This window comes from Cibotium barometz, chromosome 12, assembly GCF_041138505.1.
Source record: "Cibotium barometz isolate CiBa-2024 chromosome 12, ASM4113850v1, whole genome shotgun sequence".
Classification (NCBI taxonomy): Eukaryota; Viridiplantae; Streptophyta; class Polypodiopsida; order Cyatheales; family Cibotiaceae; genus Cibotium; species Cibotium barometz.
The window spans coordinates 22,264,341-22,408,519 of NC_141057.1; the positions used below are offsets into that span (position 1 = coordinate 22,264,341).

The following is a 144,179-nucleotide window of genomic DNA, read 5'->3' on the forward strand; positions in this document are numbered from 1 at the left end:
ATCCTGCTTCAATTAGAGTATATATATTATAACTCCATTAATTTGAACACCATGAGTCATTTAAATACTATCAATTTACATCTACTCACCTCTAAACCTGTTTGATTCCATTCTCCATACATGGAGATGTGATTCAAGGTAATTCAACGCGCTCATACAATATCCTTGACATCGATTACACATACACTTAATCCTTTGTCCCAACCACACATCGCGATTATGATGACGCATTGTCTCATCCTCACCAGAACTGCTTGAGGAGGTTGATGACATCCTATGTACAAAAGAGCAAACACATAATCATAATCAGTTTTTAATGAAAGTATAAAAAGTCTCTATATCCTATGTTGATCGCGTGTAATAGCGCGTCTCATGGTTTTAAATCACGTGTAACAGCGCGTCTAGATGTTTAAAATCACGTGTATGAACACGACTGTTTTATAATACATGCGAATATACACGCGCTCCTACATGCGACCACCTGTCTATACCTAAAATAACCCGCTGCCTTCTCCAAAAAACCATTTTCAAACTCCATGTTTCCTCTCCTTCGTCGTCGCCACCAAACCTCCCTCTTCCAATAGAGAACTAAAGCCAAGTGCAAGGAGTAAACATGGGTGCAAGGAGCAGACATGGGTGAAGAAAACCAGCCAAAAAGAAGACTCACTTTTCCAGAGGTGAGTCAGTTTTTCGTTTGTCTTGTCTCTTTCCTTCCATTTGTTTATGCGATTGTCTCTTTTCCTTATGCGATTGTCTCTGTCCTTCTCTGGTCGTGCCTGCTTTCAGTATTTTTTGTGAACGATAGTGACAGTCTGGGCTTTCTTTATAAGAAAGATTTGTCGGTGGTCAGTCATTTTCAAAAAAAAAATTACGCAAGCCGCGTGTACGAGTGTGTGTATGTCTACGTGTACCCTGTTTGCACAGATTGTTCACGTGCAGATACACGCGTTTTTGGACGGGTTTTTACACGCGGCTATGTTTGTCCTTAAAGTTCACCCATGCTTGCGTGTATTGCTTGTTGATCCAGCTCAAGAGAGAGATGATTCCATCTACATATGGCTTGCCTTCACAAAATCATATGTGCTAGCTTGCATGTTGTCATCATGGGGAATCATCAAGCATGTATAGGAACAACCTTGATCAAGATGCTGCATAAAGTTTGTGCTTTCAATCTTCATCTTTGTGCTTTGATACATAGAGTGATTCCCTTCATGGGCGACTGTGCTTTGATACATAGTGTGTTTCCCGGCATCGCCATCCCCTTTATCGCCTCTATGGACTCCCTTGTATATATGTGTACATATAAAATTTTGATAGTAATATTGAATCGTGAATTGATAGTATTACATTCAGGTCTGTCTTGAATCGTGTATTGACAATGTATGCATTCATGTCGTTCTTGAATCGTGTAATAACAATGCACTATATCTTCCTCATGGATGGTGCAATGCACCCAAAAAAAAATCCAGATAGTGCTATTGGGTGCATTGCACTCTCTGGATTTTTTTTTTGCTCTCTATTCACGTGCATAGACGCACGCGTCAACTCTGTAAAAGTCGCGTGTATATACGCGGATACTCTGTGAAATGCACGTGTATAAGCATAGCTAAACTGACAAAACGCGTGTATAAGCCCTCGTATCAGCGCGTCTGATTGCGTCTATACATGCGCTTTTACATGCATGTCTCTGGCCGCGATGATACACGCGCTGATACACTGGCCCGCTACTTTTTTTCCACAAGTCATTTTTCGCAGCTAGGAGCGCGGGTATGAGCCCGATCCCTTGTAGTGAGTGCTAATGTCGAGAAAGGACATGATGCCATAGTCGATGTCTTCTTCATTTCTATTGGCTCCTTTAGCCTTCTTGAATGTTGGTTTGATGCTCTGTGAAGATTTTTGCAAATGCTTGATTTTGGTGAAGATTTTGATGGACATTTTAAGTCCCAAGGTGATGAATACCATGCCAATACAAAAATATGTTGGGAAAACGTGCTAGTGTTTGCTATTTTCTTGTTTAATGCACTGCATTTGAACCTACTCTTAAAAGAGGATAAGGAAACCTTAGGGGATTTTAAATCATCATCATTATTATATATATATATATATATACATATATATATATATATATATATAGTTTTTTGACTACCTTGGTTTCGAACGTAGGCCCCTTCTCACCTGCACGGTTAACTACTTGTAATGGGTCAAGAACCGACAGGTCACCTCTCTGTAGTTTATGTTAGCAGAGAAACAACCTAAGCATTAGACATGATGAGATCTGGGAAGTTATGATTTCTGACTGGTCCTTCGCTTTCTTCGAGCACTGCCCCACCAGAAAAGAAACGTGGTTCTGAGGGTGTCCTCTTCCTCATCCTCCTTTCTGTGTAGTGGACGAGCTGTTATAACCACTTCTTGCTTCCCAAAGTCTCGAAGGTTTGCGAGCTATAGATCTTGAAATCAATCCCTCTTCTCATATTCTGTTCCTCCTTGTTGCAGCATTTCGCTACATACTACTATCTTAGGGCCTCTCATAATTTCCTTCTTCTGATGGTCAACTTTTGACAGTGCTTTTAATGGGAACATATAACCTCCCCTACCTTTTTGGCATAGCTTTGTAGGTTTTTTTTTCACCTTCGTGGGTGCAAAGAGCTGAATAGTAGGAGCAGGCTCAGAGAGATTATATGAATGCTTTACTTACACATAGATATTCCAAATGAAGCTTGCTCATGAACTTATTATGTTGTGTGGGGCTTCTCTCGTTTGGCTCTGTAGTACAACGAACACTCTTTCTCTCACACTAATGAAACCATAAATTTGGAGGAAGGAAAAAGAAAACTTAGAAATCCTAACTAGCCAAGAAAGTAACCCTAATCACTTAAGCTAATGGAGAGCCTCACCCTATTAATTAAGCATGATTAATAGGACTAATATAAGGTGAAGCCTAAGAATGCTCATGATGAGTGAGTAGTGATAATGAACTCAAGTACAATTAGGTTAAAAGATTGAAACTTGTAGTTATGAGACTTGAGATTATGCAAGTGATATACTTCATTGCTTGAAATGGCCCCCTTTTATATGAGTAGGTACACTCTTAGACTTGTACATCAATCTGGGATGATTCACAACTCTTCTCTCTAGCTCACGTCACCTCAAATCTCAATACCCATGTGAGTACTCAACCTTTCTTTTATTAGCTTAATGTTACCTTCATCATGAGCTTCATCATCTTGTTTGATCCACCATGAAAGCCAACAATATATTGATGAGGCCTAGCTAGAGAGTTCTTTGGTGTTTACTATTCTCATAGCTCTTAGTCTCCTGGACACATATCATATGTGGACTAAATGAATGCTCAAAAATGTGTTGTAATTTACATACTTACGAGGCACTGAGAGTCCTTTGGCTTATTCTATGCTAAGGGGGGTGATGTTCAGTTGTATGCTTTTCGTGATTCCAATTAGGCTAGATGTTATAACATGGGATTGTCCATTAGTGGATTTTACTTTCACCTTGGTGATTCATGTATATCAAGGCTTGGCGCAAGAAGCAACAAACAGTGTCCCCTTTAAGCTATGTAGCTAAGTACAGGCCTGCTTTTACAGCCTATGGAGTGTGTATGTCTTAGCAAATGCCTTATGGAAGATATTGGTGTTGTAGTCCCCCACTTCTATCTTCAATGAATAGCCACATTGCATTAGCCATTGAGGAATCTAGTGTTTCATGCTCTCACACAAAGCACATTGAGGTGTATTATCATTATGTTAGGGAGAGGGTCAATACAGGAACTATTGGCCTGGCTAATGTCTCTACACATGACAATGCACTAGATATGTCCATGAAGGCTCTCTCATGAGAGAAGTTTAAGGATTTTCACAAAGCTTTAGGCTTATTACCATTTTCCACAAGATCTCAGTACAAGTTTACATTATTACCTATACAGGGAGGACTTATAGCCATTTATATGGTAGTGATGTGTGGACATAGCCTAATAATAGGTCGGGGCACTTTTTTCCTCCTTAGGAGGTTTTTTTCCATGAGCATATGTATGCACTGTTATGAGTGTGTGTAAGTGACCTTATCATGTCACTTTACTTGTGCTTCACTCATTCTTATCAATTTGCTTTGAGTGTTGTCCTTCTATCTCTCTCTCCTTGTTACATCTATATCTATGTTTTTATATTGATCTCCAGTGCACAAAGCACACTATGAGCTAGGCTCACTCAAACATTCAGGGAAAAATGAAGAATATTTATCACTAGCTAGCTCTAGGAGAAAAAGGTGGGCAAATATGATGTGTGCCTAAGGAAAAACGTAGTGATGCATGTAATAGGGATGGTGGGGAGCTGCATGTGTGGACACATGGGTTGACAAGTTCACATATATGGCGGGCACCTCATGTAAAGGGGTTGGAAATTCACTATTTAAAGAGAAAGTTATTTTCTACCATACTTGTGGCAAGGGTTGCCCATGCAATGAAGGATTGGGGTAACGTTAGAGAATTATCATCTCATAGAAGGATTGGGGTAACGTTAGAGGAGAGTACTTTCCCTTTATGTATGTACTATTATCTTTAAGTTATATGGTTGTAGTAGAGAAGTGAAGAAGATAGAAGAAAATTCATCCATTCATCTCTCTCTTGTGTCTTGCACTCTCTTGTGTGTGAATGTGTGCTTTCTTGCAAAGGAACTCAAGCTCTCTCTCTCCCCCACATTCTCTTTATGGTATCAAAGCTCCGATTTGTGTGAGACCTAAGGAGGCAAGCAAGTAAAGAACCGGTACATGGGTAAGAGCATCATCATCTCTTTCCCTTGTTGGTTTAGATACAACAACCCTTGGTAGCTCCGGAAGCTACACAAGGCACGTCTTAGTCTCTGTTCTATCACTGCAAGTTATTTTTGATAGTTTTGGGAAGTTCTAAGGACTATCTCTAGTCAAAATCTGGTTATTACAGTGCAGGAGTGCATTTTGGCAGTGCAAATAGTGCAAATAGTGTTTGCACATGTATTGTTGACATTACAGTGCAGGAGTGCATTTTGGCAGTGCAAATAGTGTTTGCACATGTATTGTTGACATTGGGTGTATGTACATGTACTTTGGTCAGATCTGGTGACCTACAGGTTGTAGTGAAGTACAACTGCAGTAGTCACAAAAGATACTAATGTATTACAGGTTGTATACAGAAATTGTCTGTTGTAATTTTTTTATTGTTGTACGAGAACATATCTGACGAAATCAATTAGATTATCAGTGAGGAGCTAGACAAGAATAACTTCCATGCCTGGAAGTCTGATGGGTAAAGGATTTTGGGAGGACTATGTGGAAGGAGACAATGAGGAGCCTCTAGAGTTTTCTAAAGAGAATGCCACTCCAATAGATATAAGGCATTCAAGGATTAATCAAGCTGCAAGGAAAGTCATGTATTGGCTTTCAATTATTGTCACAGACATAATTCCAACACTCTAGCAGTTGCGTGGCAGAATCTAGTATAGATGTTGTAGACCAACACAAAGGAAAGGAAATTATAGCTTAGGCAAGAGTTACATACTGGGAAAAGTAAACCATATCTATCAATGAGTATGCTTTAAAGATCAAGGACATTGTTGAATCCCTTAGATCTATCAATGAGTAAAAGATGATGACTTGGTAAGTGTGTTTGAATGGGCTTGGCAAAGAGTATAAGCCATTCAAGACCTCCATTGTAGTCAGGGAGAATATTCCCAACTTTCGGGACTTGGTGTCTATGCTCATCATAGAAGAAAAGTACCATTGTCTATGTAGGATGGCAAAATGAAGTACTTCTTCGCAGATGTACTTCATGTTTCGAATATTACAAAGAACTTGTTTTCTATTGGAAAGATGGTTGAGCAGGTTTAATCCTCAAGTATGTTTTGTGGAAGACTTCAAAAATCATTTGTCGCTTAGTTGCAAAGGGTAACAAAAATAGTAGGATGTTTACTTTGGATGTGAACATGCCTAAAGTAAAGGCAGCCATGTTTGCACATCGAACATGTGTCCATTGCAGAGATCGACATATGGCACAAATGCATTGGTCCTGTAAATGTATAGTGTTTGAAGTATATGCAGGCCCAAAATATTATTGCAGGTTTGCCAAAGTTTAAGGTTGATGATATGCACAAAGTATGTGAAGCATGTGCCAGCTTGGTAAGCAGGCCAAACATGCTTTCCCACATGAAAAGCATGTTACTGCAAGGTCATACATTTAGATGTATGGGGACCAACCAAGATTGCAACAATTGTAGGTTGCAGGTATTGTGTTGCATTCATCGCCACACTAGGAAAGTGTGGGCTTACTTCATGAAGGAGAAAAGTGAGGTGTTTTCTCACTTTCATAAATTTAAAGCCTTGTTCAAGAAGGAAAAAGGCGTGCAAATAAAATGCATGAGATTAGATGATGAGAAAAAATATTTCTCTAATGAGTTCAACAATTTTCTGAGGCAGTAGGGAATCAAGAGATAGTTTACATAATACAGGTACACTTTGCACAATAGAATGGTGTTGCAGAAAGAAAAAACAGCCACATTGCAGAAGTGGCACATGCATTGATGGTGGTTGAAAAGAATATTCCACATTATTTTTGGGCAGAAGTAGTAGCAGATGCTGTATACATTATGAACAAGACACCTACTCCAGTTGTTCATGGTATGACACCTGAACAAAAGTTTACAGGCATAAGACCGGATGTGTGTCACTTGAAAGTGTTTGGGTGTTTACTTGAGCCATAGGTAATTCCATCTTTGCCTCATCCCATGTAATATTTGAGTATTTTCTGGTATGAGTAGTTCTTCAAGAGTTGAAGGAGGGATCTAATGAGGCTTCGCTTGTAAGTAGCGTGAGTTCATAAAAGATGACACTCCAACTAAAGAAGAAGTGCCAAATGTGGGGACTATATAGCTTATAGGCCTTGATACCAAAAGGATCCATGTAGCCCAAAAACATGGCCCAAGTGGCATATGAATTCAGCTTGCCCCAGGAGAACTGAATAGGCTAGTGAACCAACACCTTAAGATATGATGGGTCAAGAGTTTAACCAAACCAGATGGAATACGATGTTTTTTTTGGAAGGGTTTGATATGAAGATCATGTTTTGGAGATAACAAGATGTAGTAAACTACCTCCTCCCACTAAGTGTAAGGCAAACTTAAGACTTATGCACCATGGAGCAGATTATAGCGGGGGTCATATTCATAATGTAAGTACGTAGTTACACTAATTCAGTCTAAAAATAATTTGGCATATTCTTTTAAGATCAAAGCACAAGAAACTTCTACAATGTGCCTGTTTTTCCTTTGTGCAACACCATTCTATGGAGTGTATGTGTATGTGAATTACCTCTTAATTCCTTGCTTTCTTAAGAAATCACTAAACTCACTAGAGAAATTTTCTCCACCATTTTGATCTCAGGCATTTGATTTTCATATTTTTTTCTTCTTATCCAAGGCTTGAAATTTGTGAAAGTAAGAAAATACTTCATTTTTCTCTTTCATAAAATAAACCCACACTTTTCTAGTGTGATTATTATCAATGAATGTAACATAGCACCTACAACAACTAGTCTTGGTTAGTCCCTATATATCATAATGTATAACATCCAATGGCCTTGAACTGATGTTCTTTTTATGCGAGAAATTGTGTTTATTCTACTTACCAAGCTAGCATGCTTTATGTACTTTATGCATACCATCAACCTTAAACTTTGTCAAACATACAATAATAGTTTAGTCCTGTATAGACTTTAGCCCGCTATATATTCACATCGAGATTCACATATATTGGCAATGACATATGTCCCATGCGTAAACACATTGGTTGCCTTAATTCAAAATCTGAGATAGACTGTTAGATGTGATTAGTGCTTATAACTACTTCTACACTCACAAACAAACTTGCAATCTCCAACACAGTGGTACCGTACATCTGTTATACTATAACCACATTTAAAATAGTCACACAAATATTTAAAATAGTTACACAAACATACATCCACTAACAACCTGCAAATCTCAAATTATATGGAGTTCTCTAACCAAATTTCTTCCGTAACTTTACTCTGACTTGAAATTAGGCATACATAGTCAAAATCGACACTCTTATGGAGTGCCTATAAAAAACTTGCAAAGCCAAAACAAGGGCCGAAATGCCTTGAAACGTGTAAATTTTTTGTTAACAAAGTTAACTACACACAACAAGGTCTTCTTTCTTCACCTAGGAGGATGTCTCAATAATCTGAGACAATGACTTCCTTATCTGCCTATAGCTCTTGTGAGCTACCCAAAGGTGTTGCTCTAAAATCAAAGGGAGAAAGAGTTGAAGTTACACTTACCCATGTATCATTTCCTTTGCTTGCCTCTTGCATGTCTCTTGAGATCCACATGAACTAGCACTCTCATACCATGAGAAGAATGCAAGGGAGAGGGAGAGATTCAGATCTTTACAAATAAACACACATATAAGAGTAGGTAAGCGCTTCATTCTATTATCTTCTCTTATCTATAACCATAAACTAAAGAGATAAGAGTATATACTATAAGGGAAAGTACTCTCCTGCTATATCCTACAAAGGGAGAGGGAGAGATTGAGCTCTTTACAAATAAATACACATATAAGAGTAGGTAAGCACTAAGAGAGATGGATGGTTGTAATTTATTGTATTCTCTTCTCATCTCTACCACCATAAACTAAAGAGATAAGAGTATATACTATAAGGGAAAGTACTCTCCTACTATAACCTACAAAGATTGTGAAAAGATGCAGGGGGGAAGAGAGCTTGAGCTCTTGCAAGCACACACACACACTCACAAAACCCTAATAGAGAACACACAAGGTGAGAGGCTGAAAATCTTCTTCTTCTCTACTCAACACTCAACACACCATATACAAGATAAGAGTACACACAATATGAAAGGTACTTAACCAATACATACACGGGTTCTCTATAGTGTGAACCCGACTAAATGAGCTGGCGCTATAACTATGCCAATCTCTAGAATGGCTGTCACATAGCTTGTCATCCCACTGGCCGCATATCACCCAAGATCTTTCCAACCATGCCAGTGGTGTAAGTGTGGGGCCTATCCCCCAGGCGGGTCATCAGTGTCCACCGCCTCACTAGATGAGCTCGATATCTCAACACTCCCCCTCGAGCTCAACTCCATCTCATGTACACCAAGCGAAGCCCTGAATCTGCGGAGCTTCTCTGTACCCAATGCTTTGGTGAATATGTCAGCTACCTGATCCTCTGTGCTAACATAAACAAGGTTAAGGTCTCCTACCAAGACCTTCTCTCTGACGAAGTGGTAGTGAACCTCTATGTGCTTCGTACGAGCATGAAAGACTGGGTTCCTGGCCAACTGTATAATACTGCTAATGTTGTCACAGAAAATGACAACTTCTCTATCCACTGATAGACCCAAATCTGCAAGTAGCTTTCTCAACCAAGCTACCTCACATGCTGCCATAGCAGCTCCTCTATACTCGGCCTCTGTACTCGATAGAGCAACCGTAGGCTGCTTCTTGCTGCTCCAAGTCACAGCAGCACTCCCCAAAGAAAACATGAATTCACTAGTAGATCTTCTATCTGAGATACTACCAGCCCAATCAGCATCTGTGTACCCATGTACACATATCTCTGTCCCAGTCTCATAGAATAGTCCACAATGCAAAGTAGACTTCACATACCTTAGTATGCGTCTCACTGCATCCAAATGCAGTTTCCGTGGAACCTGCATAAATTGACTCACCAACCCAACAGCATAGCTCAAATCTAGTCTGGTGATCGTCATGTAGATCAAGCTTCCTACTATGCTCCTATACATAGTAGGATCCTCCAAGATCTCTCCTGAATCTGCACTTAACTTGCCATTCTGATCCAATGGCATGGAAATAGGCTTACAGCCTGTCATACCATACTTGGACAACATGTCCAAGCCATACTATCTCTGTAGTAATCCAATACCATGTGGTGACCTAATCACCTCAATGCCCAAGAAATATCTGAGCTCCCCCAGATCCTTCATCTCGAACTTCTATCTAAGCAAGATCTTTACATCAAAGATCTCTGCATCATGGTCCCCCGTAATGATCAAGTCATCTACATAGATGGCAACAAGCACAACTCCTCTATCACCATGTCTCACATACAGCAAGAAATCTGCATTGGCTACATGAAAGCCAATAGTGACAAGATATTCAAAAATCTTGTCAGACCATGCTCTTGGTGCTTGCTTTAAGCCATACAAGGCTTTCTTCAACCTGCAAACATGCTCGGGGTGACTCACATCCTCATAACCAGGTGGCTGCAACATATACACCTCTTCTTGCAAATCCCCATGCAAGAATGCATTCTTTACATCCATCTGACCATTGCTTTGACGCAGCCACTGCTATCACAACTCTCACTGTTGCCATCTTGGCAACTGGGCTGAAAGTTTCCTCATAATCAATTCCATATGTCTGTGCATATCCTTTGGCTACCAATCTAGCCTTGTACCTGTTTATGCTTCCATCACTATTATGTTTAACTTTGTACACCCACTTGCATCCAATGGATTTCTTGCCTTGAGGCAATTGCACTAAATCCCAAGTCTCATTTCCATATAGTACATCCATCTCCTCATCCATAGCTTTCTCCCAACACACATTTCCAACAGCCTCATCAATGCATGTGGGCTCTACAACCTGCACAACCTTTGCCATATACGCATAGTGATGTGCCACATAACCATCATATGTAAATCTCTGCACAGGGTTCTTCACTCTCCCTGATCTTCGCAGCTTTTCATTCATGGCTTCCATAGCCTTCTTTACACCAGGTGTTCTCATAGTTGGGATCCCAAGCTCCTCATCAAGGCTCATATCTGAGCCACTAGACTCTCCATCAACATGAGAATGCCCTGCAGAAATGTCAGGCATACCAAGGGGCTCAACCACTTTCTCTTTTCCTTTACGTGTGTACTAATCACATTTGCAGGACTGGTATTATGACGCAGCCTGTCACTCCATGGTCTATCAATAGACCCACTAGATGAGGACTCTCCTGGTCCACTCAAAGACTGTGATTGCTGACCTGCATTCTGTGCAACCACACTTCCACTCACATCAGCCCCAATAGCTTCTTTTTCAGCAACATACCAGCTGCTCATCTCATCAAACACAACATCCCTGCTTACCCTCAGCTCACGTGTAGCAGGGTTATAACACCTGTATCCCTTTTGCTCAAGGGAATATCCAATAAATACACATTTTTCAGCTTTCAGGTCCAGCTTAGTTCTCAACTCATCTGGCACATGCACATATGCAATGCATCCAAAGACTTTCAGATGAGACAAATCTGGTCTCTCCTCTGGAGTTACATCATGTATGGCTGCAGTTGGAGTCCTGTTCATGATGTATACTACTGTAGAAACAGCCTCAGCCCAATAGCTATGCGGCATATTTTTCTCTTCCATCAATGCTCGTGCAATCTCAGCAATGTGCCTATTTTTCCGCTCAGCAACTCCATTTTGCTGCACAGTGTATCTGCATGTGAACTATCTCCGAATACCATTCTTCTTCAAAAATTCAGAGAACTCATTGGAGACCCTCCATCTGACCTTAGGCACTTTACATATTTCCCTGTTTGCTTTTCAACCAAAACTCTGAAATTCTGAAAGTGAGTGAACACCTCACTCTTCTCCTTCATGAAATATACCCACACTTTTCTTGTGTGGTCATCAATGAAAGTCACATAATACCTGCAGCCTCCCATAGATATGGTCTTCGTAGGACCCCATACATCTGAATGCACAACATCTAGTGCATTTCTGCTCACATATCTGTTACGTGGAAACACATGCTTTGTTTGCTTCCCAAATTGGCATGCTTCACATATTTTCTGCATACCTTCCACTTTAATATTTGGCAGCCCTGTCATAATTCCTTTTGTCTGCATAGACTTCAATCTCTGTACATTTACATGTCCAATCCTTTTATGCTAAATGTCTGTGTCTGCAACAAATCCTGAACCATTTGCAAACATCGCAGCACTCATTTCAGGCATGTCTACATTCAACGTAAACATTCTGCCCACTCTGTTGCCTTTTGCAACCAACCTGCACTTGTCTTTGAAATCTTCAACATAACACCCATCAGCAGGGTTAAACCGAACCTGCAAACCCTGCTCAATCATCTGGCCAACTGAAACCAGAATCTTTGTTATGTTCGATACATGAAGTACATCTGCAAAGGTACTTCACTTTGCCATCATGCATAGACAATGGCACATCTCCAACATGGGCAATTGGATGAGCAGTGTCATCCCCTGTTTTCACAAAACCTGGTCTTTCCGGGTTTTTCATCTCCTTGAACCACTCCCCATGACTCGTCATGGGGAGTGGTTCGAAGCGCCTGAATCCACATACCATACATTATCTTTTTGTGCTGCATCAACATTTTCAGACATGGCATTCACAACATGCTGCATAACAAACAACCTTTCATTATCCTCATTATTTCTGCTTGAGGATGCATAGTTCTTTTGCTACACTTTCTCATTTTGCATGTCAGCCTGCTTCTTATAACATTCTGCCTGCACATGTCAAGGCTTACCACAGTAATAGCATTCACGTGCATCATTATATTGCCTTTGCCAATTTCCACGGCCTCTTTGACTCCCCCTGCCTCTGAATTTGCCTCTTCCACCTGCGTGTTGTTGTTGTTGTTGATTTTGGGACTGTTGTTGTTGCTACTGCTGCTGGCCATAATTCTGATTACTTGTTCGGCCACCTCCTTGACTCCGTCCACGACCTCCTCTACCTCATCCTCTTCCTCAACTCGTGTAGAAGGCCTGTTGCTCTGAACTGTTTTTGCTTTGTGAAGACTGTTGGTCTTCACCCAAGCTCTTCTCTTCGATAATCAGCATAGACACCAAATCTGTAAAGTTGGGAATGTTTTCCCGAGTCTGAATAGACGTCTTAAACGCCTTGTATTATGGCCCGAGACCACGTAGACAGACCTCCACCTTATCATCATCATCTACTGACACACCAATAGATGCAAGGGATTCCACAATACCCTTTATCTTCAGCGCATAGTCATTCACAGACATGCTCTTTCTCTCCACAGTATGGAGTTCATTCTTCAATTGTATCTTGCGTGCCTTGGTATTTGTTTCATAAAGCTTTACCAAGGTGTCCCACGCCTCCTTGTATACTAATGGAGAGCCAATACATAACCTTCCTGGCTCTTTGGTTCTAGTCTTTAAACTCTTTCACATCTGCAGAAGTCGGCCCGGTATCTCTGGTGCCTCTTCATGCTCACCTTCTATGTAGTCCCAATAGCCCTTTCCCATCAAAAAATTCGTCAACCTGAACCTCCAAGCATGGAAGTTATTCTTATCCAGCTTCTCAGCCACAATCTGTGTTATGCCATCATTAGACATCTTGCCAAACACACAATTTTACCAGAAACTGCACTCTGGTTTTTCTGCACACAAACTGCTGTATGTTCTGCACAGCGGTACTGTAGTACTCTCAAATGTCACAACCAGTGACTTCAATGTGCATACATACACCCAATGGCAACTGTAGACCTCTTTGCAGCACCCACAGTGTCTGCACAGTCAATCTGTCTTCCTGCAGTTCTTAAAACAGAGTTCTGCAGAGAATCGATGACTTACTCGCAATGCTCGAAATCGCCTGCTTTTTGAAAAACGGAGGTCTAGACGCGCCCGAAACGCGTTTTCGGCCTGAAAATTGCAGTCCTATTGGACTGCAGTTGCCCCATAGCTTTACTCCCACGAAGAAAGCTCCTCAAACAGAGACCGTTTGCCGGTGCCTCCCGTAGAGCTCCCGACAAGGGTGTAGTCACCAACACAATAGGGAAGAGTAGTTGAAGCTCTTACCCTCATACCGCTTCCTGTGGTTCTCTTGCTTGCAGCTCAGCCCTTAGCACGAACCAGGCTCTGATACCATGAAAAGATGCAGGGGGGAAGAGAGCTTGAGCTCTTGCAAGCACACACACACACTCACAAAACCCTAATAGAGAACACATAAGGTGAGAGGCTGAAAATCTTCTTCTTCTCTACTCAACACTCAACACACCATATACAAGATAAGAGTACACACAATATGAAAGGTACTCAACCAATACATACACGGGTTCTCTATAGTGTGAACCCGACTAAATGAGCTGGCGGTATAACTATGCCAGTCTCTAGAATGGCTGTCACACAGCCTGTCATCCCACTGGCCGCATATCACCCAAGATCTTTCCAACCATGCCAGTGGTGTAAGTGTGGGGCCTATCCCCCAGGCGGGTCATCAGTGTCCACCGCCTCACTAGATGAGCTCGATATCTCACGGATTGGTCCATAATGTGAACCCTACTACTACATAAGCTAGCACTATAACTATGTCATAACTCTAGTACACCAAAGTGGTTGTCATACAGCCTTTAAATAACTGGCAGCATATCACCCATAATCTCACCAACCCACATGTGGCATAAGTATAAAAGCTATCACCCAGGTGGGTCATCAATGTCCATAGAAATAGTTAAGCTTGATATCTTAACAAGATTCACATTGGGCTAGCTTGAAAAAAGAATAGATTAGATTTTCTTCATTGAGATGTATTTTTTTTCAAATGAGATTCCAAAGGAAAACAATTATGACATTACCTTCTTTCAAGATAGTATGTTTAAGAAACCTTATATAATTATAATAAATTAAAAGAGTTATAAAAGTCCACTTTTATGATAAAAATATACCATACATAAGTCGACTTTTATGTATGTCGATATTTTAGAAAATGGTCCACATTATGTTATAGAAGAGGACTACTATGCTAATTATAAGTACCAATAAAAGTATGTTTTGTTGCACAACTAAGACTTATGACTCTTGTGAGATTGTGCACCAAACCTGCAACTCAAGCCCAAGATTCAAACGTGCATCTTAAAAGAAAGGACTACTTTAAAAGGAAGTACACTCTCTCAACCTAATATTTTCTTATGCTTGATAGATAAATTATGTTTTGAGATGTGATTATACATGTAGTTTCCTTTTTATGATTAGAAACCTGATTCTTTTATTCTCATAGCTTTATGAGAAAGATGAATAGAGATTGACATACATATACATATACATATACATATACATATACATATACATATACATATACATACATACATACATATATATATATATATATATAGCCTGTTTTCTCCTTAAGTTACATGTGATTGAGATCTAAATCATGACTCAGATAAGGATTGATTCGCTCATATGATATGAGTGTTAGTAGCAAGACTTAGATAAAGATAAAGAAGGAGATAAAGGTCATGATCTAGAGCGAGACAAATATTATTCTTAATTATATTATTTGTCTTATGATTATGATTGTACCTTGGCTAGGGAGGGGGATTGATTTCAATCTTTATGAGGGCTAGAATGTGCTGAATTGTTAAATCTAAGTCTGTAGAGACGTGAGTGTAAGTAAGATTGCACATGCAAGTAAGAGTGTGTAAAACCTCTTTGAACGACGAGATTGATTATCTATGGAGATTATAATCGTGATAAATCTTCTATGTAGGTTGCAAAATATCTTCAAAGATGTGAGTGTGAGGAGAGTGTGATTAATTCTCTATGGAGGTTGAAAGAGTCTTTGTGCAAAGTGGCTTGCTAGGAGTTATAGATCAGGAGGACTGATCTAGTAATTTATGTACAAAGATGAGTATAATTTGTTTCCTAACCTTGTTGAGATATCAAGCTAGTCTAGTGAGGCGGTGGACACTGATGACCTGCTTGGGAGATAGGCCCCACACTTACATCACTGGCATGGTTGGTGAGATCTTGGGTGATATGCGGCCAGTGGGATGACAGGCTGTGTGACAACCATTCTAGAGACTGGCATAGTTATAGCGCCAGCTTATTTAGTCGGGTTCACACTATAGAGAACCCGTGTATGTATTGGTTAAGTACCTTTCATATTATGTGTACTCTTATCTTTGTATATGGTGTGTTGAGTGTTGTGTGAAGAAGAAGAATATTTCAGCCTCTCACCTTGCATGTTCTCTATTAGGGTTTTGTGAGTGTGTGTGTGTGCTTTCAAGAGCTCAAGCTCTCTTCCTCCCTGCATCTTTTCATGGTATTAGAGCCTGGTTTGTGCTAAGGGTTGAGCTGCAAGCAAGAGAACCACAGGAAGCGGTACGAGGGTAAGAGCTGCAACTACTCTTCCCTATTTGTGTCGGTGACTACACCCTTGTCGGGAGCTCTAGCAAACGATCTCTGATTGAGGAGCTTTCTTCGTGGGAGTAAAGCTATAGGGAAACTATATTGTTCGACCGGACAACTTTTTCTGAGCCGAAAACGCGTTTCGGGCGCGTCTGGACCTCCGTTTTTCAGAAAGCAGGCGATTTCGAGCACTGTGGGTAAGTCATCGATTCTCTGCAGAACTCTGTTTTAAGAACTGCAGGAAGACAGATTGACTATGTAGACACTGTGGGTGCTGCAAAGAGGTCTACACTTGCCATTGGGTGTATGTATGCACATTGAGGTCATTGGTTGTGACATTTGAGAGTACTACAGTACCGTTGCAAGAAATACAGCAGTTTGTGCAAGACAAGCCAGAGTGCTGTTTCTGGTAAAATTGTGTGTTTGGCAAGATGTCAAATGATGGGATAACTCAGATTGTGGCTGAGAAGCTTGATAAGAATAACTTCCGTGCTTGGAGGTTCAGGTTGACGAATTTCTTGATGGGAAAGGGCTATTGGGACTACATAGAAGGTGAGCATAAAGAGGCACCGGAGATACCCGACTGCTCTGCAGATGTGAAAGAGTTTAAAGACTAGAACCAAGGAGCCAGGAAGGTTATGTATTGGCTATCCATTAGTATACAGGACACCATGATTGGGCACCGGAGATACCCGACTGCTCTGCAGATGTGAAAGAGTTTAAAGACTAGAACCAAGGAGCCAGGAAGGTTATGTATTGGCTATCCATTAGTATACAGGACACCATGATTGGGCACATTCAGGATGCCAAGTCCCCCAAGGAGGCGTGGGACACCTTGGTAAAGCTTTATGAAACAAATACCAAGGCACGTAAGATACAGTTGAAGAATGAACTTCATGCTGTGGAGAAAAAGAGCATGTCTGTGAATGACTATGTGTTGAAGATAAAGGGTATTGTGGAATCCCTTGCATCTATTGGTGTGTCAGTAGATGATGAGTGATGATAAGCTGGAGGTCTGTCTACGTTGTCTCGGGCCACAATAGAAGGCGTTCAAGACGTCCATTCACACTCGGGAGAACATTCCCAACTTTACAGATTTGGTGTCTATGCTGATTATCGAAGAGAAGAGCTTGGGTGAAGACCAACAGTCTTCACAAAGCAAAAACAGTTCAGAGCAACAGGCCTTCTACACGAGTTCAGGAAGAGGACGAGGTAGAGGAGGCCGTGGACGCGGTCAAGGGGGTGATCGAACAGGTAATCAGAATTATGGCCAGCAGCAACAACAACAACAGTCCCAGAATCAACAACAACAACAACAACACACAGGTGGAAGAGGCAAATTCAGAGGTAGGGGGAGTCAAAGAGGCCGTGGAAATTGGCAAAGGCAATATAATGATGCACGTGAATGCTATTATTGTGGTAAGCTTGGACATGTGCAGGCAGAATGTTATAAGAAGCAGGCTTACATGCAAAATGGAAAAGTGCAACAAAACAACTATGCATCCTCCTCAAGTAAAAATAATGAGGATAATGAAAGGTTGTTTGTTATGCAGCATGTTGTGAATGCCATGTCTGAAAATGTTGATACAGCACAAAAAGATGATGTATAGTATGTGGATTTAGGTGCTTCGAACCACATGACAAGTCATGGGGAGTGGTTCAAGGAGATGAAAAACCCGGAAAGACTAGGTTTTATGGAAACAGGGGATGACACTGCTCATCCAATTGCCCATGTTGGAGATGTGCCATTGTCTATGCAGGATGGCAAAGTGAAGTACCTTGCAGATGTACTTCACGTTCCGAACATAACAAAGAATCTGGTTTCAGTTGGCTAGATGATTGAGCAGGGTTTGTAGGTTCGGTTTAACCCTGATGGTTGTTATGTTGAAGATTTTAAAGACAAGTGCAGGTTGGTTGGAAAAGGCAACAGAGTGGACAGAATGTTTACATTGAATGTAGACATGCCTGAAATGAGTGCTGCAATGTTTGCAAACGGTACAGGAATTGTTGCAGACACAGACATTTGGCATAAAAGGATTGGACATGTGAATGTGCAGAGATTGAAGTCTATGCAGACTAAAGGAATTGTGATAGGGCTGCCAAATTTTAAAGTGGAAGGTATGCAGAAAATATGTGAAGCATGCCAATTTGGGAAACAAACAAAGCATGTGTTTCCACGTAATAGATATGTGAGCAGAAATGCACTAAATATTGTGCATTCAGATGTATGGGGTCCTACAAAGACCATATCTATGGGAGGCTGCAGGTACTATGTGACATTCATCGATGACCACACAAGAAATGTGTGGGTATATTTCATGAAGGAGAAGAGTGAGGTGTTCACTCACTTTCAGAATTTCAGAGTTTTGGTTGAAAAGCAAACAGGGAAATATGTAAAGTGCCTAAGGTCAGATGGAGGGGGAGAGTACTTCTCCAATGAGTTCTCTAAATTTTTGAAGAAGATGGTATTCGGAGACAGTTTACATGCAGATACACTCCGCAGCAAAATGGAGTTGCTGAGCGAAAAAATAGGCACATTGCTGAGATTACGCGAGCATTGATGGAAGAGAAGAATATGCCACATAGCTATTGGGCAGAGGCTGTTTCTACAGCAGTATACATCATGAATAGGACTCCAACTGTAGCCATACATGATGTAACTCCAAAGGAGAGGTTTACTGGCAGAAAACCAGATTTGTCTCATCTGAAAGTCTTTGGATGCATTGCATATGTGCATGTGCCAGATGAGCTGAGAACTAAGCTGGATCCGAAAGCTGAAAAATGTGTGTTTATTGGATACTCCCTTGAGCAAAAGGGATACAAGTGTTATAACCCTGCTACACATTGTCGTGCCATGGCACGCTATGGTGTGAAACTATGCATGTGAGGCCATCAAATGCAAATCCAGATGCATGGGTTAAGTGCCATGATGAGTCTTTATATGATGCCTGAGTACATATGTTCATATTGTAAATGAGGTTCAATAAGACGAGCTGAGGCTGAGCCAGATCTAGGAGTTTTTGTATATGAGTGTGGTGGGTGATGGTTCTGCTGTTACTCAAAGCTCATGGGTAAGTTAGGAACATCCAGTTATATATGATGGTATGAGTGGCACGTCAAAGGGAGAAGTTAATGATGTCAATGGCTTCCCATGTGCATAATGTGTAGTAGCTTCTTAATGGTATCGATGGGTCAAATTTGTGAATATCTCTTATGGAATGTAAACATGAGGGCATGCCAATGCACAAAGGAATGCATTTATGAAGACATGGAGATATATTTGAGTGAACAATTGGGGGATTCTATAAATCACATGGTCGATATGATGACATTATAAACTATGGAGGCATCAAGAGCAATGGAGATTTAATGGGGCATTAGAGTGCCGAAGTCTTAATTGAATGCGGGGGATACAATTGGATGATCTATTTTGCATTGGGAAGCTTGCCTTAATGCCAAGGTTAGGAGCATTACACACCTTATTAAAGGAAGACTATAATAAGGGATATTAGGGGGGCAGCTTGTGTGGCATTAAAAAGAAAGGTAATTGAAAGTATTGGAAATGGCGGGTGGCAGCATACGTGGAATAAAAAGGAATGTTTTTTTTATTGGAAATTTTGGGGATATTGTGAAAAATAGAAGCAAGCGCAGCCTTTTGAAATGGAAAATTCCGAATCTTAAGCTGCAAAAGGTGGTGAGGCCGCCGCATTCCTTGCGGGAAAGAGAGGAGAAAAACCAGAGTATAAGCGGCGCATATCAGAGAGTGGGGAGGTCTGCAGAAAACGGAGGGAACCAGTGCCCAATCGACCAGAGAATTTCATTACAAGAATATACCTATTGTACATGGCTTGTAGGTGTTAGATTTGAAGAGGGTTTCGAGTACTATAATAGGAGATGCTTTTTGGTTTCTACGCTTCCTTCATCGAACAGTCTGTAGCGAAGCGGTTTTCGAGATTAGTGAAATAAAGTCAAGAAAAATTACACTTGTAAACCTTCAGATAAGTGGTTTGTTTTTTATTTCTTTTAATATACTATCTCTTCATACGATTTAGAAAAATCGTATATCTCATATATCCTAAAGGGATTTGGAAACGAGTAAAGTGCTTTGGAGAAAAAATTAAAGGTTTGGAACTTGGAGAATTGCGGAAAAAGGATATCAAAAATACTTTCAAGCTGTGGGAAGTTGGATTCACTTCACTCGATCCAATTTTGGAATTCATGAGCATGTTATAGTTATGCCGTATGCTATCTTTTGTTTGTGAAATGTTAGAATTTAAAAGCAGGCTTTCAGGTGATAAAGGACATCTTGGAATGATGGATTTGAAGGCACTGGATGTATAGAATGTAAATGGTCACATGTATGTTGGAAAAAAATTGAAGGTTATGTTATGCCTACATGTGATTAGTTCGAGGGATTTGGAAAAGGGAGCCAGTGAATCTATGCTTGGAAAGGAACAAGCACTTGGTACACAATTTTGTGCAGTCATCAGGATGATTTCAAGGATGTATTAAAGTGAATTGACACATGTAAATGACGTTAGAAATGGATATGTCCTATGCTCCTTGGGGAAATTTTGTGTGCAAGTTTCCTTGTTAAATTTGGCACCTACTCTCACAGCTAGAAGTCACGTACTTTCCTGGCTATACCGCACATGTCACGACAGCTCTTTGGTGAACCCAACGTGAAACTGCTGGGGTGAGAGTGTGGTGAAATATACAGGGAAGCTATGGCTGAGAATTCTGAGGGTCAGGGGGTTCATTTTGACCCCGGAGTTATGCAGATGTTTCAGATGTTTACCATGTACATGCAACAGCAGCAAGCTGCTGAAAGGGGACAAATTTCCACGACCAAAGCATTACAATCAATTGTGAAAAAGGTGGATCAATTTGATGGGAAGGACATCACAAAGTACCTGCGCAATTATATAAAGAAGATGGAGCTAAACAGGGTGATTGAGGAGGATATGGTTCGAAGTTTTGAGCTGGTATGTGTTCCTGAAATAAGAGAGCGCATAAGAGGATTGCAGACAGCACATGGTGGCAGAAATTGGGAGGAGTTCAAGCTTGCTTTAAAGGATGAATATTTCATGGAGGATACTGAGCGAGTGACCAAACGAACTTTCTTGGAATGGGTCACAAAACCTAAAATGGGAATTTCTACCACAGAATTGCTAAGAGAGTTTGAGAAGCGCTATGCCCAGCTGTCAAGGATAGAGCGTACAACTTTGGACAAAGAAAAAACAGAGCTCTTCCTACAAGCAGCTGGGAAAGATCTCCAAGAAAAATTGGAAATCCTCCTTGAGGATAAGGATACAGAGCAGGGATTAAAGAGTGATTGGAATGATGTTGAGGATGCAGTCACCATGTTAGCAAAGCGGCAGCGGAGGAGGGATAAAATGGTGATGGGCTCTGCAACCCCCATAACTGCTGTTACCCCTGAGAATCTACCAAAGCCAGCTGCTACAATTCCAAAGGTAGATGGGCCAATGGATGAGCTTATTAAGGGTATGCGTGATCTAAAATTGAAGATGTCCAGGATTGAAGAAAAGGGTCTACCATTGGGGCAGGCTTCTATGCAAAGGCCTCAAAGCAAAGAAGGGTTTACATACAGATGCATATGGTGTGATGACCCAGAACATGCAAAGAAAGATTGTGCTAGCTATAAACAAGCTCTTAGAAATCAACTTGTGTTTTTCAAAGATGGGAAAATCCATCTTACAGAGACTGGTCTTCCATTGAGTACAAATTTTGGGAAAGGAGGGATGAAAAAGCTGGTTGAGGATATGGCTGCTAGTCATGCCATTTCTATGGTTGAGGCAGCAACCTATGGATTAAAGGCTGGTCAATCAAAGCAGGGATCTGAGAATGATGAAGATTATGAGAATGAAGATTTTTGGCCATCAACAATGGAATTAATTGCGTCAAAGAAGGTGTCTAAGCAAGCTTTGCATGAGGCAGGTGATTGTATACGTCTTGAGACTGGCTGGGAGGAGCCTGTGGATTCTTTATCTGTTCATGCCTACATTGCTAAATGCCAAAATAATGAGGCACAGGTAGAGGAGAAGCGAAAAAGGGAAAATGAGGAAGGAGGGCCATCAAAAAGAGTTACACGTGGAAGTGAAAAGAAGGATCCTGGGCCATCACATATGCCTCCACAGCATAGCAGACCTCCACAGGAATTTTCAATGGAAGAAGTGCCAGCAAAAATGAAGGAGAAGGGTAAAGGGAAAAGTCCACTCTACAAGCTTCAATCTGATATTGAAGCTGCAACAGATCTCAAAAAGGTGCTTGAAGAGAGGATTCTAAACAGCAGGGTGGAATTTACACTAGGGGATTGCAAAGAAAGAATTTCATGATGAGATAATTGATATTATACGAAGAAAAAGGCAGTCCATAATTGAATCTATTCCATCGCAAGGGGAAGCAAGCACTTCCAAGACTCATGGAGTACAGGTACAGAAAAAGGAAGAGAGAGAAAATGTGGTGGAATGTAATCACTCTACTGATGGGGCACAACAAGTGCGCTTTGTGGAAGAGGATGATGAAAAAGAAGTTCTTACAAAGAGTCATTACTCCAGGAGCCATTCGGCAAGAGCAACTACTGAAACCCTTGTCAAGATAGGTGATTTGGAAGAGCCGTATGTCGCTCTAATTGATCATGGGTCTGAAATAAATCTTATGGCTAAAAATCTCTACAACAAATGTAAGTGGCCAATGGATGTGGATCATGGGTGGATGATTAAAGCAGCTAATAACTCATCTGGAGAACTTTATGCAGCATGTCCAAATGTAAGGGTAACTATAGGGGATGTGAAAGATGATCAGGACTTCTTTGTTCAGGAGATGTCATCGTATCCCCTTATCCTTGGGCAACCCTACATTACAACTGTGAGGATGGAAACAAAGGTTTTGGATGATGGCTCGACATATGCAAGAATAAGGAGTAAAGATGGCAAAAAAGCTGTTCAGTTTTTGACAGTTTGCATTAACCATGAAAGGAATCGTGAGTCTCTTTGAGCACAGTCACTCCCAAAGATAAATAGAGAATTCATGAACTACAGGGAAATGAGGGATTTTGGCCAGGTGCCATTATAAAGCGGGATTCCAATGGTACAAGGGAAAATGAGTTCTCGCAGGACTCAATCAATGTAAATAGCTTTTCAGCAAATTTTCAGGGATTCTCCAGCTATGGGTCACTGGTTTTTGTAAAAAGCAAGGATTTGAAGCGTGGCATGCGAAAACATATACAAAATGAACAAAAAAGTCTTGAGCAGTGTGGTTTTTTGGAGAAGAATGAGTTTATTTCAGGGGTGCTTGATGAGGTGTCATTTGTAGATACTATGGATGTGCTTCTTGATATGGGAAGAGTATGCTTACAGGGTGGAAATGAAATGATAGAGGTGTCATCTGTGGAGATGTATGATATAATCCAGGAATTCGAGGGGGTGGAATGTAAAAACATGAATTGCGAGATGGATGCTCATGTTGATACAAAGTACAAAACAGTTGCAAAGAAGGTGAAACCAGTTGCCTTGCCTTTGCCACCAGGAAGCAAGGAGAAGATAGATGAAGCTTCTATGCAACCAAATCTTAGAGATCCGAAGAAAATTGGGCATAAGTTTACTCAAGAAACTCTAAAAGAGCTGAATATTGGTGAGAAGGATTTTCTGTTGCCAGTTGAAAGGGAATGCTTTGAGGAGATGCTTGTAAAACATGGGAAAGCCTTTGCTTTTCAGCCGCATGAGATAGGCTGTGTTGATCCAAGTGTAACAGCACCAATGGTGATCTTTACTATTCCACATGTGCCCTGGAACTTGCGGCCAATTCCAGTACCAAAGGCTCTCTTGCCAAAGCTGATGGAATTACTAAAAGAAAAGATTAGGATGGAAATCTTGGAGCCATCATGTGCCCCATATTCCAACAGATGGTTTACTGTGCCAAAGAAAAATGAGACATTGCGCTTTATTCAAGACATGCAACCTGTAAACAAAGTCACAATCAAGAATGTGGGAGCAGGTCCGATTGTGGATGAGTTTGCAGAAGCATTTGCAGGGAAAGCTATATACTCCATGGGTGATCTATATTCGGGATATGATCAGTTCCAGCTGGATATACAAAGCAGGGACTTGACCACAATGAGAACTCCTTTGGGATTAGTAAGGATGTGTACCTTACCACAGGAAGCCACCAACTCAGTGGCACATATGATGAATGGAATGAATAAAGTCTTACGAGACTTCATACCACAAAAAACTATGCCATTTTTGGATGATGTGCCAATAAAGGGCTGTGATGAGAAAGACAAAGATGAGGATTTGGATTCAAAAGGGTGCCGCAAGTTTGTGGCGAATCATATAAAGGATTGTGATATGATTCTATCCAGGCTTGAAGAAGTGAATCTTACTTTATCTGGGCTGAAATCAGTGTTTGGAGTTGGTGAAGTGCTAATAGTGGGACATCTTTGTAGTGGACGCCGACCTTGTCCAGCCAAGATAGATGCAATACAAAGAATGAAAGAGACATGCATTAATGTTATAGAGCTGAGGAGATTTCTTGGAGCATGTGTCTTTTATGTTATTTGGATCCCACATTATGCACATGTAGCAGATCCTCTTTATCAACTTTTGAGGAAAAATCAAAAATTTCTGTGGAGTGCAGTACATATTAAAGCTATGCGGAAGCTGAAATGTTTGCTCCAATCATCACCCACTCTGAGAAAGGCAGATTATGAGTGTGGCAGGCCTGTGATTGTTACAGTTGATACTAGTCCTACTGGGATAGGATGGGCAGTAGGGCAAGATGATGAGGATGATCACAGGTATGTAATCAGATTTGGAGCAAAGGTATTAAGCTTTCGACAACGAAAGTATCCACAGATCAAGAGAGAGTTATGGGGAATAGTCACTGCTCTAAAATGTGAAAAAGAATATCTTATTGGGGCATCTGTACTTGTGGAAACTGATTGCTTGCCACTTCTTGGGATGATAGCAAGTTGTACCACTCCAGATATTGCTATGCTTAGATGGATTGCTTATATCAAGTCACTAAATCCTGAGTTTGAGCATATTGCGGGAAAAGATAATTCAGTTGCAGATATGCTATCAAGAGCCAGGTATGAAGATGAGAAAGAGATGATTAGTGACATTGATGATGTGGGTACAAGGTTCTACACTACTGCATTTGCAAAGGGGGACCATATTTGCCTATCAAATGCACTTGAGACTTTTACTGAGGAAATGTATGAAGGAGATTGGTTGATTATTGGTCAATATTTGAGTACTCTGATAAGGCAAGAAAATTGGTCTGACTCAGAATTTAAGAGGATCCGCAGAAAAGCATATGGTTATTTCCTAAAGGATGGGTACCTCTGGAAGCATCCTAAGCAGAGGAATGCTATGCCACAGAGAGTCATATGTGATAAAGAGACTCAAGGAAAGCTTGTGAAAGAATTCCATGAGAGTCTCTGGGCTGGACATAGAAGTGTGTGGGCCACCTTTACCAAAATAAAGGAAAAATATTGATGGAAAGGAATGTACAAGGATATTTCCCAATATGTGGAAACATGCATGGTATGCCAAATGTACTCAAATGTGCGGCATCGTGATGGCTTGCAACCAACCTACCCACCTGCCATGCACTATAAATGGGTAGTGGATCTAGTTACAATGCCTTTGGGAATTTGGCAGATGCGGTATATAGCACTTGCAAGAGAAGATTTGACAAATCAGGTAGAGGGGCGTGCTCTTAGAACAAAGAGTACGGAAACAGTATGCAAATTTCTCTTGGAAGATGTGATCTGCCGGTATGGTTGTGTTGGGAAAATGACAGCTGATAGGGGTGAGCTAGATGTTGAAGAAGCAAGGGAATTCTTCTCTAGAATTGGTATCAAACTGTCCCTAACATGTGCTTACAATCCTGAGGGCAATGGGAAAAGTGAGCGAGGACATCCTCCGATCATTAAAGCTTTGGCTAAGGCATGCAGAGAAAGAATGCGAGAGTGGCCAAAGCTGCTACCATATGCCTTGTGGGCTGACCGTACAACTCATAGCTCAGTGACAGGATACATGCCTGCAGAATTAATGTATGGTCAGAAGCCAGTGATGCCAGTTGAAGAAGTAGTTCTAACTTGGAATGTATTGCCCTGGGTGGAAGGATTGAGCAGAGATGACCTCCTTGCATTGCGAATAAGACAGTTGGAGAGGAGGCCTGAAGATGTAGAGCTTGCTAAAGCTCGCTTAAAAGATGCAAGGTTGAAAAATAAAGAAAGATTTGATAGAAGACACAGACTCCGGCCAAAACCTATTGAAGAAGGTGATTGTGTTCTAATGTATGATAGTAGCCTTGACAACCAATTCACTGTTCAAAGAAAATTTGCAAAAAGATGGTTTGGCCCTTATATTGTCAAGCATGTGCATGGAAATGCCACGTATACTCTGTGTGAGCTTGATGGAACAGAGATAAAGAATCTTGTGGCAGGCAAAAGAATCAAGATATTTAGAAGAAGGCATGATAGTGATCCTTTTGACTCACAGGAGACTCAGGATGAGAGGTTTGACAGTGGTAGTATGGATATGGTTGAAGAGGAAGAGGATGATCTTCCTGGTAATGCAGAAGATGAAGACGACATCCAGTTATATGTGGATCTTGATGATGATTTGGCACATTCCAGAGGATGTGCAAGTTTAGAGGGGGTGGATGTCGTGCCATGGCACGTCTATGGTGTGAAACTATGCATGTGAGGCCATCAAATGCAAATCCAGATGCATGGGTTAAGTGCCATGATGAGTCTTTATATGATGCCTGAGTACATATGTTCATATTGTAAATGAGGTTCAATAAGACGAGCTGAGGCTGAGCCAGATCTAGGAGTTTTTGTATATGAGTGTGGTGGGTGATGGTTCTGCTGTTACTCAGAGCTCATGGGTAAGTTAGGAACATCCAGTTATATATGATGGTATGAGTGGCACGTCAAAGGGAGAAGTTAATGATGTCAATGGCTTCCCATGTGCATAATGTGTAGTAGCTTCTTAATGGTATCGATGGGTCAAATTTGTGAATATCTCTTATGGAATGCAAACATGAGGGCATGCCAATGCACAAAGGAATGCATTTATGAAGACATGGAGATATATTTGAGTGAACAATTGGGGGATTCTATAAATCACATGGTCGATATGATGACATTATAAACTATGGAGGCATCAAGAGCAATGGAGATTTAATGGGGCATTAGAGTGCCGAAGTCTTAATTGAATGCGGGGGATACAATTGGATGATCTATTTGCATTGGGAAGCTTGCCTTAATGCCAAGGTTAGGAGTATTACACACCTTATTAAAGGAAGACTATAATAAGGGATATTAGGGGGGGCAGCTTGTGTGGCATTAAAAAGAAAGGTAATTGAAAGTATTGGAAATGGCGGGTGGTAGCATACGTGGAATAAAAAGGAATGTTTTTTTTTATTGGAAATTTCGGGGATATTGTGAAAAATAGAAGCAAGCGCAGCCTTTTGAAATGGAAAATTCCGAATCTTAAGTTGCAAAAGGTGGTGAGGCCGCCGCATTCCTTGCGGGAAAGAGAGGAGAAAAACCAGAGTATAAGCGGCGCATATCAGAGAGTGGGGAGGTCTGCAGAAAACGGAGGGAACCAGTGCCCAATCGACCAGAGAATTTCATTACAAGAATATACCTATTGTACATGGCTTGTAGGTGTTAGATTTGAAGAGGGTTTCGAGTACTATAATAGGAGATGCTTTTTGGTTTCTACGCTTCCTTCATCGAACAGTCTGCAGCGAAGCGGCTTTCGAGATTAGTGAAATAAAGTCAAGAAAAATTACACTTGTAAACCTTCAGATAAGTGGTTTGTTTTTTATTTCTTTTAATATACTATCTCTTCATACGATTTAGAAAAATCGTATATCTCATATATCCTAAAGGGATTTGGAAACGAGTAAAGTGCTTTGGAGAAAAAATTAAAGGTTTGGAACTTGGAGAATTGCGGAAAAAGGATATCAAAAATACTTTCAAGCTGTGGGAAGTTGGATTCACTTCACTCGATCCAATTTTGGAATTCATGAGCATGTTATAGTTATGCCGTATGCTATCTTTTGTTTGTGAAATGTTAGAATTTAAAAGCAGGCTTTCAGGTGATAAAGGACATCTTGGAATGATGGATTTGAAGGCACTGGATGTATAGAATGTAAATGGTCACATGTATGTTGGAAAAAAATTGAAGGTTATGTTATGCCTACATGTGATTAGTTTGAGGGATTTGGAAAAGGGAGCCAGTGAATCTATGCTTGGAAAGGAACAAGCACTTGGTACACAATTTTGTGCAGTCATTAGGATGATTTCAAGGATGTATTAAAGGGAATTGACACATGTAAATGACATTAGAAATGGATATGTCCTATGCTCCTTGGGGAAATTTTGTGTGCGAGTTTCCTTGTTAAATTTGGCACCTACTCTCACAGCTAGAAGTCACGTACTTTCCTGGCTATACCGCACACGTCACGACAACGTGAGTTGAGGGTAAGCAGGGATGTTGTCTTTGATGAGATGAGCAGCTGGTATGCTGCTGAAAAAGAAGTTGTTAGGGCTGATGTGAGTGGAAGTGTGGTTGCACAGAATGCAGGTCAGCAATCACAGTCTTTGAGTGGACCATGAGAGTCCTCATCTAGTGGGTCTGTTGATAGACCATGGAGTGGCAGGCTGCATCATAATACCAGTCCTGCAAATGTGATTAGTACATCACGCAAAGGAAAAGTGAAAGTGGTTGAGCCCCTTGGTATGCCTGACATTTCTGCAGGGCATTCTCATGTTGATGGAGAGTCTAGTGGCTCAGATATGAGCCTTGATGAGGAGCTTGGGATCCTAGCTATGAGAACACCTGGTGTAAAGAAGGCTATGGAAGCCATGAATGTAAAGCTGCGAAGACGTGGGAGAGTGAAAAATCCTGTGCAGAGATTTACCTATGATGGTTATGTGGCACATCACTATGCATATATGGCAAAGGTTGTGCAGGTTGTTGAGCCCACATGCATTGATGAGGCTGTTGGAAATGTGTGTCGGGAGAAAGCTATGGATGAGGAGATGGATGCACTATATGGAAATGAGACTTGGGATTTAGTGCAATTGCCTGAAGGCAAGAAAGCCATTGGATGCAAGTGGGTGTACAAAGTAAAACATAACAGTGATGGAAGCATAAATAGGTACAAGGCTAGATTGGTAGCCAAAGGATATGCGCAGACATATGGGATTGATTATGAGGAAACTTTCAGCCCAGTTGCCAAGATGGCAACAGTGAGAGTTGTGATAGTAGTGGCTGCGTCAAAGCAATGGTCTTTACATCAGATGGATGTAAAGAATGCATTCTTGCATGGGGATTTGCAAGAAGAGGTGTATATGTTGCAGCCACGTGGTTATGAGGATGAGGGTCACCCCGAGCATGTTTGCAGGTTGAAGAAAGCCTTGTATGGCTTAAAACAAGCACCAAGAGCATGGTCTGACAAGATTTCTGAATATCTTGTCACTACTGGCTTTCATGTAGCCAATGCAGATTTCTCGCTGTATGTGAGACATGGTGATAGAGGGGTTGTGCTTGTCATCTATGTAGATGACTTGATCATTACGGGGGACCATGGTGCAGAGATCTTTGATGTAAAGATCTTGCTTAGACAGAAGTTCGAGATGAAGGATCTAGGGGAGCTCAGATATTTCTTGGGCATTGAGGTGATTAGGTCACCACATGGTATTGGATTACTGCAGAGACAGTATGGCTTGGACATGTTGTCTAAGTATGGTATGACAGGCTGTAAGCCTATTTCCGTGCCATTGGATCAGAATGGCAAGTTGAGTGTAGATTCAGGAGAGATCCTAGAGGACCCTACTATGTATAGGCGCATAATAGGCAGCTTGATCTACATGATGATCACCAGACCAGATTTGAGCTATGCTATTGGGTTGGTGAGTCAGTTTATGCAGGTTCCACGGAAACTACATTTGGATGCAGTGAGACGCATACTGAGGGATGTGAGGTCTACTTTGCATTATGGACTATTCTATGAGACTGGGACAGAGATATGTGTACATGGGTACACAGATGCTGATTGGGCTGGTAGTATCTCAGATAGAAGATCTACTAGTGGATTCATGTTTTCTTTGGGGAGTGCTGTTGTGATGACGGAGCAGCAAGAAGCAGCCTGCGGTTTCTCTATCCAGTACAGAGGCCGAGTACAGAGGAGCTACTATAGCAGCATGTGAGGTAGCTTGGTTGAGAAAGCTACTGGTTACAGATTTGGGTCTATCAGTGGATAGACAAGTTGTCATTTTCTGTGATAACATTAGCAGTATATAGTTGGCCAGGAACCCAGTCTTTCATACTCGTACGAAGCATATAGAGGTGCACTACCACTTTGTCAAAGAGAAAGTCTTGGCAGGAGACCTTGACCTTGTTTATGTCAGCACAGAGGATCAGGTAGCTGACATCTTCACCAAAGCATTGGGTACAGAGAAGCTCCGCAGATTCAGGTCTTCGCTTGGTGTACATGAGATGGAGTTGAGCTCGAGGGGGAGTGTTGAGATATCGAGCTCGTCTAGTGAGGCGGTGGACACTGATGACCCACCTGGGGGATAGGCCCCACACTTACACCACTGGCATGGTTGGTGAGATCTTGGGTGACATGCGGCCAGTGGGATGACAGGCTGTGTGACAGCCATTCTAGAGACTGGCATAGTTATAGTGCCAGCTCATTTAGTTGGGTTCACACTATAGAGAACCCGTGTATGTATTGGTTAAGTACCTTTCATATTATGTGTACTCTTATCTTTGTATATGGTGTGTTGAGTGTTGGGTTCACACTATAGAGAACCCGTGTATGTATTGGTTAAGTACCTTTCATATTATGTGTACTCTTATCTTTGTATATGGTGTGTTGAGTGTTGTGAAGAAGAAGAAGATTTCAGCCTCTCACCTTGCATGTTCTCTATTAGGGTTTTGTGAGTGTGTGTGTGCTTGCAAGAGCTCAAGCTCTCTTCCTCCCTGCATCTTTTCAAACCTTACACTTATGACTACTGCAAGACTATGCTCTAAACCTCCAATTTAACCTCAAGACTGAGACACCCCGGCAAAAAGAAAGAACACGTTTGAAAAGGAAGTACACTCTCTCAACCTATTGTTTTCTTATATGCATGCTTGATAGATAAATTATGTTTTGAGATGTGATTATACATGTAATTTCTTTTTCATAGTAGAAACTTGTGGTCTTTTCTTTTCATATTTTTATGAGAAAGAGAAATAGATGTTAATAAGAGAGTGAGAGAGAGAGATGTATATTACATGTGTTCCTTATGAGTTTATAGAGGTGATTGAGATCTAGATTGTGATTGAGATCAAGATTGATTCGCTCATGTGATATGAGTGCGAGTAAGACTTAGAAAATGATGAAGAAGGAGATCGAGATCGAGACTGAGATCAAGATAAAGATAAATAGTCTTGTTAGTTATATTATTTTTCTTATGATTATGGTTAAACCTCTGAGGAGAGAACTCTATAGAGGGGAGAATATGATGAATTGTTATGAGACTTTGCACAGACACAAGTGAGAGTTCAAGTGAAAGTGTGATAAGACCTCTACACAGGCAAGATTTGACTCTTTACACATAATACAATTATGATAAATTCATTACAAAGGCTGAAAGACTCCCTGCAGAGATACAAGTTCACGTGTGATAAATATTGTATGGAGGTTCAAAGAGTGTCCGCACAATGACACGAGTACGGTGAGGACAAGTGTGGAGTAAGGTAGCTTGGGGGTGATCACATGGATCAAGATTATTTTCGAGTGTTGTGGTGACCTTGGTGTGCAAACTTTTTTATCTTCTCGAATGACTAAAGGCACATGCTTCTTGATTGTAAATAATTTCTATTGTTCCCTATTCTTGTATATTTGATTTATGTGATTGTGAATGAGATGCTATCTTTTTTATATATTTGAAAGTATTAATTAATTCTAATTCGTTATATAAACGAGGAACATTTGAAAAACCATGCCTTTATTTTCCTCATAACAAATCGATACGTGTCAAGATTTAGACAGCAAATTAAAGAGTGTAAACATAAACCTACATAGCTACAGGCTATGTAGCTATGTAAACCTATAATACGTCTTCTACCTACAGGCTACACCTATAATATGAGCCTTACGAACACTTAAGGCCGAAGGCGACAATGAACTTATCTTTGGATTTTATACCTTGTTTTCCTTGTAGAAACTGATTGAGGCTTCTTGTTGAATTTAAGAATCATCTAGCACGCGGTGTGGTCCTCTAGCAATGTAAAAAATATTGAAAAAAGGGGGGGTACAACAGACATGAATGGTGGTGCGGTGTTGTCCTCTAGCAATGTAAAAAATATTGAAGAAAGGACAAGAGACACGAATGGTGGTACTGGGGGTGGGTAGAACGGGAAAGTGAAGCAAAAGAAAAAAGAAAAGCTTCAGGTTTCGTTTTCAGGCGGTACTGTTCCCATCCATGATCCCATTTTCCATTATAATTTTCAATTTATAAATAATGGAAAATGGGATCATGGATGCAATTTCCAAGTAAAGAAGCGTTCTTTAATTTTGTAAAAAAAGAAGAAGCGGTGCTGTAATAATGCGCGAGGCTTAATTTGTTTTTCCTGTGGAGATGTGTGGAGATCGTTCCTGGCTTGTTAGGTTTCTCCCTGTGGAGATCATCTTCTAAAGTAGATTAGAAGCTTGGTGTTGAATAGGAAACATAGCCTTGATGCGTGGAGATCGTTCCTGGCTTCTTAGGTTTCTTCTCCTCATCTTCTAAGTATAAGTAGATTAGAAGCATAGCCTGTATCTTCTCGGGATATAATTTCTCTCCGTGCACGTTACAGCTAAGAAGAATGGCAGCCGCTCAAGCTCCAGCTGAAGATGCCCACGCAACAGTTTCTCCAGCAGTGCAAGCACAAGAGCGCGATCACGCGGAGACCCAGTACACACACGACGACGACGACGACGACGACGGTTGCCTGGACCTGCTGCAGCATAAGATCAATATGCCTGCCCCAGCTCCTGCTGCTGTCGGCCCTCGCGGCAAGATCCAGATCAGACGAATCCATAACACCACCAGCCGCCAGGTCACCTTCTGCAAGCGTAGGAATGGCCTCCTGAAGAAAGCCTACGAGCTGTCTGTTCTTTGCGATGCCGAGATCGGCCTCATCATCTTCTCCGCCACCGGCAAACTGTTCGAATACGCAAGCTCCAGGTACAATTCCTGCAAATTGAAGCTTCTCATATATTCTTGAAGGCGATCCTGAATGTATAGTGCTTAAGTTTTCAGTGATGCGTAATCGTCATATGTGTGTGCAAGCACCCACGCACACGTGCACATCCCACGCGTATACGTGTATATATGCTCATTTTTTCATTGATATAACCTCTTCAAATTTTCCATTTGTGTACGTGCATCTTGCATGACTGCACACATGCATGTATGTGTATTTATAATATATACATGTATTTACATACATACTTACTACTTACATGTATGTATTTATGTGTATTATAATATGACTGACTCGAACCCTTGAGGAAAGAAGATCAAGACGGTTTTTCATTTGAAGAGGGTGTGTACAAAAGATGTACGGAGGAAGACAAACCAATCGTTAGCTAGTTCTCCAGATCATCCTTCTTGTCATGATTATCACAATATACCTTACCTTCATGTGCTTTGCTAGGGATTGATTTAAAAATTGGCCGTTTTTTCCCACCTTCTTGGTTAATGTAGTCATCGTTGTTTAAAGAAGTATCTCCACTCTAGACATGGCTCTAAAGTTGCCTTTCTCTTTACCTATGTAAGGATCTTCCAAAGGCATATCTCCTTATTTATATAAAGGCATAGTTGTAAAGGCTCTACAAGATTCATAGAGGCAATGATAGAGTCAATGCAAAGATCAAAGGTCTTGAAATTTCCATCAAGGACTCTCAAACGCAATAACAATGGCTACCCATCCTTGTGATGCGTGTGCTAAATTGTAGGATAACCTCGTGGATACATTAGTATCACTTATACCAATGGCTCTAAAATTCTAGTTAAGTGTGTGTCTACCTAGTAATCATACCAAAAGGATATAAAATAAATTGGGCATATCAAAGAAATACCTTGCCCTTGAGTAAGATTACAAATTTACCTTTTTTAACAAACAAGATTCATATGTTGAGGAGCACTTTAACTTTGATATTTTAAGGAGCTAGAGTAAAAAACACTTGAGTCTAAGGTATATCATTTGACTACCCTTTATAAGTAGTATGATCACAAGCAATTTCCTAACTTGGCTTTCTTATGCTTAAAGGTAGCCTTTCAATGCAAGTTCTTGATTAGGAAAAAGTCCAAAAAAATAAGAATCAGTTTACTTGATAGTAGCCATTTTGGATAAAACTTAAATTTTAAAAAGAACTTCATATACTCTTCAAACACTTAATTCTTTCCAATTACTACTTTGGTATGTGTGTAGTGTCCATGCATTCACACACCCACATCTACATACATACATATACACATGGAGATGCATTAAATCTCAAGTGTGGTTTTCTATTTTGGAGAGTAATCAAAAAAATAGTAGGATAGCTAAGATGTGTGGCTAGCCATGGCTCCTAACACAAAAAGTCATGGTTTGGCTTTGCAGAATGTTTTAAAGAAAATATGAATATGCTATTTAACTAGCCTTTTTTCTTGTGATCATTCTATATGGATCATGAAGATGCTTGAAGGCTAAGTGATAAGTAAACAAAGGAGCACACTTTAATTTTGAGCTTGATAAACTAAAAGTACATTTAGAAAAGTTTGAGCTCATTTTGGGGTCCTCTAAGCATTTCACATGAGAATATTCCTTTAAAAATGAGGGCATGAAAAATTTTCAGCAAATTAGCTCTAAATTTGTCGGAGTTTGCATTTTCATAACTTACTCTCTGAGTGTAAGATTTCTCCCCAGTCTTCGAGGTATACAGGAGTAAGAATCTCCCTTTTTGATCTTATAATTATTCTCTCTCTAAAAGAAAAGAAAGATTCTGTTTAAAAAAGGAAGACCCTTTCCCTAGAATACTTCTCAGGAGTCACGTCTGTTTTAAGGATTCAGAACAATGAGTTCAGAAGTGAAAATCGGTGTTTTGGATACCAAGGTTTTGGTTTTCATTCGAGTACGGCCCAAAAGTTCTTTATCTCTTGGGGAGTATAAGAAGGTATCTCCCAGATATTGTGAGCCTTATATCTGAATTCAATGAAAGTAGGTGACTTAGCCGACAAGCTTCTTTTATCTCCTCATCTCAAAGTCCTTAATGCCTTCTATAGAAAAATGTGTCAAACCCAAATCATGGAAAGACGGTAAAACTTCAGTGACAAGTTACCATTGGCTTCTAAGTTACGCTAGCTCCTTCCTTTATATAAGTCGTAACTTTTACCTATCGCTCACAGTAATCTTACTTTCATCGATCTCCCTTCTTCTTAATCTCCTTCATGGCTTGGCAACAAGAATTAGTTTTATCCATGATGATTTCTCACCTTCAAGACGCAAGAGAGTCTGTGAAGAAAGATTTTATAGAACAGTATAAGCGCTCACTTTTTCCTCACCTAGGAACTTCTATAGCTCAGACCAAATGGCGGACCTATCAAGACATAACTAGGATAACACCCTGGGGTCAGCAGCATTTTCGTAACAATGTTCACTTGGCCATGGTTATTGAAGCTTTGGGTTTGGGTCCCCGATACTACTGCATCATGAGATCAAGGCATCTTGGGTTTTCTGAGCGGGTCTTCTTACTGGCGTGTTTTTTTCCTCATCAGAAGATATGTCTTTACCCCGTTTTTGGCTTGCCTCTCAGAGGTCCTTTTGTTAGATCACCTCATACCACGGAGATAGGTGCGGTAATAATCAACAGAATTATTCCCATAGATGAGTTACCTTATACGTGCGCAGCTTGTGAGTGCTGCTTTTGTGATCATATGATGGACGGGCTTATGGAAGTGTAAAGAGTTCTTCTATCTTTACTGTATAAGTTCTGAGAATGAATAAAGTTTAAATCTTATTCTTATCTTGAATCTTGCTCTCTTTGAGACTTTTCTTGGTGGTTAATCTTGATTTAAATTTTTCTCTAAGTCTCATAATTCGTGCATCTTGCGAAATTATCCTAGTTTGCGAGATGAGGACATCTCGCATTTTTTTAAGTGGGGTAGAATGTAAGATTCCTCCCTAGCCTCTCAAAATGTCCAGCATATTCCTTTGTAATCAATCCCTCTTCAGAAATATAAAGACCTTGTTTCTAACTGTTTTAACCTAGAGAGAGAATATTCAGATTTTTAATATTTTTGGATAGAAAATTATTTCATCTTATTAAAATAAGTTTTCTTGAAACAAAAATTCAAAAAGAATTTTCTAATGTGCAATTGGAATTAATTGGAAATGGGTATATAGGACCTTAGTCTAAGGGTATAAAGGACCTTAGCCTAAGGGTCTAGATTTTCAGAAATTTTTTGATTATGGTCCAATTAAGGTTCCTATGGGCCAATAGCATCAATCCATGTGTAAGGAGGAGATAAATCCAATTTGTAAAAGAAGATATCCGAAAATGAGTAAATGCTCACATGAGATGAAGAGTTGAATATGTACAAGGTTTATTAATAAAAAACTATGAGTAATATCAAAAAAATGAGATAAACATCTTGGTTCCTTCATAATTTCTTACAGATTCAATGTTCTAATCTCTCTTTTTTGGGTTTTTTTATAGGTTGCATATCTTCAACCCCCCTTCCCCCTAATGACCTTTTGGTTATCCTCTCTCTCTCTCTCCTGCATCTCTGCACTCTCCTATGTTTCCATCTTTCTTGCTTTCATGTTTTCTTACACCTACATAGTGTTCTAATTTTAAATTTTTGGTTTTTTTACAGGTATATCTCTACTATCTATCCCTAATCTCTTTGAGTTAAGTCCTTTTTTCTCTCCCTAATCTCTCCATATTATTTTGATTTTGTGCTTCTAAAATGTAGATTCTTAGTGTGGGTTTTATGTTTTTTTGATGCAATAACTTTGACAACTAATCTCAGAGGTAAGCCCTCTGGTCTTTTTCTTTTTTTTTAAAAAAAAATTGTTACATGTCACATGTTCGTATGCTCCTACTCATAACATGCATATCCACCTGCATAACCATATCCATGCACATATGCTGATGGAGGACCATACATATTGCCCAAAACACACCTCTGGCATTACCTCCCCCAACCAACTATCCTACCTACTACACGTGTCATGAGCCTTGATCATTTTTTTACTTTCATTGCACAAGCTACACCTTGAGCAAGTAGCCATGGCTAGAGCCTATTTTACCCATGGTGATACGGGTGTAGACCCACGACCACGACCACGATCACACCTACACCCATACCATCCCCTACTCAAACCCCCCAGTCTCGACCGTTCCTCCAACCGTATTCACTGTACGCATCGTAGGGGAGGTGGTCGTAGTGTCATTGATGCATTTACCCCTCCTCCAGGAGAGCGTCCACCCACACAGAGTGTGGCCGACACCCCTATCTCATCGGGTCGATCTAGTCGACGTTTTGGTAGTAGCCCTCTCCCTAATGCAAATCAGCATCTTTACATGGTGTGGGAAGGGAAGGTCATTCTTGATGATGTTGGCTAGGAGATGTGCAATCGTGTGAGGGAACTATGTAAAATAGTATTTGCCCATGAAACTTTCACCAAATTTACCCACCTTCCCATGAGAGAAGAAAACTAGAATTTGCAATCAACTCAATAGCGAGTTCAAGCTTGCCCTAGGTAGTGAGGAAGTACCTAACAAGTGGATCTACAATCTCATGAGATATTGTATGAAACACAGCAGGTTCGATGACAATCAAGTGGTGAAAATTGCAGGAGAAAAGCCTTGGTTCATTGACCAAGAGAGATGGGATGAGGAGGTGAGGAAGCACACTGAAAATCCTTGATGATGCTCGCACAGCAAGAGGAAGCAGTGGCAAAGCGACTAGAGAGTGTGGGGAGCTCGCACTTCGGGAGCAATGGATGGGAATCATTTATGAGTATTTTGTAAGTATCCATGCTTTGTCAACTAGTGTATATTTTTATGCTTTTATTTATGTTTGTTTTCATGTATGGAGGAGAGGGTGGTTAGATGCCATGCTACCAAGTTGGAGGAGCGTTATGCATTCAAGCATGGCACTTATGCCTTGCTTAAGCACATTGAGCACGCCGAAGAAAATATAGATTCACTACAAGAGAATCATTTTGACGCTTAGTTTCCATGCCTGGTCACGTCGTCCATATATGCATCGAAGTGGGCATCGAAATATTCGTGGAAAGAAGCATCAACATAACCATGGAAATTTTTTTTAAAAAAAATTTGAATTCATATATAATATTTTCTAGTTCCCATCTTGGGGTTTGTTTTAGCCTTCTATTTTACCACTTTGCAAGCACATGTGTCTATGAGAGAGAGAGAGAGAGAGGGAGAGAGAGAGGGGGGTGGGTGAGGGAGAGAGGAGGGTAGAACTTCCATCATGCTCTTTGAAGGAGGACGAATGCTAGCTCCTCCTCCTCATCACTAAGGTGCAATTAAGAAAGTGCTCTGTTTCATAATGAAATTAAAGTTCATCATCAACTTTCTCATCCTCAGCGAGATCCATGGCTCCAAATAAATCTATTTCTAGAAATGCTCCATCATTGTTGTCAATTGGTGGAACCGGTTGTCTTGTAGTAGTAGAAGGTAATTCATTCATGTGATCATCCTCTTCTAGCTCTAGCATGAGATATGTCGATGCATCATGATCATACTCATCTTGAATCTCTTCTTCTTCTAGATTATCTCAAGTGTTAGTTTCTCATTCAAGATGTATTTGCTCAATGAGTACACCTTCATCCGATCCTAATCCTATGTGAGCCTCACCTACTTCCTCAACTATTATGTCTTCTTCTTGTTTTTCTTGTTGTTCAATAGGTGCTAGTTGGTGAATGCTTAACCATCACATGATTTTGGGGGAGTTCCTCAGCATCTTGTAAACAGCCAACTGCTTTTTTCACCTCTTTAAATATTTGTTTACCATGTGGATTTATTTGGATCACAAACAACCATTTTTGATCTGTCGGGTCTTCCACAAAGATGACTTGCTCACAATGCTCTGGTAGCACAATTGTGTCCCTTTGGTCAGCCCATATCTTTGTGCGGTCTACTTGAGGAAATCCACACTTGTCTTTGCATATAGGTACTTGTGCCCCTTCAATTACAAAATTAAACCATTTCACATAAAAAATGAACATATCAAACTTTCTGAATCCAACCTTGATAATATCTTGGATTTTCCACAATAATCCAGCATGCCTTCTTAGGTATTTCCATCACTTACACTTGAGCGACTTTCTTGCATGAAATTAGCCTTCACAAAATAATCAAATGTTGTTCTCTTTTTATCTATTCCTTCTACTCAAAATTGATGTCCGCATGACCAAATTGTCCCAAACTTACGATACTACAAGCATAATAAATAAGTACTTTTATTGTATAAATTCACGAAAGCACAACATAAAAGACCATGCGTAGATATCTCAAACTCACATACATAGAAATCACAACCATATGCAAGCTCCTCCTCCTCATCACTTATTGATTCACCATTGCATTTAGCTTGCAGTATGGTTTGTTCGAGCCATTTATTAGAAGGAAATTCTAGAAGAAGTGCAAGTTCTATTGGGTACGGTCTATTGGGTACGGTAGTGTGCGGGTTGTTCGACTCCTTCTAAAACTCAATTGAGCTTGGTCCCTTTCAGCCTTCACCAAGTTATATCTCTCGATCCATTTCTCCATAGCATGTGAGTTTAAGATGTAAAATTTATTGATCTTCTCATGCAATGCTACACCCATTGTTCTCATAAGGCCTTTCCCTTGTGGCTCTTCCCTAACTAGTGGATCTTGTTCTTCTTGTGTCTATAATCTTGGCATATTTGGATCAGACGTACTGAGAAATTCATTTATATATACAATTTATTGTTGAACAAGCCATCCCATTGCCATACTACCTTCAAGACGAGCTCTTTGATGAACAAATCCTTTAAGTGTCTTCATAAATCTCTCCAAGAAAAATGTCCATCGGCTAGGACAACCCCAGCCACAGCAACTTCATCAATCACATGAACTAGCTAGTGCAATTGAATGGTTAAAATACTTGTTGGAAAGTATTTCTTAGCCATTGTAACAACCTCACTAGAGTTTTTAACCGTACTACTTCCAATGTGTCTCTAGTGACTTCTTTCCTTGATATCCAACACACCACTGCACCAATTTTGTAAATTGTTTCTCTAATGTCATCGTTGAGGCAATCCTTGATGGCTCTATAGGAAGCACAAATTGTAAGAATTTATGCCAATCATGACTCTTCAAGCCACTAAGCTCATCATCCTTTGTAAATGCTCCCTTCAAGCAATGCATGCATCTTGTAGAGGGGTAGGAAACTCACTAATGCACTTCTTTACATGCCGTTGCTCTTCCTTTGTCATGACCCAAGGTCCGTTTGGTAGCTTCACCTTCCCATGTACTCTATTTTGGGCCCATCAGTGTTGCATGCGTTGAACCTCTTGTAAATCATCTCATTGTGTCTTGCTCTCCTTTTCTTCTGTGATGGTTTTCCAAGCACCTCTATATTCTTGAAAATGTGCATTGGATCAAGAAGATGGTTCACTAGAAGGTCATTCCAATATGGAAGTTGATGGGAAAATGGATAGATGCTTCATTCTTGGAGGTGTGCAGGCTAGATCCAGCTCCCATAAGGTTTTCCAATCACTGCTCTTCCACATTCGAGGAGACCTCCCTAGAAATCCCTCACGCAAAGGATCGTTGTGAGGGAGATACTTCTTGTGTACCTCGTATACTATCTTCTTCATAGACTTTGAGTACCGAGCCTCAAGTTCCGGCCCACATAATGGACATCCACTATACCCTGACACTGAAAGCCCTGTAGAACATCAAAAAAGATTGTAGCAGATAAGTTTGGATGACAATCATGACTTAACATAATATGTTGACAAGCTAAAATATTACCAGAGCACTCTCCATAGCCAGGCCAATCATGCATAGTCCACATAAGTATTCCTCTCAATGTTAGCGCACGTTGTCCAAACCTCTTCGAAATATCATGAACTTCAATGCCCTCCCATAGAACACGAAGCTCCTCAACTAAAGGGACTAAATACACATCCATGTTCTTCACCTTGTACTTTCCAGGAACTATCAAAGGCAATCAAAGGTGCCCTTTTTTTATCGCTAGCCATGGTGGAAGATTATAGTTAACTAGACAAATAGGCCATATACTCCATGATGAACTTCGCAGGCCAAATGGATTCACTCCATCCATTGCTAGTCTGAGTCGAATATAGCGAGCCTCCTCCTAAAAGGCTACCCACTTCTCTTCAATGTGCTTCCATGCAAGGGAATCTGCAAGCACATGCATAACACCATCCGTGGACCTAGTGTTATGATGCCAAGTCATCAATCCTGCAATGGATTTGCACTTGAACATGTTTTTAATCCGAGGGATGATGGAAAAGAGCGTAAAACTTTTGCTGGTACTCTTTCTCCTTGTACATCTTGTCTATATCTTGATGTACCACAATATGGACATTATACTGCGTTGTTATATTCTTGTCGATAAAGAATACAATCATTTGGACAAGCATGGTGTGTGTTGTAGTCCATGCCAATCGAGTGCAACATTGTTTTTGCTCCACTATGGTCCCCTGGCATCTCATTATCTTCTGGCAATATTTGATGTTTCAATAAGCTATTACATAAAATAGACAGGCTACAAAAATGCATATAAAGGTACATAACTCACTAATTGCATATGATATCATCACTTACACAAAAAGTTTTTATGCACTCATATCAAACCATCCAAAAATCGATTGCAAGTTCAATATGGATAGGCAAGCGTGTAAAATAGACACATGTGCCCCACGATATAGTGGAAGACGAGCAAGCCTACAAAGCTCTCTCTTCTTGGGAAGTGTATTCTACATGTCGTGTGATTTTTCTACCCCTTCGTGTTCCAAACCACGATCTTTTGTTCCATCATGTAAGGCATTTATCATGTCATCCATGTCATTTTATAGTATTTTCTTCAAATTCTCCTAAAGTTCCTCGGGTTGTTGGATTACCTCATTTGTGGCTACTCTTGTTGTGGTCTCCATCGTTCAAGCGCTGGATATCCAATGGTTCATCATTGTTGAAGCGTGCATTGCCACTAATTAGATGTTCCAATCGCTCCACCGAAAATATTTTTCATTTTTTTGTATGATCATTTAAAATTCATCGACATCGAGCCACTTGATATTTGCAAGCGAAGCGAGTACATGGGCAAAGTGTCTTCTCCTCTAAGTCAACAAAATTAGAGCATGTGGCATCGTCCATGGTTTTCATATTGATTTGTAATGGGAACAAATGCTTATTTTTGGAGGGGGATCCTCCCTTAAGTATTTGTGGAGGGTGGAAGTCGGTGATATGGAATTTGAAATGTTGGGGGCGTGCAAGATCTAGGAAGATTTTTAATTTGAATGAAAAGTAGCGATCATCAAAATAAGCATCGAAAAGGTCGTGGTGGAAACAATCGTGAAAAAGGTTGTAAAAATACCGTCGAAAAGGATACTAAAACCATGGTTGAAATCACTATGGGAAAAAAATTTTCAATGCTTGTTTCCACGTTATTTTTCGAACCCTGATTTCAATAGTGTAGGTTTTTACAATAAAACAAAGCCTTACTTTTTCACCATTTTTGTGTGCGTGCGTGCATTTTCCTTCCTCAAGCATCAAGTTCACCTCCTTTGCCCTCACTCCCCTCTCCTCTTGGTTCCATGTGCATATGAAACATTGGCGGGGAGATGTGACGAGGAGACTGAAGGGAGGGAGTGAGAAGCCTTGGTACATCAGCACTGAGGATTGGAATGAGGAGAAGCAAAAGTATGCAAGAAATCCCCAACGCTACAAGCAACAAGAGGATGCGGCGAGATCCCGAATGGAGAGTGTAAGAAGCTCTCACATTAGAAGCGGCGGTTGGGATGCATTCCATGTCTACTTTGTAAGTATCAACGCTTATCTTGTATGTTTCATTTGATGTTATGTTATGTTTATTATTTTTATTTTATGGTACTTTTAGAATCAAGTGGTTGGTCGACCGGCAACCGGAGAAGAGGACATTTCTCGCCGCCACCATAACATGTACTTTCTTTTGGAGAAGCTTGAGCGAGAAGGCGTCAACCTCAAATGGGCGAATGTTGTAGATATGGTAAATGCCGCAAGCCTTAACCTTATGATTTGTATACATTCTTTGCTATAGCATGTTAGATCATTGTTTTGTATACCAAAAAAAAGCATCTTGTATGGTTTTTGTAGGGACCAATACCTGACCCTGAGTGAGGGCTTCGCATAGACTGGCCTTGCCCATGTCTTTTCTCTTGTTGTATATACATATTTTGGTCAGCTCACATCTTTGTTTGAGCTTTTATAGCTTGTATGCAACTACTTTATGCAATTTTGGTCATCGAGCATAAAAAACATTTTGGCTTTCCATACCATACTATGGTCTTTTGATGGCTCATCTCGTTAGAGCTTGTAATATGGTCTTTAATATGTAAATTTCACATCTTGCAATATAATTTGGCCATTGTTTGCAATTGTGTACAATGTACATACTTTGTAATGTCAAAAACGTTCTGGCACTCCCACTTTTCCAAGAAATTTGGTGCATTCTTCATATCAGAGTACAGTTGACTTTGGTACTCTATAAGTTTGGCATAATGGTGCATCCAGCTACAAGATTGTAGCTGGATGCACCATTATGCAAAAAAAAAATACTTGCACGCGTCGAGATAAGTGTCGAAAGTTACTGCATTCGTTGAAATAAGCATCAAAAATTTTCTACATCCGTCGAAATATTCTGCATTTGTCGAAATAATTGTCGAAATAGCAGTCAAAATGATCGTGGAAAAACATGTTTATTTCGATGCATATTTCGACACATATTTTGACGTTTCCATTTCGATGCTTATTTCCATGAGTATTTCTATGTTTTGGGATTTTTGGGCTTAGTTCTAAAGTGTCAAAAAAAGCATGGATAATGGCCCCACCTCTTATAGTGATTGGACAGTTGTGATTTCGGTAAGTACGTCGTACCATATGCGAATTTAAGGTTTTTGGTAAGTTTGTATATACTAATTTGTGGGTATTGCATTGTTTTTGCAAAGAGCAGTACCTGAGCCTCTCCCTTGTCTTGCTAGCTCACAGATTGGACACCTACTTTAGCTGGTGTAGTTTTGGAATTGTATAGGTCTTTTTGGTTTTGGAATGGTACAAATGTTTTTTGCACCCCGTTTTGGGCATGTATAGGTCACTCACATATGTGGCATTTTTTTTTGTATTAACATTTATCGTATAAGTATGCATATCATACAATTTGGATCAATGTCTCGTTGTGGTTTGACATCAAGCAATGAAAGTTGATTTTGTACATCAATGTATCTTTGTTTGTGGCGATAACTTAAGTGTGTAAAATTTCACTTGAATGTAATAAAATCTTCAAATATTTACCATAATGGTGTATCCAGGTGTAGAATTGTACCTGTATGCACCATAATGCTTAAAAGGAAAAAAATGCACATCCGTCGATATTCTAGTCAGTATAAACATCAGTATGCACCTACGTCTGTCGAATTGTACCTGTATGCACCATAATGCTTAAAAGGAAAAAAATGCACATCCGTCGATATTCTAGTCAGTATAAACGTCGGTATGCACCTATGTCCATTGGTATAAGCCTCATAAAACACCTACTTCCGTCCGTATTTTAGTCAAAATAAATGTGGTAAAATAAACGTCAGAATATACGTGGAAACTAGTTCTTTTTACGATGTAGTTAGCCACACTATTTTCGATGAAGGTACTTGTTATAGGTATATATTTATTCATACTTTTGATGAATTATAAAAATATGTTTAATTTAATTTGTGCAGGATTCAGTTTAATGGACCACTGCACCCTTCCAGACCAGAAAGAATCTTAGAGATCAATGCCAAACAAATTTTAACTTGGTTACAAGAAACTTTATTTGTTTGACTTGTTACAGCTAGACTTTAAACATTTTAATATCTTATCTTAATTGAACCAAAAGTACTTTCCCTACACTACGAAACATTTCTCTTGTGCCCTTGGTCACTCAAACTCTAGGCAAAAGAAATATTATGATTTCTTTTCTTAAGTTACAATCATGGACAGTCTCACGCTCAAATACAATTTGTTAAGAATGGAGATCACTGTTATCTTCATTTTTCTGAAAATTATACAGCCATGGAGGAGACTATCACACTCTAATATGAATTGTCAATAATGAAGACTCTCATGCTCCACCAACACAAATAGGAAGACATGCCATACTCTAACAAGCATGATTATTTGTCCAAATAAAACTAAATGTACCCTAGGTTTGGTTTTCGCTTGCTTCGATGTGGAAGCAAGGTTGGTTTTTGACGGGCCTTTTGTCCTTAAAAATTGGCTAGTTTGGTGAAATATAGGATGCTCTTTTTTGTATGTGAGTGTAATTTGAAAGGGCATTTTAGAATTCTACAAGTATTTTACGGCCCCAGTGCTCAAAAACAGCCCTGATGCCCGTCAAATGAAAGCAACTATGAGTGGAAGTTGCAGAGGTGGGGCTAATTTGATTTTCTAGACGTACGAACATCTGATGCCACTAGTTCATACGTAAGATATCTTTTAACTTGATGAGGTGGGACTATTTGCTTCACTAAACGTACGAACATCTCATGCCACTAGTTCATACACAAGATCTTGCTCAAGTGGGACTATTTGTTTCACTAGATCACACACGGGCATGACACTAGTTCATACCACTCAGCCGTTAGAGCAAATCAAGATAGCCCAAACTCTAAAGGAATCAAATCAATAGCCTTTCATAGTAGAGGCTATTAACAACGTGAATACAATGCATGTGAATTGGTGGTGGCAAATAACATACTCCGCAGGATCGTGACTGTTTTCACACACTAGTAGTAGCTTTGTAACTGGAGTAAGCTCAAAACAAAAGCTATAAAAAACAATAGTAAAACAGAGAAAATGCTAGAATGTGTATAAACGGAAATAGTGATGCGTTCCAGTGCAAGTGTCGATGCTTCGCACAAGTCAATCGAGCACACAGATTTGAGCCATGAGAAAGAGAGTAGATGACCTGCATATTAGTTTACCTCACGAGAGGAAGAGAAAACGCCTACAGTCGTATGATGATCCGCCAGCGTCGGCAACAGACGAGAGAGAACACAGCCCTTTTAATAACCCGCAAAGTACATATTGGAGGGCTGTGCTCTCTCTCTTCTGCTTCTGGTACAGGCAGTTGCTGCAGGCCATTAATTAATGTCCTAAGCCAATGAGATATAATCTGGGATCTCCATTGGCCATACCAGACCTTCATTGGAAGCCTAGAAAGTGCATCTCATGGGCCCCTAGGCTGATCGCAGAGCTTAGATTCGTTAATGAGCTAGGATTCGTTAATATATATCGTTGCTAGTGTCTACGAGTCAAACGAACGGTACCACTACGTTAACGTTTCACAGAGGAGTAGAGCGGGGGGTGCTTTAAGAGCAAATAAATGATACGGAAGTTTCTGCATGCGGACATCTTTCCCCTAGTCGGCAAAAGACCACCTCCTTCTTCCTAGTCGGCGCACCGTCTTTTTCACATTCTCTTCTACCGACTTCTAATGCAGCCATCTCAAACCCAATTGTGTCCCCCCTTGAGAGAACACATCCTTCTTATAAGCACAATATTGTTCCATGTACTGCAAATCAAATTGAGACAATATGGCATGGCGTTTCTCACTTATTTGATGCTCTTTCACTTCCAACAGAAGACTTGAGACCTTTGAACAAGAGCCATGAACACCTGCAATGGAACCTTGAATATCAAGAGACAACATAATTATATTCCGTGGCCACTAATTCCTACATATCCATCTCCGCACTCATAACAAATATGAAATATGCATATTGTAGTTAGCCAACACAGCAGACCGTGCGAACATTTGGATGACTATATGGAGAATGGGTTTATCCCATCAAGTGCTAGTCCAAGTCTTAGATTATAGGGTTTCTCTTTCACTACTACAGGACAATAAAATATCGACATTTTTTTCGATGTAAAACAATCGCATTGTATAACCAATGAGCGTCTATACTCGCATCGAAAAAATATCGGTACAAAAACGTCGGTAACATCGTGTAAAGAAATGCTTATATAAGCGTTGGTAAAAACATCTAAACCTTAGTCTATATACATGCCGATACTGATATGAGATCCTTTTTGTACTTCTTGAAGAAATAGTTAAATACTCACAAAATACATCAATTATTAAAACAAAGACTTGAAATTAAATTAAAATCAAATAACGTAACATATCGTTAAACAAAGAAAATAAAATGACATCAAATAAAATAGCATCATCATCAACAAAAGATAAGATAGAGAGTAACACATAATGGAAACAGATTGGGTGCAATCTTCCTCCCACGACTTGAGTATTTTGAGATTTTTTTAAATAAAAATAACCCAAGGAGCTAAGAATAGATGAGCATACATAATGGGCTTCCTTTTTCCACTGTTGGGGTATTTCTTTACACATTTTTAACCATATGAAGTCTCCTAAGGTTTGTACATAAAAAAACCTTTGCGCAAATAAAGTTACTAGTGGGTCTTGTTAAAAAAATGACTTTGTGCATATTTACACCTATACATTAATCTTGTGCCAACTTGCACATTCCATTAAATTGAATCCTGCACAAATTAAATTAAATATATTTTTACAATTCATCAAAAATATGAATAAATATATACCTATAATAGTCCTCTCGTTTGAGGAAGCAATTGTCCTCAATTGCTTAAGAAAAATGTCAAGAGAACAAGATTGTTGATGTCATAACCCACAAGGTAAACTCAGAGGTCCAAACATGTTGGCACCATTGTATAATGGAAGGCGTGCAAGTTTACGCATGGCCTCTTCCTCTGGTTCATAATTTGACCGTTGAGAATGTCGTGGTTGATGATCTTCATGTTCATGCTCCTCGAAGAGAGCTTCTTGTTGCTCGATGAAGGCATCCAACATTTCTTCCATTGGACCTTCTTCCATTTCCTGACCTTCTTCCATTCCCTCGGGTGCTGTTAATTGAGCTCCATCTGTCACTCTCTCCTGCGATATCCTCATCCTTTGTTGGGGACGAGAATTCACAGGCGCAATGTTATCAAGATGCGGCTGCACACTTGCTTGGTTGTACGATTGAAACCGTAAATTTTGCAAGCGCTCCATTGGAAATATGCCAGCGTCATGAACATGCTCGTTGCAAATCCTTCGTTTTCGAAAGATTTGGTACTTACATCGCATGCATGGACACGCTATTCTCTCTTCAAGATTGAGAGGCTCCATCTAGCAGGATAACATGTATATGCAGCTCATTAAACACAAATCATTATGCATTACACAAAGCACTATGTAAACCATAAAACAGGGCTTCTTTTTCCTAGCCGCGAGGGAGATTTTAAAAAATAACATTTAAAGCGTCAAACGGGCTTCTTTTCCCCAGCCGTTGAGGGAGACTTGATAAATATTTAAAAAAGCATCAAACGGGCTTCTTTTCCCCAGCCGTTGAGGGAGACTTGACAAATATTTAAAAAAGTGTCAAACGGGCTTCTTTTCCCCAGCCGTTGAGGAAGATTTTAAAAATAACTCATACATTAGCTTATCTCCTCTCCATACAAAATTAAATAGAATTTGAACAAGGATGGAGAGAGAAGCTATCTCTATTCATAAATAGCTATTTATAAAGGCCTTATGCAATAATCTAAATGCATAGTATAAGTATAAGCTTGCATAATAAGGCTGCAAGACTTATGCATAAGCTCTATGCATAAGCCTTATGCATAAGCCATATGCATAAGCTCTATGCATAAGCCATATGCATAAGTCTTATGCACACGCTCTATGCATAAGTCTTATGCATAAGCCATATGCACACGCTCTATGCATAAGTCTTATGTATAAGCCATAAGCTCTATGCATAAACCCTAAACCCTCATTCAAGATGCCCTTGCCTTTTCTTTGCTCATAGTCACCATAATTCCCATGCTTTTCTTGTGCTTGAGACTTCCCAAACTTGTCCTCCATCACACCAATCCGTGAGGATAATATTTCAAAATGAGAATCAAGCTTGGAGTCTAAGGTCTCCAACCGTTGTACAAGCATTGATGAATGCCCCCATTGTCTTCATTGATGAATGCATCCCTTGCATCCATATTACCTTCCATGTCCTCATCACCAATGATCATTTCTTGCACAACATCCCCACCCTTGCGTGGTCTTCCCTTCGGCATAGTGAAGAAATGCAAGATGTTGGTAGAATGCCCAAATGATGTCGGAATTGGACAAAAGAAGGTTCTATGGGTAGATAATGGTGTCTACTATCCTCTCAAATGAACACAGTAAGAATTAGGTGTGGGCAAGTACTCTCTATTTTAGGGTTTGTGCGGGACAGCTAAAAGTAGTAATTTGGCTCTAAAACGCAAAATATATGTCGAAATTAGGATTTTGACGGCTCTATAGAAAGCTAACGGAAGATAGAACCTACCCCTAAAAGCATTTTGATTCAGTCAAAGTGGAAGTATATTCTGTTTGACTTTGATCAGAAAGTCAACATGACTACTTTGACCGAGATTGTGATATCCGATTAAGGGGTTCTATGGCTCATTTGAAAACTCTCAAGGAGTAGAATAGAGTCGTGTAATCACTCGGACCTAGTCCCAAAAACCCTAGGACTGAATTAGGGTTTTGTAAAATCCCAAAAATTCTCAAAATTCGGTCCCAAAGCTCAATCCGGCTACAAATGATTGGTGTTTCTCCCCTTGGTAGTTGTGAATAACTCTTCAAGTGTATCCATGGGGTAAATCTCCAATCAATAAGCTTGTTTGGCTCCCTTGTTGGAAAAATTCCGCCAGAGTCTCCTTTGTAATTGGAACCAAATCTCAAATGAAAATGCAACTTCTCAAATCACAATGCAATACTCTTTGTATCCCACAATGTCATGAAAGATCATATGCACTCTTTGTCCATCAAAGCATTTGCAATATCCACACAATATGACGGAAAAGGGGCCCCATTGCCCAAATGCATCCACAAAGTCGATGGTGAGGATTGTTGAGGACGCGCGTTGAAGCTTGCCAATCTCCCGGCCAAGCTCTTCTCACCCCTTCACCGAGTTTTCCTCCAAGGTGAAGGTTGAGGCCATTTCTTCACACCGGTGTACCTAATCCCCCTTTGTACCGCTTTACCAAGCAATCACGGCACAAAGAGTTCAAGCCATTCTCCCCTTGGCCTCTCCAACCAATGCCAAGGTACCCTCACACATTGCTAGATTCTATAGAAACTTGAAGTGGTAGCAATGGTGAGTGTAGGTACAAAATGATGTGGGTAATATCAAATGATAGAACAAGTTTGTTGGCTTACAAGTATTGAGCATGACTCATGCCCTTTTACAATTTAGAACTCATCAATAAAGCATGGACTCATGCCTCAATTCATCATCCAAAAGCTCCAACACAAACCAACAATTCACAATGCCCTCACCATGGCATTTGCATAAGCATTTGTTAACCACAATCAAGGCATTTGCAATTGCATTCCAACAATCCCTTTCACATAAGCCCTATGCACATGCTCTATGCAATTACGCTCTATGCATAAGCCTTATGCACACGCTCTATGCCTAAGCCATATGCACACGCTCTATGCATAAGCCTTATGCATAATCTCTATGCATAAGCCATATGCATAAGTCTTATGCATAAGCCATATGCATAAGTCTTATGCGTACGCTCTATGCATAAGCCATATGCATAAGCTCTATGCATAAGCCATATGCATAAGTCTTATGCATACGCTCTATGCATAAGTCTTATGCATACGCTCTATGCAAGACTTATGCATAAGCTCTATGCTATATGTCTTATGCACTATGCTAACCCTTAATCCCATCACCCAATGGTGTAATAAACATGATCTTGTTTTACATGGATAATAGATCTTACCTTGATAACATATATAAACTCTATGAATAAAGAGAATACCTTATGCATAGAAAAATAGAGCATAAGACTTATATGTTATATGTATAAGAGAGTAAAAACATTCAAAAAGCTTTCAACAAGAAGGCTACGCAAGCTCTATGTACAATGTCCATACAAGCTTTCAAGAAACCTATGCATAGAGATTTTATAAGCTTGTAAGAAACCTATGCATAAAGATTTTATAAGCTTGCAAACTCTATGCATAAAGCCTATGCATAGAGCTTATGCATAGAGATTTCACAAGCTCACAAGCTCTATGAATAGAGCTTATGCATAACGCTTGCAAGAAGGCTATGCATAGAGATTGCAAGCTTATTATAGGTTTTATGCATAGATATTAAATTAATCCTATGTGTAAGCTTACAAGAACCCAAAACTAACCCTAAACCATAAAACAGGGATGCAATAATTCATAGAAAATAGCATAAACAAGAAAAATTGAAAGAGGATCTACCTCTTTTTTGCAAAGCTGAAGGAGAGGATTGGTGAAAGATTGGTGAGGTGAAAGAGCTGCAAAACAAAATATTAAACAAACTAATTAGTAAATTAAACACAAGAAAAAGAACTAATACAAAACCCTAAAATCTCTATGCATGCATTAGGAGATCTATGCATACATAGAGAGCTCTCAACATACATAGAGAGCCAAAAAAACACAAAACCCTAAACGTCCTAATTCTTAAATTAAAAAGTAAAAGCAATTGCAAGAACATATTAGGAGAAGGAGAAGAGGAGAAAAGAAGAAAGAAGGAGAAAAGAGGAGAGAGGAAAAAAGAGGAGAGAGAGAGAAAGAGAAGAGGGAGAGAAAGAGACCTTCTTGACCTGTAACGCGCCTTCTCTGCGAAAAAACCAGAAAATAGGCTCTCGACTGTGAAAAACTTACGAGCGACGGTATATGCTACGGAATATGCGTCGGAATATATGTCGGTATATGCTACGGAATGTGCGTCGGTATATACGTCCGAATGTGCGTCGGTATAGGCGTCGGTATACGTGACGGGACACGAAAATTTGAAAAAACCCCGCCCTACTTGTCTCCTCCAACATTACGACGGACATACCGACGTTCGACATTTGCGTCGGTATTTTAGCGTCGGTATGCCCTCAAGCTCTTATAGTGTATAAGTAATATAAAAAAAATGAGATAAATTGAGTATCCAAAAATGAGTAAATGCTCACATAAGATGAAGAGTTGAATATGTACAAGGTTTATTAGTAAAAAACTATGAGTAATATCAAAAAAATGAGATAAATTGAGTATCCAAAAATGAGTAAATGCTCACATAAGATGAAGAGTTGAAAATGTACAAGGTGTAAAAAACTATGAGCAATATTAAAAATATGAGATATTTTGGGTATAATGATTTCATTTTGACACATATGTAAGGAAGGGGAGTTCTTTAAAGGAGGTGCATATTTCACATGCTTGAATGAGTTTTAAACTCATAAAAATTGAGATATTTCATCTCTCCTCTCTCCTCATTCAAGTCTAGTTCTAAAAAGTTAGCTAACTTAACTGACCTAAAAATGGTCAAAAAGTGACCTTGTTGAAAAAAATATAGTGTCTTATGCTTTGTTACTCTACTCCACCTAAGCCAAGAACCGTGAATTCTTTAATAATTCACTAGTTTTTGACACTTCTCTCTTTCTTCAATTCCCATTGGTGGTGGCTCCATCAACATACTAAACCAATTGATTGATTGGGGGCCTCTACCGTGAATAAAGAATCAAGCAAATTGTAAGGTAAGTATGGTGAATTTTGATCTTTTCTATAATTTCTCAAACATTCTCTCTTCTCAACCCCTTTCAAGCTTGAGAAGCTTAATCGGTATGGTTTTTTAATGCTATTGAAGTTAATTGATTAATGATAGTAAAGAATTACATAAATTTTAATTTATGTTTAATTCTAATGGCTTTTTCTCTCTCTCACTTAAAAAATAGTCATACTCATGATCCATTCTTAATCCAAATGAAGCTTTTCATAAAGCTTTTTCTTAATTCAAGATTAATCTATGCTTAAGAATAAATTAATAGTTTTTTTTAATCTATACTTTTAGTTTATGTATTCCATGATTATTTTTTATTCAATCCATTAAGGATTGAATAATCCAATTAGGAATCATTCTAATCATTCTCTTAAAGATAAGCCTTATCTTTTAAAATAATTGAGATTTATCAGTTATAGTAGCGGAGCTATGGTAAAATTTTATAAAAATTTACACATAATATAATTTCATTCAAAGCATGAAAAGAGAATTTCCTACCATATTCTAGGAATTATCATCCTAGATTAATTGAAAGAATTTCATAATAATCATGAAAAAAATTAAATTTTTATATTATGCATAAAAGATAAATATTTTATTATAAAAGTGTTACTTTTAACATAATTGAATTTTATGCATAAGAGGTATACATAAAAGATGAATATTTTATTATAAAAGTGTTATTTTTAGTATAATTGAATTTTGTGCATAGAGACATGCATAAAAGATAAATATTTTATTATAAAAGTATTATTTTTAGCATAATTGAATTTCATGCATAGAAGTATGCATAAAAGATAAAAATTTTATTATAAAAGTGTTACTTTTAGCATAATTAAAATTCATGCATAAAGGTATGCATAAACGACAAATATTTTATTATTTTACTATAAAACTATAAAGAAAAAAAATAATTATTTTATTATAAAAATGTTATTTTTATCATATTGAATTTCGTGCATAAAAATAAAAAAAATAAATAAATTATTATTATAAAAATATTACAAAAAAATAATTATTTTATTATAAAAATATTATTTCATCATATTGAATTTTATGTATAAAAATAAAAAAAATAAATAAATTATTATTTTATTATAAAATTATTACAAAAAAATAATTATTTTATTATAAAAGTGTTACTTTTATCACAATTGAAATTCTTGCATAGAGGTATGCATAAAAGATGAGTTAAGATGTGTATGGGATGAGGTAAGGAGTGTATGTGATGGGATAAGATGTATATGAGATGAGTTAAGATGTGATAAGATGTATATGAGATGAGTTAGGATGTGATAAGATGAGTTAGGATGTGATAAGGGGTGTATGAGATGTGATAAGATGCATATGAGATAAGTTAGGATGTGATAAAAAGAGTTAAGATGTGATAAGATATGTATGGGATGAGATAAGAAGTGTATGTGATGAGATAAGATGAATATGGGTTGTGATAGGGTGAGAATGGATGTGATGAAAAAGAATAGATGAGAAGGCGTATGGGGTTATATGAATGGGGATGAGGAAATGGATGTATGTATGTGGATGTATGAATGTATGCATGTAGATGTGGATGTATGCATATGGATGTGGATATATGGATGTGAATATATGATATGTGATGTGAAGGAATCTGAAGTGGTGATGGAAAATGATGGGATGGGATGAGTACACATATATGGATGTGAATATATGATATGTGATGTGAAGGAATCTGAAGTGATGTGATGGAAAATGATGGGATGGGATGAGTACACATATAACTGGAATGTGGAATAAGCAATGTGGATTGATGAGGGATAATGTGGAAAAATGAGAGTTAATATAGAAACTGTATTTTGTGACTGTTTGTAAATGATGTTTGTAAATGACTATTTTATGTCAAGAATGCTGGGAAAGCATTTTGACTATCTTTATGATTAAGGTCGTGGAGACCTAATTGATAAAGTTGCAACTGCTGACAGAAAGTCAATGGAGGACGTCTCGTGTAGCAAGGTCGGCCGAGGTCTTGACCAGCCTCGGTGCGATTAAAATGGTGAGCTTCCGGTACAGTGGATGAGGGGCCAAGGAAGCGGCCTATGAGTGAAGCGCTAGGTCGGCCGAGGTCTTGACCAGCCTCGGTGCGATTAAAATGGTGAGCTTCCGGTACAGTGGATGAGGGGCCAAGGAAGCGGCCTATGAGTGAAGCGCTAGGTCACCTGCGAAGGATCCTAGAGGGTGCTGACCATACGATGCTCGAGCTCTGGGTCGCCCAAGATACACACGCGTGCGTCGAGGAAAATATTGGAATAAGGAGTAAGAGTTGTTTTCTGAAACCGGGCATGGATCTGGTTGACTGACCTTGCTGGTCCTCAATGGATGAGTCCATGGCTCTTTTTATATGGATCTGTTGGTTGATCTTGCTGATCTTCAACGAGAGTCCATCTTGATAAAAGATCATATTGCCAAGTATTATGGGCTAGGAACTATAGAAACGGCCCCTGAGTGGACAGGTGGTGAGCGTTCTAGTTGCCAATGATGCCATAGATACTCTGATGAAGGAATGATGGGAAATTAAGAATCAACCGGATAAATTGGAAGATGGTGATCAGTGATACTATGGTTTTATTAAAGGATTGTTTTAAAACTGGTTGAATCTGTGAAAAGGCAATTTCATATTGGGTGTGTAAGTCGTGTGACTAGTTTTATTTTTGTATGAGCTTCCGGCTAGGGGGCCTTGGAACTCCAGGACAAAACCTAACCAAATTCTTAACTGGATCCCATCACTACAGTGGTTGGGCAGTTGGCTAACCCATGGGACTGGATGGGGTTAGGCTGGACTAATGGATCCGTAAATCGAGACTCAAATTCTGTTATTACGATAGATAAAGTAAATCCCAGACAGTAATTGTTCTATGGATAGGAATCAATGGCTGTGCCTCTTGAATGGGGAAAAAAGCGTTGATCCCAATGATCCAAGTGCAAGTTTCTTCCTTGATCTGATCAAGTATCTTGAAGATGCAATTGGATAACCTTGATCAAAAATGATCTTGACCACGTTAAAGTAAAAAGTTTTCCTGGTGGAATCACCCGTGTTTTCCGGTAAAGGAAGTTTTTCCGGGTTCGGTTTTGGAACAACCGATGGATTAGTCTCTTATCCGGATATCCGTGGGTGAGACCCCGAATGTGAGACCCTTGTCCCGCGCGAGAAGTGCTACTTCCACTGCTAGTACCTCAAATCCGTTGCTCGGTGGGAACAGGGATCTCACAACAAGAGACTAATCCGTCGATTTCTCCAAAATCGAACCCGAAAAAACTTCCTTTACCGGAAAGCACGAGCGATTCCACCAGGAAAACTTTTTACTCTAACGTAGTCAAGATCATTTCTGATCAAACTGATCCAATTGCATCTTCAAGATACTTGATCAGATCAAGGAAGAAACCTGCACTTGGATCATTGGGATCAACGCTTTTTTTCCCATTCAAGAGGCACAGCCGTTGATTCCTATCCATAGAATAATTACTGTCTGGGATTTACTTTATCTATCGTAATAACAAAAGTTGAGTCTCGGTTTACGGATCCATCAGTCCAGCCTAACCCCATCCAGTCCCATGGGTTAGCCAACCGCCCAACCACTATAGTGATGGGATCCAATTAAGAATTTGGTTAGGTTTTGTCCCGGGTACCAAGGAAAAGAGTTCCAAGGCCCCCTAGCCAAAAATTCATACAAAAATAAAAACTAGTCACACCACTTACACACCCAATATGAAATTGCCTTTTCACAGATTTAACCAGTTTTAAAACAATCCTTTAATAAAACCATAGTATCATTGATCACCATCTTCCAATTTATCCGGTTGATTCTTAATTTTCCATCATTCCTTCATCAGAGTATCTATGGCATCATTGGCAACTAGAATGCTCACCACCTGTCCACTTAGGGACCGTTTCTATAGTTCCTAGCCCATAATACTCGGCAATATAGTCACTTATCAAGACGTTGAAGATCAGCAAGATCAACCAACAGATCCATATAAAAAGAGCCATGGACTCATCCGTTGAGGACCAGCAAGGTCAGTCAACCAGATCCATGCCCGGTTTCAGAAAACAACTCTTACTCCTTGTTCCAATATCTTCCTCGACGCATGCGTGGGTATCCCGGGCAACCCAGAGCCTGAGCACCGTATGGTCAGCACCCTCTAGGATCCTTTGCAGGCGACCTAGCGCTTCACTCATAGGCCGCTTCCTTGGCCCCTCATCCACCGTAGCGGAAGCTCACCATTTTAATCACACCGAGGCTGGTCAAGACCTCGGCCAACCTTGCTACGCGAGATGTCCTCCATTGACTCTCCGTCAGCAGTTGCAACTTTATCAGTTAGGTCTCCATGACCTTAATCACAAGATGGTCAAAATGCTTTCCCAGCATTCTTGACATAAAACAGTCATTTACAAACAGCATTTACAAACAGTCACAAAATACAGTTTCTATATCGAATTCCGTCTTTCCACATTACTTATTCCACATTCCCTTCATATGTACTCATTCTCATCCATTCATTCATATCAACGATACATTATTTTCCATACACATATTCACCTTCATTATTCTTCATACACATCCATGCATACATCCATTTTCACATCCTTATTTATACATCCATATCCACATACATACATCCATACATACACATCCACATGCATACATTCACATCTACATGCATACATCCATACATCCACATACATACATCCATTTCCTCATTCCCATTCATATAACCCCATACGCCTTCTCATCTATTCTTTTTCATCACATCCATTCTCACCCTATCACAACCCATATTCATCTTATCTCATCACATACACTTCTTATCTCATCCCATACACATCTTATCACATCTCATACACCCCTTATCACATCCTAACTCATCTTATCACATCCTAACTCATCTCATATACATCTTATCACATCCTAACTCATCTTATCACATCCTAACTCATCTCATATACATCTTATCCCATCACATACACTTCTTACCTCATCCCATACACATCTTAACTCATCTTTTATGCATACCTCTATGCAAGAATTTCAATTGTGATAAAAGTAACTTTTATAATAAAATAATTTTTTTAATAATATTTTTATAATAAAATAATAATTTATTAATTTTTTTTATTTTTATGCACGAAATTCAATATGATGAAAATAATATTTTTATAATAAAATAATCATTTTTGTAATATTTTTATAATAAAATAATAATTTATTTATTTTTTTCATCTCTATGTGCGAAATTCAATATGATGAAAATAATATTTTTATAATAAAATAATCTTTTTTTTCTTTACAGTTTTATAATAAAATAATAAAATATTCGTCTTTTATGCATACCTCTATGCATGAATTTTAATTACGCTAAAAGTAACACTTTTATAATAAAATATTTATCTTTTATGCATACTTCTATACATGAAATTCAATTATGCTAAAAGGAATACTTTTATAATAAAATATTTATCTTTTATGCATGCCTCTATGCACAAAATTCAATTATACTAAAAGTAACACTTTTATAATAAAATATTCATCTTTTATGTATACCTCTTATGCATAAAATTCAATTATGCTAAAATTAACACTTTTATAATAAAATATTTATCTTTTATGCATAATATAAAAATTTAATTTTTTCTTGATTACTATGAAATTCTTTCAATTAATCTAGGATGATAATTCTTAGAATATGGTAGGGAATTTTCTTTTCATGCTTGAATGAAATTATTTTATGTGTAAATTTTTATAAAATTTTGCCATAGCTCCGCTACTATAATTGATAAATCTCAATTATTTTTAAAGATAAGGCTTATCTTTAAGAGAATAATTAGAATGATCCCTAATTGGATCATTAACCCTTAATAGATTGAATAAAAAATAATCATAAACTAAAAGTATAGATAAAAAAACTATTAATTTATTCTCAAGCATAAATTAATCTTGGATTAAGGAAAAGCTTTATGAAAAGCTTCATTTGGATTATGAATGGGTCATGAGTATGACTATTTCTTAAGTGAGAGAGAAAAAAACCATTAGAATTAAACATAAATGAAAATTTATATAATTCTTTACTACCATTAATCAATTAACTTCAATAGCATTCCAAAAACCATACCAATTAAGCTTCTCAAGCTTGAGAGGGGTTGAGAAGAGAGAAACATTGAGAAATTATAGAAAAGATCAAAATTCATTATACTTACCTTACAAATTGCTTGATTCTTTATTCACGGTAGAAGTCCCTAACCAATCAATTGGTTTAATATGTTGATGGAGCCACCAATGGGGATTGAAGAAAGAGAGAAGTGTCAAAAACTAGTGAATTATTAAAGAATTCACAGTTCTTGGCTTAGGTGGAGTAGAGTAACAAAGCATAAGACACTATATTTTTTTTTCAACAAGGGGAGGCTTCTATTTATAGGAAAAATTGAGCTCCTAATCAAACAAACTGATTCTAGAATTTTCCAAGTTAGTTTGGTCATTTTTTGACCATTTTTAGGTCAGTTAAGCTAACTTTTTGGAACTAGACTTGAATGAGAAGAGAGAAGAGATGAAATATCTCAATTTTTATGAGTTTAAAACTCATTTAAGCATGTGTTTTAGACGCCTCATTGAAGGCCCTCCTTTTCCTTACTGAAAGGAATCCTTACACTCAAAAGAATCCTTACACTCAAAATATCTCATATTTTTATATTACTCATAGTTTTTTACTAATAAACCTTGTACATTTTCAACTCTTCATCTTATGTGAGCATTTACTCATTTTTGGGTATCTTCTTTTTACAAATTGGATTTATCTCCTCCCTACACATGGATTGATGCTATTGGTCCCTAGGAACCTTAATTAGACCATAATTCAAAGATTTCTGAAAATCTAGACCCTTAGACTAAGGTTCTTTATACCTATTTTCAATTAATTTCAATTGCACATTGGAAAATTCTTTTTGAATTTCTGTTTCAGGGGAACTTATTTTAATAAGATGAGATAATTTTCTATCCAAAAATATTAAAAATCTAAATATTCTCTCTAAAATATTTTCTCTCCCTAGGTTAAAACAGGCAGAGACGAGATCTCTTATAATTCTGAAGAGGGAATTGATTATAGGGAAAGATGCTGGATATCTTGAGAGGTTGGGGAGGAATCTTACATTCTACCCCACTTAAAAAACGCGAGATGTCCTCATCTCGCAAACTTGGGATAATTTCGCAAGATGCACGAATATGAGACTTAGAGAAAAAATTAATTAAGATTAACCACAAAAAAAAGTCTCAAAGAGAGTAAGATTCAAGACAAGAACAAGATTTAAACTTTATCCATTCTTTGGAACATATACAGTAAAGATAGAAGAACTCTTTACACTTCCATAAGCTCGTCCATCATATGATCACAAAAGCAGCACTCACAAGCTGCGCATGTATAAGGTAACTCATCTATGGCAATAATTCTGTTGGTTATTGCCGCACCAATCTCAGTGGTATGAGGTGATCTAACAAAAGGACCCTTGAGAGGCAAGCCAAAAACGGGGTAAAGGCATATCGTCTGATGAGGAAGAAAACACGCCAGTAAGAAGATCCGCTCAGAAAACCCAAGATGCCTTGATCTCATGACGCAGTAGTATCGGGGACCCAAACCCAAAGCTTCAATAACCATGGCCAAGCGGACATTGTTACGAAAGTGCTGCTTACCCAGGGTGTTACCCTAGTTATGTCTTGATAGGTCCGCCATTTGGTCTGCGCTACAGAAGTTCCCAAGTGAGGGAAAAGTGAGCGCTCATACTGTTCTATAAAATCCTTACTCGCTTGCGTCTTGAAGGTGAGAAATCATCATGGATAAAACTAATTCCTGTTGCCAAGCCATAAAGGAGATTAAGAAAGAAGGAGATCGATGGGAGTAAGATTACTGTGAGCGACAAGTAAAAGTTACGACTTATATAAAGGAAGGAGCTAGCGTAACTTAGAAGCCAACGGTAACCCTTATATAGAACTCATCATTAAATAACAATTCATTCAGATCATATCATTCATATCTTTTACATGATAATGGTCCATTAGACCGAAAAATTTCCTTCTAAACATTCCTCCACGAGAATTTCAGTCAAGCAAGTTCTCAATTTGTCATCCCTTAACTTGATCTACCGGTCAAGTATTAACAGTAGCAATCTGATAGCACAATCCACTAATCTCATAGTGATTTGCTGAATTCATTATCATCATTCCAGTTATGAATATCATCACAGGGACTCATCCCATTCATCCTCATTGTGGTTTCGCTCAGGTTATTATATTTCAACTAAATTTCAGAAATCATCATTTTTCAATCAGCATCCAATTCAATTCATCAATTCTCAAACAGAATTAAAAATCATATCAACCACATTCAAAATCATCATCTGGATAACATTAACGCTTATAATTTCAAGTCTTAGATTTACTCGTATATACTGTCAGTAAAGAGCTGCAGTTATACTCTCGGTATATACGGGTAGTCACGGCCCTTGAAATTACAAGGTAAATACCATCATGTCTGGCCTCAAGCAAGTTAGGGATTTTATATAATTGCAGTACTTCCATCTGAAGACCCAATTACCAAATTACGAATTTCAGTTTGAATATCAAATTGTATGACTTATATCACACAATTACAACCTTTTTGTGTTTCTTGATAAATTTTTGACATATTTGTCTTCTCAGTTGATCTTTATTAGCCAAATGCTCTGACCCCTGTTCCCACCGAGCAACGGATTCGAGGTACTAGCAGCGGAAGTAGCACTTCTCGCATGGAACAGGGGTCCCACATTCGGAGCCTCACCCACCACGGATATCCGGATAAGAGACTAATCCGTCGGTTGTTCCAAAATCGAACCCGAAAAAACTTCCTTTACCAGAAAGCACGGCCCACGGGTGATTCCACCAGGAAAACTTTTTACTCTAATGTAGTCAAGATCATTTTTGATCAAGCTGATCCAATTGCATCTTCAAGATACTTGATCAAATCAAGGAAGAAACTTGCACTTGGATCATTGGGATCAACGCTTTTTTTTCCATTCAAAAGGCACAGCCGTTGATTCCTATCCATAGAACAATTACTATTCGAGATTTACTTTATCTATCGTAATAACAGAATTTGAGTCTCCATTTACGGATCTATCAGTCCAGCCTAACCCCATCCAGTCCCATGGGTTAGCTAACCGCCCAACCACTGTAGTGATGGAATTCAGTTAAGAATTTGGTTAGGTTTTGTCCCGGAGTTCCAAGGCCCCCTAGCCGGAAGTTCATGCAAAAATAAAACTAGTCACACCGCTTAATATGAAATTACCTTTTCACAGATTCAACCAGTTTTAAAACAATCCTTTAATAAAACCATAGTATCACTGATCACCATCTTCTAATTTATCCGGTTGATTCTTAATTTCCCATCATTCCTTCATCAGAGTATCTATGGCATCATTGGCAACTAGAACGCTCACCACCTGTCCACTCAGGGGCCGTTTCTATAGTTCCTAGCCCATAATACTCGGCAATATAATCACTTATCAAGATGGACTCTCGTTGAAGATCAGCAAGATCAACCAATAGATCCACATAAAAAGAGCCATGGACTCATCCGTTGAGGACCAGCAAGGTCAGTCAACCAGATTCATGCCCGGTTTCAGAAAACAACTCTTACTCCTTATTCCAATATCTTCCTCGACACACGCGTGGGTATCCTAGGCAACCCAAAGCCCGAGCACCGTATGGTCAGCACCCTCTAAGATCCTTCACAGGTGACCTAGCGCTTCACTCATAGGCCGCTTCCTTGGCCCCTCGTCCACCATATCGGAAGCTCACCATTTTAATCGCACTAAGGTTGGTCAACCAACCTTGCTACGCGAGACGTCCTCCATTGACTCTCCGTCAGCAGTCGCAACTTTATCAGTTAGGTCTCCACGATCTTAATCACAAGATGGTCAAAATGCTTTCCCAGCATTGTTGACATAAAACAGTCATTTACAAACAGCATTTACAAACAGTCATAAAATATAGTTTCTATATTAACTCTCATATTTCCACATTATCCCTCATCAATCCACATTGCTTATTCCACATTCCAGTTATATGTGTACTCATCCCATCCCATCATTTTCTATCACATCACTTCAGATTCCTTCACATCACATATCATATATTCACATCCATATATGTGTATTCATCCCATCCCATCATTTTCCATCACATCACTTTAGATTCCTTCACATCACATATCATATATTCACATCCATATGCATACATCCACATCTACATACATACATCCATACATCCACATACATACATCCATTTTCTCATTCCCATTCAGATAACCCCATACGCCTTCTCATCTATTCTTTTTCATCACATCCATTCTCACCCTATCACAACCCATATTCATCTTATCTCATCACATACACTTCTTATCTCATCCCATACACATCTTATCACATCTTAACTCTTCTTACTATCACATCCTAACTTATCTCATATGCATCTTATCACATCTTATCACATCTCATACACCCCTTATCACATCCTAACTCATCTTATCACATCCTAACTCATCTCATATACATCTTATCACATCCTAACTCATCTTATCACAACCTAACTCATCTCATATATATCTTATCCTATCACATACACTCCTTACCTCATCCATACACATCTTAACTCATCTTTTATGCATACCTCTATGCAAGAATTCAATTATAATAAAAGTAACACTTTTATAATAAAATAATTATTTTTTTGTAATATTTTTATAATAAAATAATAATTTATTTACTTTTTTCATTTTTATGCACGAAATTCAATATGATGAAATAACATTTTTATAATAAAATAATTAATTTTTTATAATATTTTTATAATAATAATTTATTTATTTTTTTCATTTCTATGCACGAAATTTAATATGATAAAAATAACATTTTTATAATAAAATAGTCATTTTTTTTCTTTATATTTTTATAGTAAAATAATAAAATATTCGTCTTTTATGCATACCTTTATGCATGAATTTTAATTATGCTAAAAGTAACACTTTTATAATAAATTTTTTATCTTTTATGAATACTTCTATGCATGAAATTCAATTATGCTAAAAGGAATGTTTATCTTTTATGCATGCCTCTATGCACAAAATTCAATTATACTAAAAATAACACTTTTATAATAAAATATTCATCTTTTATGTATACCTCTTATGCATAAAATTCAATTATGCTAAAAGTAACATTTTTATAATAAAATATTTATCTTTTATGCATAATATAAAAATTTAATTTTTCTCATGATTACTATGAAATTCTTTCAATTAATCAAGGATGATAATTCCTAGAATATGGTAGGAAATCCTCTTTTCATGCTTTGAATGAAATTATTTTATGTGTAAATTTTTATAAAATTTGGCCATAACTCCGCTACTATAACTGATAAATCTCAATTATTTTAAAAGATAAGGCTTATCTTTAAGAGAATGATTAGAATGATTCCTAATTGGATCATCAACCCTTAATGGATTGAATCAAAAATAATCATGGAATACATAAACTAAAAGTATAGATTAAAAAAACCATTAATTTATTCTTAAGCATAAATTAATCTTGGATTTAAAAAAAAATTTATAAAAAGCTTCATTTGGATTAAAAATGGGACATGAGTATCACTATTTCTTAAGTGAGAGAGAGAGAAAAAGCCATTAGAATTAAACATAAATAAAAATTTATGTAATTCTTTACTATCATTAATCAATTAACTTCAATAGAATTCAAAAACCATACCAATTAAGCTTCTCAAGCTTGAGAAGGGTTGAGAAGAGAGAATGTTTGAGAAATTATAGAAAAGATCAAAATTCACCATACTTACCTTACAATTTGCTTGATTCTTTATTCACGGTAGAGGCCCCCAACCAATCAATTGGTTTAGTATGTTGATGGAACCACCAATGGGAATTGAAGAAAGAGAGAAGTGTCAAAAACTAGTGAATTATTAAAGAATTCACAGTTCTTGGCTTAGGTAGAGTAGAGTAACAAAGCATAAGACACTATTTTTTTTCAACAAGAGGAGGCTTCTATTTATAGAAAAAATTGAGCTCCTAACAAAACAAACTGATTCTAAAATTTTCCAAGTCAGTTTGATCACTTTTTAACCGTTTTTAGGTCAGTTAAGCTAACTTTTTAAAACTAGACTTGAATGAAGAAAGAGGAGAGATGAAATATCTCAATTTTTATGAGTTTAAAACTCATTCAAGCATGTGAAATTTACACCTCCTTTAAAGAACTCCCCTTCCTTACATATGTGTCAAAATGAAATCATTATACCCAAAATATCTCATATTTTTAATATTACTCATAGTTTTGTACTAATAAACCTTGTACATATTCAACTCTTCATCTTATGTGAACATTTACTCATTTTTGTATTGCGTGCATCTCTTACGATGCTAAATTTGCAGTCAATTTTTGGATGGTCTAATACAAGTGTCACTGAACTATTCAAGTAAGGTCTTTTTTTGGAGATTACACCTACTGTTGAAATGATAAATTATCAACTTGTATTTGAGAAAATCTTAATAGTAATGATTAGATATTGCCATACTTGCAGGCTTTTGAAAGATCAGATATTGCCCCCTGGCAACGAGATGCCTCCACCTCGTGCAGATGCGAAGAAGTTATTGAAATCCATAGGCATGGATTACAATAATATTCATGCTTGTCGCAATGATTGTTGCCTCTTCCGCCATGAATATGAGCATTTACAAGAATGTCCCCATTGTGGCTCTAACAGATATAGAGAAGATGTTCAGGGGGAAGCTGTCCCGGTAAAGGTTCTCAGGCACTTTCTAATCATCCCAAGGATAAAAAGCATGTTCAGGTGCAAATCAATAGCAAGCTTGATGACATGGCATGCCACAACTCGATCCACAGATGAAGTGATGCGTGTGCCTGCTGACTCACCCGCATGGAGACACATTGAAGAGAAATGGCCGGCTTTTAAGGAAGAACCTCGAAACCTCCGTCTTGGCCTAGCAATGGATGGTGTAAACCCTTTTGGTTTAAGGAGCTCTTCATGGAGCACATGGCCTATTTGCCTTGTGAATTATAATCTTCCGCCATGGTTAGCAATAAAGAAAGGTCATCTGCTGCTCCCATTAATAGTTTCAGGAAAGTACAAGGTGAAGAACATGGATGTATATTTGGCACCACTTATTGATGAGTTACGCACCTTGTGGAACGGAATTGAAGTGAAGGACATGTCAAAGCAGCAGAGTGGCCAAAGACTTACAACTGTGCAAGGTATTCTCATGTGGACAATGCACGATTGGCCTGGCTATGGAGAATGCTCAGGTTTGTCTATATCGGGTTACAATGCATGTCCTGTATGTGGTCCTCGACTTGATTCAAGATACTCAAAAGCATTATGAAAGAATGTCTACCAAGGACATGTTAGGTATCTTCCAGAAAATCATGAATTGCGGGATGGTAATCTAGGAAGACCTCCTCCAAGTGCATTGAAGGCAAGCGATTGGAAGATCAAATGGGAGGAATGTGGCAACTTGGCATGTCCTGGGATGAAGAGGCTCTCTATCTTTCACCAACTCCCCTATTGGGGTGATCTCCTTATAAACCATTTGCTTGACCCGATGCATATTTTCAAGAATGTAGCTGACATTCTGTGGAAGACCATGACAGGAAAAAAGGATACTAAAGGCCAAAGGGATGACTTGGAAGAGATTGGTTGCATGCAAGAGTTGTGGGCTCGCACTAGACCCAATGGAAAGGTGCTACTTCCAAGAGCCCCATGGGTTTTTAGCAAGATGGAGGAACAACAAGTCAAGAGGCCAATTTCAGAGTTTCGGACTCCTATAGGTTGTATGCATTGCTTGAAAAGTGCATTTACAAAGGATGATGATCTTAGTGGTCTCAAGAGTCATGATTGGCACAAGTTTCTACAATTTGTGCTACCCATAGCAATAAAAGATTGCCTCACTGAAGACATTAGAGCTACTATCTATAAGATTGGCACATTGGTGCGCTGGATAGACCAAAGAAGAGCAACCTTTGATTGTGGTGTCACAGCACAGTTTGTTCAAGAGAGTCGTGCAAGTGCAAGTGATGATAACACAATTACTGGAATGCTTGATTACTTTGGAACCATTCAAGATATATTAAAGGTTGGCTTCAGAAGTTTTGAGTTGTTTATCTTTGATGTGAAGTGGTTCAAGGTAATCATGAATGGGCCACATGCAACTGTACGTAGAGACAAGAGTGGCCTCATCCAAGTGGACTCCACAAAGGTATGGACCGATCAGCAAGATACTTTTGTGCGCCCAGAGCATTGTGAGCAGGTTGTCTTTAAAGCGGATCCAAAAGATCCACACTGGCTGTTTGTGGTTCGTCGCCCCCCGCAGTAAGCAAATTTTTGAAGAATTTGAGCTACAACAAGGTGATGTGGATGCACAGGGTAATGGAGAGCAGCAAGAACAAGCCGATATCAACAATGAAGAGGAGCAAGCAAATGAAGAGGAGCAACTAGAGTAAGATCCAAATGAAGAGGTGCAAACCAAGGAAGCTGAAAAACAAGTTGAGGAAGAAGACATAGATGATGAAGACATCCTTCATCAAGGGACTTTTAATGATGAGGATGCTGAAATGTACATAGACATAGATCTCTTTGGGGCTACTGATCTTAATGAGGATGATAGAATAGATAATGATTTTTAAAATGATGTATCTTAATGATTATGCAAATAGTTATGACATATTTGTAATGGTTTTATGACATTGATGTTTACCATTGTTAATGTTTACCATCATAATCACTACTGTAGGAGCAAGTTGATATAGTTTTACCAATGTTGTTTATCATTGTTAATGTTTGTCTTATGGTTCTTTCATTCATTGTTTACCGTGTAATTTTCATTTCGCACAAGTTTGTCATATGGTTTTTTGTCCAACAGGCCATGGGTGACTCACCGCCCTACGACTACAGTCCAGATTTCTCATTTAATCCTACACCGCAGGGCATGAGTCCCCAGCAGTTATATGGTTTTCTTTCGTCCATGACTCCAGAGCAGAGAGCCATGGCTCAAAGTTATTGGGGTTCTAGAGCAGGGACATCTGCCTCACCATCTAGCTTCCCGACGCCAGTTCCCACACCCGTGGGTACGACAGCAGCTCCCACACCTCATACCACACAACCTTCCACTCCTCTTACAGCTCGATCTACCACCTCTTCACATAGACGGCGCTCACATAGTAGGTCTTCAGGGGGAGGTTGTTGTGGTGGTAGTGCCACAGATGCTGTGACACCACCACCACGTGAGCGTCGTCCTTCGCTCTCATCTGTTGATAGCACACCCATAGGGTCACCTTCCACTCCCTGGGGTACACATGACCATGACAACAGCAAGATTTACACAATTAGGGATGGGGCACCAATAATGGATAGTGCAGGGAAGGCAATGAAGACACGCATTCGACAATTGTGCACTATACAGTTTCATGACTCTGTCATGACTAAATGGGATCAGCAAGACAAGGGGAAGAAAAATTATATAAACCCAAAGATAAAGCAAGAGTTCCAGCCATCTGACCCTATGAATGTCGTCTCTAATGAGTGGATACAGTATACAGCTCGCATTTTGATGGGGCATCGTAGGTCAGAGGCGAGGGACGCATTTAGAGAGGGGAAGGAGAAACCTGTTTGGCTAGATGACAGGGAGTGGGCAGCCATTGCTCAGGAGCTCACCGAGACACCAGACAGGTTTCAACAACAAAGAGAGGCGGCAAGGGCAAGACTCGGAACAGTAGGGGCTTCTCATCTTGGGAGTGGTGGTTACGAAACCATGCGCCATGAATTCGTAAGTGTTTGTAGCAATTTTATTTATTTAAATGTATGTATGTGGGATAAATGTTGATTTCTAAAAGTTATAATTGTTAATCGTGTGTGCAGGAGTTGGCCATGAATCGCCCACCAAGTAGGCGAGAGGAGAAGTACGCTCACAAACATGGCCTTGTGGCCTTGTTTGAGATGCTTGAAGAAGAAGGAGAGACCGTCAATTGGGAGGCATTACCATGATGTAAGATGACCTTCAAACTAATGAAATATGATCAAAACATTCTTGAGTATTAATGTTTAATTTAATTTCTGGTTTGTCGATCAGGAAAATATGCAAACGAGCACGGTTGTTTTTGTGCTCTATTTTAGACAGAATGGTGCAGTCTGTTTGCTGTTGTTGATCCTGCTCATTGAGGGCAGCTAGGCAACAGCCAGGCAGCACTATTCTGCCCAAAAAATTTTTTTTGCTACAGCGTCGATATATACCCCGGTACTGACGTCGGTATATACAGTGGTATTTTTTTCGATATTAAAGTCGGTATACACCCCGGTATTGACCCCGGTATATAACACGGTATATGCACCGGTATAGACGTCGGTTTATGCGTCGGTATTACCCTCGGTGAGCGTCAGTATATTAACTGGTATAGGCGCCGGTATTACCACCCGACGCTTATACCGATGCTACTGTTCCGGCGCTTATACCGACGCTTATACCGATGACAAGGCTTTTTTAGACCCCGTTAAATAGCGTCGGTATAAGCCCCGGTATTAGGCTAACATGTAGTAGTGATAGTTTTTTACTAATAAACCTTGTACATATTCAACTCTTCATCTTATGTGAGCATTTACTCATTTTTGGATACTCAATTTATCTCATTTTTTTGATATTACTCATAGTTTTTTACTAATAAACCTTGTATATATTCAACTCTTCATCTTATGTGAGCATTTACTCATTTTTGGATATCTTCTTTTACAAATTGGATTTATCTCCTCCCTTCACATGGATTGATGCTATTGGCCCATAGGAACCTTAATTGGACCATAATCCAAATTTTTTTGAAAATCTAGACCCTTAGGCTAAGGTCCTTTATATCCATTTCCAATTAATTTCAATTGCACATTGGAAAGTTCTTTTTGAATTTTTGTTTCAGGGAAACTTATTTTAATAAGATGAGATAATTTTCTATCCAAAAATATTAAAAATATGAATATTCTCTCTCTAGGTTAAAACAGTTAGAGAAAAGGTCTTTATATTTCTGAAGAGGGATTTCAATCCAAAAATATTAAAAATCTAAATATTCTCTCTCTAGAATATTTTCTCTCTCTAGGTTTAAACAGTTAGAAACAAGGTCTTTATATTTCTGAAGAGGGATTGATTACAGGGGAATATACTGGACATTTTGAGAGGCTGGGGAGGAATCTTACACTGAGAGCTTTTCGATGATATATAGTATGATGGGGGTTGGACATGAGAAAGGAAAGGTACCGTGAAGATTTCTTTTTTCTTAATGTGGGTGAATATTTTGGGAAAAGAAAAGAACCTTTTTGGTACCTTTCTCTTTCCAATCCCCATCATGCTATATATCATCGGCAAGCTCTCAGAGAGAAAGTTCTGAAAATTCAAACTCTGACAGCTGATTTGCTGAAAATTTTTCATGTCTCCATTTTTAAAGGAATATTCTTATGTGATATCCTCAGAGGGTCTCAAAATGAGATCAAACTTGCTTTAATGTGTAATGTGTACTATTAATGACCTTGGTTAATAAAGATATTTCATCTTTATCTTTGCAAGGTAGATCCTAACCTTGTTAGACATATAGAATGAAAAAAAATTAATATGATTTTGCAAAATATTTTTGAGACTAAGCTTTGATGTGAGCGAATAAATCATGGTATCAATTGACTCAGCATTAGCTATATGCATATCCAAACTTTAGAACATTTAGGAATTGAAGTAAGAACTCTATTATCTATCCAACTTAATGGACCTCTGGGTCTCCATTATCTATATGCATATCCAAACTTTAGAACACTTAGGAATTGAAGTAAGAACTGTATTATCTATCCAACTTAATGGAACTCTGGTTCTCCTTAATATCTTTGATAACCTAGCTCATATAAGCCTGAGGGGGTCACTCATAAATATGTAAGTGTAGCACGTGGGTTCTACAGAAGGGATTTTTAAAATTTCTTTTTTTACACATTTTTTTACATAGAGAAGGGTACCATTTAAAGGGGACATTTACAAGGTTGAATAGAAAAATGGTATGTTTTATTCATGAAAATTTCATAGATAAGGGATTTTTAAAATATGCCTTAAACGCACGTTGTCGTGCCATGGCACGTCTATGATATGAAACCGTGCATGTGAGGCCGTCAAATACACATCCAGATGCATGAGGTTATGTGCCATGACGAATCATTATATGATGCCTGAGTATATATGTTCATATTGTAGATAAGGTTCAATAAGATGAGCTGAGGCTGAGTCAGGTTTTGAAGCCTTTGACAGTGTGGTGTGAATTGTGGAGGATTTTTTTTTATGCTTATGGAGAATTTTGGAGCTAGCAGATATCTTGTGCCTTGATAGGACTGGATTTTGCTTGTGACATTAGCACTGAGACAGAGAACTTAATGGTGCATATTGGTCGGGATCTTGATCGTATGTTTTAAATGGCAAAATCATATGCACAATAAGGATGCTAAATGGAGCTAAGGCGTGAGAAAAACCTTTAGAAAGGTTATGGTGTAAAGGTGAAAAGGAGTTTGATTATATATATATATATATATATATATGGTCAACACTCCATAACAAAGGAAAAAAAAAAAGGAAAATAATAGGTGCATTGAGGACTTTAACCTTAATGCTAAGGTTATACTTTGTAACCTTAGTGCTAAGGTTAACAAAGCACTTTGGGACTTTTCTAGAAAGCGTGGAGCGCAGCTTTTTTAATGGTATGTACAGCTGGCAGAAGGTGGCGGGTAGGGGCACCAAGATCACCGCGGGAAAGAGGAAAAACGACCGGAGAGAGACGGCGATGGCAGAGGGGAGAAAAAATTTTGCAGAGTGAAAGGAACAGCGTCGTGGGCGACCAGAGAGTTTCATTGGAAGACTCTACCTTCTGCGCATAGCCTTTAGGTGCTAGAAATGAAGGGAAATTCAAGTGCTATACAATGATGTGCTTTTTGGAAAATCAGAATTTACAGTCGGCGCAGAGGCGACTGTTTCGCCATTTCTTTCACCATCTTGTTACCAGCGCTGAAGCGACCCATATGGATTTCCAAAATTAAATAAATCGAAGTGCTCACACGCTGAACCATTCAGATAAGTTTAATCTTAAAGCTACTTTATTTACCTTAGAAAAAGGGCATGACATATAAGCCCTTTAAAAAAAAATTGGAATATATGGGAAAAAGCTTGTGAACATGATAGAATTTTGGGGAAAAAGCTAAGGAATTTGGAGCTCGGAGAATTATGAAAAATACATTGAAGTTGAGGGTAATTTGCCTTACTTTCTTCTCATATGGATTTTGGAAATTATGAGTATGTCAAAGCTATGCCAAATGCTATATTTTGCTTGTGAGATGTTAGGACATTAAGGCAGGTTTTCAGGAGATAAAGTACATCTCGAAATAATGGTTTTGAGGGCACTGGATGTAATGGATGTAGCTGGCCACATGTATATTGGAAAAATTAGAAAGCTTTGTTATGCTCACATGTGAATGGTTCAAAGGATTTCATGCAATTCTGTGCAATCATCTGGATGATTTCAAGGATGTATTGAGGCAAGTTGACACATGTATTTGTCATTGGAAATAATGATGTTCAATACTCCTTGGGAAATCTTGTGCGTGAAATTCCTTGTTGGATTTGACATTCACTCTCACAGCTAGAAGTTTCGTACTTTCCTGGCTGTACCGCACACTTCACGACAGCTTTTGGTGAACCCGACGTGAAACTGCTGGGGTGAGAGTGTGGTGAAATATACAGGGAAGCTATGGCTGAGAATTCTGAGGGCCAGGGGGTTCATTTTGACCCCGGAGTTATGCAGATGTTCCAAATGTTTTCCATGTACATGCAACAGCAACAAGCTGCTGAGAGGGGACAGATTTCCACGACCAAAGCCTTACAATCAATTGTGAAAAAGGTGGATCAATTTGATGGGAAGGACATTACAAAGTATCTGCGCAATTATATAAAGGAGATGGAGCTAAACAGGGTGACTGAGGAGGATATGGTTCGAAGTTTCGAGTTGGTATGCGTTCCTGAAATAAGAGAGCGCATAAAAGGATTGCAGACAGCACAGGGTGGCAGAAATTGGGAAGAATTCAAACTTGCTTTAAAGGATGAATACTTCATGGAGGATTCTGAGCGAGTGACCAAACGAACTTTTTTGGAATGGGTCACAAAACCTAAAATGGGAATTTCTGCCACAGAATTGCTAAGGGAGTTTGAGAAGCGTTATGCCCAGTTGTCAAGAATAGAGCGTGCAACTTTGGACAGAGAAAAGACAGAGCTCTTCTTGCAGGCAGCTGGGAAAGATCTCCAGGAGAAATTGGAAATCCTCCTTGAGGATAAAAATACAGAGCAAGGATTAAAGAGTGATTGGAATGATGTTGAGGATGCAGTCACTATGTTAGCAAAGCGGCAGCGGAGGAGGGATAAAATGGTGATGGGCTCTGCAACCCCCATAGCTGCTGTTACCCCTGAGAATTTATCCAAGCCAGCTGCTACAATTCCTAAGATAGATGGGCCGATGGATGAGCTTATCAAGGGTATGCGTGATTTAAAATTGAAGATGTCCAGGATCGAAGAAAAAGGTCTACCATTGGGGCAGGCTTCTATGCAAAGGCCTCAAACCAAAGAAGGGTTTACATATAGATGCATATGGTGTGATGACCCAGAGCATGCAAAGAAGGATTGTACCAGCTATAAAGAAGCTCTTAAAAATCAACTTGTGTTCTTCAAAGATGGGAAAATCCATCTTACAGAGACTGGTCTTCCATTGAGTACAAACTTTGGGAAAGGAGGGATGAAAAAGCTGGTAGAGGATATGGCTGCTAGTCATGCCATTTCTATGGTTGAGGCAGCAACCTATGGATTAAAGGTTGGTCAACAAAAGCAGGAATTTGAGAATGATGAGGATTATGAGAATGAGAATTTTTGGCCGTCAACAATGGAATTAATTGCATCAAAGAAAGTGTCAAAGCAAGCTTTGCATGAGGCAGGTGATTGTATACGTCTTGAGACTGGCTGGGAGGAGCCTGTGGATTCTTTATCCATTCATGCCTATATTGCCAAATGTCAAAATAATGAGGCACAGGTAGAGGAGAAACGTAAAAGGGAAAATGAGGAAGGAGGGCCATCAAAAAGAGTTACACGTGGAAGTGAAAAGAAGGATCCTGGGCCATCACATATGCCTCCACAGCATAGCAGACCTCCACATGATGTTTCAATGGAAGAAGTGCCAGCAAAAATGAAGGAGAAGGGTAAAGGGAAAAGTCCACTCTACAAGCTTCAATCTGATATTGAAGTTGCAACAGATCTCAAAAAGGTGCTTGAAGAGAGAATTCTAAACAGCAGGGTGGAATTCACACTAGGGGAAGTCTTGGGGATTGCAAAGAAAGAATTTCATGATGAGATAATTGATATTATACGAAGAAAAAGGCAGTCCATAATTGAATCTATTCCATCACAAGGGGAAGCAAGCACTTCCAAGACTCATGGTGTACAGGTACAGAAAAAGGAAGAGAGAGAAAATGTGGTGGAATGTAATCACTCTGCTGATGGGGCACGACAAGTGCGTTTTGTGGAAGAGGATGATGAAAAAGAAGTTCTTACAAAGAGTCATTACACCAGGAGTCATTGGGCAAGAGCAACCACTGAAACCCTTGTCAAGATAGGTGATTTGGAAGAGCCGTATGTTGCTCTAATTGATCATGGGTCTGAAATAAATCTTATGGCTACAAATCTCTACAACAAATGTAAGTGGCCAATGGATGTGGATCATGGGTGGATGATTAAAGCAGCTAATAATTCATCTGGAGAGCTTTATGCAGCATGTCCAAATGTAAGGGTAACTATAGGGGATGTGAAGGATGATCAGAATTTCTTTGTTCAGGAGATGTCATCGTATCCCCTTATCCTTGGGCAACCCTACATTACAGCTGTAAGGATGGAAACAAAAGTTTTGGATGATGGATCAGCATATGCAAGAATAAGGAGTAAAGATGGCAAAAAAGCTGTTCAGTTTTTGACAGTATGTATTAATCATGAAAGGAATCGTGAATCTCTTCGGGCACAGTCACTCCCAAAGATAAACAGAGAGTTCATGAATTACAGGGAGATGAGGGATTTTGGCCAGGTGCCATTGTAAAGCGGGATTCCAATGGTACAAGGGAAAATGAGTTCTCGCAGGACTCAATCAATGTAAATAGTTTTTCAGCAAATTTTCAGGGATTCTCCAGCTATGGGTCACTGGTTTTTGTAAAAAGCAAGGATTTAAAGCATGGCATGCAAAAACATATACAAAATGAACAAAAAAGTTTTGAGCAGTGTGGTCTTTTGGAGAAGAATGAGTTTATTTCAGGGGTGCTTGATGAGGTGTCATTTATAGATACTATGGATGTGCTTTTTGATATGGGAAGAGCATGCTTACAGGGTGGAAATGAAATGATAAAGGTGTCATCTGTGGAGATGTATGATATAATCCAGGAATTTGAGGGGGTGGAATGTAAAAACATGAATTGTGAGATGGATGCTCATGTGGATACAAAGTACAAAACGGTTGCAAAGAAGGTGAAACCAGTTGCCTTGCCCTTGCCACCAGGAAGCAAGGAGAAGATAGACGAAGCTTCTATGCAGCCAAATCTTAGAGATCCGAAGAAAATTGGGCATAAATTTACTCAAGAAACTCTGAAAGAGTTGAAGATTGGTGAGAGGGATTTTCTGTTGCCAGTTGAAAGGGAATGCTTTGAGGAGATGCTTGTAAAACATGGGAAAGCTTTTGCCTTTCAGCCGCATGAGATAGGTTGTGTTGATCCAAGTGTAACAGCACCAATGGTGATCTTTACTGTTCCACATGTGCCCTGGAACCTGCGGCCAATTCCAGTACCAAAGGCTCTCTTGCCAAAGTTGATGGAATTACTAAAGGAAAAGATCAGGATGGGAATCTTGGAGCCTTCATGTGCCCCATATTCCAACAGATGGTTTACTGTACCAAAGAAAAATGGGACATTGCGCTTTATTCAAGACATGCAACCTGTAAACAAAGTCACAATCAGGAATGTGGGAGCAGGTCCAATTGTGGATGAGTTTGCAGAAGCATTTGCAGGGAAAGCTATATACTCTATGGGTGATCTGTATTCGGGATATGATCAGTTCCAGCTGGATATACAAAGCAGGGACTTGACCACAATGAGAACTCCTTTGGGATTAGTAAGGATGTGTACCTTACCACAGGGAGCCACTAACTCAGTGGCACATATGATGAATGGAATGAATAAAGTCTTACGGGACTTCATACCACAAAAAACTATGCCATTTTTGGATGATGTGCCAATAAAGGGCTGTGATGAGAAAGACAAAGATGGGAATTTGGATTCAAAAGGGTGCCGCAAGTTTGTGGCAGATCATATAAAGGATTGTGACATGATTCTATCCAGGCTTGAAGAAGTGAATCTTACTTTATCTGGGCAGAAATCAGTGTTTGGGGTTGGTGAAGTGCTAATAGTGGGACATCTTTGTAGTACTAGTGGACGCCGTCCTTGTCCAGCCAAAATAGATGCAATACAAAGAATGAAAGAGACATGCATTAATGTTACAGAGCTGAGGAGATTTCTTGGAGCATGCGTCTTTTATGTTATTTGGATCCCACATTATGCACATGTAGCAGATCCTCTTTATCAGCTTTTGAGGAAAAATCAAAAATTTTTGTGGAGTGCAGTACATGTTAAAGCTATGCGGAAGCTGAAATATTTGCTCCAATCATCACCCATTTTGAGAAAGGCAGATTATGAGTGTGGCAGGCCTGTGATTGTTACAGTTGATACTAGTCCTACTGGGATAGGATGGGCAGTAGGGCAAGATGATGAGGGTGATCATAGGTATGTAATTAGATTTGGAGCAAAGGTATTAAGCTTTCGGCAGCAAAAGTATCCACAGATCAAGAGAGAATTATGGGGGATAGTCACTGCTCTAAAATGTGAAAAAGAATATCTTATTGGGGCATCTGTACTTGTGGAGACTGATTGCTTGCCACTTCTTGGGATGATAGCAAGTTGTACCACTCCAGATATTGCTATGCTTAGGTGGATTGCTTATATCAAGTCACTAAATCCTGAGTTTGAGCATATTGCGGAAAAAGATAATCCAGTTGCAGATATGCTATCACGAGCCAGGTATGAAGATGAGGAGGAGATGATTAGTGACATTGATGATGTGGGTACAAAGTTCTATACTACAGCATATGCAAAGGGGGATCATATTTGCCTATCAAATGCACTTGAGTCTTTTATTGAGGAAATATATGAAGGAGATTGGTTGCTTATTGGTCAATATTTGAGTACTCTATCAAGGCAAGAAAATTGGTCTGACTCAGAATTTAAGAGGATCCGCAGAAAAGCATATGGTTACTTTCTAAAGGATGGATATCTCTGGAAGCATCCTAAACAGAGAAATGCTATGCCACAGAGAGTCATATGTGATAAAGAGACTCAAGGAAAGCTTGTGAAAGAATTCCATGAGAGTCTCTGGGCTGGGCATAGAAGTGTGTGGGCCACCTTTACCAAAATAAAGGAAAAATATTGGTGGAGAGGAATGTACAAGGATATTTCCCAATATGTGGAAACATGCATAGTATGCCAAATGTACTCAAATGTGAGGCATCGTGATGGCTTGCAACCAACCTACCCACCTGCCATGCACTACAAATGGGTAGTGGATCTAGTTACAATGCCTTTGGGAATTTGGCAGATGCGGTATATAGCACTTGCAAGAGAAGATTTGACAAACCAGGTAGAAGGGCGTGCTCTTAGAACAAAGAGTACGGAAACAATATGCAAATTTCTCTTGGAAGATGTGATCTGCCGATATGGTTGTGTTGGGAAAATAACAGCTGATAGAGGTGAGCTAGATGTTGGAGAAGCAAAGGAATTCTTCTCTAGAATTGGTATCAAACTGTCTCTAACATGTGCTTACAATCCTGAGGGCAATGGGAAAAGTGAACGAGGACATCCTCCAATCATTAAAGCTTTGGCTAAGGCATGCAGAGAAAGGATAAGAGAGTGGCCAAAGCTGCTACCATATGCCTTGTGGGCTGACCGTACAACTCATAGCTCAGTGACAGGATACATGCCTGCAGAATTAATGTATGGTCAGAAGCCAGTGATGCCAGTTGAAGAAGTAATTCTAACTTGGAATGTATTGCCCTGGGTGGAAGGATTGAGCAGAGATGACCTCCTTGCATTGCGAATAAGACAGTTGGAGAGGAGGCGTGAAGATGTAGAGCTTGCTAAAGCTCGCCTGAAAGATGCAAGGTTGAAAAATAAAGAAAGATTTGATAGTAGACACAGACTCCGGCCAAAACCTATTGAAGAAGGTGATTGGGTTCTAATGTATGATAGTAGCCTTGACAACCAATTCACTGTTCAAAGAAAATTTGCAAAAAGATGGTTTGGCCCTTACATTGTTAAGCATGTGCATGGGAATGCTACGTATACTCTGTGTGAACTTGATGGAACAAAAGTAAAGAATCTTGTGGCTGGCAAAAGAGTCAAGATATTTAAAAGAAGGCATGATGGTGATCCTTTTGATTCACAAGAGATTCAGGATGAGAGGTTTGACAATGGTAGTATGGATATGATTGAAGAGGAAGAAGATAATCTTCCTGGAACTACTGAAGATGAAGACGACATTCAGCTATATGTGGACCTTGATGATGATTTGGCACATACCAGAGGATGTGCAGGTTTAGAGGGGGTGGATGTCGTGCCATGGCATGTCTATGATATGAAACCGTGCATGTGAGGCCGTCAAATACACATCCAGATGCATGAGGTTATGTGCCATGACGAATCATTATATGATGCCTGAGTATATATGTTCATATTGTAGATAAGGTTCAATAAGATGAGCTGAGGCTGAGCCAGGTTTTGAAGCCTTTGACAGTGTGGTGTGAATTGTGGAGGATTTTTTTTTATGCTTATGGAGAATTTTGGAGCTAGCAGATATCTTGTGCCTTGATAGGACTGGATTTTGCTTGTGACATTAGCACTGAGACAGAGAACTTAATGGTGCATATTGGTCGGGATCTTGATCGTATGTTTTAAATGGCAAAATCATATGCACAATAAGGATGCTAAATGGAGCTAAGGCGTGAGAAAAACCTTTAGAAAGGTTATGGTGTAAAGGTGAAAAGGAGTTTGATTATATATATATATATATATATATATATATATGGTCAATACTCCATAACAAAGGAAAAAAAAAAAAGGAAAATAATAGGTGCATTGAGGACTTTAACCTTAATGCTAAGGTTATACTTTGTAACCTTAGTGCTAAGGTTAACAAAGCACTTTGGGACTTTTCTAGAAAGCGTGGAGCGCAGCTTTTTTAATGGTATGTACAGCTGGCAGAAGGTGGCGGGTAGGGGCACCGAGATCGCCGCGGGAAAGAGGAAAAACGACCGGAGAGAGACGGCGATGGCAGAGGGGAGAAAAAATTTTGCAGAGTGAAAGGAACAGCGTCGTGGGCGACCAGAGAGTTTCATTGGAAGACTCTACCTTCTGCGCATAGCCTTTAGGTGCTAGAAATGAAGGGAAATTCAAGTGCTATACAATGATGTGCTTTTTGGAAAATCAGAATTTACAGTCGGCGCAGAGGCGACTGTTTCGCCATTTCTTTCACCATCTTGTTACCAGCGCTGAAGCGACCCATATGGATTTCCAAAATTAAATAAATCGAAGTGCTCACACGCTGAACCATTCAGATAAGTTTAATCTTAAAGCTACTTTATTTACCTTAGAAAAAGGGCATGACATATAAGCCCTTTAAAAAAAAATTGGAATATATGGGAAAAAGCTTGTGAACATGATAGAATTTTGGGGAAAAAGCTAAGGAATTTGGAGCTCGGAGAATTATGAAAAATACATTGAAGTTGAGGGTAATTTGCCTTACTTTCTTCTCATATGGATTTTGGAAATTATGAGTATGTCAAAGCTATGCCAAATGCTATATTTTGCTTGTGAGATGTTAGGACATTAAGGCAGGTTTTCAGGAGATAAAGTACATCTCGAAATAATGGTTTTGAGGGCACTGGATGTAATGGATGTAACTGGCCACATGTATATTGGAAAAATTAGAAAGCTTTGTTATGCTCACATGTGAATGGTTCAAAGGATTTCATGCAATTCTGTGCAATCATCTGGATGATTTCAAGGATGTATTGAGGCAAGTTGACACATGTATTTGTCATTGGAAATAATGATGTTCAATACTCCTTGGGAAATCTTGTGCGTGAAATTCCTTGTTGGATTTGACATTCACTCTCACAGCTAGAAGTTTCGTACTTTCCTGGCTGTACCGCACACTTCACGACAACGTGATACAGAAGGTTTACTTACATTGAATCTCCCGAGCATATAAGTTGATTTTTATTACATTAATCATACATATGTTTCCTACAAATAATATTTTGATAATGGTATCAAGAAGAGAATGTAATATCATGAAAAGTCTCGATTATCACTTTTAAAAAATTTAAAAGAAATTTAAATTTTGGTTTATATTAAAAAGTTAAACTTTGAAAGGACTCATAAAAAGTTCTATACTTTATCAAAGTAAGGATGAAAAATAAGGTAAGACTTAAAGTTTTAGAGTGCAAGTTCCTAGTAGCCTCTAGTAACCATACATCTTTGATTTAAAATATTTATCAAAATAAGGCAAGACTTGAAGTTTTAGAGTGAAAGTTCCTATTAGCCCCTAGCATTTATGATATATGGTGTTTTTTGATGTTAACAAGTCTGTCTCTTCCTCCTTCTAGGTTTGTGAAGTATTATTAACATCCATGAAAAGAGCAAATACACGTCTCTAAAATAACATTTCTTATCTAATCTTTATCTAGAAATCTCTTGTCGAGTTACTTTTTCATAGTCGAAACAAATCCTTTATGCTACTTATGCATTATTTCTCTATTTGATGTATAAAATTGATATATCCAAGGTAAACTTGCATTTATGGATGGACAAAATGTTGTTTGCTTAATGAAGCCATTTCCATGTGTTGGTGGATAACCTTTATAGAATGATTAAAACACCATATTGGGGAATATGGGAATTTCCCACAAGTTTGGGACACGTGGTCAAAAGTTTGGATTAACCATAACTTGAACACCACTAATCCAAAATGAGCTCTTTATAGCTCTTTAGATTCCATTTTTCAAGCGCTTTCCAACTATAGGTCATATGATAGGGTTTTGAGAAACTTACAAACATGTTATCCATGTCCCCTTTTTTAAGTATTCAAAAATGGGAATTGGGAAATTCCCAAATTCACTAATATGGTGTTTTAACGTTATTTCCATGTGTTGGTGGATGACCTTTACAGAAATGGCTTCATCAAGCTTTGTATCTAAGTTTTGCCACCATCTTCATATCTATGATCTCTTTAGAGTCATGCTAGTAGCTAAGACTACTACTACCAGCTTTGTATATCTATGATCTCTTTAGCGTCATGCTAGTAGCTAAGGCTTCTTTGTATCTAAGTACTACTACTAGCTTTTGGTATCTATGATCTCTTTAGATTCATGCTAGTAGCTAAGGCTGCTATGTCCAAGGGCTATAATCATTTGACTAGACTATAATGGCACAAAAAGCATGGGGGAGGTTGAGAATAAACCAATGTTGATGTGAGAAAACCCCATACACTAGAGAACATGCATTTGGCTCTTTAATAGTTATTGGAGACAGTGTCCTAGCTACAACATGAATCACATTGGCCTATAGGTATAGAAGGTATAGAGCATATGGTCAATAAAAGGCCAATTTGATAGAGAGGGTAGGTTTTGATCTACCAAGGTTTCAACACATGGATATATAAATGTACAACATGTCTGCTTATGATTCCAAGCTTCTCTTGCCCTTGTTTATAAGTTTCATTGGCCTATAGGTATAGAAGGTATAGAGCATATGGTCAATAAAAGGCCAATTTGATAGAGAGGGTAGGTTTTGATCTACCAAGGTTTCAACACATGGATATATAAATGCACAACATGTCTGCTTATGATTCCAAGCTTCTCTTGCCCTTGTTTGCTTGGTTATAGGCTCATTTTTTTCCTATAAATAGAAGCCTCCTCTTTGTAAAAGGTTAATAGTTTTTATGCACTGTTACTCTACTCCTCCCGAGAGTCAAATACATTGAATTCAATTGATAATTCAATTGTTTTTGACTAAATCCTCTCCAAAAGAATTGGTGGCCACTCTTGTTGCAAACAAGTGTAGAACCCTCAATCCCTCAAGCCAAAGGAAAGCTTACAAGTTCCATGTAAGCTTAATTCTTACTTATTGTGAATTTTAAATCTATGGTTTTCTCAAATTTTATGCTTTGTAAATGTTTGAATTAAAATCTGATGCTATGCCTTGATGGAAAGGCCACATATGAGATTCCCACTTTGGACATTAGATCTTCACATAATATAGAGCTTAACGTGATTTTTTGAGAAAATTTTAAGCTATATGTCTATTTTATTTAAATATTTCAAGGTCTTTAAAGTGTTATAATATATGGTACTTTTTGTACCCACAATATCTACCACTTAAAATGCTCAATCGTGTAGATCAAAAGAGTGTTAGATAAAGAGACATGAGTAGAATATGGTGGTTAGTCAAAATTTCAAATCGAATGGTTTGATTTTTAATGATATCTTTTTCAAAATTCTTCCAGGTTATCAGAAGGCCTGTAAATATTAATAATCTAATTAGTAAAATTACATTTCTAAAGTAAATAATCAAAAATCTATAGGGACTAGCGTACTTGTAATGGTGCATCTATGGAAAAAAATTTTGGATCACTCTAAGTATGAAAAGATCAAATTTTTATCATTTCAACATATTTTTGATTAATTTTCATTAATTAAACTAATTTATATTAATTTAAGTTTTATTGGGTCAATTTAGTGCATGTGTATTTTCAATTAGTTTCTTGATCTCATTTGAAGTACCCTGCCTTCCCAAATTTTCTCTCCAAGCATTGTCCCAGTCCATCATAAACTAGACAAAACTGGATACCCTGATCTTGCAACAACCCTGATCTTGCAACAACCCTGTTATAGAAACTGTATTTATGGCCTGTTTTTAAATGACTGTTTTATGTCAAGAATGTTGGGAAAGCATTTTGATCGTCTTGTAATTAAGGTCCTGGTGGAGACCTAGCTGATAAAGTTGCAACAGTTGACGGAGAGTCAATGGTGGGGGACATCTCACGTAGCAAGGTCAGTCGAGGTCTTGACTAGCCTCGGTTCGATTAAAATGGTGAGCTTCCGGTATGGTGGATGAAGGACCAAGGAAGAAACCTATGAGTGAAGCACTAGGTCACCTGTAAAGGATCTTAGAGGGTGCTCTCACCAAACGGATTTCAGGCTCTGGGTCGCCGACGATACCCACACATGCGTCGTGGAAGATATTGGAACAAGGAGTAAGAGTTGTTTTCTGAATTCGGGCATGGATCTGGTTGATTGACCTTTGCTGATCCTCAACGGATGAGTCCATGGTCCTTTTATATGGATCTGTTTGGTTGATCTTGCTGATTCTCAACAAAGTTTCCATTTTGATATGTGAATATATTGCCGGTTACTATGAGCTAGGAACTATCGAAAAGGCCCCTGAGTGGTCAGGAGTGGTCCGGTGGTGAGTATCCACGTATATACACAGGACTGTTACAGAGTTGACGCGTCTATACACGCGAACATAGAGCTAAAAAAAAATCCAGAGTGCTATTTGGTACCTGAATGCTGTTCCAACATTTGGTACCTGAATGCTGTTCCAACATTCCAGCACCCAATAGAACTCTCTGATTTTTTTTTTGGGTGCATTGCACCATCCTAGAGGAAGATTTAGTGCATTGTCATTACACGATTCGAGAACGACATGAATGCATACATTGTCAATACACGATTCAAGACAGACATGAATGCAATACTATCAATTCACAATTCAATATTACTATCAAAATTTTATGTGTACACATATATACAAGGGAGTCCATATGTCGAAGTAGCCCATGGCTTCAGCTACAAAAATATATATACAACCACATCCTCAATAATATGGAATGTGATACTATAAGTCTGAGTACTACTCAGAACAAATGATGACCTGCTCCTCCCTCCATGATCAGATGAGCTCACATCTACATGTCCGATGAGTAGTGCTCACGTCCAGCAGGAGCAGTGGCGGAAGGTGGATCATCTCAGTGGTGGTAGGATCCTTAGCAAGTGCAACAGCAACTTGTGCCTGTTTAAGTAATATATAGTATATAAGTATATATATATGTAATTCAATAAACCAAAATCATTCGTTTAGAGTTTTCAAGTACCTGTCGATCGTATGGTCTCATGGCCATCTCAAACTGCACGTCCGTAATACGTCCCTCGGCTCTGATGAAGAAGGTCCACGTGTCATGTCTGCTATGCCGACGAGCATACCTAGTATCGTGGACTATGGGCTTCCTCCCCATAACCCGTCTCGCTGTATCATAATCAACACAATTTGTAAGATTAAAACAATCATAGAATCAATGAATTAAGTAAACAATCAAATAAAGTGGCAAGATACTTACGAACTCTGCCTCCCATGACTCGACGCCGCCAGATCCGAAATGCGAAGATCCAATGGTCTCCATCTGGATCCGTCGTGCCTCCACATGCTGCCTGCTCTTCACGCCACCCTCTGCTCGTTTCTTTGCCTCCTTTCACTCACATTTGTGCGCAGTGGTGGCAGGTTTCTCAGCAAGATAGCCACCCGCAGCTACATTTAGCCCATCATCATACACGAGTTTCTTAAGGTGAGATCTTTTATTACTTAAGATCTCCCTTATTCGCGTCCTTCCCCATACATCCGAGAATGTCGCATGTGGGGGATTGGGGTATCGACTATGTACAGCATCTATCACCTCCCCAACTAATTGGCTATTTTGATCTTTAAATCTAATAAAATAATTTCTATACAAGTTTGAAACTACCCCACGCATGTACTCCATTACCTCTTTCCCCCTCGCATCCATCACTACCCTGCCCCTATCCGTCACATCATAGCAGATCACTCCCTCCACCTCTCTCACCTCCTCCTCATCCTCACTGTCTCCTCTAACTCTTCTCCCTCTATCTCCTCTCTCACCACATGCCCTACTACCTCCCCCACCAAAGCACCCGCCGCATCCTCCACTCCCACTCTTCCTACTGCGGCGTTTGCTCTCCTCTGTAGTGTGGGTGGAGTCACGACTGGGGGATTGTCTATGTGACTGTGGCTGTGAGGGAGTACATGAGGGTGGTTGTGAGCCCTAACGTGATGATGCCTGGGAGGGTGTGCGTGAGTGTGTCTGGGACGGGGTATGTCTCCTCAGTGGATGTGGAAGAGGAGAAGCTGCATGCCGTCTTGTCGGACTCGCAGGCATAGATGGCAGTGGAGTGACATGGATACTCGAGAGCGAGGTATAGATACCCAGCAATCCAGGAGGGGGATGGGCATACATGTACTCTGTAAGCTCAACTGGACCAGGATGGTGCCCAAAATGATTTTGCATCTCCATCATCCAAGTGCCGTATGCAAATGGATCGGATGAAGAACCTGGATCCATGAAGAATCTGCAAAAATAAAAGTATATACATGATTTTATCAAAGCACAAACGCTAGCTAGCACATGTAATTTTGTGAAGGCGAGTCATATGCAGATGGGATCATCTCTCTGAAGAACCTGGATCGCAAGCATGGGTGAAACACAGTCACGTGTAAAAACCCGTCCAAAAACACGTGTATATGCACGTGAACGTCTGTGCAAACAGGGTACACAAAGACATACACGCGTTCCTACACGCGGCCTGTGTAAAAAAAATTTTGAAAGCGACCGACCACCAACAAATCATCCTTTTAACAGACTGTCACAATCGTTCACAAAAGTATTATACCAGAGAAGGACGGAGACAATCGCATAAGGAAAAGAGACAATCGCATAAACAAATGGAAGAAAAGAGACAGGACAAAGGACAAACTGACTCACCTTTGAAAAAGTGAGTCTTCTTTTTGGCTGATTTATGTTTTTTTGGAAGAAGGCGGCGGGTTATTTTAGGTATAGACAGGTGGTCACGTGTAACAGCGTGTGTATTTGCGCGTGTATAATAACACAGCTGCATTTATACACGCGATTTTAAGGGTGTAGCCGCGTTTATACATGCAATTTTAAGGATGTAGACGCGTTGATACATGCAATTTTAAGGATGTCGATGCGTTGATACATGCGATTTAAAACAGTGAGACGCGCTTTTACACGCAATTAACACAAGATACAGTCACGGTTATACACGCGATTTTAAGGATATAGATGCGTTGTTACACGCAATTTATAGAAACTTTTTATACTTTCATTAAAAACTGATTATGATTATATGTTTGCTCTTTTGTACATAGGATGTCATCAACCTCCTCAAGCAGTTCTGGTAAGGATAAGACAATGCGTCATCATAATCGCGATGTGTGGTTGGAACAAAGGATCAAGTGTATGTGTAATCGATGTCAAGGATGCATTGTACGAGCGCGTTGAATTACCTTGAATCACATCTCCATGTATGGAGAATGGAATCAAACAGGTTTAGAGGTGAGTAGATGTAAATTGATAGTATTCAAATAACTCATGGTATCCAAATTAAATTAATGGAGTTGTAATATATATACTCTAATTGAAGCATTATGCAGTACCACACCCTAACATGGTGCCCTACGCGCGGCAAGAGCACGCAAAGCGTCGACGAGATGATGCTGGAGCTTCGGGATCTATTGTTAGAGATGAGTGGGAAAGGGATGACAATAGCCCTACCACCCCACGAAGTTGTGGAAGAGGAAGTTGTTGAAAGAACGGTAGAGGGAGAGGAGACACACACACAGGAGCAAATCCTAATGTATATTTCAAACCCTAACCATAGAGGGAAGCCATACCCACTCTCACACATAGCATAATGCACTAATCCATAATCCACACAACACACAATGAGTTGTGTCCACACTCTACTAACCCTAGCTAATGTCCACACACTATGACCAGCTGGACACGCGGTCATTTATGTCACACATGTTCTTACCTAATCTGCCAGCACATAGCACAGCTGGCTCACACTGACATCGAGCTTGAATCTCAACAGCCCCTCTCAAGCTCATGATGTACTACCGATGAAGATGTAGATGAGCTTGGGATATCAAGACTCTCAACACTCTCAATACTCCCCCTCAAGCTCATCCCATGTACTCCCAACATAGTCCGGAAGTACTCAAACTTCTCCCTACTAAGTGGCTTTGTAAAGAATCAGCCACCTGCTTATCAGTCTTCACATACTGAAGATCAACTGTACCATCCAGCACCTTTTCTCAGACAAAGTGATAATGGACCTCTATGTGTTTGGTCCTCGCATGAAACACTGGATTCTTCGCCAACTGTATACTGCTCATGTTGTCACAATGAATGACAACTTTACCAATGGGCTCACATAAATCTGTCAAGAGACTCTTTAACCATATAGCCTCACAAGTAGCAATGGCTGCACCCCTGTACTCAGCCTCTGTACTGGATAAAGCAACTCTAGGTTGCTTTTTGCTGCTCCAACTCACCACAACACTTCCAAGTGTAAAAGCATATCCACTAGTAGACCTCCTGTCATATGCGCTACCTGCCCAATCAGCATCTGTGTAGCCATGTATGTCCAAGCTTTTACCACTCTCATAAAATAAACCATAATGTGCTGTGGTCTTCACATATCTCATGATGCGCCTCACTGCATCCAAATGTGGTTTCCTGGGGCTCTGTATAAACTGGCTGACTAGCCCCACAGCATAACTCAAATCTAGGCGTGTGATAGTCATGTATATGAGACTACCAACCATCTTCCTGTACATAGAAGGATCATCCAATTCCTCGCCATAATCAGCCCGCAACTTCACATTTTGCTCCAAGGGTGTACTCATAGGCTTACACCCTGTCATGCCATACTTAGCCAACATATCCAATGCATATTGGCGCTGTACTAACCAAGTACCTGCATGATCTTTCACCACTTCAATTCCAAGGAAGTATCTCAACTCACCAAGATCTTTCATGTCAAATTGCCCACTCAAAGCTTTCTTGACATGCATCACATCTGCACCATGATCACCTGTGATAATCAAGTCATCCACATAGATGACTAGTAAAACAATCCCATGCTGTGTCTTCTTCACATAGAGTGAAGAATCTGCTGTAGAAATCTAAAAACCAAGTGAGATAAGATATCTGCTCATCTTATCACTCCAAGCACGAGGTGCTTGCTTTAGACCATACAATGCCTTTTTCAATCTGCATACGTGAGTGGGATATCTAGGGTGTACATACCCTTCTGGCTGTGCCATGTACACTTCCTCTTGTAGATCTCTATTCCTTGACATCCATCTGATGCATTTCCCAGCCATTAGCTGTAGCCATAGCAATGACTGCTCTCACTGTGCCCATCTTAGCCACTGGACTAAACGTCTCATCATAATCCAATCCTTGGGTTTGTGCATAACCCTTTGCTACCAATCTTGCTTTGTGTCTCTCAATAGAACCATCAGATTTACACTTCACTTTGTAAACCCATTTACATCCAATAACATTCTTGTCCTTTGGTAATGCAACCAAGTCCCATGTATCATTATGGACCAATGCGTCCATCTCAACATCCATTGCTTTTTCCCATACATGCTCTCCAACAGCCTCTGTATAGCATGTAGGTTCCACATGCTTCACCATAGATGTCATATATGCATAGTGCATAGCAAAATCTCTATATGTCAATTTGTCAACAGGATATCTGACTCTCTGGGATCTCCGCAATGCATGCGGGACACTCTGTACACCTGCAACTCTAGCATGTGGTGGCACATATCTGTCCTGCCTCGCACCAGGTGTGCGTAAAACAGGTATGCCAAGCTCCTCATCCAAACTCTCGGAACTAGATGACTCATAACCTATGATTCCAATTCCTTCGACTTTCTTTTTGCCTTTATCCATAGCACTACTCCCAGTGCTTACACTCTCATGCCTCAGACGTCCTGACCATGGACGTACACTGCTACTCTCAGCTTCTACTGCTGGCCCAGACATAGTAGTAGAACTAGAACTTGCTTGTGATGGCAAGTTCATAGGCACATCAGCCTCAAGTGACTCAATGACTCCCTCATCTTTTGCTTTGTACCAACTAGCAAGCGCATCAAACACCACATCTCGTGAGATGACCACTTGTCTAGTTTGAGGGTTATAACATTTTTATGCCTTTCGATCCTGTTCATATCCCACAAATACACATTTCTCTGCTTTAGGATCCAACTTCCTTCTTCTTTCATCAGGCACATGTACATAAGCTATGCATCCAAAAACTTTAAGATGTCCAATGTCTGGCGTGTAACCTGTGAGCCGCATCTCTGGCGTGCTTCCATGAATGGCTGCTGTAGGTGTTTTGTTCAATATGTATACTGCAGTAGCACATGCTTCTGCCCAATAGTAATCTGGCATGCTCTTTTCATTGAGCATCGCCCTTGCCACTTCACATATGACTATTCTTTCTCTCAGCCACACCATTCTGCTGAGGTGTATACCTGCAACAAGTCAATTGTCTTCTTATTCCATGCTTCCTCAAGAAATGCTCAAAAGCTTTTGAGGTGTATTCACCACCTCCATCTGTCCTCAAACATTTAATCCAACAGCCATATTGCTTTTCTGCAAAAGCTTTGAAATCCATGAACTTTTCCAACACTTCACTCTTCTCTTTAAGTATCCATGTCATCCTGCTAAAATCATCTATGAATGTAACATAGTATAAACTACCTTTGGTAGATGGGTTTTGTGCAGGACCCCATACATCAATATGTACGATCTCAAGTGGCCTGTTACTCATATTTCCTTCTCTAGGAAACCTCAACCTTGCCTGCTTTCCAAACTGACAGGCTTCACAAACATGCATATGTCCATCATATTTGAACCTAGGCAATCCATTGACAATGCCTCTTGTTTGCATGTTCTTTAATCTCTGTATATTGACATGGCCAATCCTCTTGTGCCACATATCAATGTCCTGTACCACATTCCTACTCTTTGAGAACATGGCTGATTTTAGCTCAGGAATTCCAGCATCCAGCTTAAACAATCTTCCTTCTTTCTTGCCTTTAGCAATCACTCTACATCCATGTTTGAAATCTTCAACGAAGCATCCATGCTCGTTGAAACGAACATGTAATCCCTGTTCCACCATTTGACCAACTGAGGCCAAGCTTTTAGTGATCGAAGGCACATACAGCACATCTGACATAGACTTTGTCTGACCATTGTGCATGACCAATGGTACACTTCCAACATGTGTAATGACATGCTGGGTATCATCACCTGTTTCCACATAGCCTTTTACATCCATAGGCTTCATATGCTCAAACCATTCACCATGACATGTCATATGGTTTGATGCTCCTGAGTCCATATACCATGTATCATCATTCTCAGCATTTGTCGTCATAGAACCCACAACATGCTTCATGGCAAACAGATGATTTGCAGTTCCATCATTGCTACTTGATGCATAGTTACCACCATGTTGTGCATAGTTTCCACCATAATGACCACCACGCTGTGCTCTACCCCCTCTCAAATCATGCTGTTTGCGGAAACAATCTCTCGCCATATGACCATATTTGCCACAATAATGGCATTCCACATCTTGCATAGAATTTTGTTGGCCTTGCCAACGTCCTCGACCACGGGGGTTACCTCTGCCTCGCTGAGGTGCGTATCCACGACCACCTCGAGCACCATATGAAGGCTGAAAATTCTGTTGTGGAGGCCTGTCCTACCATCCACAACCATTATCACCATGTCCACGTGATGCAAATCTCCCCTTGCCTCTAAAGCCTCTCTGCGAGTATAAAGCCTGATTTCTGCCATCATCATGGCTAGAAGATGCATCCAGAAATGAATCACTGAGCTTGATTTCCTCAACCAACAAGAGTGAAACCAACTCATCGAAGTCGGGTAAACCTGTACTCCTCACTGAGATAGATGTATCAAAGGATTTGTATTCCTTGCCTAGACCACGCAAGGTAATATCCACCAAATCATCATCAGGCATGGGGGCATTTATTGTGGCCAATGCATCTGCAAACTTCTTGATTTCTTGCACATAATCATGTATGCTCCTTTTATTCCTTTTCACATTGTGTATCTGCTGTCGCAATTGAGACTTGCGAGCACTCGTATCTGTATCAAACATCTTGACCAAAGTATCCCATGCGTCTTTGGGATTCTCAGCATCCTGTATGTGTATGAGCATAGCATCAGATATACATATAGACAAATAATGCAGCACTTTGAATGCTCTCTCTGACCATTGCTTATGAGCAATAAGCTGCTGCTGTGTAGGTTGTCGAGGTAGCTCAGGCTCAGGCTCAGCACCTGTAATGAGATTCCAAAATCCTTTCCCTTTCAAGAAACTCTTTATCCTATACTTCCATGCCTGGAAGTTCTTCCTATCCAGCTTTTCACCAACAATCTGAACTGGATTGTCCGACATGTTTGCTCAATGCATACACCTTCCGCACACTTCAAATCTGTAAATGAGCCTTCCTCAGCTCAACCACACTCCAATGAATGTTCCAGATACTCCAAGGTAGCCAACAAACTCCAAATTTGATGTAGAAAATCAACCTGTAATCATCCAAGATGAACTGACTCACTCAGTGCGGGATACCCTGAATTGACACGCCTTCCAAGGCTCCAAATCACAATGTAATGGTGCAATCAAGTATGGGCAACTTGCATTGACACCTAATAAACCTCAATGGTGAGTATCAACACCATCTGACATGTGTAAATATCAATTTTTGAAAACCCCTTTCTCTGTTTTTGGAAAAACCAGAAAAACCAGAAAAACCAAAAAAACCAGTAGAAAATTTGCTCTAATTCCTTCAATATTTGTCCAAATTGAGCAACCAGGCATTCATTAGCTTAGCATTAGTGTCCATCAAGTCCATGTAAGAGGAATTTGTCCAATTTTAAAACACCAAGGATTAATTGCTCAATTAACACTAGTTCTGTAATTGGACACTAAAGTGTCCTGAGGACACTAAAGTGTCCTGAAAGTTAGCATTTTTCTTGAATTTTTGTGGGCAATCTATTAAGAGTTTTGAAATGCTTAACATCCACAGATGTTCTTCAAGACCCCAAAAAAAATTGAGATTTTTTAAATTGCACTTTTCTTAGCTTTTACAAGGCAATATTTTAATTTTCTTAGACACATGCTGATAAAACGCATGATTTTTGCTGTTTTCAAAATAGTAGTAATTTGTACATAACTTTTAGAAGGGACATAGTTTGATCATGAAACTTGGCTTGATGGAAAGCCCATGATGTAAACTAAATCTTGGAATCATCAAACGATAATTACTGGATAAATTTTTGACTCGCTAATATTGAAATGATGTTTTTTATACAGGTGGAGCATGAATTTTTCTCCTTCCATATGCAAGCTAATAATGTAAAACTTGAGGTGCACCCATGTTATATAGGGTAAATACTACTTTGTTTTGAATTTTCCAAAACTTTAGAGCCACTTTTTGGGCCTCTTCTCATACATGGCCTTTTGCGCAACCTGTTTTTAATACGTAAAATGTCTAATTATGAGCCTAATTTTGATTTTCATCAAAGGGGAAAGCTGTGTAAGTGCATTATTTGTTGTAACTATAGGTGTAGACTACTTGTGCAAGCATAGTTATGATTAGTTTTTGAAAAAAGATGATCAAATTTTGTATTTTTGTTTTTTACAGTTTTTTTAGAACTAGGCGATAAGAACCTACTTAAGTGGAGGCTAAGTTAGTGTCATACACATCAAATTATGGCTTATTTATCTCATCTCAAGCATGAAAACCAATAATCAACATTCTCATTGATAGGGCTACAATTTTTTTTAGTGGCGTGATTGAGTTTTGATAATACGCGTTACTTTTGCTGATTTTATACAACTTTTTTGGAAAAAATTCTAGGAAAGGAAAATGATTTTTTTGGTGAACTTCTACCTCCTTGGACTGATGTATGCTATCAAAATATCTTGGGAAAAATTCTATTGATATCATTGGATTTTTTTTTGAGAGAATGATGCTTGCATATTTGGAAAAATCCTGAAAAATCCTGAAAAATGTTCATTTTCAAGACATATGCTACTTTGTTGCTTATGTACTTCCAAATAAAAAGGCATTTTATATGTTTAGCATTTTTTACATAAGCATAGGGTTATGTTCTACATGCCCAATGAAGCATTTTGGTTTTTAAAGCCTACATTAGGAGTTTGATTTTTTTTCGCAACCCCCAAAAAAGGACACTGAAGTGTCCTGTTTTGGTACCAAACTAGTGTTAAAAATGCTCTGTTTCTCTGCAACCAGTGGACAGCCTGTTTTAATCAGCTCATTCCCAGCTCAATTAAGCATCATTGACCAAACAAAGCACATAGCCCTCTTCTCCAAAGTGTAAAGCATCCAATTGCTAAAGAAGTTGTGGAAGATATCAAGCATCCACTGAGAATTTGATCTCCTCGTAGCCAAAATGAACAAAATGTGCCCTGTTTTCTCTGTTGATTCAGCGCCGCCTGCTGTAGGGGGGTGTAGGAGAGTTTGTGATGCTAATTGATGATGATAATAGATTCCCAACACACCTAGGTACATGTGCAATCCACCAATGGTTGTATTTGAGCCAAAATCACACTTCAAATCTTCAATTTTGGGCTTCTTTTTCACTGTTTTGTGAGAGCTCAAAACCCAGAGATTTTCACACTTTGAAATGCATTCAAATTGCTCCAAAATCACAATAGGGCTTGCATAAGAGTTGCCATTACATCCCTCATTGTCAGATACATGTTTGCTTTGCCAGATTTACATGTATTTCCACCATACATCAATGTTCCCAAGCTTTAATGGAAAGCTTCAAAAACCAGAATTTTGCTTTGCTTTGATTTGCTTTGTTTTTGCCTGTATCACCTGCAATCCGCTCAAGGATGTTTAGAGGACCTTACCCGGTAGGCCAAGCTCTCAGATCTAATAGTATTTGGTGTGCTCCAAGCTTCACAGCTCCAATGGCAAGCTTCACAGCTTCTTTTCCCTCTTCACTCACTCACTCATAAACCCTAATAAACAGCACAAGGCTCTGATACCATGTTGAAAGAACGGTAGAGGGAGAGGAGACACACACACAGGAGCAAACCCTAATGTATATTTCAAACCCTAACCATAGAGGGAAGACATATCCACTCTCACACACAGCATAATGTACTAATCCATAATCCACACAACACACAATGAGTTGTGTCCAGACTCTACTAACCCTAGCTAATGTCCACACACTATGACCAGCTGGACACGTGGTCATTTATGTCTCACACATGTTCCTACCTAATCTGCGAGCACAGCATAGCTGGCTCACACTGACATCGAGCTTGAATCTCAACAGAAGTGTTTGATGATATGGTGCGGTATCTTTTTAGGGATGACCCCAAAGGTATGGACGACGATGATATAGAACAAGAGCATCTTTACAAGGCTTCATCGACATCGGTTTTTGAAGGGTGCACATTCTCTATTTTACGTGCTTCACTTGAACTACTCAATATACAAACAGTTTATGGATGGAGCAATGCAAGTCTTGATGCATTATTGAAGTAAGCATTCTAACTTGCAAATTTGAATTAGTGGTTTAGGGTTTAGAACTAATTGATGATATTGGATGCAGGCTATTATCAAACATGCTGCCAAAGGAGAATAGACTACCCACCTCAAGAGACATAGCGAGGCGCTATGTGATATCTCTTGGAGGATTGTATTATGATCGCATACATGCATGCGTCAATGACTGCATTCTCTTTCGTGGGACGCATAAGGAGGCTCGACATTGTCCCACTTATGGTGAAGCAAGGTATAGAACAGATGTGAAGAGTTTTGATGTATCTCGTAAAGTCTTCCGACACTTTCCTATAATTCCTCGCATCAAATACATGTTCAAGTGCAAATCCATAGCAGAGCTCATGTCATGGCATTTCTCACATCGATCGGATGATGGCATGTGGAGAATTCTCGCAGACACTCCTGCTTTGGAAGCATATTGAAGATGAGTGGCCTAGCTTTAAAACAGAGCCCAAAAACTTGAGACTTGGCCTAGGTATGGATGGAGTGAATCCATTTGGTTTCAAAATCACCGCATACAGCGTGTGGCCAGTTGTGTTGGTCAATTACAACCTTCCACCATCAATGGCGATCAAGAAGGGACATCTTATGTTATCCCTTCTAATTCCAAGGAAACATAAAGGCAAGCATATGGATGTTTATCTCGAACAGTTGATTGATGAGTTGGAGGAACTATGGAGAGGTGTTGCGGTGGTGGACATTAGTAGGCCTCCCTCCTCTCGACACTTCGACTTAAAAGCAGTGTTGATGTGGACAATGCATGGCGTTCCAAGATACAATGATTGTTCTAGTAAGAATTCTAATTACCTCCCTACTCTAATACTATTGGCTATATTAATTATAACTATTGACTTTATTATTCTAACTTATATTTATATTTTAACAGGTTTGAAAACATCGGGTAAACATGCATGTCTTGTTTGTGGCTCTTCGTTACATGAGTATGCTGACGGTTTGTGTAAGACCATATTCGATAATCATCATCGATTTCTCCCGTCAGATCATCCTAAATATGTTGCTAGTAAAAGTAACATTCCTCCACAAACACTTCGTGCAAAAGATTGGAAGCGTATTTGGGAGTCTATAAATATTCTTCCTCCAGATGGCATGAACAAGTATAGTTATGTTTTTCAATCTTGTTTTGTGTAGTCTCTAATTGGATTAAAGATCACATAGAGCAATCCCTTGTGTAGGTACTCCATTTTTTTCGGCAAAGTCCCATGATTGGCACAAGATGCTCCAAGTAAGTGTTTTCCAAGTCTTGTACGTTGAAATTAAATTTTGTAATGCCATAAACCATACATACATGTGCTCTTATGTGCGCAGTTCATACTACCTACTAGCATCGACCATTGTGCAAATAAGAGTTTGAAAAAATGTATTTATAAGATGGGCGAGCTTGTGAGGTATGTAAAACCCATGTCAGATCACCCTTCATTATACCTTGCAAAATGAACGTGCATGAGGTATAACGTACTATTCATTTATTTTTCAGATATGTTAGTTCCAAAGCAATTGATCCAGTCACGTTGGATGATGCGCGTGTTATGGCAGTGGAGGTGGTTTGTTTGGTAGAGGAGACTTTTCCGCGAACCATTCTCACAAGTCAACTACATCTCATTGTGCATTTAGTGGACGAAATTGCTTTATGTGGCACTGTGCATGCACGTTGGATGTTCTTCCTAGAGCGCTTCATGAAGACCTTAAAAGACTTTGTGAGGCAAAGTGCAAGGCCCGAAGGAAGCATGGCCGAGGGTTGGTTGATACAAGAGTCTCTTGTATATATTTCAGAATTTATTGGTCAGGTGGACAACTCTTTGCCACGACTATGGAGCAATGAAGAGGACTTGAGGATGACCTCTGTTGTGCCTCAAGGAAAAGGACAGAGTAAAGTAATTGACAGAACATTGATTGATGATCTTAATTTCACTTGCATCCTTAATAGTGATGTGATGAGCAGATGGATTACAAGATATGAGGATGCAAAGACAAAAAGGCAAGCAGAAAGAGCTCTCTTTCGGAGGCAATATGGCTCTCGTAAGGCGTACCCTAAGCATCTAGCAACACTTCTGAATGATATCCATGTTGATAGGTTGCATGTCACGACGGAAGAATGGGAGTATGCACGAGGATGCATGTTAAAGGTACCTAGAACTAATGTTTTGCATTAGTTGTAAGTGATTTGCTTTTAATATTTATTCACATTGCTTACACAAATATTTCTTCTATTTTGGTCCAGTGCACTATGTTCAATGCTATATGGTGTGAAGGCAAGCATTTTCGAACACAAAGAATTGATGAAAAGAGGAATACACAAGATTGCGGTGTCATTAGTAGCTTTGAGGAAGCTAATGGAAAAATGGATGATTATTGTGGCACAATCCTAGACATATTTAGGCTTGACTTTTGTTGCTTCTTTGTGTATGTTTTGGATGTCAAATGGCAAATGAACATGGTGTACAACTCAAATCCACAACGTAGAGTGATCAAGCTCAACTTCACTTACTGGAAGCATACCTAGCGGTTGGGGAGAATACCTCTTGGATGAGAATTCCTATGAGCTCTTAGCGGTGGAAATGGATGCTTATAAGAGCTCTAGCCTAGAGCATATGTATATTTACAAGGGACACGTAGAGGAATTTTAAAAAGATTTTCAATTTACCTCTTGTAGAATGCAAAATTTTGGACAAGGATAGAGGACTAATCTAGTGGTGGACCAAGAGAACAAGGCGACGGGTTTGGTAATCCAAACTCATCTACCAAACTAATCACCACTCCTCTATGTATTGTGCCTCCATTTATTGTGGTTCATAATCCATCTTGCACTTCCATAAACAAAGGAAAAACAATACTCAAAGGTACCAGCTCTATTCATGGCTCGTATACTTTTCCAAATATTAGTATGTCTATTCTCTAAGAGTAGGTAGATAGTTTATGCACAATAGGCTAAGGACTTGAGAGAGAAAGTTAGCCAACTAAAATCTCAAGGAGAATGATGCCAAGATACAAGAGCAACAACTTTATAAAATAAGTGGATAGAAAGAAGATTAAGAAATTAAAGGAGACCTATAGTAAGGACTAAAAGAAAATCAAGTAAGGAATTACACATGGTGGGTAAAAGCTAGATGGTATAATAAACCTTATCCTTAGTCAACTCTTCATCTTATGTGAGTATTTACTCATTTTTGTCGAATTTTTCTTTTATTCTTCAATTTATCTCCTCCCTACATTTGGATTAATATTATTGGTCCATAGGAACCTTAATCCAAATTTTTTAGAAAATCTGAACCCTTAGGTTAAGATGCTCTTTACCTATTTTCAATTTATTCCAATTGCACACTCAAAAGTTCTTTTTGAATTTGTGTTTTAGGGAAAATCATTTTAATAAGAAGGGATAATTTTTCATCCAAAGATATCTAGAAAGTGAATTATCTCTCTCTAAAATATTTTCTCTCTCTAGGTCAAAACAGATAGAAACAAGATCTATTATTATTCTCAAAAGGAAATTGATTACAGGGGGAGAAATCGGACATCTTGAGAGGCTGGCGGAGGAATCTTACATCCTATCCCACTTAAAAAACGCGAGATGTCCTCATCTCGCAGGTGGAGTATGATCTCTTTCATCTTCTTCTTCTTCTTCAATCACTTTCAGCGTTACTTTATCAGCTAGGTCTCCACGACCTTAATTACAAGACGGTCAAAACGCTTTCCAAGCATTCTTGACATAAAACAATCATTTAAAAACAGGCCATAATAACAGTTTTTATAACAAACTCTCATCTTTTCACAATAAACAACATTACTTAATCCACATTCATTTCATATATATTCTCATTCTCATTCAATCGCATCATTTTCCATCTCATCACTTCTTTCCTCAAATATCCTCATCATCAGATCTCATCCACTAGCATTTACCCATATCCACATCTCATCACATCATATTCATTCACATCTCATCCATTCATATTTACCCGATTCACATCACATCACATCACATTCATCACATATCTCGATTCACATGACATCACATCCATTCTCATCCCATATCATTCATTCACATCCCGATTCACATGATATCTCATCCATTCACATCCCATATCATTCATTCATATCCCGATTCACATGACATCACATCCATTCACATCTCATATCATTCATTCACATCCCGATTCACATGACATCACTTTCATTCACATCTCATATCATTCATTCACATCCCGATTCACATGACATCACTTCCATTCACATCCCATATCATTCATTCACATCCCGATTCACATGGATGATATCACATCCATTCACATCTATTTGGGATGGCCGATTTGGGAACAACTCTCTTTGACTTCCCCTAATCTGAGGCAGAGGTCTTGCATTACTTTGGTTTGAAACTGCGGGTTGGTTAGAGAGTCTACCTTTGGGATCTCCCTGGTTTTGGCAGATAGAAACCTGATTACTCTGGAAGGAAGGAGCTGGAGTCTGGAATCTTGATCCCTCATTTCCGTGCCCTAAAAACCTTGATCCAAAAGGAGTTGGACAATCCATACTGCGATGTCCAAATCCTTGACAGTTATAGCATTTCACTCCCTTGTTCAAGGGCTGAACTTTTGAAGTTGAATTCCACGGGATTGAGTTTCAGGAAAAGGACATTTCTTCCATTCTGAAACTTCCCATATTCTGGGCTTGAACTTGATATCTCTTAGGCGGTGGAAGGTTGGAATCACCTTCTGGAACTAAAAACCTTTTGAAAGGTGATGGTGCTGGCTTTGGTGGGACCTTGACATCAAAGGCCTTGGAGAAATTCTTTGCCATCCGCACTGCTTCGGCCATGGAAACTGGCTTGGCGTTCTTCACAAAATATTTAAAGGTTCGTTTAGTCCCCAAATAAACCTGGCCATCAGCTGTTCTTCATTCAGCGGTGGCGAGTATTTGAGGAGGAGTGCAAACGCTTTGTGATATACTTCAATAGTTCTGCTCCCTTGGGTTAATTCTAAGAATTTGTTCATCTTTGTTTTCAAAAAGCTGGGAGGACATAACCTCGTCCTTAGGTAAATTTTGAGATCATTCCATGTTTGGGTACTCCAATCGAGACGATTTGTCTCGCAGTGGTACCTCCACGCCACTCTGGCTGTTTCTACTATCTTCAGCCTTGCAAGAGCCATTTTGCTCTTCTCATTGTACTCGGTGACTTCAAAGTACTCTTCCATTGCTTCGATCCACTTCTCCACAGCCTCGCCCAAGTTTTCCCCTTCACCCTTGAAAGGTCCAGGCTGCAAAGAACTATGAAGAGTTTTACGAACATCCAAGTCGAGATCTTCCTCATCAAGTTGGGGATATCATTTCTACATGACGACCTCAATTCATGTTCCTATCAATACGAAAAATCTTGTTAAGTCCCTTTATTTATTATTCAAACCCTATTTTTGATTCATCTGATTCTGGGGTTCTTTAGATAGGTCAGCTCTCCACAGAATCGTGGGATAAAGATACTCGCATTATCAGATAACAATTCATTCAGAATATATCATTCATATCTTTAACACAATAATGGTCTATCTGAATAGTACTCCATGGGCGATTTCAATTTTATAGATTTTTAATTTGTCATCCCTTAACTTGATCCACTAGGTCAAGAGTTAACAATAGCAATGTGTCAGCACAATCCACTAATCTCATAGTGATTTGCTAAAGTCATTATCATCATTGTAGTTACGAACATCAACACAGGGACTCGTCCCATTCATCCTCATTATGGTTTTGCTCAGTTTATCGCTTTTCAACAGAAATTCAAGAATAATCATTTTTCAATCAGAATCCAATTCAACTCATTAGTTCTCAATCAGAATTTTTAAATCATATCAATCACATTCGCGAATTCATCATTTGGATAGCATTTTAGCTTATAATTTCAAGATCTTAGATTTACTCGTATATACTGGCAGTAAAGAGCTGCAATTATATTCTCGGTATATACGGGTAGTCACGGTCCTCGGAACTATAAGGTAAATACCATCATGTCTAGGCCTCAAGCAAGTCAGGGATTCCATACAATTGCAGTACTTCCATCTGAAGACCCAATTATCAAATTAAGAATTTCATTCTGAATATTAATTTGTATGAGTTTCATCACACAATTCCAACCTTTTACTGCTACTTCATAAATTTATGACATTTTTGGCTTCTCGGTTGTTCGACTTTAGCCAATTCGCTCTGATACTAAGCTGTGAGATCCCTGTCCACACCGCGCAACAAATTCAGGGGTGCTAGCAGCGGAAGTAGCACTTATTGCGCAGGGCCGGGTCCCACACTTGGAGCCTTGCCCACGGATATCTGGACAAGAGACTAATCCATCCGTTCATCCAAAAAAACTTCCCTTTCCCGGAAAGCACGGGCGATTCCTCAAGGATAACTTTTCTCTAAATAGTCAGATCAGGGAAAAGATTGCACTTGGATCATAAAGACCAACACTTTTTTCCTCATTGAGAGGCATAGCCGTTGATTCTTTTCCATAGAACAATTTTTGTTTGTGATTTACTTCATCTATCGTACCATAACTGAATTGAGTCTCAAATTAGGGATCCATCCGTCTAGCCTAATCAGTCCCATGGGTTAGCCAACAGCCCAACCACTGTATTGATGGGATCCAATTAAGAATTTGGTTAGGTTTTGTCTCGGGTACCAGGGAAAAGAGTTCCCAGGTCCCCTAGCCGGATATTCGTGCAAACTTAAAAATAGTCACACCACTTACACACCCAATATGAAATTGTCTTTTTCTTAGCATCATCTATCTTTAAAAACAATCATTTAATGAAACCATTGTCTCACTTATCATAATCCTCAAAATCTCATATTGAATCCTTATTTCCAATCATTCCTTCATCGGTGTATCTATGGCATCATTGGCAACCAGAACGCTCACCACTTGACCACTCAGGGGGCTTTTCCTAGCTCATAGTAACTGGCAATATATTCACATATCAAAATGGAAACTTTGTTGTTGAGAATCAGCAAGATCAACCAACGGATCCATATAAAAGAGCCATGGACTCATCCGTTGAGGACCAGCAAGGTCCATCAACCAGATCCATGCCCGAATTCAGAAAACAACTCTTTCTCCTTGTTCCAATATCTTCCACGATGCACGTGTGGGTATCGTCGGCGACCTAGAGCCCGAGCACCGTATGGTCAGCACCCTCTAGTATCCTTTGCAGGTGACCTAGCGCTTCACTCATAGGCCGCTTCCTTGGTCCCTCATCCACCGTACCAGAAGCTCACCATTTTAATCGAACTGAGGCTGGTCAAGACCTTGCTATGCGAGACATTCTCCATTTACTCTCCGTCAGCTATTGTAACTTTATCAGCTAGGTCTCCACGACCTTAATTACAAGACGGTCAAAACGCTTTCCAAGCATTCTTGACATAAAACAGTCATTTAAAAACAGGCCATAATAACAGTTTCTATAACAAACTCTCATCTTTCCACAATAATCAACATTACTTAATCCACATTCATTTCATATATATTCTCATTCTCATTCAATCGCATCATTTTCCATCTCATTACTTCTTTCCTCAAATATCCTCATCATCAGATCTCATCCACTAGCATTTACCCATATCCACATCTCATCACATCATATTCATTCACATCTCATCCATTCATATTTACCCGATTCACATCACATCACATTCATATTTACCCGATTCACATCACATCACATTCATCACATATCTCGATTCACATGACATCACATCCATTTTCATCCCATATCATTCATTCACATCCCGATTCACATGATATCTCATCCATTCACATCCCATATCATTCATTCACATCCCGATTCACATGATATCACATCCATTCACATCTCATATCATTCATTCACATCCCGATTCACATGACATCACTTCCATTCACATTCCATATATCAATCATTCACATCCTGATTCACATGGATGACATCACATCCATTCACATCTATCCATTTTACATCACATCACCTCCATTCATTCACATTCATCACATCACATTCAATTCATATCCATCACATCCACATCCACATATATTCTTTCACATACACATCTATATCCGTTCTTGCACATGCATCCACATCCTTTCTTTCACATACTCATTCACATCCATTCTTCACATACACATTCACATCCATTCTTCTCATACACATCCTTATCTTTTCTTTCACATACTCATTCACATCCATTCTTCTCATACACATTCACATCCATTATCATCACATACATTCACTCATATCCCATATCATTCATTTACATTCTGATTCACATGACATCACATTTCATCCATTCATTCACATTTATCTCATTCACATCGCATCTCATCACATCTATCCACATCACATTCTCATCACTTCTATTCATACCACATCCATCCATCCATTCATTCATATATATCTGATTCTCATCACATTCGTTTAAATATAGAATTTAAGAGAATTTCTAATTTTTGATATAAAGATTCTTTATGCATCTATTTATGCATGAATTCAAATTTAGTGGGAATAACACTTTTAACAAAATTCTTTATGCATCTATTTATGCGTAAATTCAATTTTAAGAAAAAATAACACTTTTGGAATAAAAATAAATCCTTTATGCATCTTTCTATGCATAAAATCAATTTTAACGAAATTAACACTTTTGGAATAAAAATAAATTTCCTTATGCATTTTTCTATGCATAAAATCAAAATTAATGAGAATAACTCTTTTGAAATAAAAATAAATTTCCTTATGCATCTTTCTATGCATAAAATCAAAATTAATGAGAATAACTCTTTTGAAATAAAAATAAATTTTCTTATGCATCTTTCTATGGATAAAATCAAAATTAATGAGAATAACTCTTTTGAAATAAAAATAAATTTTCTTATGTATCTTTCTATGCATAAAATTAAAATTAATGAGAATAACTCTTTTGAAATAAAAGTAAATTTTTTTATGCATCTTTCTATGCATAAAATCAAAATTAATGAGAATAACTCTTTTGAAATAAAAATATATTTTCTTATGCATCTTTCTATGCATAAAATCAAAATTAATGAGAATAACTCTTTTGAAATTTAAAAAAAAATTCTTTTATGCATAAATTTATTTTTAATGAGAATACCACTTTTGAAATAAAAATAAATCTTTTTGAATGCACAAACGGAAGGAATTACTCTTTTAGAATAACCTAATGATAAACTTTAGTTCCACAAAATTTAAGAAAAAATTTTCATAACCTGCTTTGTATGGCTGACCATTTCTCAATTTTAACATTCAATTTATGACTTGAATTAATCCAATTTGAATTCTAATATCTCTAATCTACTCTATTTTCTAAAAATCAAGAGAGTAAACAATGAAAAGAGTTTAATCTATCTTTTAATTAAACTTTCTAGGATTAAGAAGGGCTGAATTGTAAAGAAGAGAAGGGGGTGGTCTTTCCATCAAGGCATAGCATCAAATTTTAATTCAAACACTTACAAGGCATAAAATTTAAGAAAACCATAGATTTAAAATTCACAATAATTAAGAAGCTTTTGTTTGGCTAGAGGGATTGAGAGTTCTACTCTTGTTTGCAACAAGAGTGGCTACCAGTTCTTTTGGAGAGGATTTAGTCAAAAACAATTGAATTATCAATTGAATTCAATGTATTTGACTCTGGGAGGAGTAGAGTAACAGTGCATAAACACTATTAACCTTTTACAAAGGGGGAGGCTCCTACTTATAGGAAAAAATGAGCCTCTAACCAAGCAAACTGATTCTAGAATTTTTCAGATCAGTTTGGTCAATTTTTGATCATTTTTTTGTCAGTTTAGCTCACTTTTTGGATCTAGTTGAAACATGAGAGAGGAGAGATGAAAATATCTCATTATTTGTGAGTTTAAAACTCATCCATACATGTAAAATAGGTGCCTCATTTGTGAGGGAAATTTTCCACACTAAGGTGTCAAAAATGCATCATTTCCTCTAAATATCTCTTCTTTTTAACTAATAAACCTTGTCCTTAGTCCAGTCTTCACCTCATGTGAGTATTTACTCATTTTTGAGGGATTTTTCTTTTATTCTTCAATTTATCTCCTCCCTACATTTGGATTTATCTTATTGGTCCATAGGAACCTTAATCCAAAATTTTTAGAAAATCTGAACCCTCAGTGCTAAGGTCCTTTTTACCTATTTTCAATTTATTTCAATTGCACACTAGAAAGTTCTTTTTAAATTTCTGTTTCAGGGGAATTCATTTTAATAAGAAGGGATATTTTTCCATTCAAAGATATCTAGAGACTAAATTACCTCTCTCTAGAATATTTTCTCTCTCTAGTCCAAAATAGATAGAAACAAGATTTGTTTTATTATTCTTAAAAGGGAATTAATTACAGGGGGAGAAACTAGACATCTTGAGGGGGTCTGGAGGAGGAATCTTACAATGATTCCAACCTTCCACTGCCTAAAAGATATCAGGGTCAAGCCCAGGATATGGAAAGTTTCAGAATCGAAGAAATGTCCTTTTCCCGAAACTCAATCCCCTGGAATTCAACTTCAGAAGTTCCACCCTTGAATAAGGGAGTGATATGCTATAACTATCAAGGATTTGGACATCACAGTATGGATTGCCCAACTCCTTTTGGATCAAGGTTTTCGGGGCAGGGAAATCAAGGATCAAGATTCCAGACTCCAGCTCCTTCCTTCCAGAGTAATCAGGTTTTTTTCCCCCAAAATCAAGGAAATCCCAGAGGTAGACCCTCTAACCAACCTGCAATTTCAATCCAAAATAATGCAAGACCTCCGCCTCAGAATAGGGGAAGTCAATGAGCGATGTTCCCAAATCGGTCGTCCACTTCCAAGGCAGTAACGCTGGAAGTGATTGAAGAAAAAGAAGAAGATGAAAGAGATCATACTCCACCTGCAAGATGAGGACATTTCACGTTTTTTTAAGTGGGGTAGGATGTAAGATTCCTCCCCAGCCTCTCAAGATGTCCAGTTTCTCTCCCTGTAATCAATCCCCTTTTCAGAATAATAACAGATCTTGTTTCTATCTATTTTGGCCTGGAGAGAGAAAATGTCTAGAGGGAGGTAATTTAAAATTGAGATATTTTTCAATATAAAAATCCTCCTAGTGTGTCTAAAATGGTTTTCCCTGAAACAAAAATTCAAAAAGAACTTTCCAATGTGACTTTCAAAAAGAATGAAGGAGGCGACTATTTCACATGTGTGGAATAGTTTTAAACTAAAAAATAATGAGATATTTTCATCTCTCCTCTCTCCTGTTTCAACTAGATTCAAAAAGTAAGCTAAACTGACCTAAAAATGGTCAAAAATTAACCAAACTAATCTGAAAAATTCTAGAATCAGTTCGCTTGGTTAGAGGCTCACGTTTTCCTATAAATAGAAGCCTCCCCCTTTGTAAAAGCTTAATGGTGTTTATGCACTGTTACTCTGCTCCTGTCTGAGCCATTTAACATTGAATTTCTTAATAACTCAATTGTTTTTGGCCTAATCCTCTTCAAAGAAATTGGTGGCCACTCTTGCTTCAAACAAGAGTAGAACCCTCAATCCCTCAAGCCAAAGGAAAGCTTACAACTCCATGTAAGCTAAATATTTTTACTTTTTTAAATTTTAAATCTATGGTTTTCTTGATTTTCTTGTTTTATAGTTTCTTAAATTAAAAAATATTTTACATGCAGAGATAGGTGCCTTGATCTATGACAACAAGAGTGCAAGAGAATTGGCATCTCAGAATGTTTACTTTTATGATTCAGTGTATGATGTGGAGAGACATAGTTTGGAGTATATTTTACTACCACGGTTGTCTAGCTCTAGGAATGGTATAATACTAGCTTAGACATGTCAAAAGCATGTAGGGTAAAGATAAAAACTGATGTTCATGCTACCATGAAACCATCCACAGGCTCTAGAGATGTGCATCTAAGTTGGTTTGTACCATTTGGTTTGTTTGCACATTTGTTTGGATCCTGTGAAGTAGTTAAGAAAACTAAGATTACTTATCAATGCAAGTGCCCATCTAAGGATTGGATGAATCAGTTACTGGGTGAGTCATGGCATCTCAAGAGAACTCACCACAATGATATCATTGAGTGCAGAATTATTGTGTCAGATGTTACCTTTAGGTATGATTGCACTTCTGTTAATTGTTGATGGTTTTTATTCATAAGTACTTCATTGCAAGACACTGATTGAATGTTGATTGTTGATTTTATTCATAAGTACTTCATTGCAAGACACTGATTGTTGATTGTTGATTGTTGAATGTTGATTGTTGATTTTATGTTTTTATGTTGGTTGTTGTTTGTTTTCTATGATAGGTACTTCATTGCAAGATAAACTTTGTGCATTCGCTTCAAGTATAGGAGGTGGCGACTTCTACGAGGGGAGTGGCTCAGCTTGGGGACCAAGACATGCAAGATGGCACAACACTATATTCGTGAGTTTGGGAATTTTCCAACTCCCATTTTTGAATACTAAAAAGGTGGGACCTGGATAACATGCCTATAAGTTTCTCAAAACCATATCATGTGACCTATTGTTGGAAAGCGCTTGGAAAATGGAATCTAGTGAGCTATAGAGCGCTCAATTTGGAGTAACAGTGTTCAAGTTATGATTAATCCAAAGATTTGACCATGTGTCCCAAACTACTGGGAAATTCCCATATTCCCCAATATGGTGTTGCACGCATTCAACACTCATTGATGTTATTATTCTTTGGGAGGGTAATGAATCTTTTAGCGTTAATATAGAGAGTCATTGGATTCTTAGTTTTTCAAGATAGGAAATCCAACTTATGTCCAATAATCCCCCTTGTAATTTCTATTTTAAGCTGGATAGTAAGTTGGGAGTCGAAGTGAACATTGCAAAACATGCAAGCAGTGTGTTTCTCCACACATCCTTGAGATTGTGGAGTCAATGTAGTTCTTATTCATACAAGTGAATATAAGAAGTTGTTTCCCTAAAGTATTGTAAATTTATTTTTTCTTCATTTTCATAAAGTGTTGTGGTTTTTAAAGTCCTCTGTGTTTCAAACCCTTTAATATGTAAGAAAACAATGATAAGTATAAGTAAGTACAAACATAAATATAAATATAACAAATCACTATGAGATTAGTGGATTGTACTGATAGATTGCTATTGTTAACACTTGCCCTAGTGGATCAAGTTAAGGGATGACAAATTAAAAACCTATATAATTGAAATTCCCATGGAGGAATGTTCAAATGGAAATTTTAGTCTAATGGACCATTATGGTGTTAAGGATATGAATGATATGATTTGAAAGAATTGTTATGTGATGATTTCTATATAAAGGATCTTTATGCCAGGATTCTGTTGGGTTCACCAGACTATAAGGAACCCCAGAATCAGTTGGATCTTAAGGGAAAGAGTTGTCCTCTAGTTTGCGAGATGAGGACATCTCGCGTTTTTTAAGTGAGGTAGGATGTAAGATTCCTCCCTCCAGCTTTTGAGGTGTGCAGGTGTAAGAGCCTCCCCTTCTGATCTTATAATTATTCCCCTCTGAGAAATAAAAGAAAGATCCTATCTTATCTTGTTTTGGCTTGGAGAGAGAAAATGTCTAGAGGGAGGCAATTCAAAATTGAGATATTTTTGGATTTACAAATCCTCATAGTGTAAAAAATGATTTTCCCTAAAAAAGAAATTCAAAAAGAACTTTCCAATGTGTAATTGGAATTAATTGAAAATAGGTATAAAGGACCTTAGCCTAAGGGTCTTGATTTTTAGAAATTTTTAGATTATGGTCCAATTAAGGTTCCTATGGACCAATAAGATTAATCCAAATGTAGGGAGGAGATAAATTGAAGAATAAAAGAAAACCCCCCCAAAAAATGAGTAAATGCTCACATAAATATGAAGATTGGACTAAGGACCAAAGAAAAGAATTAAAAAACTAAATTTTGACACCTCAGTGTGGGGATCTCCCCTCATGAAGTAGACACCTTTTTCTCATCATTACCCTCAATTTTTAATCAATAAAATGAGATATTTTCATCTCTCCTCTCTTCTATTTCAAAACTAGATCCAAAAAGTAAGCTTAACTGACCCAAAAATAATAAAAAATTGACCAAACTGATCTGGAAAATTCTAGAATCAGCTTGCTTGGTTAGAGGCTCACTTTTTCCTATAAATAGAAGCCTCCCCATTTGTAAAAGCTTAATGGTTTTTATGCACTGTTACTCTGCTCCTGTCGTGAGCCATCTACATTGAATTTTTTAATAATTCAATTGTTTTTTACCTAATCCTCTCCAAAAAGAATTGGTGGCCACTCTTGCTTCAAACAAGAGTAGAATCCTCAATCCCTCAATCCAAAGGAGAACTTACAAGCTCCATGTAAGCAAATTTTCTTACTTGTTTAATGAAGAATCTATAGTTTTCTTAATTTTTTTGTTTTGCAGATGTTGAGTTGAATTCAAATGCTATGCCTTTGATAAAAAGGCCACCCCCTTCTCCTCTTTACATTCTAACCTTTCTCAATTCTAGAAAGATTAACTAAAGGATTAATTAAACTCTTTTTACTGTTTACTCTCTTGAATTTAGAAAATCGTGTAGATTAGAGTTCTATAAATCTAATTTGGGTTAATTTAAGTTAAATAAAGGATGATAAAAATGAGAAATGGTCAGCCATACAAAGGAGGTTATGGTAAAATTTTTCAAAATTTTGTGGAAAAGAAAGTTTATTTTTACGTTATTCCAAAAGGGTAATTCCCACCATTTTTGCATCTAAAAGAAATATTCTAATTACTCAATGTACATATTCACCTATGAATATGTATGGATATCACTGATATTAATTATTAAAATTACTTTTTATGCATAAAAAGATGCATAAAGGGATTTTTTTTAATTACAAAAGTGTTATTCTCATAAAAATTGATTTTATGCATAGAAAGATGCATAAAGGATTTTTTTTAATTACAAAAGTGTTATTCTCATTAAATTTAATTTTTATGCATAAAAAGATGCGTAAAGGATTTTTTTTATTACAAAAGTGTTATTCTCATTAAAATTGATTTTTATCCATAAAAAGATGCATAAAGGAATTTCTTTTATTATAAAAGTGTTATGCTCATTAAATTTGATTTTTATGCATAGAAAGATGCATAAAGGAATGTTTTTTATTACAAAAGTGTTATTCTCATTAAATTTGATTTTTATGCATAGAAAGATGCATAAAGGTTTTTTTAATTACAAAAGTGTTATTCGCATTAAATTTGATTTTATGCATAGAAAGATGCATAAAGGAATATTTTTTATTACAAAAGTATTATTCTCATTAAATTTGATTTTTATGCATAGAAAGATGCCTAAAGGAGTTTTTTTATTACAAAAGTGTTATTCTCATTATATTTATTTTTTATGCATAGAAAGATGCATAAAGGAATTTGTTTTATTACAAAAGTGTTATTCTCATTAAATTTAATTTTTATGCATAATAGAAAGTTTTTTTTACGTTATTCCAAAAGGGTAATTCCCACCATTTTAACATCTAAAAGAAATATTCTAATTATTCCATGTACATATTTACCTATGAATATGTATGGATATCACTGATATTAATTATTAAAATTACTTTTTATGCATAAAAAGATGCATAAAGAAAATTTTTTTAATTACAAAAGTGTTATTCTCATAAAAAATATTTTTTATGCATCGAAAGATGCATACAGGAAATTTTTTTATTACAAAAGTATTATTCTCATTAAATTTGATTTTTATGCATAGAAAGATGCATAAAGGAATTCTCTAAAATACAAACGTGTTGTTCTCATTAAATTTATTTTTTACGCATAGAAAGCTGCAAAAAGAATTTTTTTAAATTACAAAAGTGTTATTCTCATTAAAATTGATTTTTATCCATAAAAAGATACATAAAGGAATTTCTTTTATTATAAAAGTGTCATACTCATTAAATTTGATTTTTATACATAGAAAGTTGCAGAAAGGAATGTTTTATATTTTAAAAGTGTTATTCGCTTTAAGTTTGATTTTTATGCAAAGAAAGATGCATAAAGGAATATTTTTTATTACAAAAGTATTATTCTCATTAAATTTTATTTTTATGCATAGAAAGATTCATAAAGGATTTTTTTAATTACAAAAGTGTTATTTTCATTAAATTTGATTTTTATGCATAGAAAGATACATAAAGGAATTTGTTTTATTACAAAAGTGTTATTGTCATTAAATTTGATTTTTATGCATAGAAAGACGCATAAAGGAATTTTTTTATTACAAAAGTGTTATTCTCATTAAATTTGATTTTTATTCATAGAAAGATGCATAAAGGAGTTTTTTTAATTTCAAAAGTGTTATTCTCATCAAATTTGATTTTTATTCATAGAAAGATGCATAAAGGAATTTTTTTAATATAAAAGCGTTATTTTTATAAAATTTGATATTTATGCATAAATAGATGCATAAAGAAATTCTTTTTATTTTAAAAGTACTATTCCTATAAAATTTGATTTTATGTATAAATAAATGCATAAAAGGATTTTTTTTATAAAAGAGTTATTTCCATTGAAGTTGATTTTCATGCATAAATAGATGCATAAAAGAATTTTTTTCAATAAAAGATTTATTCCCACTGAAGTTGATTTTTATGCATAAATAGATGCATAAAGAATTTTTATATCAAAATTAGAATTCTCTTCATTTCTATGAGCATTTGATAAATGAATAATTTAATACTCTAAGAGAGAAATTTCTATCGTTTTATATTCACACGGATCGTAAAATGAGAATTCAAGAAATCTATCGAGATTGAAATATTCAGATAAAGGATTAATCTATTTGCTCATTGAAATTCGTAACTAATTTGGAAATTAGTTAAGTGATCATTCAAAGGAAGAAATTCAGTGAATTATCAAACCTTTTCGAGAAAGATATATCAGGAAAAATCTTATCCGACTCGAACCTTGAATCACAAACTATGACCAAGACCAAACTCTTTCGTCAGTTTTGAGAAAAAAAGGTGTGACAAGTTTAGAAAAATACACTCAAAACTCCCGTCAAATCTGAAACTAAGATTGAAACCCTTCGAATTGATCTGTGGATCAAGGTTATAGAATTGAAGGAATTCTGGTATGAAATTCAGAACTCTGATGATCAAGAAGTTTTGGGGATACTGATTCAAGAAATACTCCTTGTATTCAAAAGAAAATCAAACAAAAAACTTGCATAGATGAAATGAGATGCGACGTGAATCAGATAGATGTGAATGAATGGATGGATGTAATATGTTGTGAATAGATGCGATGTGAATAGATGTGATGAGATGTGATGTGAATCAGATAGATGTGAATGAATGGATGGATGTGGATGTGTATGTGTATGTGATGAAAATAGATGTGAATGTGTATGTGATGAAAATGGATGTGAATGTGTATGTGAAGAATGGATGTGGATGTGCATGTGAAGAATGGATGTGGATGTGCATGTGAAGAATGGATGTGGATGTGTATGTGATGAAAATGGATGTGAATGTGTATGTGAAGAATGGATGTGAATGTATGTGAAGAATGGATGTGAATATGTATGTGAAGAATAGATGTGGATGAGTATGTGAAAGAATGGATGTGGATGTATGTGAAAGAATGGATGTGGATGTGTACGTGAAAGAATGTGATGTGACATGAATATATGTGGATGTGAAGTGATAGATATGAATGTATGGATAGATGTGAGTAGTCGTACATGTGAACGATTGGATGGATGTGGATGAAAGAGATGAGATGTGTATGAATGAGATATTATGTGGATAGAAGTGTTGTGATATAATGTGGATAGAATGCATGTGATGGGATGGTTATGAGAATGAATGTGGTGGAGATGAATGAATGTGGTGGAGATGAATGAATGAATGTGATGAAGATGAATGAATGTGATGAATATGAATGAATGTGATGTGATGAATGTAAATGGATGTGATGTAAATGAATGTGATGGACGTGAATAGATGTGATGTGATGTGAATCGGGATGTGAATGAATGAGATGTGATGTCATGTGAATCGGGATGTGAGTGAATGAGATGTGATGTAAATTGGAATAGATGTGATATGTGATGTGAATGAATATGATGTGATGAGATGTGGATATGGGTAGATGTGAGTGATGAGATCTGATGCGGATAAATGAGAAAAGATGTGATGAGATGTGGATATGGGTAGATGCGAGTGATGAGATCTGATGCGGATAAATGAGAAAAGATGTGATGAGATGGAAAATGATGTGATGTGATGTAAATGGGAATACATATGAAATAAATGAGGATTGATGAGGAACAATGTGGAAAGATGAGAGTTCATTATAGAAACTGTATTTATTGTTGAGATTCAAGCTCGATGTCAGTGTGAGCCAGCTATGCTATGTGCTGGTAGATTAGGTAGGAACATGTGTGAGACATAAATGACCGCGTGTCCAGCTGGTCATAGTGTGTGGACATTAGCTAGGGTTAGTAGAGTGTGGACACAACTCATAGTGTGTTGTGTGGATTATGGATTAGTGCATTATGCTTTGTGTGAGAGTGGACATGGCTTCCCTCTATGGTTAGGGTTTGCAATATACATTAGGGTTTGCTCCTGTGTGTGTGTCTCCTCCCCCTCTACCGTTCTTTCATTATGGTATCAGAGCCTTGTGCTGTTTATTAGGGTTTATGAGTGAGTGAGTGAAGAGGGAGAAGAAGCTGTGAAGAGAAGCTGTGAAGCTTGCCATTGGAGCTATGAAGCTTGGAGCACACCAAATACTATCAGATCTGAGAGCTTGGCCTACCGAGTAAGGTCTTCTAAACATCCTTGAGCGGATTGCAGGTGATACAGGAAAAAACAAAGCAAGTTAGAGCAAAGAAAATTCTGGTTTTTGAAAGCTTTCCATTAAAGCTTGAAAGCATTGATGTATGATGGAAATACATGTAAATCTGGCAAAAGACATATGTATTTGACAAAGAGGGATGTATTGGCAACCCATATGCAAGCCTTGAACAAATTTTGGAGCAATTTACACGCATTTGATTGAGTGAAAATCTCTGGTTTTTGAGCTCTCACAAAACAGAGAAAAAGGAGTCAAAAATTGAAGCATTTGGAGCATATCTTTGGCAAAAATCCAAGCATTGATGGATTGCACATGTACCTAGGTGTCTTGGGGACTAATATCCATCATCAATTAGCATCGCCATCACTCCCAAACCCCTCATTTGCAGGCGGCGCAGCCAGAACAGAGGAAACAGAGCAGTTTTTTGATTTTTTGCCTACGAGGAGATCCATTACTCATTGGTTGCTTGGTTCCTTTCACAATTGCTTTAGCAATTGGTTGATTTATACTTTGGAGAAGAGGGCTATGTGATTTTTTTGGTCAATTATGCCTAATTGAGCTGGGAATGAGCTGATTAAAACAGGTTGTCCACTGGTTGCAGAGAAACAGAGCATTTTAACTGAGCAATTAATCCTTGGTCTTTTACAATTAGACAAATTCCTCTTACATGGAGTTGATGGACACTAATGCTAAGCTAATGAATGCCTGGTTGCTCAATTTGGACAAATATTGAAGGAATTAGAGCAAATTTTCTACTGGTTTTTCTGGTTTTTCTGGTTTTTCCAAAAACAGAGAAAGGGGTTTTCAAAAATTGATATGTACACATGCCAGATGGTGTTGATACTCTACATTGAGGTTGTTTAGGTGTCAATGCAAGTTTCCCATACTTGATTGCACCACTACATTGTGATTTGGAGTCGTGGAAGCGCATCAAAACAGGACATCTCGGATTGCGTGAGACAGTTCATCTTGGATGCATACAGGTTGATTTTCTACATCAAATTTGGAGTTTGTTGGCTATCTTGGAGTATCTGGAACATTCATTGGAGTGTGGTTGAGCTGAGGAAGGCTCATTTAAAGATTTGAAGTGTGCGGAAGGTGTATGCATTAAGCAAACATGTCGGATAATCCAGTTCAGATTGTTGGTGAAAAGCTGGATAGGAAGAACTTCCAGGCAAGGAAGTACAAGATAAAGAGTTTCTTGAAAGGAAAAGGATTTTGGCCTGAGCTACCTCGACAACCTACACAGCAGTAGCTTATTGCTCATAAGCAATGGTCAGAGAGAGCATTCAAAGTGCTGCATTATCTGTCTATATGTATTTCTGATGCTATGCTCATACACATACAGGATGCTGAGAATCCCAAAGATGCATGGGATACTTTGGTCAAGATGTTTGATACAGATACGAGTGCTCGCAAGTCTCAATTGCGACAACAGATACACAATGTGAAAAGGAATAAAAGGAGCATACATGATTATGTGCAAGAAATCAAGAAGTTTGCAGATGCATTGGCCACAATAAATGCCCCCATGCCTGATGATGATTTGGTGGATATTACCTTGCATGGTCTTGGCAAGGAATACAAATCTTTTGATACATCTATCTCAGTGAGGAGTACAGGTCTACCCGACTTTGATGAGTTGGTTTCACTCTTGTTGGTTGAGGAAATCAAGCTCAGTGATTCATTTCTGGATGCATCTACTAGCCATGATGATAGCAGAAATCAGGCTTTCTACTCGCAGAGAGGCTTTAGAGGCAGGGCGAGATTTGCATCACGTGGACGTGGTGGTAATGGTCGTGGATGGCAGGACAAGCCTCCACAACAGAATTTTCAGCCTTCATATGGTGCTCGAGGTGGTCGTGGATATGCACCTCAGAGAGGCAGAGGTAACCCCCGTGATAGAGGACGTTGGCAAGGCCAACAAAATTCTATGCAAGATGTGGAATGCCATTATTGTGGCAAATATGGTCATATGGCGAGAGATTGTTTCCGCAAAAAGAATGATTTGAGAGGGGGTAGAGCACAACGTGGTGGTCATTATGGTGGAAATTATGCACAACATGGTGGTGGAAACTATGCATCAAGTAGTAATGATGGCACTGCAAATCATTTGTTTGCCATGAAGCATGTTGTGGGTTCGATGATGACAAATGCTGAGAATGATGACACATGGTATATGGACTCAGGAGCATCAAACCATATGACATGTCATGGTGAATGGTTTGAGCATATGAAGCCTATGGATGTAAAAGGCTATGTGGAGACAGGTGATGATACCCAGCATGTCATTACACATGTTGGAAGTGTACCATTGGTCATGCACAATGGTCAAACAAAATCTATGTCTGATGTATTGTACGTGCCTTCTATCACAAAGAGCTTGGCCTCAGTTGGTCAGGGATTATAGGTTCGTTTCAACGAGCATGGATACTTCGTTGAAGATTGCAAACATGGATGTAGAGTCATTGCTAAAGGCAAGAAAGAAGGCAGATTGTTTAAGCTGGATGCTGGAATTCCTGAGCTAAAATCAGCCATGTTCTCCAAGATCAGAAATGTGGTACAGGATATTGATATGTGGCATAAGAGGATTGGACATGTCAATATAGAGAGATTAAAGAACATGCAAACAAGAGGCATTGTCAATGGATTGCCTAGGTTCAAATATGATGGACATATGCATGTTTGTGAAGCCTCTCAGTTTGGAAAGCAGGCAAGGTTCAGGTTTCCTAGAGAAGGAAATATGAGTAACAGGCCACTTGAGATAGTACACAGTGATGTATGGGGTCCTGCACAAAACCCATCTATCAAAGGCAGTTTATACTATGTTACATTCATAGATGATTTCAGCAGGATGACATGGATATACTTTCTGAGAGAGAAGAGTGAAGTGTTGGAAAAGTTCATGGATTTAAAAGCTTTTGCAGAAAAGCAATATGGCTGTTGGATTAAATGTTTGAGAACAGATGGAGGTGGTGAATACACCTCAAAGGCTTTTGAGCATTTCTTAAGGAAGCATGGAATAAGAAGACAATTGACTTGCAGGTATACACCTCAGCAGAATGGTGTGGCTGAGAGAAAGCATAGAGTCATACGTGAAGTCGCTAGGGTGATGCTCAATGAAAAGAGCATGCCAGATTACTATTGGGCAGAAGCATGTGCTACTACAGTGTATATATTGAATAAAACACCTACAGCAGCCATTCATGGAAGCACGCCAGAGATGCGGCTTACAGGTTACAGGCCAGACATTGGACATCTTAAAGTTTTTGGATGCATAGCTTATGTACATGTGCCTGATGAAAGAAGAAGGAAGTTGGATCCTAAGGCAGAGAAATGTGTATTTGTTGGATATGCACAGGATCGAAAGGCATACAAATGTTATAATCCACAAACTAGACAAGTGGTCATCTCACGTGATGTGGTGTTTGATGAGCTTGCTAGTTGGTACAAAGCAAAAGATGAAGGTGTCATTGAGTCACTTGAGGCTGATGTGCATGTGAACTTTCCACCACAAGCAAGTTCTAGTTCTACTTCTATGTCTGGGCCAGCAGCAGAGGCTGAGAGTAGCAGTGTACGTCCATGGTCAGGATGTTTGAGGCATGAGAGTGTGAGCACTGGGAGTAGTGCTATGGATAAAGGCAAGAAGAAAGTCGAAGGAATTGGAATCACAGGTTATGAGTCATCTAGTTCAGAGAGTTTGGATGAGGAGCTTGGCATACCTGTTTTACGCACACTTGGTGCTAGGCAGGACAGATATGTGCCACCACATGCTAGAGTTACAGGTGTACAGAGTGACCCGCATGCATTGCGGAGATCACAAAGAGTCAGATATCCCGTTGACAGATTGACATATAGAGATTTTGCTATGCACTATGCATATATGACATCTATGGTGAAGCATGTGGAACCTACATGCTATACAGAGGCTATTGGAGAGCATGTATGGGAGAAAGCAATGGATGTTGAGATGGACGCATTGGTCCATAATGATACATGGGACTTGGTTGCATTACCAAAGGACAAGAATGTTATTGGATGTAAATGGGTTTACAAAGTGAAGTGCAAATCTGATGGTTCTATTGAGAGACGTAAAGCAAGATTGGTAGCAAAGCGTTATGCACAGACCCAAGGATTGGACTATGATGAGACGTTTAGTCCAGTGGCTAAGATGGGCACAGTGAGAGCAGTCATTGCTATGGCTGCAGCTAATGGCTGGGAAATGCATCAAATGGATGTTAATAATGCATTTCTAAATGGAGATCTACAAGAGGAAGTATACATGGCACAGCCAGAAGGGTATGTACACCCAAGATATCCCACTCATGTATGCAGATTGAAAAAGGCATTGTATGGTCTGAAGCAAGCACCTCGTGCTTGGAGTGATAAGATGAGCAGATATCTTATCTCACTTGGTTTTTAGATTTCTACAGCAGATTCTTCACTCTATGTGAAGAAGACACAGCATGGGATTGTTTTACTCGTCATCTATGTGGATGACTTGATTATCACAGGTGATCATGGTGCAGATGTGATGCATGTCAAGAAAGCTTTGAGTGGGGAATTTGACATGAAAGATCTTGGTGAGTTGAGATATTTCCTTGGAATTGAAGTGGTAAAAGATCATGTAGGTACTTGGTTAGTACAGCGCCAATATGCATTGGATATGTTGGCAAAGTATGGCATGACAGGGTGTAAGCCTATGAGTAGACCATTGGTGTAAGCCTATGAGTACACCATTGGAGCAAAATGTGAAGTTGCGGGCTGATTATGGCGAGGAATTGGATGATCCTTCTATGTACAGGAAGATGGTTGGTAGTCTCATATATATGACTACTATCACACGCCCGGATTTGAGTTATGCTGTGGGGCTAGTAAGCCAGTTTATGCAGAGCCCCAAAAAGCCCCATTTGGATGTAGTGAGACGCATCATGAGATATGTGAAGACCACAGCACATTATGGTTTACTTTATGAGAGTGGTAAAAGCTTGGACATACATGGCTACACAGATGCTGATTGGGCAGGTAGCGCATATGACAGGAGGTCTACTAGTGGATATGCTTTTACACTTGGAAGTGCCATGGTGAGTTGGAGTAGCAAGAAGCAACCTACAATTGCTTTATCTAGTACAGAGGCTGAGTACAGGGGTGCAGCCATTGCTACTTGTGAGGCAGTTTGGTTAAAGAGTCTCTTGGTAGATTTATGTGAGCCTATTGATGGCAAAGTTGTCATTCATTGTGACAACATGAGCAGTATACAGTTGGCCAAGAATCTAGTGTTTCATGCGAGGACCAAACACATAGAGGTCCATTATCACTTTGTCAGAGAAAAGGTGCCGGATGGTACAGTTGATCTTCAGTATGTGAAGACTGATGAGCAGGTGGCAGACATCTTTACGAAGCCACTTAGCAGGGAGAAGTTTGAGTACTTCCGGACTATGTTGGGAGTACATGGGATGAGCTTGAGGGGGAGTGTTGAGAGTCTTGATATCCCAAGCTCATCTACATCTTCGTCGGCAGTACATCATGAGCTTGAGAGGGGCTGTTGAGATTCAAGCTCAATGTTAGTGTGAGCCAGCTATGCTATGTGCTGGCAGATTAGGTAGGAACATGTGTGAGACCTAAATGACCGCGTGTCCAGCTGGTCATAGTGTGTGGACATTAGCTAGGATTAGTAGAGTGTGGACACAACTCATAGTGTGTTGTGTGGATTATGGATTAGTGCATTATGCTTTGTGTGAGAGTGGACATGGCTTCCCTCTATGGTCAAGGTTTGCAATATACATTAGGGTTTGCTCCTGTGTGTGTGTCTCCTCCCCCTCTACCGTTCTTTCAACATTTATGACATGTTTTTAAATGATTATTTTATGTCAAAAATGCTGGGGAAGCATTTTGACCGTCTTGTGAATGAAGTCGTGGAGACCTATCTGATAAAGTTACAACTGCTGTGATGGAGAGTCAACGGAGGACGTCTCGCATAACAAGGTCGCGGCCGAGGTCTAGACCAACCTTGGTTCGATTTAAATGGTGACCTTCCGGTATGGTTGATGAGGGACCAAGGAAGCGGCCTATGAGTGAAGCACTAGGTGACCTGCGAAGGATCCTAGAGGGTGCTGACCATATGATGCTCGGGCTCTGGGTCACCAAAGATACCCACACCTATGTCGTGGAAGATATTCGAACAAGGAGTAAGAGTTGTTTTCTGAATTCGGGCATGGATTTGGCTTATTAATATTGACAGATGAGTCCATGGCTCTTTTATATGGATCTGTTGGTTGATCTTGCTGATCTTCGACGGAGATTCCATTTTGATTTTTATAAGTGAATATATTGCTGGGTACTATGAGCTGGGAACTATTGAAAAGGCCCCTGAGAGTGGACAGGTGGTGAGCGTTCTGGTTGCCAATGATACCATAAGTACACCAATGAAGGAAAAATCGAAAATTAGAATTCAATAAGATATTTTGGAAGATTGTGATCAATGATACTATAGTTTCATTAAAAGATTGTTTTAAAGACAGCTAAATGTGTGCGAAAGGCAATTTCTTACTAGGTGTGTAAGTGGTGTGACTAGTTTTAAGTTTGCATGAATATCCGGCTAGGGGGGCTAGGAATTGTTTTCCCTGGTACTTGAGACAAAACCTAACCAAATTCTTAAATGGATCCCATCACTACAGTGGTTGGGCGGTTGGCAAACCCACGGGACTGGATGGGGTTAGGCTCGACTGATGGATCCCTAAAATGAGACTCAATTCGGTTATGGTATGATAGATGAAGTAAATCCTGGATAAAATATTGTTCTATGGAAAAGAATCAACAGCTGTGTCTCTCAACAATGAGAAAAAAAGTGTTGGTCTCTATGATCCAAGTGCAAGTCTTTTCCTTGATCTGACTATGATACTTACGGGTTTGGTGAGATTAGTTTAGTTAGTTAAGGCTCTTGACTATGTTAGAGTAAAAATATCCTGGTGGAATCCCCCGTGCTTTCCGTGCGAGGGAAGTTTTTCCAGGTTCGATTTTGGAAGAACCGAGGGATTAATCTTTTGTCCAGATATCTGTGGGCGAGGCCCCGAGTGAGGGCCCTCCCCTGTGTAAGAAGTGCTACTTGTGCTGCTAGCACCCTTGAATTTGTTGCGTGGAGGGGACAGGAATCTTTCCCAAATTCATCAAGATACATAATTTCCTACAAAATAAAATTGATGACAGCATCGATCATGCAATGCATAGGAGAGGATGAATTTTTTTAAAATAATGGCCCTAAATTTGATGTTTAGGGCCTCTACGACATGTAGACCCCATATGTATGATCCATGCCCATCAGAGGCTGGGAAGTGCACTGTTTGAAGGCTCGTGTGGGAAGCCCTTTTTTTGTAGATTCAGGGCTTCCCACCTCGTGAGCCTTCAAAAAGTACACTTCCCACCCTCTAATGGGCATGGGATCATACATGTGGGGTCTACATGCCCTAGAGGCCCTAAATATCAAATCTGGGGAGCAACTGGTAAAAGGCGATACCTTTTCTGCTTCGTCAAGCTCCTTCTGCAAGGGTGCCTCTAGATCTTCTCCTCGAATGGGACTACCATTGTCCAACGGTACCACAGGTGTCGCGTGTTGTGGTTGAAGTCCAAAGAGTTCATTCTGCAGCACTCGAACTCTTCATTTGTGATCTCATATTGAGGAGCTGCATCTTCAATCTATTTCTAGATGGCAATGATAGCAGAGATATCATCTACACTACTTTCATCATATCGCCCTACCTTTTCAACCTGTGGTAGGGCTTCTTGGTAATCAAAGTCGAGGAAATCATCACTGGCATCTCACACAAGTATACTATATAGTTCCTCCTCCCTCAAGTCTAAGAGCTCCAACACATCCTGCATGAGGAGGTACTCCACCCCTTCGATGGTGATGGCACTCAATGAAGCTAGTGGTGGGTCGTGATTTTGGGTTTCATCAGGTTGGATGGATGCAAGCGCCATGTGAGAGCTCTCTACGGCCTCAATGATGGCACTCAATGAAGCTAGTGGGGGGTTGTGACTTTGGGTTTCATCAGGCTGGATGGATGCAAGCACCATGTGAGAGCTCTCTACGGCCTCAATGATAGGGTCTAGAGTGGTCTCCTCTGGCTCTGTGTCTATGTATTCTACTACTAGAGGGAGACCCTAGATTTCATCATCCTCTAGCTCTTGAACATCAAAGTTCAAGATGTAAATAGAAAAAGCAATATCCCGCTCAATGAGATCAAGTGGGATGTGCTCTTCATAGGAGGTTGGGATAGCGATAGTGCGAAAATCTTGTCCAACATGAGCTAGAGCTCTCTTCACCGCCTTCTTGTGGTTGGATCCACTCTTCATGCTGAAGAGGAACTCCATCGCAAAATGCAGCTAGCAAGATGGATTTTGGGTCTAAGGTGGAGATGACAGCCTCGAGATCTAAACTCTTGTAAAACCTAGGGTAGATCTAATACCCAAGGTGAGCATAGCGAGTGATGCTAATCCACGTGGTGAAAGCAAGAGAGGCAGTCATGATGGGTAGTGGGGAGAGCTAGCACACAAAGGGAGGACTAGAGAATAGATAGTATAAATGAGTTTGATCTATAACTTATACTAATATTTATACTTACACTTAAATTTATAATATTTTTATTAAAATTATACTTGTGTTTATTATATTACTTACAAATATCTATAAACTTATATTTATTTTTATACCTTATGTTTATACTCTAGTAAATAAAGGATACTTCATTAAAATATAATAAATAATAAATCGTACTTCTATTTCATGCTACATTATATTATTATTATTATTATATCATATTATTTACACAATTACTTATATTATTATTTGTACTTAAATATATACTTAAAGTTATATTTATTTTTAAACTTATATCTATAGACTTAAAAATTAATGATACTTCATTAAAATATAACAAATCATAAAATCATATTTATATTTATAGCATAATTAATTATATTATTATTTTCACTTAGATATATACGAAGTATCATCATTCGAGTTACGAACATCATCTGATTCATCCTCATTGTGGTTTTGCTCAGCTTATGGCTTTTCAACCAAAATTCATAAATCATCATTTTTTAAATCAGAATCCAATTCAACTCATCAGTTCTCAACCAAAATTTTAAAATCATATCAACCACATTGGAATTCATCATTTGGATAGCATTTTTGCTTATAATTTCAATGTCTTAGATTTACTTGTATATACTGCCAGTAAAGAGCTACAGTTATACCCTCGGTATATACGCGTAGTCAGGATCCTTGGAATTATAAGGTAAATACCATCATGTCTAGGCCTCAAGCAAGTCAGGGATTCCATGCAATTGCGGTACTTCCATCTAAAGACCCAATTACTAATTTATGAATTTCAGTCTGAATATCAATTTGTATGAAATTCTTCACACATTTCTAACTTTTTATTGTTACTTCATAAATTTTTGACATTTTTGGCTTCTCGGTTAATTCACTTTAGCCAATTCGCTCTAATACTAGCTGAAAGATCCCTGTCCTCTCCGCGCAACAAATTCAGGGGTGCTAGCAGTGGAAGTAGCACTTCTCGCGCGGGGTAGGGTCCCTCACTTGGGGCCTCACCCACGGATATCCGGACAAAAGACAAATCCCTCGATTCTTCCAAAACCAAACCCGGAAAAACTTACCTCGCCCGTAAAGCACGGGCGATTCCTCCAGGATATTTTTACTCTAACGTAGTCAAGAGCCTTAACTAACTGAACTGATCTAACCGAATCCGTAAGTATCATAGTCAGATCAAGGAAAAGACTTGCACTTGGATCATAGAGACCAACGCTTTTTCCTCATTGAGAGGCACAACCATTGATTCTTTTCCATAGAACAATTTTTTATCTGGGATTTACTTCGTCTATCGTGTGAGATCCCTGTCTCCACCGCGCGATGGATTCGGGGTACTAGCAGCGGAAGTAGCACTTCATGCGCGGGGCAGGGACCCACACTCGGGGCCTCGTCCACGGATATCCGGACAAAAGACTAATCCGTCGGTTTTTCCAAACCGAACCCGGAAAAACTTCCCTTATCCGGAAAGCACGGGCGATTCCTCCAGGATAACTTTTTACTCTAACGTAGTCAAGACCATTAGTGATCAAACTGATCTCACTGCACCTATAAAGATACTCGGTCAAATCAAGGAAGAAATTTGCACTTGGATCATTGGGATCAACGCTTTTTTCCCCATCAAGAGGCACAGCCGTTGATTCCTATCCATAGAACAATTACTATCCAGGATTTACTTTATCTATCGTAGTAACAGAAATTGAGTCTCGATTTACGGATCCATCAGTCCAGCCTAACCCCATCTGATCCCATGGGTTAGCCAACCGCCCAACCACTGTAGTGATGGGATCCAATTTGGAATTTGGTTAGGTTTTGTCCCGGGTACCAAGGAAAAGAGTTCCAAGGCCCCCTAGTCGGAAGTTCATACAAACATAAAACTAGCCACACCACTTACACACCCAATATGAAATTGCCTTTTTCTTAGCATTAGCTAACTTTAAAACAATCCTTTAATGAAACCATAATACCACTGATCACAATCTTCCAATTTATCCGGTTGATTCATAATTTTCCATCATTCCTTCATCAGAGTATCTATGGCATCATTGGCAACTAGAACGCTCACCACCTGTCCACACAGGGGCCTTTTCAATAGTTCCTAGCCCATAATACTCGGCAATATAATCACTTATAAAAATCAAGATGGACTCTCATTGAAGATCAGCAAGATCAACCAACAAATCCATATAAAGAGCCATGGACTCATCCATTGAAGACCGGCAAGGTCAATCAACCAGATCCATGCCCGGTTTCACAAAACAACTCTTACTCCTTGTTCCAATATCTTCCTCGACGCACGTGTGGGTATCTTCGGCGACCCAGAGCCCGAGCACCGTATGGTCAGCACCCTCTAGGATCCTTCGCAGGTGACCTAGCGCTTCACTCATAGGCCGCTTCCTTGGTCCCTCATCCACCGTACCGGAAGCTCACCATTTAAATCGAACCGAGGCTGGTCAAGACCTCGGTCGATCTTGCTACGCGAGACGTCCTCCATTGACTCTCCGTCTCACAGCAGTTGCAACTTTAACAGTTAGGTCTTCATGACCTTAATCCACAAGACGGTCAAAATACTTCCCCAGCATTCATGACATAAAACAGTCATTTACAAACAGTCACAAAATACAGTTTCTAAATCGAACTCTCGTCTTTCCACATTATCCCTCCTTAGTCCACATTACTTATTCCACATTCCATTCAATGTGTACTCATTCTCATCCATTTCCTCATATCAGCGACACATTAATTCACATACACATCCCTACATCCACATCTACATGCATACATCCATTTTTACATCCTCATTTATACATCCACATTCCATATCCACATTCATACATACACATCCACATCCACATCCACATCCACATCCACATCCATACATCCACATCTACATGCTTACCTCCATTTTCACATCCTTATTTATACATCCACATCCCATATCCACATTCATACATACACATCCATATCCACATCCATACATCCACATCCACATGTATACATCCACTATCACGTCCTCATTCATACATCCACATTCACATACATACATACATCCATATCCACATTCCCATTTACATCTATACATCCACATCTACATCCACATACATACATACATCTACATCCACATTCCACATTCACATCTATACATCCACATCTACATCCACATACATACATACATCCACATCCACATTCCACATTCACATCTATACATCCACATCTACATTCACATTCACATACATCCATATCCACATTCTCATTCACATCTATACATCCACATCTACATCCACATACATACATACATCCACATCCACATTTCACATTCACATCTATACATCCACATCTACATCCACATTCACATACATCTACATCCCATTCACATACATCCACATCCACATTCCCATTCACATCTATACATCCACATCTACATCCACATTCACATCTATGCATATACATCTTCATGCATACATCCATTTTCACATTCATACATCCACACTCCCATCTCCACATCCACACATCCACATACATACATCCATTTCCACATTCCCATTTATATAACCCCATATGCCTTCACATCAATCTTTTACATCACATCCATTCTCGCCCTATCACAATCCATATATATCTTATCCTATCACATACACTTCTTACCTCATCCCATACACATCTTAATTCATCTTATCACCTCCTAACTTATTTCATAGACATCTTTCGAAGTAAAAATCAATCTTTTATGCATCTTCCTATGCATAAATTCATTTTAAATGAAAATGACACTTTTGAATTAAATTTCAATCTTTTATGCATTTTCCTATGCATAAATTCAATTTAGATGAGAATGACACTTTTGAATTAAAAATCAATCTTTTATGCATCTTCTTATGCATAAATTCAATTTGGTAGGAATTACACTTTTAGAATAAAATAATTTCTCTTATGCATCTAAGTTATTCATAAAATCCATTTATGATAAAAAATCACACTTTTAGTATAAAAAGAATATCTTTTATGCATACCTCTATGCATGAAATCCAATATGATAAAAGTAGCACTTTTACAATAAAATAATCAACTTTTATGCGTACCTCTATGCATGAAATTCAAATATGATAAAAGTCACACTTTTATAATAAAATAATAAACTTGTATGCATACTTCTATGCATGAAATTCAATTGTGATAAACGTAACACTTTTATAATAAAATAATCATCTCTTATGCATACCTCTATGCATGAAATTCAATTATGCTAAAAGTAACTCTTTTATAATAAAATATTTATCTCTTATGCATACCTCTAAGCATGAATTTCAATTATGCTAAAAGTAACTCTTTTATAATAAAATATTCATCTCTTATGCATACCTCTATGCATGAAATTCAATTATGCTAAAAGTAACTCTTTTATAATAAAATATTCATCTCTTATGCATACCTCTATGCATGAATTTCAATTATGCTAAAAGTAACTCTTTTATAATAAAATATTCATCTCTTATGCATACCTCTATGCATGAAATTCAATTATGCTAAAAGTAACTCTTTTATAATAAAATAATCATCTTTTATGCATACCTCTATGCATGAAATTAAATTGTGCATAATATAAAAATCAATTTCTCCATGATTACAATGAATATCTTCAATTAATCTAGGATGATAATTCCTAGAATATGGTAGGAAGTCATCTTTTCATGCTTTGAATGAAATTATTTTATGCGTAATTTTTATAAAAATTTTGTCATAGCTCCGCTGCTATGACTGATAAATCTCAATTTTTCTAAGGGATAAAGCTTATCATTAAGAAATAATTAGAATGGTCTCTAACTGGATCATCAATCCATAAGGATTGAATTGTCAATATACATAAACTAAAAGCATAGAAAAAAGCCATTAATTTGGCCTCAAGCATAGCTTAATCTTGGATTAAGAAAAAGCTTTATGAAAAGCTTCATTTGGATTGAGAATGGGTCATGAGTATGACCATTTCTTGAGTGAGAGAGAAATTACATAAAAACCATTAGAATTAAGCATAAATAAAAATTTATGTAATTCTTAACTATCATTAAATCAATTAACTTCAATAGCATTCATCAAATTATGTAACTCTTCACTAACATTCATCAATTAACTTCAATAGCATCCAAAACCATTCCAATTAAGCTTCTCAAGCTTGAGAGGGGTTGAGAAGAGAGAAACATTGAGGAATTATAGAAAAGATCAAAATTCACCATTTACCTTACAAATTGCTTGATTCTTTGTTCACGGTAGAGGCCCCCAACCAATCAATTGGTTAAGTATGTTGATGGAGCCACTAATGGGGATTGAAGAAAGAGGGAAGCTCCAAAAACTAGTGAATTATTAATGAATTCACAGTTCTTGGCTTAGGTGGAGTAGACTAACGATGCATAAACACTATCTATTTTTCAACAAGGAGGAGGCTTCTATTTATAGGAAAAATTGAGCTCCTAACCAAACAAACTGATTCTAGAATTTTCCAAATCAGTTTGGTCAATTTTTGACCATTTTTAGGTCAGTTAAGCTAACTTTTTTGGAACTAGCCTTGAATGAGGAGAGAGGAGAGATGAAATATCTCAATTTTTATGAGTTTAAAACTCATTCAAGCATGTGAAATATGCACCTCCTTTAAAGAACTCCCCTTCCTTACATATGTGTCAAAATGGAATCATTATACCCAAATATCTCATATTTTTAATATTGCTCATAGTTTTTTACTAATAAACCTTGTACATTTTCAACTCTTCATCTTATGTGAAATATACACCTCCTTTAAAGAACTCCCCTTCCTTACATATGTGTCAAAATGGAATCATTATACCCAAAATATCTCATATTTTTAATATTGTTCATAGTTTTTTACTAATAAACCTTGTACATTTTCAACTCTTCATCTTATGTGAGCATTTACTCATTTTTGGATACCCAAAATATCTCATATTTTTGATATTACTCATAGTTTCTTACTAATAAACCTTGTACATAGTCAACTCTTCATCTTATGTGAGCATTTACTCATTTTTGGGTATCTTCTTTTACAAAATTGGATTTATCTCCTCCCTACACATGGATTGATGCTATTGGCCCATAGGAACCTTAATTGGACCATAATCCAAAAATTTCTGAAAATCTAGACCCTTAGGCTAAGGTCCTTCATACTCATTTCCAATTAATTCCAATTGCACATTGGAAAGTTCTTTTTGAATTTCTGTTTCAGGGAAACTTATTTTAATAAGATGAGAAATTTTTCTATCTACAAAGATTCAAAATTTGAATATTCTCTCTCTAGAATATTCTCTCTCTCTAAGTCAAAACAGTTAGAAACAAAGTCTTTTATATTTTTGAAGAGGGGATTGATTACAGGGGAAGATGCTGCACATTTTGAGAGGCAGGGGAGGAATCTTACATATCGTACCATAACAGAATTGAGTCTCATTTTAGGGATCTATCAGTATATCCCGTGGGTTACCACTGTCGTTATGGGATCCATTTAAGAATTTGGTTAGGTTTTGTCCCGGGTACCAGGGAAAAGAGTTCCTAGGCCCCCTGGCCGGATATTCATGCAAACTTAAAACTAGACACACCACTTATACACCCAATATGAAATTGCCTTTCTCACAAATTTAGGTGTCTTTAAAACAATCTTTTAATGAAACTATAGTATCATTGATCATAATCTTCCAAAATATTTGGTTGAATCCTAATTTTTAATTTTTCCTTCATTGGTGTACTTATGGTATCATTGGCAACAACCAGAACGCTCACCACCTGTCAAGGGCCTTTTCAATAGTTCCTAGCTCATAGTACCCCGTAATATATTCACTTATAAAAATCAAAATGGAATCTCCGTCGAAGATCAACAAGATCAACCAACATATCCATATAAAAGAGCCATGGACTCATCTGTTGAGGACCAGCAAGGTCAATCAACCAGATCCATGCCCGAATTCAGAAAACAACTCTTACTCCTTGTTCGAATATCGTCCACGACATACATGTGGGTATCTTCGGTGACCCAGAGCCCGAGCACCGTATGGTCAGCACCCTCTAGGATCCTTCGCAGGTCACCTAGTGCTTCACTCATAGGCCGCTTCCTTGGTCCCTCATCCACCGTATCGGAAGCTCACCATTTAAGTCGAATTGAGGCTGGTCAAGACCTCAGCCAACCTTGCTACGTGAGACGTCCTCCGTTGACTCTCCGTGAGTAGTTGCAGCTTTATCAGATAGGTCTCCACCACGACTTCATTCACAAGATGGTCAAAATGCTTCCCCAACATTTTTGACATAAAATAGTCATTTAAAAACAAGTCATAAATAGAGTTTCTATAACAAACTCTCGTCTTTTCACATTGTTCCACATCAATTCTCATTTATTTCATATGTATTCCCATTCACATCACATCATTTTTCATCTCATCACATCTTTTCTCATTTATCCGCATCAGATCTCATCACTCGCATTTACCCATATCCACATCTCATCACATCATATTCATTCACATCACATATCACAACTATCCCAATTTACATCACATCTCATTCACTCACATCCCGATTCACATGACATCACATCTCATTCATTCACATCCTGATTCACATCACATCACATCTATTCATGTCCATAACATTCATTTACATCACATCCATTTACATCCATCACATCACATTCATTCATATCCATCATATTCATTCATTCATCTCCACCACATTCACTCTCATAACCAGCCCATCACATGCATTCTATCCACATTATATCACATCACTTCTATCCACATCAGATGTGATATAATGTAGATTTGAAGGGGAGGTTCTTACACCTGCACACCTCAAAAGCTAGAGGGAGGAATCTTACAATTTGCATCGAGGCAAAGTGGAAGATCTAGGGTCCAAGGAAGGGTTTTCAGGACTCTACACTCAAGGAGTACATTGGCAAACTTGCCAATGATGTGATAGTCTTCCACATGACTTGCTCTCATCAGGGGTATGCAGAGAACGTTTTGAAGATTAAAGTACTTACAAAGGGTGTTGCATTCAAAGTTATTCCAACTAAATCAAGTTTGGAAAAAGTCGTTCTACTTCAACCCTCAAAGTTACTTTACTTGTTCTCGACTCAAAGGTCAGGGCGGCCTTTACATTCTGTGGTGGTGGCCCGTGGTATGTTTGCGGGGGTACAAGATCCCACCGCCATCAGGGCAAATCTTGAAGGGTTCCATGTTTTGATTCCAGCCATCAAGGTGGCTTCAAAGTCTGGAGAGCCTAGTAGTAAGAAGCCTAGGATATAGCTATGATGATTATGTAACTTTGATGACTATGTTTGAATGACCATGTAATTTTTTATTCTATGAATGAAAATTTGGGTTACAGAGTTTTTTGTTTGATACGTGTCTTGTATTGTATTTTATTAGTTGACTCAAGTAAATAAAATCAAATTCCACATGTAACTCAAATAAAAATTTTATCCATTCAAAGACGCATATAAATCAACAAATTATATAAACTCAAATTAAAAGAGACTTATTTGCAACACGAGATAAGAGATTTTTTTTAAAATATACATCGAGCTTTACATAGCTTTTGAGCATTACAATCATGCGAGATATATAAAAATAAAACTAAAGATCCTGGCCCGGAGAATCTCTCCAATGTCGCATGCATCACACCAACTGCATGTCTTTTTCACTAATGGGCACCCTCTTCGCATATGGACAACTGGAAACACCGTGTCACCAAAAATATCCACTATGTATGCCTCCGCAGCCTCTTGGAGTGCCTCCAAAGCTTTGGCTGTCCACTGCATAGGTAGTGGGCTTAATGCTGCGTGAACCCATAACCTCCTATCACGACGGTCTTGCAAATCGTGCATGATCTCTCGCACCACACGTTGGAAGGAGAGCTTCGGTATGAACAGGTTTACCATTTTTTGGTATTTCCTAATCTCACGGAGAGCCATAGTGCCAAGCTTCCACCTACGCTTGCAATGTCACTGCTGCTGTGGTGGTTGGACAAGGGGTACTCCATGTCTCACCTTAGGGGGCCAAAATCTCCTAGCATTTTGCTTGGTGCAAGCCATGCTCTTGGAAGTGAGAGAGAGAAATGAAAGATGAGAAATGAGGTGAAATGAGGGTAACTTCCATACTTATAGATGAAAATTTATATATTTTCTAGATTAGCTCAATACATAAATTTGATACTTTTTAATTTTAAAATTATTTTTCCTTACCAAAATGAGCTCCAATGTTATGTCTACATATAAGTATCATGGAACACCTCCTATATAAAATATCAACCCCATCAAAGGTCTGTAGGGCCCTTGTCCAAAGGCTCACGTGGTATAGACACCTGGTATTAAAGAAAGAAGGCCTCTACACACGCGAGCCTTCGGACAAGGGCCCTACAAGCCTTAGATAGGGTTGATATTTTATCTAAGATATGTAAACTATATGATCTATGCACACAATAAATTTCAACCCATTTTGATCACTACACACCATGCATCAAATTTTTCTAAGAAAACAAATATCATCATATAAAACAGCACTTGTGCATGCACAGGGACTTGCTTGCACATGCACATGCATGTTCATGATGTAAGCCACATGATCTATGCATAGAGTAAATTTCAACCCATTATGATCTATGCACACCATGTGTCAATGTTTCCTACATATGCACAAATAAAAAAGCACCTACACACACATGCACTTGAAAAAAAAATTCCACGAAAATATAAGAATATACACTGACATTAGAAATAAAGAAAACTTAAAATATTCAAATCAATGGGCAAGTCCAGTACACAACATTGGAAACAAGGAAACTTAAAATATACAAATCCGGTACATCGCATTAAGTACAACTAGTTGAGTAGCACTTAAGGAAAACGTGAAAACACAAAATGATACACGAGTATTTACACAGCTCTTCAAACTATGTCATGGTTAAGGTTGAATGCATCACTATTGTTAACGAATCCTATGTACAAGAGTGAGATCTGAGGGCTTGAGTGTGATGTGCCGGGCATGGATGGCTAATAGCTTACCATCATGCATGAGATCCACCAAGTAACTTTTAGCCGCCTCTTGAAGAGCAAGAGGCACTTGGGCTGACTATCACTCCACATTATATGATTGATCTCTTGAAAAGTACTTGTAGTGATTTCCCCTTTGTAGATCTTGCAGTATTTCTTGCACCAACCTCAAGAAAGGTACCTTGGGTATAATCAACTTAGGACTCTTCTAGAACCTTTGAATTTCACAAAGAGTAGTAGGTGATGTGATATAATGTAGATTTTCAGAAAATTTTGGATTATGGTCCAATTAAGGTTCCTGTGGGCCAATAGGATCAATCCATGTGTGGGGAGGAGATAAATCCAATTTGTAAAAGAAGATACCCAAAAATGAGTAAATGCTCACATAAGATGAAGAGTTGACTATGTACAAGGTTTATTAGTAAGAAACTATGAGTAATATCAAAAATATGAGATATTTTGGGTATAATGATTCCATTTTGACACATATGTAAGGAAGGGGAGTCCCTTAAAGGAGGTGCATACTTCACATGCTTGAATGAGTTTTAAACTTAAAAATGTTATGATATTTTTATCTCTCCTCTCTCTTGAACCAAACCAAATCAAAATGGAACCAAACCGAATCGAAAAGGAACCAAACTAGGTCCAAATCTAGTCCAAATTCAACCAAATTGAAATCTAGAAAATTCTAGAAATCAGTTAGCTTTGGTTAGAGCTTCCCTCTCCTATAAATAGAACATGAATCCTTTGAAAAAAAGAGGAGAATTTTACTATACTAAAGTTATGCTGAAATAATGCTAATTTCTACTATTCTTTAAAATTCTCTCCAAGTTGGAGAACTTGGAGCTTCCCTCTTTCTTCAATCCCCATTGGTGGCTCCATCAACATACTAAACCAATTGATTGGTTGGGGGCCTCTACCGTGAACAAAGAATCAAGCAATTCGTAAGGTAAATGGTGAATTTAGATCTTTTCTATAATTTCTCAACGTTTCTCTCTTCTCAACCCCTCTCAAGCTTGAAAAGCTTAATTGGAATGGTTTTTGAATGCTATTGAAGTTAATTGATGAATGGTAGTGAAGAGTTACATAATTTGATGAATGCTATTAAAGTTAATTGATTAATGATAGTTAAGAATTACATAAATTTCTATTTATGCTTAATTCTAATGGTTTTATGTAATTTCTCTCTCTCACTCAAGAAATGGTCATACTCATGACCCATTGTCAATCCAAATGAAGCTTTTCATAAAGCTTTTCCTTAATCCAAGATTAATCTAAGCTTGAGGCCAAATTAATGACTTTTTTCTATGCTTTTAGTTTATGTATTTCATGAATATTGATGATTCAATCCATTACTGGGTTAATGATCCTATTAGGGATCATTCTAATCATTCCCTGAATGATAAGCTTTATCCTTCAAAATAAATTGAGATTTATCAGTCATAATAGCGGAGCTATGGCAAAATTTTTATAAAAATTACACATAAAATAATTTCATTCAAGGCATGAAAAGAGGACTTCCTACCATATTCTAGGAATTATCATCCTAGATTAATTGAACGAATTTTATTGTAATCATGGAGAAATTGATTTTTATGTTATGCATAATTGATGATTATTTTATTGTAAAAGTGTTACTTTTATCATATTTGGATTTCATGCATAGAGGTATGCATAAAAGATATTCTTTTTATACTAAAAGAATATCTTTTATCATATTGGATTTCATGCAGAGGTATGCATAAAAGATATTCTTTTTATACTAAAAGTGTGATTTTCATCATAAATGGATTTTATGCATAACTTAGATGCATAAGAGAAATTCTTTTATTCTAAAAGTGTAATTCCTACCAAATTGAATTTATGCATAGGAAGATGCATAAAAGAATGGATTTTTAATTCAAAAGTGTTATTCTCATCCAAATTGATTTTATGCATAGGACGATGTATAAAAGATGGATTTTTAATTCAAAAGTGTCAATTCTCAACTAAATTGAGTTTATGCATAGGAAGATGCATAAAAGATTGAATTTTAATTCAAAAGTGTCGTTTTCATTTAAAATGAATTTATGCATAGGAAGAGGCATAAAAGATTGATTTTTATTTCGAAAGTGTTAGTCTCCTTAAATGGAATTTATGCATAAATAAATGTGTAGAGAAATCTTATATCAAATATAAGTATTCTCTTGTATTCTATAAATAGATATGGGAAGTGATAGGATGTAATAAGAGGCATATGAGATGTGATAGGATGTGATAAGAGGCATATGAGATGTGATAGGATGTGATAAGAGGTGTTTGAGATGTGATAAGATGCATATGAGATAAGTTAGGATGTGATAAGATGAGTTAAGATGTGATAAGATGTGTATGAGATGTGATAGGATGTGATAAGAGGTGTATGAGATGTGATAAGATGCATATGAGATGAGTTAGGATGTGATAAGAGGAGTTTAGATGTGATAAGATGTGTATGGGATGAGGTAAGAAGTGTATGTGATGGGATAAGATGTATATGGGTTGTGATAGGGCGAGAATGGATGTGATGTAAAAGAATAGATATGAAGGCGTATGTGGTTATATGAATGGGAATGTGAAAATGGATGTATGAATTTGAATGTGGATGTGGATGTATGAATGAATGTGGATATGGATGTAGATACGGATGTGGATGTATGTATGTGGATGTGGATGTATGAATGAGGATGTGAATATGGATGTATGCATGTAGATGTGTATGTATGAATGTGAATGTGGATGTGGATGTGGATGTGGATGTATGGATGTAGATATGGATGTGGATGTATGTATGTGGATGTGGATGTATGAATGAGGATGTGAAAATGGATGTATGCATGTAGATGTGTATGTATGAATGTGAATGTGGATGTGGATATGGATGTATGGATGTAGATACGGATGTGGATGTATGTATGTGGATGTGGATGTATGAATGAGGATGTGAAAATGGATCTATGCATGTAGATGTGGATGTATGGATGTGAATGTGGATGTGGATGTGGATGTGGATATGGATGTGTATGTATGAATGCGGATATGGGATTGGATGTATGATGTGGATGTACGAACATGGATGTGTATGTAGAATAATGAATGTGAATGTGTATGTGAAATAATGTGTCGTCGATATGAGTGAATGGATGAGAATGAGTACACATATGAATGGAATGTGGAATAAGTAATGTGGGCTGAGGAGGGATAATGTGGAAAGACGAGAGTTCGATATAGAAATTGTATTTTGTGACCTGTTTGTAAATGACTGTTTTATGTCAAGAATGCTGGGGAAGCACTTTGACCGTCTTGTGGATTAAGGTCATGGACCAATCTGATAAAGTTGCAACTGCTGAGACAGAGAGTCAATGGAGGACATCTCGCGTAGCAAGGTCGACCGAGGTCTTGACCAGCCTCGGTTCGATTTAAATGGTGAGCTTTTGGTACGGTGGATGAGGGACCAAGGAAGCGGCCTATGAGTGAAGCGCTAGGTCACCTGCAACAAAGGATCCTAGAGGGTGCTGACCATACGGTGCTCAGGCTCTGGGTCACCGAAGATACCCACACCTGCATCGTGGAAGATATTGGAACATGGAGTAAGAGTTGTTTTCTGAAACCGGGCATGGATCTGGTTGATTGACCTTGCTGGTCCTCAACGGATGAGTCCATGGCTCTCTTATATGGATCTGTTGATTGATCTTACTGATCTTCAACGAGGATTCCATCTTGATTTTATATGTGAATATATTGCCGGTTACTATGAGCTAGGAACTATGGAAAAGGCCCCTGAGTGAACAGGTGGTGAGCGTTCTGGTTCCAATGATGCCATAAGTACACCGATGAATGAATGACTGGAAATAAGGATTCAACCATAGACTTTGAGGATTATCATCAGTGACATAATGGTTTCATTAAAGGATTGTTTTAAAGTTAGCTGATGCAGAGAAAAAGGTAATTTCATATTGGGTGTGTAAGTGGTGTGACTAGTTTTATGTTTGCATGAACTTCTGGCTAGGGGGCCTTGGAACTCTTTTCCTTGGTACCCTGGACAAAACCTAACCAAATTCCAAATTGGATCGCATCACTACAGTGGTTGGGAGGTTAGCTAACCCATGGGACTGGATGGGGTTAGGTTGGACTGACGGATCTGTAAACCGAGACTCAATTTCTGTTATTACGATAGATGAAGTAAATCCCGGATTGTAATTGTTCTATGGATAGGAATCAACGGTTGTGCCTCTTGATGGGGAAAAAAGCATTGATCCCAATGATCCAAGTGCAAGTTTCTTCCTTGATCTAACCGAGTACCTTTATAGGTGCAGTCGGATCAGTTTGATCAGTAATGGTCTTGACTACGTTAGAGTAAAAAGTTATCATGGTGGAATCGTCCATGCTTTCCGGGTAAAGGAAGTTTTTTCGGGTTCGGTTTTGGAAAAACCGACGGATTAGTCTCTTGTCTGGATATTCGTGGACGAGGCCCTGAGTGTGGGACCCAGCCCCGCGCATGATGTGCTACTTCCAATGCTAGCATCCCGAATCTGTTGCGCGGTGGGAAGAGGGATCTCACAGTTGGTATCAGAGCGAATTGGTTAATAAAGATCAACTGAGAAGCCAAATATGTCAAAATTTTATCAAGAAGCACAAAAAGGTTGTAATTGTGTGATATAATTCATACAAATTGATATTCAATCTGAAAATTTGTAAATTAGTAATTCGGTCTTCAAATGGAAGTACCGTAATTACATGGAACCCTGACTTGCTTGAGGCCTAGACATGATGGTATTTACCTTATAATTCCAAGTATCATGACTACCCGCATATACCGAGGGTATAACTGCAGCTCTTTATCGGCAATATATACGAGTAAATCTAAGACTTGAAATTATAAGCATTAATGCTATCCAGTTGATGAATTCAAATGTGGTTGATATGATTTTTAATTCTGTTTGGGAACTGATGAATTGATTTGGATTCTGATTGAAAAATGATGATCCCTGAAAATGGGTTGAAATGTAATAAGCTGAGCGAAGCCACAATGTGGATGATTGGGACGAGTCCCTGTGATGATAAGTGATGATAATGATTTCAGCAAATCACTATGAGATTAGTGGATTGTGCTGTCAAATTGCTACTATTAATACTTGACACGGTAGATCAAGTTAAGGGATGACAAATTGAGAACTTGCTTAACTGAAATTCCCGTGGAGGAATGTTCAGAAGGAAATTTTTTCGGTCTAATGGACCATTATCATGTTAAAGATATGAATGATATGATCTGAATGAATCGCTATTTAATGATGAGTTCTATATAAGGGATATTTATCCCCGTATTCTGTCGGGTTGACCAGAATATAAGGAACCCCAGAATAAATTGGATCTTAGAAAAAAGAGTTGTCCTCTACTTTGCGAGATGAGGACATCTCGCACTTTTTTAAGTGGGGTAGAATGTAAGATTCCTCCCCCAGCCTTCGAGGCATACAGGAGTAAGAACCTCCCTTTCTGATCTTATAATTATTCCCTCTCTAAATTAAAAGAAAGATTCTGTTTAAAAAGGAAGACCCTTTCTCCCGAATACTCCTTTGGCATATACTCCCAGCCCTCGATCTGTATAAAGGGTGCCACCTTTACATGTTTCAAAAGTAAGAACCGGTGTTTTAGATGCCAAGGAATTGGTCATCAGTTAAAAGACTGCGCAGGATCGACAGAAGCAGTACGCAGATAAGAAGAGGACAACGAGAGAATTCAAAGAAGTACATATGGTCTTCATTTGAGTACGGCCCAAAAGAAATTCTTTATCTTTTGGGAAGTATAAGAAGTTATCCCCCAGATATTGTGGACCATATCGGAATTCAATGGAAGTAGGTGACTTAGCCTACAAGCTTTTTCTACCTCATCATCTCAAAGTTTATAATGTATCTCATGAAAGCCTTCTATATAAATATGTGCCAAACCCGAATCATGGAAAGACGGTAAAACTTCAGTGGCAAGATACCCCGTTGGCTTCTAGGTTATGCTAGTTCCTTCTTTTATATAAGTCATAACTCTTACTTGTCACTCGCAGTAATCTTACTTCCATCGATCTCCTTTCTTTCTTAATCTCCTTTATGGCTTGGCAGCAGGAATTGGTTTTATCCATGATGATTTCTCACCTTCAAGATGCAAGCGAGTCTGTGAAGAAGGATTTTATAGAACTGTATGAGCGCTCACTTTTCCCTCACTTGGGAACTTCTGTAGCTCAAACCGAATGGCGGACCTATCAAGACTTAACTAGGGTAACACCGTGGGGCCAGCAGCACTTTCGTAACAATGTCCGCTTGGCGATGGTTATTGAAGCTTTGGGTTTGGGTCCCCGATACTATTGCGTGATGAGTTCAAGGCATGGTGGATTTTCTGAGCGGGTCTTCTTACTTGCGTGTTTTCTTCCTCATCACCAGAAGATATGCCTTTATCCCAATTTCGGCTTGCCTCTTAGAGGTCCTTTTATTAGGTCACCTCATACCAATGAGATAGGTACTGCAATAACCGACCGAATTATTCTCAGAGATGAGTTACCTTATACGTGTGCTACTTGTGAGTGCTACTTCTGTGACCATATGATGGATGGGCTTATGGAATTGTAAAAATTCTTCTACCTTGCTGTATATGTGTTCCAAGAGTGAATAAAGTTGAAATCTTGTTCTTGTCTTGAGTCTTGCTCTCTTTGAGACTTTTCTTGGTGGTTAATATTCGTGCATTTTACGAAATTACCCCCAGTTTGCGAGATGAGGACATCTCGCGTTTTCAAGTAGGAGAGAATGTAAGATTCCTCCCCAGCCTCTCAAGATATCCAGCATCTTCCCCTGTAATCAATCCCCTCTTCAAAAATATAAAAGATCTTGTCTCTACTTGTTTTGACATAGAGAGAGAAAATATTCTAGAGAGAGAATATTCAGATTTTGAATATTTTTAGATAGAAAAATTTCTAATAATATAAAAATGAATTCCCAACACCATATTGGGGAATATGGGAATTTCCCACAAGTTTGGGACACGTGGTCAAAAGTTTGGATTAACCATAACTTGAACACCACTAATCCAAAATGAGCGCTTTATAGCTCTTTAGATTCCATTTTCCAAGCGCTTTCCAACGATAGGTCATATGATAGGGTTTTGAGAAACTTACAAACATGTTATCCATGTCCCCTTTTCTAAGTATTCAAAAATGGGAATTGGAAAATTCCCAAATTCACTAGTATGGTGTTTCCCCTAAAATAGAAATTCAAAAAGAACTTTCCAATGTGCAATTGGAATTAATTGGAAATGGGTATAAAGGACCTTAAGATGCTCACATAAGATGAAGAGTTGACTATGTACAAGGTTTATTAGTAAGAAACTATGAGTAATATCAAAAATATGAGATATTTTGGATATAATGATTCCATTTTGACACATATGTAAGGAAGGGGAGTCCCTTAAAGGAGGTGCATACTTCACATGCTTGAATGAGTTTTAAACTCAAAAATATTGTGATATTTTTATCTCTCCTCTCTCTTGAACCAAACCAAATCAAAATGGAACCAAACCGAATTAAAAAGGAACCAAACTAGGTCCAAATCTAGTCCAAATTCAACCAAACTGAAATCTGGAAAATTCTAGAAATCAGTTAGCTTTGGTTAGAGCTTCCCTCTCCTATAAATAGAACATGAATCCTTTGAAAAAAAGAGGAGAATTTTACTATACTAAAGTTATGCTGAAATAATGCTAATTTCTACTATTCTCTAAAATTCTCTCCAAATTGGAGAAATTAAAGCTTCCCTCTTTCTTCAATCCCCATTGGTGGCTCCATCAACATACTAAACCAATTGATTGGTTGGGGACCTCTATCGTGAACAAAGAATCAAGAAATTTGTAAGGTAAATGGTGAATTTAGATCTTTTCTATAATTTCTCAATGTTTCTCTCTTCTCAACCCCTCTCAAGCTTGAGAAGCTTAATTGGAATGGTTTTTGAATGCTATTAAAGTTAATTGATGAATGGTAGTGAAGAGTTACATAATTTGATGAATGCTATTGAAGTTAATTGATTAATGATAATTAAGAATTACATAAATTTTCATTTATGCTTAATTCTAATGGTTTTATGTAATTTCTCTCTCACTCAAGAAATGGTCATACTCATGACCCATTCTCAATCCAAATGAAGCTTTTCATAAAGCTTTTTCTTCATCCAAGATTAATCTATGCTTGAGGCCAAATTAATGGCTTTTTTCTATGCTTTTAGTTTATGTATTTCATGAATATTGATGATTCAATCCATTATTGGATTAATGATCCTATTAGGGATGATTCTAATCATTCCCTAAATGATAAGCTTTATCCTTCAAAATAAATTGAGATTTATCAGTCATAATAGCGGAGCTATGGCAAAATTGTATGTATGTAGATGTGTATGTATTAATGTGAATGTGGATGTGGATGCGGATGTATGGATGTACATACGGATGTGGATGTATGTATGTGGATGTGGATGTATGAATGAGGATGTGAAAATGGATGTATGCATGTAGATGTGTATGTATGAATGTGAATGTGGATGTGGATATGGATGTATGGATGTATGGATGTAGATACGGATGTGGATGTATGTATGTGGATGTGGATGTATGAATGAGGATGTGAAAATGGATGTATGTGGATGTATGGATGTGAATGTGGATGTGGATGTGGATGTGGATGTATGGATGTGGATATGGATGTGTATGTATGAATGCGGATATGGGATTGGATGTATGATGTGGATATACAAACATGGATGTGTATGTAGAATAATGAATGTGAATGTGTATGTGAAATAATGTGTCGTCTCGATATGACTGAATGGATGAGAATGAGTACACATATGAATGGAATGTGGAATAAGTAATGTGGACTGAGGAGGGATAATGTGGAAAGACGAGAGTTCGATATAGAAACTGTATTTTGTGACCTGTTTGTAAATGACTGTTTTATGTCAAGAATGCCGGGGAAGCATTTTGACCGTCTTGTGGATTAAGGTCATGGGGACCAATCTGATAAAGTTGCAACTGCTGACGGAGAGTCAATGGAAGACGTCTCGCGTAGCAAGGTCGACCGAGGTCTTGACCAGTCTCTGTTCGATTTAAATGGTGAGCTTCCGATATGGTGGATAAGGTACCAAGGAAGCAGCCTATGAGTGAAGCGCTAGGTCACCTGCGGGGCGAAGGATCCTAGAGGGTGCTGACGATACCGTGCTCGGGCTCTGGGTCGCCGAAGATACCCACACATGCATCGTGGAAGATATTGGAACAAGGAGTAAGAGTTGTTTTCTAAAACCGGGCATGGATCTGGTTGATTGACCTTGCTGGTCCTCAACGGATGAGTCTATGGCTCTCTTATACGGATCTGTTGATTGATCTTGCTGATCTTCAACGAGGATTCCATCTTGATTTTATATGTGAATATATTGCCGGTTACTATGAGCTAGGAACTATGAAAAAGGCCCCTGAGAGTGAATAGGTGGTGAGCGTTCTGGTTGCCAATGATGCCATAAGTACACCGATGCTGGAAATAAGGATTCAACCAGAGACTTTGAGGATTGTCATCAGTGACATAATGGTTTCATTAAAGGATTGTTTTAAAGTTAGCTGATGCTGAGAAAAAGTTAATTTTATATTGGGTGTGTAAGTGGTGTGACTAGTTTTATGTTTGCATGAACTTCCGGCTAGGGGGCCTTGGAACTCTTTTCCTTGGTACCCGGGACAAAACCTAACCAAATTCCAAATTGGATTGTATCACTACAGTGGTTGGGAGGTTGGCTAACCCATGGGACTGGATGGGGTTAGGCTGGACTGATGGATCCGTAAACCGAGACTCAATTTCTGTTATTACGATAGATGAAGTAAATCCCGGATAGTAATTGTTCTATGGATAGGAATCAACGGCTGTGCCTCTTGATGGGAAAAAAAGCGTTGATCCCAATGATCCAAGTGCAAGTTTCTTCCTTGATCTGACCGAGTATCTTTATAGGTGCAGTCGGATCAGTTTGATCAGTAATGGTCTTGACTACGTTAGAGTAAAAAGTTATCTTGGTGGAATCGTCAGTGCTTTCTGGGTAAAGGAAGTTTTTCTGGGTTTGGTTTTGGAAAAATCGACGGATTAGTCTCTTGTCCAGATATCTGTGGACGAGGCCCTGAGTGTGGGACCCTAACCCGCACATGATGTGCTACTTCCGCTGCTAGCATCCCGAATCTGTTGCGCGGTGGGAACAAGGATCTCACAAATCGCCGCCTAGACTTGCAAATTTTTATGATTTTGTTGGCACCCTATTTCTAAAGGAAAACTGAGATCTGCACTTATACCAATGGAATTAGTCTAATTCCTCTTGGCCCTAAGTGTTTTCAAGGATTCTATACATGCTGGTGATCTCTCAGACTTCTAAAATTCCTCATGGAGAAGTGGCATCAAGATCTGCATCAAATCTGCAAGTGACTTTGGTAAAACAGAGATTAAACATTCAATGTTTGGTCAAATCTTTTGTTTCCTGGCTTGATCCTCTACTAGAATAACTACTATTGATGACTTTTGAAAGGATTTGAGCTCATTTGAACTCTACGGCCCCAAATCTGGCCTCCTCGCACACTCTATTTTCTACACACAAAACATGGGATTATTTTACTAATCAGTAACTAATCAACATTAATCACTATGTCTTGGTACAATTGAGGGTTCAAATTTACCATTGGGTATCTAATACAGATCCATATCACTTCAGATTGTAATTTGGAGATGGTTTGATACTCAAACCATTCAGTACAGAGATCAACTACACTTGGCTTTATGTAATTTTTGGTAAAAGTATGCTGATAAATCTGTTGCCCTTGAATCTTGAATTGGATCGAGGTAATACCCCCTTCACATCATCATGAGCATGGCACAAGAAATAGCAAAATTTAATGGGGAGCAGTTTTATACATGGAAAACAAAGACCATGTATTTGCTCATGAGGAAAACTCTGTAGGGGGTAGTTGAGGGAAGAGATGAATGCCCAGAGGTGATTGGGGAGAATGAGTGGAAGAGCAAGAATGAGAAAGCATTAGGACTTATTGCACTCACTTTAAATGATGAAATCATTCACCACATCATAGGGATACAACGAGAAAAAGATGCATGGGATGAACTCAATAAATTATTTGGCACTCAAGCAAAAATTCAAAGATAAATCTGCTAATACAATTCTACAAACTTGACATGAAGGAAAGTTAACCTCTAACCACACACTTGAACAAATATAAAAGCATTAAGCAACAACTGGCAACCATTGGTAAGAAGGTAGAGGATGATGAGGTACTAACAGTGCTTCTGAAGAGTAAGGACAAAGGAGAATATGAAAACATTGTGGCAACCTTAAAGTATGTACCAAAATTAAAGCTACATGAGATAGAAGGAGATCTACTAGAACAAGAGACCAAGGTCAAGGAGAAGAAAGGAATGGACCCAATAACTGGAGAGGAAAAAGCATTCTACACCCAAGGAGGATTCTCATGAGAATGAGGACGAGGAAGAGGCAGGGGAGGAGGAAG

At 38.5% G+C, this 144,179-nt stretch overlaps 1 protein-coding gene across 1 annotated transcript; it reads left to right on the forward strand.

Annotated features, from left to right (window-relative positions):
- The first annotated feature begins 32,748 nt into the window (after positions 1-32,748).
- Positions 32,749-33,537, forward strand: LOC147633180 (uncharacterized). The gene is made up of 2 exons (XM_086805702.1): positions 32,749-32,933; positions 33,127-33,537. The coding sequence occupies exons 1-2, from the start codon at positions 32,910-32,912 to the stop codon at positions 33,535-33,537; spliced, it is 435 nt and encodes a 144-aa protein (XP_086661828.1). The 5' UTR covers positions 32,749-32,909.
- The last annotated feature ends 110,642 nt before the right edge of the window (positions 33,538-144,179 follow it).

Excerpts from the sequence above, each read along its gene's own strand:
- LOC147633180 (XM_086805702.1), top strand. The coding sequence starts at position 32,910 with ATGTGTGGAGATCGTTCCTGGCTT. Across the intron at positions 32,934-33,126 it reads GTGGAGATCGTTCCTGGCTT|CTAAGAAGAATGGCAGCCGC; the intron begins GTTAGGTTTCTC and ends TGCACGTTACAG.